General features: G+C 37.9%; 5 protein-coding genes and 1 long non-coding RNA gene across 9 annotated transcripts; 1 reads left to right on the top strand and 5 right to left on the bottom strand.

Moving 5' to 3' along the window:
- Positions 1-15,859: 15,859 nt before the first annotated feature.
- On the bottom strand, positions 15,860-21,664 carry LOC113539683 (uncharacterized). 2 transcript variants are annotated; one of them, XR_003403952.3, is made up of 4 exons: positions 21,239-21,664; positions 18,875-18,945; positions 17,906-18,048; positions 15,860-16,545 (listed from the first exon to the last, which is right to left on the bottom strand). It is a non-coding gene; the product is annotated as an uncharacterized LOC113539683 (long non-coding RNA). The 2 variants fall into 2 exon arrangements; XR_008300622.1 differs by lacking the exons at positions 18,875-18,945; positions 21,239-21,664 and adding an exon at positions 18,124-18,535.
- A 135-nt stretch (positions 21,665-21,799) lies between these two features.
- mapkapk2a (MAPK activated protein kinase 2a) lies at positions 21,800-59,843 on the top strand. Of its 2 annotated transcripts, XM_053227232.1 has the most exons (11): positions 22,365-22,503; positions 32,528-32,718; positions 50,709-50,848; positions 56,116-56,180; positions 56,284-56,363; positions 56,471-56,597; positions 56,729-56,804; positions 56,933-57,057; positions 57,233-57,318; positions 57,414-57,494; positions 57,748-59,843. In XM_053227232.1, the coding sequence occupies exons 2-11, from the start codon at positions 32,668-32,670 to the stop codon at positions 57,892-57,894; spliced, it is 978 nt and encodes a 325-aa protein (XP_053083207.1). In that variant the 5' UTR covers positions 22,365-22,503; positions 32,528-32,667; the 3' UTR covers positions 57,895-59,843. The 2 variants fall into 2 exon arrangements, with proteins under 2 accessions (XP_026791446.1, XP_053083207.1); XM_026935645.3 differs by lacking the exon at positions 32,528-32,718 and having other exon boundaries at positions 21,800-22,503.
- Positions 59,844-64,839: 4,996 nt separating this feature from the next.
- Positions 64,840-67,661, bottom strand: il10 (interleukin 10). The gene is made up of 5 exons (XM_026935649.3): positions 67,417-67,661; positions 67,100-67,159; positions 66,681-66,842; positions 65,492-65,554; positions 64,840-65,384 (listed from the first exon to the last, which is right to left on the bottom strand). The coding sequence occupies exons 1-5, from the start codon at positions 67,582-67,584 to the stop codon at positions 65,289-65,291; spliced, it is 549 nt and encodes a 182-aa protein (XP_026791450.2). The 5' UTR covers positions 67,585-67,661; the 3' UTR covers positions 64,840-65,288.
- Positions 67,662-73,338: 5,677 nt separating this feature from the next.
- il19l (interleukin 19 like) lies at positions 73,339-79,685 on the bottom strand. Its single transcript, XM_053227237.1, has 5 exons — positions 79,123-79,685; positions 78,509-78,571; positions 78,143-78,295; positions 77,640-77,714; positions 73,339-77,386 (listed from the first exon to the last, which is right to left on the bottom strand). The coding sequence occupies exons 1-5, from the start codon at positions 79,276-79,278 to the stop codon at positions 77,267-77,269; spliced, it is 567 nt and encodes a 188-aa protein (XP_053083212.1). The 5' UTR covers positions 79,279-79,685; the 3' UTR covers positions 73,339-77,266.
- Positions 79,686-83,681: 3,996 nt separating this feature from the next.
- On the bottom strand, positions 83,682-92,363 carry prelp (proline/arginine-rich end leucine-rich repeat protein). Of its 2 annotated transcripts, none has more exons than XM_034314084.2 (3): positions 92,236-92,363; positions 85,247-86,199; positions 83,682-85,150 (listed from the first exon to the last, which is right to left on the bottom strand). In XM_034314084.2, the coding sequence occupies exons 1-3, from the start codon at positions 92,265-92,267 to the stop codon at positions 84,975-84,977; spliced, it is 1,161 nt and encodes a 386-aa protein (XP_034169975.1). In that variant the 5' UTR covers positions 92,268-92,363; the 3' UTR covers positions 83,682-84,974. The 2 variants fall into 2 exon arrangements, with proteins under 2 accessions (XP_034169975.1, XP_026791447.1); XM_026935646.3 differs by lacking the exon at positions 92,236-92,363 and adding an exon at positions 89,352-89,575.
- A 7,266-nt stretch (positions 92,364-99,629) lies between these two features.
- Positions 99,630-104,549, bottom strand: zgc:113307 (uncharacterized protein LOC553753 homolog). Its single transcript, XM_026935647.3, has 4 exons — positions 104,241-104,549; positions 103,136-103,765; positions 102,594-102,911; positions 99,630-99,984 (listed from the first exon to the last, which is right to left on the bottom strand). Exons 2-4 carry the CDS (start codon positions 103,755-103,757, stop codon positions 99,833-99,835), a joined length of 1,092 nt encoding a protein of 363 aa, XP_026791448.3. The 5' UTR covers positions 103,758-103,765; positions 104,241-104,549; the 3' UTR covers positions 99,630-99,832.
- Positions 104,550-110,623: the final 6,074 nt, after the last annotated feature.

The raw sequence follows: 110,623 nt of genomic DNA, 5'->3' as shown, positions 1-110,623 counted from the left end.
GCTGGTGGGCAAAATGACAGAAATATGTATCACGATACAGTATTCGAAGACATTTCTACAGTGCATGGTATTTAATATGATTTATAGGTGAGCTAGCAAAGTACCAGCAAAACAGTGTTGCATTTTAAAAGACCTTAAAAAAAAAAAAAAAATCAAAAAAAAAATTCACACACACTGAATAGATTTTTCGAACAGTCCTTGCTGAGCTGGAAACAAGACGCAGGTGTTAGTACTCAGAAGAAAAATAAATAAATATAATTAACACACTATAAAATGTTAAAGGTTATAAAGGGGTATTATACAGTATAAAGATACAGTATATAATCATGTGGATCAGGTTGATGTATGTCACTTGAAATGCGTCAGTGTGGTTGACAACTCCTCTCGAAACAGGAAATGAGTAATCGTGCCGTTGATGTCCCTGCCATCACTTTACTGCCACTGCTTGATAAATTTCCTCATACCATGCTAATAGTCAGGTTTATAGTATGTATACAGTATGAAAGGACTGGTTCTAAAGACAGAGAGCTAAGAGTTCCATGTGTTACAACTAGAAGATGTACATTTGCCTTGTATGTTAGCTTACTTTCTTCGATAATTTTAAAAACATTCAGACTCACAGTTGGTTGGTATAAATGGTTAGCAAGTATAAACCCTGCCTCTCTTTCAACGAAAAATTAAATACATAAAAATAAAGTAGAAAAAAATAGATTTTTGTTTTCAACTTTTGTGGAAACAAGAACAATAGCACCACCAATGGTCATAAGTAAAAATACAACGAATTGTATAAAGTAGAGCCCGGGGCTGAATTCTTTCTAGACCAGACTGTAGATTTTACACGGTCCTTCACTGGCAGGTCACGTAATGGCGAAATGACCCTTAGATTTCATGTGCAGGGTGGCTAATTTTTTAAGCCCACTTTGCTAAGACGTCATCAGCAGTGATTGAGATGCCAAACGTGAAATACAGTTGCGGATGTTATGAACGTGAATGAGGTAGATTTGTCAAATCAAAGTACAGATTACACAAATGGCTGACAGAACCGTAAAGAGCTGGCTAACGGCAAGCACAGCTTTTCTCTTTACCGCGCTTGCTATTTGGAAGAGACATGGCATGATTATGGATTTAAATGATGTTGCAAATGATGTTGCTGTCTTTCAATGAGTTTCTTCTTGTATGTATATTAGTTTTAGTTGCCTATGATGAGATGTGTTTATAAGGCTCAACTATAATGGTTTCATAATAGTAACACTAAGTTGCTGATAGGTAGTAGAATCATTTTTTGAATTTTTTTAATATCCTGACCAGCTATTAATGTTCAGTCTCAAAGATCTGACTTCTTGTGAGCTCTGAGCTGATCTTTACAAAGCGAAAAAACCACAGTCACACACAGTCTTTGTCTTCATTCTTGTAATGCTTTAGGGCTTTCCACAGGGTGAGGGCATTCTTTTCCAACCCAAAACCCCACTCCACCCTTTTACCAATCGTCCCCATGCACATGAGGCTTCATGACTGGTGTTGCACCCGGAGATACGTACAGCTGTGGTGCCAAGCGTCTTCAAAGGTGGGGCTGCATTTTCTACAACAGTTGTCCCACCAATCCTTACATTCCACATTCTTGTACAACCTCCAGAGTTCTGAGGAAAGGGCTGGGAACAAGACAAAGGCAGGCAGGGTAGAGATAAACACTACTTTGAACACCACAGCAATAAAATGTAAACACTGTGAAACCTCACACTCAGATCAAGAGTCCTAAATTCAAACTCGAGTTTAATAAACAATACATGTAGTTACTCCTCTTTGATTTTCTCTCTTAATGTTTTGTTGACTCTTGAGTTCCATGTGCCTTGAGCAACTCTGACATAGCGCATGACTTCCATGTTTCACCACAGTGCATGAGCATGAGCACATCATGTTTGTTTGGGAAAACTCCAGATGACAGTATCTTGGGCATGTGTTTTCATGTTGTTGACAAATGTATCTCATTCCTAGAAGGGGGATCTTTCGTTTAGGCTTTCAAAGATCATCACACGTAAATCAGATGGTGTGATTTCATTTTTTCCATGTCCTGACTCTTAAAACCCATTTCCACCCTTCCTTGGTTTCTTACTCTCCTCTTCTCTCTCAAAGTTCCACTCTAGCTGTTGTCAGTCCAAAACCTGACCACAGTGAATGTGTACGCTCTAAAGAAGACACTGAGAACATGGAAAAATCCTTATTTTTTGGCTCCCAGGACTGGGAAAACCATCAGTCTGGTTAAGCTCTGACAAGTTTCCTCTCTTTTTTATTTTATTTTGTTTCAGTCTTGATCACGATTTTACTTATAAACTTATGAACACTTTTTGATATTTTGTTATGATACAAAACTAAGACTGCATATGGCATCATATTTCAGAGGCTGTGATTTTTTTTATATAGTGATATTTGATGCAATACCCCACTTTCCTCCTATAATCTTTCCCAGCATCCTCTAGCTTCACTTTCCATAATGTTTTGCCAGTGCTTGATTTGACTTCTAGCTCTTTGCCCCTTCTACAGCGTAATTTGCGTGGGAGTCTGGGAAAACCCATCAGCTGTCACTGTGGCTGAATTCTGGAAAACAGATGAAAAATCGAATTTTGACCAAAATTGAATTTTTCTGCCAATAATATACATCTCTACTCTCAGAAAACATATTTTACAAAAACAAGGTGGAACTGTTATATTTATCTACTTCCTAAGCTTACCTTGGCATTTTGCCTGCAAAGGTCATGTTGGATAAGGAGCCAGTTTAACAAATACAGCGGTAAATGTTGTCAGTCTGCATAAAGACTTCTAAAACCTTACTAGCTGGTGCACTGAATGTCACACTTTGATCATGTTTTTACTCCTGCACCATCACATCATCATCAAAACAGAGAAGACCACTTACACACTCTGTACAGGTGACAGCGGATGAAGTTTTGAACTGATAACATTACATAGTAAAACGCCTCTAATGAAAATTAAGATGCTGTTGCTTTCCTTGGCTGCTCTGTATGATGTCTGATTATTGGTACACCAGTGGTTTCTTACTTTTTTAAGGCCATTCCAAATTGTTGTATGGCCATTGTTTGTGCAATGGCTCTGATAGATTTTCTCTCTTTTCTCAGCTTCAAAATGGCTTGCTCTCCCATAGACAGCTCTCTGGTCTTCATGTTGGTTTATCCTTTTAACAACAAATGCAGTCTTCACAGGTGAAACCCAGGGTTCAAACCAAGAGTAGACATTCAGAGCTATTAACTGTTTAAACAATCAATCTAACAGGGCACACCTAGGCAACAAGAAACACCTGTCAGTCACATGTTCCAGTATTTTTGATCACTTGAACAAATGGGTTGGTTCAAACAAAGGTACCACGTTCTTAGTTGTTTAACACATCTACATGTAAATATCAGGAAATGAAAGCTAATAAATGATCTATCATTTCATATTCAACTTTTGATCTCAAACCCAAATGTCTTCAGTGCATAGCAAAAACAATAGAACTGGCCTTGTTGTTCCAATACTTTCGGAGGGGACTGTAGTAGAAAATGTCAAACTATGACCAAGGGTTTTCCCATGACTTATTTGCATTACATCTATTTTTAAAACTTTGTCAGTCCTTTTGAATCCATGTGAGGTGAGGCAGAAGTGAGCTTTTCATTGACTGACAAAATAATGATCATCATATGACAAAATAATTTTTTGCAGATGAGTTTCAAGTCACATGCCTCAGTAACAGAGAACAGATTGGAGTAGATTCTCACTGCAAAAAGTGAGCGAGTGAGTTATGTCTGGCCTCTTTGTGCAGTGAAATCTGCAAGTAGTGCATGCTGGACTGAAGCTATTGTTCATAATTGTGCCTATGAGGAGATTTTACTCAAGTTGTAAATGCAGTATGGCGGTTTTTGTCTTACTCCACAATCCACCTGAACGGGGGCTCCTTAGTGGGGCAACAGAAAAGCGTTCACCCTACCGTTGGGAGATTACAAGCTCAAATCCTGACAATGCCACAGCCATCCATGGCTGGAAGCAAATGGAGCTAAATTGGCCATGTTCTCTGGGTGGGAGGGAACTCTCTCTCCCCTGTCAATCACAGCAACAATATGGCAATTCGTGGACATCTGTGACCTTGTATGCAGAAGAGGGCGGATAGCACTTTCCTCCTCCTGAGATGCAGTTTGAAAAGATGTGGTTGGCTGGGTTCATATGTCTCAGAGGAAGCACGTGTCAGTCCTGGCTGGTGGGTATGAATTGGCAGGTGGCCAAATTGGGGAGAAAATGGGAAAAAGGTACACCTGAAAAGAGCAGTACACAGACAGTGAGTGCGTCAGCAGCTTTATTCGGCTAACAGAAGCACTACTAGGGCAAATGATTATATATGGCATACTTACTGCAGTGCTCACATTTTTTCAGCATGCAATGATATTTTATTCATTTCAGACATGTCACCTGACCAATACGAAAAACTTGCTCAATCATTAAGAGGTATTGTAGTAGATTTGAGGCATGTGGTTAAAAAATAGATGCATAGATGCATGAAAGCCACCTTCAATGAATACTGTAGTTATTTATTTTAATTCCCCAACCTAATCTGTATCTATTTATTGTGTGATTATTACAGACAATGATTTCCCTGTACAGAGGAAATAATGAAGAAAAAAAAGCATTTTAAGGGCAGCTGTTGGGTTAGACAATAAACATTTCTTTATTCTATTTATTGTAGAGTGTTTTCATGAATATTGCAGTGAAATGTGTTATGAATTAAGCTTTTAATATGTAGAATTCATCCTTTTAGAGACAGGAGTACTTTTTTCAGAGGAAAGATTGCACATGAATACCGCAAAACCTCTGGGAAGGTGTAAGTAACTGGAATTACTTGGTACTGTGTTGCTGTACTGCAAGAAAATTGGAGAAACCTGCATGAGAACAGCTTTAGTAATATATTTTCCCATGTCTGTCTTAACATACAACTGTTATAGTGGAATGATTGTAAATATAAATTTGCATTATAAACTTTTTTTTATATTTTAAACATTTATTGACGGGGTTCGACAACTGCCTTATCTAGTTTTCAGTAAACGAATTTTTTTCCTAAGTAAGGAAAATGTCTGGAAATTCCTCTCTGTGGTAGTCACACACACTGCAGATTGCAAAGATCTATGGTTTCTAAGGGGTTTTTCAGTCAAGTTATAACTCCATCAGCTTGGCTGTAATGTCTATTGTGTTTGAATAATCAATAAAACGAAAGGTACAGGTGAGGGTTTTGGCCGCCTGTCTCTATGGACCCCGTCCCTGGGATTTTACAGCATCAGATGCTTGTTACCAAGGCATCACTGTTGCTAGGTAAACAGTTTATTCTTGGAAAGGATCAGATTTTGCTAGGGGTAGAGATGGAGTGTGTGGGTGGGGCAAGCAGAAGACATCTTGGGCAAGCTTGCAGGTGACAGCCAAGGAGAATCTCTTTTTCTCACACATACACACACTCTCACAAATGCACACAGGTGTGACCTCTTGTGAGAATGCCTTGGGGAGGAAAGAGGCACCACCATGAGCATAGTGGAAACATAAACACTGTCTTTTGGATGCTGTCAGCACTGGGGAAAAATGGTCGAGCTTTTCAAGGGAATTTTCCCAAGTAACGCATTCTAGCTAGGCGTTTTTTAGTCATCTGACACTGAGACTTTTTTAAAAATGTGGGTAAAATATGTGGAGACACCTCTTGACTGTGCCTGATTGAATTTTTATTATGCACTAGCATGCTCCAACTTGTAGGAACCGTGCCTTATGTTCTAAATAAGGCAGGGTATGTACAATCTGAGTGACCTACAGAATGACATTATTTTTACGTGATGAAGCAATTAGTATGGTTGGCATACTAAATAAAGCCTTTGATTTTATTGATGTGACTGACTAGTATCAGTATGGCAGCTATGATATTGCGAGTTAGTACTACCAAATGGCCGCAAACCATAGAATTAAAAATACTACTGGTCTACTTCTCTTCTGTTCATAAATTTAAAGCTGGTAACATCAGATGACATCATTACACACTTTCTGATTCATTCGCTATTATTTAGCTAGCCTAATAAGCTATGTCATGAATTTGTAAGTAGCACCACCAAAGTCTGCTAGTACTAGCTTTCACTGGAAAATGTAGCTAGCTAAATTCATACACACACTGACAGGGGTTATTTCTGTCTTTTTGGAAGCATATTGCTGTGAGGGTTGTGAGGGTTGACAAATATCAAGGCATTCATTTTAGGAGATATGTAGATAACAGCCTACTGTTGACTAAATTAGCGCTGACTAGCTAGATAAGAGCTAGCCAGGTTTGTAGATTAGTCAGAACTGCCCATGCTAGCTAGCACTACTTTAGTAAAGTAACAGATGTAATTGACTGCACAATATTTTTATATTATACTGCATTACAGTGCTGTTGAATTCTTGAATCTGATTCGATACAGGGATTTCAAAAAAACATGTTGTTATTTAAGAACATCTATCTGTTGATACATGAAGGAGTCTCCAGTGTCAGGTTCCTTTAAGTTTTCCACCATGGGAAAATCTAAGGATGGAGGGATTCACGGTTTTTGGTTTCTACATAACAAAGTGCATTTCTCTGTTTTACTAGCTTAAACAGAAAGTTAGGGAATGACTGTTATATACATGCTATGACATAAGCGATAACAGGAACTAACTTGTTTCACAGATGTTCCACAACATTAAATGTAACTATAAATAGATTAAAAAAAAAACATACAAGTGTCCTTCTTTAATAAATAATAAATTGTAATCAAATTGCAAATTGCTTTCATGTACTGACTGAATCACAGCACCGTAGTTGACTATTTTCATATATTAGCATGCCCCATTGGTCATTATTTTCTTATAACAGCATGCCTTGTTGTGTTTTATTCCTTACATGTGATGCTTTGACCATTTTGGAATTCAAACACAATTTTAGCTTGGCATTATATGCCAAATTTGCCATGATTTGATAGCTAGATATAAGTTTGAGATCAATGTAGCCAATCAATTCTCATGTTTTCAAAAAAGCTTGACAACAAATGACCCTCTATCAGATTCTAACTAGGTGTTAACTGTAATTAGAATTGCAGTAAGACAATAACTTATAAAATGACTATAAGCTATAAATATGATGTAAAAAAAAAAAAAAAAAAAAAGTGAGCTGGGTGAAAGAAGCCAGTTATATTGAGGTTAACACATACACTGAAGTCAAACCTATAAGACTATTAGAAGAATGAGCGTTTGTGAGCATGTGTTGTGCATATGTTCATGTTTGTTGCCGTGTGCATTAGTATGTGTGTGTGTGTGTATTACGCAGGCGGACAGGTGGGCCAGAGAGAGATCCAAATCTCCTCGCCAGCAGCTGATGGCCTCCATAGGGCCCTAGCCAAGCTTTGTTCTTCTTCCGCAGTGACCACTGAGTGCTTTTCCATGTCACTGCAAGGCTCTGAAGAGTCCAAAATCCATCTGCACATGACAGGAGCTGGGAGAAGTTTCCCCTATGTGCTAATCTGGAACTAGTTTGACAGTTGCCTTACAAAAGGTTTATTCTAAAAATCTCAGTAGGAAGCAAGTCCTAGGTAAGTGCAAAAGGGCACTAGGATAGTGTGATTGTGTGATTGTGTGTGCCCTACTAAACTCCACTGTGTGAATGGCGTGGCACCCGCAGACACCAGATCAAAGATTAAACACCCGTTGGAAGAGGATTAGCAGGAAAACAAATGTCAGGCAGCCACATTGGTTTGTAATGTGACAGTCAATATGGGAAGCTCAGACTCAAGTCTTATCACAAAATAAGGTTTCAAATCTAATTATAGTGTATTACAGCAAAATTACTGCAATGTTAAATATTATAGAGAAATGAACACATTTACAAACTGTTTGGATGTCTTTTGATATAGTGCACAAACCTTCCCAGAGGAAATTTTGTTTGGCACATAAGGATATCCATCTATGGCCTGAATTGCATGATGAACTTGCTCAGGATAAAGACGATGAGAGGGATGTATGCCTTCAATACATTTCAGTGTAGCTTTGAGAATTTAGACAGTATTTATAAACCGTTTAAACTTCTAGTTTAAACTTCTAGTTACTTCTAATTTAGCTGTAGCAGTGGATGACATGACAATCAGTGAAGTCCCTGACTCAAAAAATGAACAGAAAGATTTTGTGACAATAATCCTTTAATAATTCAATTCAAATGACCAAGCCTGATATCAAGTGATGCAGTAAAGTAAAACTTTTTCAAACCTGATTGGATAATTACACTCTATTTTTTAATTGGACTCTAATAAGCTCTAGCCCTCACTTGTCTGATGCTTTAATGTGCCCCTGAAATTAAAATACAGATGTTTCAGGGCTTTTTGTATCTGTCCCTTAATTTTTTTGATGATTCAGCCTGTACTAGACTTGTGTTGGTCCAATTAAATGCTCTCCAGAACGTTTATGTCCCAACCCTCGTGTGCATCATCCGCACATATTTCCTTTTCCAACCATTCCTTGTTTGAGAAAAAAACGGTTGGAGTTTATTCATTTGGAAAAGGGTGGAATAAGTTGGTAGCTGTGTGACAGGCACTCTTTTGTGTGTTTTACCAACTTGGGACTATTCAATATCAGAATGTCTTGTTGGAATCTGTGCCACTCATGGTCAACCTCGGCTCAAACATTTACAGCATAAACATCATGGCATCTCATTGTTTAGGATATTGTCCTTGTTAAAGTCTCCAGCCTTGGGTGAAGAAATTCTCCACAGTTGAAAAAAAGACTTCCGTTAAACTCTTTTCTGTTCTCCATAATTAACTAGTTCACTAAGCTACTGTCATGTTTATTCAGATTCTGCCGGGGATTGTGGCATATCTCGAACACTAATGGATTTTGTGTTAATCAGTCAAAATCTTCAACGTCACTCTGACTTCCTGTTTCAAAAGGAAATATGTCGACATATGGAATTAAGTAACAGCTCTCAAGCCACTTCAGTAGCTTGCAAACATGCTTATATTACAACTTTGGGTAATTATTTGTTTTCAGGAAGCATCTAACTGCATTTTGGTTCAAGGTTAAACTAAAGGGCGATGTCTTTATGTCCTTAGCTCGATCTTTCCTTGCTGTGGAAAGCTTGGGTGACATCTGCACACGTTATTTGTGTTGAAATCTAATTGGCCTTAAGAGAGGTTATTTGGTTAATCCTATTAACCAATGAAACTTGCACTGGAAACGTGAGCAATTACAAGAACTGTTGCTGATGCGGATATTGTAAGCTTGGAGGTTTATTTATACTTTCTATCCTCTGGGAAGATATGAAGAGGGATTAGCCTTCATTCTCAGTGTCCTCACTCATCCCAGTCAGGGGAATGAAAGGGGAATGGGCCAGTTGGCCTTTGGGTCAGATGTCCCAACATGGTCATGGACCAGGCATGAGCATAAGTCTGAGGCCTTTCCTTTCACTCTTGTGGAGGGAGGGAATCCTTACTAGCTATATGGGATAAAAATAGTTTTAGCCTTATGATAAGCCTGTCTTTGGAGCTTTCTTGGTTTAACAGATAGAAAGATTACAGTTAACATGCATTTGTTGGGTTTGATCAAAGTCACAGTAATGGTGTCATCAGTTTAAAGAGGTGGTATTCTGCCAAAGGATTTGGCAAGCTACAGTGTAATCCCTTGATATATCAGACTACAGTATGAGAGGGCCTCAGTGTAGCTGTGGGCTTCAGTAATATTGCAGATTTATCCTAATCGAAGACTGTCCTAACCTTCACCATCCAAACTAACCCATTATTCAACACAAGACAAAGATTATTTTAGATCAACATTGTTCTTCCAACTTCTTCCATCACCCAGCCTGAGACAAATCTACTGCAGCCTACCCGACTGCACCATATGAGAGTGGCTTATGTTTCATGCGTTAATCTTGCTCACAAAGTGGCTCTTTCAAACCTGGTGCTCTAGGTGGATTTAGTGCATGTGCCTATATACCCAGGGGTCTGAGAAGGAGTGAGTGGCTTGTGTTTCTTTTTTTCCGCACCTGGCCAGACATGGGGTGTGCGAGTAGGGGGAAGGGAGAGACGACAGCAGGTGTTTGAGTATGCAATGTGTCAGTTGAGAGATCACTCACAATGCAGACAGGACACGGTGCCAGCAAGTTTGCTCACTATTTACAGAGTTTCCTTTGTTAGTAAAATGTCAGACATACAGTGATGCATTTGTCTGTGAATATTATTGTACTTAAATGCCATTTTAAATAAGTCGCTAGTCCTATCCTGCCTTGCTAGGGATACATGAAAGCGCTCATGCATCACCTCATCGAGGTCAATGTGTTTTGATTTGAACTCGATGATAGAAGGCCGTCTGTAATTGCTAAGTGACCAGACACAAGCCTGATCTTGTTTATGTCAAGCCATGTTTTGCCTCAGCTGGTTGGTGTCTGTCCAGAGTATTGGGTTACTGTGAGGGGAATGGAGATGGGTGGATATTGTGCCTAATACTTGGAACAACTCCCAAAAACCACTTGATTCCCAAAAATCAGTTGTATATAGCAAGTGGGGCATTTTAGGTATGCCATCTTGGTTCTGTCATGACCTGCTGGGGGTTAAAGTAGGGCAGTTCTTCCACTCAAGTGGGATCTAAAGAGACTTGGCAGGAAAAAAATAGGCTATACAAATGTCCATCATGAAGATCCTCATTGTTTATCGGAACATCTGAGGTGGAGGATGACAGGAATTTCAATGTGACTCAAACATGGAAGCCCAGACCTAACAGTCTCCTACTAACCTCCCTGCTCTGGACAAAACTATTGTGGGACAGACATGTCCACCATAAACACAGCAGAAATCAGTGTTTTATCCTCTAGTTCAGGCATAATGAACTAATTACAATTTTTTATTTTTTTTTATTTTCCTATTAACACACATTATATTCTGTATTATATTAATATCAATCCAGATGATATCTTCTGGGAAAGATTTTATTCTGCACACTTCTCTGTCAATTTTCTGGGCTCCCCATTCAGATTAATTTTAAAAACGAATAATAAAAGAGGACTAATATGATGATATATGAATGAGAAGATTGCAAGCGTTGAAATAAACAAGTAATAGGAGTCTACTATATTGACAATATATTATTTGCATGAACTGTCATATTTGTAATTATCACATTAATTACTACAAATTTGGTTTAATTCAGTAATATGGTTTCCTTTATCGTTATTCAGCAGCTTATAAAATAGCACTTAATCCAGCTATCCTATTAGCTTGGATTTTTTTGCACATAACTTAATGTAGGCACGAGATACTAAATCAAATTTGTAATGTGCGCAGAATGTAGATTATTTCATTGTGCTTTTAATTCACTATTTCGAGTTGAAATAATAAAATAATGCCAATGTTTTGTCAATTCTATACACTCTCCTTTAGAGAAAACATGCCCACTGTTTGAAGGAAAAGCTGACCAAGCACTCATCTGTTATGCTTACTCCTTGTTACTACTTGTTCGACACAATATCATCCAAGAAAAGAGGGCTTAGGTTCAAGGTCAGAATTGTGATTAGCAACCTTAAAAGAGTACACTACCTTACTTGTTATAAGTCTTATAATCCAAGTGTCTCATGATTATGAATCACTGGAAGAACTGGCTTATGTGTACACATTTACTGTATAGTAATTGCTTCATCATTTAGTGATTTCTAATGGCATGACTAAAGGACACTGAGAAGGCCCATGCTGCAGTATATGAGTGAACACACTCTATAAGGCTCTGTTTGCTGAGGTGTTCTTTATTTGTTAGTTCTGAGAAGGTTGTGTCCTCTTCTTGGGCTTTTCTGCCCTCCCTCACCACTTCAATTCTTCTTCTTCTCCTTCTTTGGCCTAAGGCTGTCATAAAATTGCCAGTACAGAGCAGTCACAATGCCTTCATCACATCACTACCGTCACAGGACATTGATCGTCTCTTTTCCATCTATTATCACACGACCAAATGCAGAAGAGCTCAGTGGTTTTAGGGATGACGAATCACTTTTTATGCCCGTTTTTTTTTTTAAAGTTCTTTATTTATATGTTTATAACATCTGCTTGTGGTTAAATAACTTGTTGCTGTGTGGAGAAGAATTCATTCTGTCTCTTGAGTATGATGATATAATGAGGCTATTTTTGCAGCAGTGTGTACATTTGCGTTCTCCTGAAGTAAGCACAAGTGCTTTTAAGGGATCTTCTTTGATTCACATTAAAATAAAATGGTCCACTGTTGAGTGATGTACTTTCCTTAACACCATACTGTCCTCAAAGCCTTTGGCAAACACATGAGTGAGATTAATGAACTGACTACAATGAGCTGGTTGGCTGATTCACAGACCCAACATATCACTGAGGGAACACTGCACAATAAACACAACAGGGCATCTAATACATCTGATGCAGACCATATCTGCTTTCCATTATACTGTATCATGCACATTCCACATGGCACTTTTGAATATTTATTGCAGATGAAAGGGTAAAGTTTTGCTGTAATGCTTCTGCCTCTGTCCTTTGAATCAGCTTGCTCTGTTTATTTGTGCGTGATGTCACTGCCCTCAAATTCCTCAGTCTCCAAAGAAATTGGAACATGTTGAACCTGCGTCTGTGCTCAGAGGGCTATAATAACTCATTTCAGACTCTGATTGGTTGAACCAGGGTGGCTGTGGCATTCAGACAGGAAATACCTGGAGACCATGACAAAACTGCTGCACCAACAAAACCAAACTTATAGCCTGTCTATAATATGTCAAAATAATTGTAATACTAAACATCTGCTGCAGGTTAGATTCCAGAAAAAGATTATATATATAAATAGATAGATAGATAGACAGATAGACAGATAGACATAGACAGCTAGATAGCTGCAGGCTGGGTCCCTGGAGAAATAGTGGTTAGACCACGGCACTCTTACCGCTGCGGCCCGGGTTCAATTCCTGGCCAGGGAACCAACCCTAGCCACTGGGGTTACACACGACAGTGCACTCCCAGTGCTGGTCCCAAGCCCGGATAAAATTAAGGAGGGTTGCATCAGGAAGGGCATCCAGCATTAAAAAACTGTGACAAATCAAATATGCAGACCAATGATCCACAGGGGTGACACCTAACAGGAGCAGCCAAAAGAGGAACAACATCTATAACTGCGGTTTAATTATTAATATTTAAACACTACAAACACTCTCCACCTTTTTCCACCTGATAAGACCTGTGTGTGTCTGATTTTATTTTCGAAAATTACTGGCAGTGATATCTTCTTGGCATTTTAAACAACATGACAAGAGCAATGGAAAAGAGGATCAGAATGGTAAAAAAATAATGTTTCTGCAACACTTTGAGTCATTTGTTTTTTGTACATACAGTATTTCTAGAACTTCATGTGTGCTTGATTGCTAAAAAGCTTTAAAAAGCTATACTAATATAGATTAGCATAGATAGGTTTAGGGTTACTGCAGAAGTGATGCGGTTCATTTTATTGGTTTAAAATGTGCTGTTCTTACATTTGACCTACTCCAAAGGCACAGGTGGATTAACCAGAGACCTACCTTCTGCAATAGGTGTAGCAAATTATGATTACTGCATTATAGTTTAGCTGCTTTGCTAATTCCCTGTGGAATTTCTGTGGCTGTGTAATGGGGGAACTGAGGTAAGCATAACACTAATCTTGATTTGTATATAGGGTTACATGACCTGACCTACTTTCTAATGGAGGAAAGAAAATTTATAGTCTCTTCTCTCCCCTGTTTATGAGCTCATGTATAGAGAAAAGTACAGTTAGCACTCTCCTCCAAGCATGTTTTAGCCTTTAAATTCACCAATTGGTAGCTGTCGTGTGATAGCTAATTTAGAATTAAAACTAACTAAAACTTTTTTTCTGTAAAAAGAAAAAGATAGGTCCATTATAGAAGCTACAGACAGGTGAATTATTACTGTAGTAGCAGTACTTTTACTCACATCAGTGTGTTTCATAGTCTTTCCACCACTGTCAATATCATTTAGCACTAACTGGGCCTCTAGATAGGGTGCAATGGGTTCACAATCATCTGTCCACACAACCAAGTCAGCTCCCCGCTTAGACAACACATGAAATCAGATCCTCAGCTCGATATAGAAACCTTTGCCAGACGTGAATGTTGGGTAGCAAGTGAGCCTTGATGGACTTTGCTGTAAATAGATAATGTGAACTTGGCTAGGAGAGCTCAAAGTGGCAGTGGAGGATTCCTCACACATGCCGAAGTGATCACATCTGAAAATTATAATTAAAAAAAAAAGAAAGAAGGATAAAAACAAAACATCTGGGAGGGCTTCTTCATATTTTTACCAAATGGTTTATAGACAACTATATATATATAGAGGATGTTGCTGGGTGATGTGGGTGCTAAAAGACATGCAGCTTAACAGCCAGGTACATGGCAATAAATGGCATTAAAACTGTAAACTCTGTTACAAAGTGCGTATAAAGAGTAACCCCATTTTAGGGAAACTCTACTGTTGTTACTTTACTTGTGAAATGCATTGGGTAAAATTCTTAATGTTACCGTCATAATTTATTTTGGGGAGACATTTTACAGGATCTTGTGCCTATTTTTATGATCATGGTGGTCTCCTAGACATATACCAAGTTCAAAATAAAACGCTGGAGTAGTCTTAGACTGCAACAAAAAACATCATCTGATAAAAATAAAATAAAATGTATGTGAAGTGTTTTGTGAGTCATCTTTGCCTGATCAAAAAATCTAAAAAAAAAAAACAAAAACACAACTTCCTCCAGTGCCAAAGGCAACATAATCCACTTACTGTGTTCATTAGTTATACTGTAATCTGAGTGTGCAGACAGCTAACATGGGGAAGGTCGAGACACAACACTGCCTACCTAACTCTTTCATTTAGTAGGTTGTAAATACTAAATGAGTAAGTTTGTTAGTTTTATACTTTGATAAATTGTCAGATAAAGAAGGTACCAAGCAATGTAAGATGGACTAAGGCCAGAGATGCTGACTTGGAACAAGTGCTTTGTTTACACTAGGGGTGTAAAGCAGTGACACTACCTGTATCTGTTTCTGTTTTGTTCTTCAAATACCTGTATCTGTATTTGTATTCGGATTTAAACGCAAAGTGGGCGTGACCTAAACCCGAAGGTTTTTTTTCTGGATTAAAATATGAAACCTACCACTATGCCCCCAGAAACTTTCAAAAACAGTGGCAAAAATCCCAGAGATAAAAATGCCAGCACCACCAGCATGGTCTTTGAATTCTAGTTCAGACATTTTCACAACTTCGCTCAAGTTCGTGGGACTTTTTTTTAATAGTTTATTAATATTTTTTAATAGTCTATGTTTCAGGCAGTTATTATTTTGCCCGTGATATTTAGACTTTGATTATTTTCCCCAAAATATAAAGAAACAAGTAGCCTAATTTAAGTCACTGCTACCCTGAACAGGCAGGTACTAAGGATGCTGTAAATACATTGCAGAGTGTGAGACATTCATGTTGAACGTAGTCTTTGTCCTGTGAACTTCATATCTGATCTCTCACTAGTGCCTTCTTGAGAGTAAAAAACTCCTGCCCGTGCAACTTTTTTGTTGCAGCCCACAGGATCACAGTCTCAAATACACACACACACATACACACACACATATATATATACACACACACACACACACATACATATACATACATACCTATATATGAATAGATATTATTTTTTAGGAAAGTTTGCCAGAAAGGTTCGGGCTGCAAGGGCTGCAAATCGCAGGTTTATATTAATGCACTCATTCTAACACATTATCATTTCTATGGCAACAACCTTTGCTTTTAAAACGTGTGTAATTGTTGATATAGTAATATTTTCTGTGCAGAAATGTTTATTTGGCACATTTGGCACGTTGAGTCTCCAGTGTCAGTGCTTTGTCAGAGCTCCATCTTCAGGATGGAGGGCTTTGTACTTTCTGGGTGATATGACAAGCTGCATTTTTTTGTCTTATTAACTTTAAGAGAGAGAACAAATGAGAGGCTGGTGAATTTATAGCTTGTAGCTGTTTATAGCTGCTGAAACATAAGTGATAGAAAGAATGAACTTGTTTTGTGGATGTTTGTGGACCCCAACATTAACAATAACTATAAATGGATTTTTAAAAAAAACAGCGTATTGTTCTTTAATAAATGTAAAAAATTGTAATCATTTGTAAACTGCTGTGAAATGAGTATGTTTGAGATGTGCTTTTATTAGAAAATAACACAGTCCATCAAGGATGATAAAAATAATAATTTAACACATTATCCCATGGTTTAATGCAGCAGTCATGTCATATGATGTCCAAATAATCAACGTCCCTAACTTCTTTACAGGGAATTGACTATTTGTCAATACATATGGAAACTATCCCACCTAAATAAAGAATAATAACTTCGTGTAAAGCTTTCCATCCTTTTCCCCTTCCCCTCCAAAGGCATTCCCGTCCAGACACATGTGGGGCCTCAGACAGGGACATTGTGCTCACTGTGTTAGCTCCTGAAAGAAACAGGTATTCAAGTGTAAATATTAAACATAGGCAGAGAAACTTTGTGTACTACACTGTGTAGCAGTACGTTGGGCTTGAAGAGTAATATCTAAGAGCGTAACAGGAGGAAAAGGAAAGAAAAAGTGTTTGTGTATAAGAGTCTGCTGTGTGCTTAGTAAAGCCTGAGAGGTTGGGTTACATAATTGCCAGAATAACAATCACATCTTGTCAACAGGTGGTACACAGTGGAAAGTACTTTATAACAATAGTGTATCTGCTTGGGATTCAGCGGCACCTTGCTGGGTGATAAGTATGTTTAGCTAATATCTGTGTTTTAAAAGCAGGATCTCAGAAAAATACCAAAAAATCTGGTATCATATTTAACCCTCTCTAGAGCTTAGATAGCACAAGGAAAAGCTGTTTAAATTCAAGAAATAAAATTGTTTACTTTAAATAAAATCGTTTAACAGGTATAGTTACATTCTTTGTCACGTGAAAAAGATAAAAAAAAAAAGAAACATGTCACATTGTCCTTAAATAAAGGAAAATATGTACAGTACATAGATCCATTTTCAAAAATAAATTATTTGATAATCAAGCATTACTAAAGATTTTATGTCTGTTTTTTATTAGAATATGTAGAAATAATTTTACTCAGTATGTTCTGCTTTCTGCTTTTTTTTATTTTATTTATTTTTATTTGATTTAGTTTACTTAAGCAGCCACTGACGTCTGTACACAAGTTAATTCATGTGTTGTTTTGAATGTTAGAGTACCCAGTTTCTTATTTGATCCAGAATGAACTAATAACTAAATTTGATCTGGTGCCCTGTGTAGAGTACTCAGGGTTTGCTGAAATTTCGAAAAGGCTCACTTATGCTTGATGCCCTTTACACATTTCTGCAGCACACACAGCCATGAATTGCCTTTGAACTGAGCTCAAGGTGGAGTTGGACATGGTTCAAGCACAACACAGAGACATGTCAGGAAACAATAGAAGTGGTCAGATTACACAGACCAAACTCCAGGAAAGGATTAGTTTTGATTGGCACTGCTGTGTAATAATGCAAGAACAACAACACAACTATAGTTTAAAACCTGGACCTGTAATAGGGCCTCGGATCTAATAGCAAAGGACATGTCTGAGGTACTGACTTGAGTCAGGTGGTGTGACTGAGATAATAAAACAAACACCGTGCAAAAAGTGCAAAAGTTTGTATACCCAAAGGATAGAATAAAGAAGACAGAAATGTATGATAATTTATAGTAATGAGACATTTAGTGTGATTGTTTCCTGCTAACAAAAATGTGACTGTATGTCCACCCTGGGTTCAATCCTGAGCTCAGGTTACTGTCTGTGTGGAGGGTCACCTGGTTTCGCTGGGTCTCTGTGGTCATCCTCCAGGTACTACAGAAATGATGTCTCTAAATTGTCACCAGGTGTGAAGAAGTGTTTGAGTATGTCCTGTCTTGCACCCGGTGTTCCTGGGATTGGCTCCAGATCCACTGTGACCCTGCCCAGGATAAAGTCTTTATGCAATGAATAAATACACAGATATACTGATACGTGTCACTAATTCTGAAATTACCTTGCAAAGCATCTGTGCGGTGCAACAGCCTGACTCAAGCCCACAGTGCATCTGCCTGTATGTGTCATGAGTTTAGCATCAGCCCTAATCTAATTCTTATATTAACCTATCTGTTTAAGCAGGGAAATTCTCAAATGAAGCCAAGCAGCCGTTAGTCTGTAGCAACCACAGACTGTATAAAAGTATATCAAGGGTGTATAAATGGTCTGGGGAAGGTCTACTAGTGTATTCAAGACACCAGTGTTGCAGATATGCATGCACAGTCGATCTATAAAGCATAACAGTGTTTCTGGCCCTTAGCAGAAGTTTGCAGCCAATCATAATCAATCTTAGCATAGGATATGTTACTATTGCTATATGCCTCAGAACTAAAATGCTGAAGTACATTAAAGGTGAGATAAGTTAATACTGCTGTGTCTCAGTGGCTGTAAAGGATACCTAATACTGAGAACATATTCTCCCCCCCCCCCCCTCTCTCTCTCTCTCTCTCTCTCTCTTTTTTTACTTGATTTTCCTGGTATAAGGCCACATACAGGAATTCCACATGAGGAATACAGGCCACTAATATTATTGTTCACTATTTAACTACTTCATATATACTGTATATGTACTGTATATATATATATATATATATATATATATATATATATATATATATATATATATATATATATTCCATTTTTATTAATATATGGCTATGAAATCAGGCACATGTAGTCTTTTGTGTTGTGTGATATGGTTGTTTACTTACTAACTGAAACCCAGAGGAGAGTATGGGAAGGTTATGTTTGCAGATGGTGCCATCTTGAGGTGAAATGTATACTGCAAAAAAAGAAGGAAAAAAAAGGGTTCATACTGTGTATCAGGAGCCAGTTAAAAGATAAATCTAAAAATCTTATACTGTTCATACCTGTAGCAATAACTGAGGCTCACTCACCAAAGGTCAAATAATTTACTATTAAGTACAGTTTGAGATGGGGCATAAAAACAACCTGAAGCTGAAAACCTGCTTTCCTTCACCATTAAACATTCCTCAGGCTTCATGCATCTATCACTGATTTATAAAAAAAAAAAAAAATAGCACATTTTATCATTTAACTATCTTTTATCATTTTATTTTACTGGCATGTTACTTTATTTTACATTACTTGTACACTTATTCTATTTTTACACACTTTTTATGACATATTTTCACATTTTGTATTATTATTTTCTTCCTTCTGGCACTGCTATTATTTGTTGCATTTTTAAATTATATGCTTATTTCATTATTTTATTTTTTGACTACCATTTCTTTCTTTATTGCTGTTTTTACTTCAACACTGTAAAGCATTTTCCTATGCACTAAATTAGATTATATCTCTAGTATATGGACCATCCTGACACAAAGCACAGAATATCTTGTTGTATCAATAGGTTTGAACTGATTGCTACAATAACATTTTTTGGTGCTTAATATTTCAATGTCATGGAAAATCCTAGTCATCTTTGCAGTGACCTCTATTGGTGTGGAGGATGTGTTTAGAAAAGACTAAAACCAGTTGCCTGAAACTACTTTGTCACTTGTCTGCATCAGGAGAAAAGAGCTGTGGGATGGTTCATGGATTTGTTAGACACTTACAGACAAATAATAGAACAAAATTCCTTAAGGTCAGGAACTGTGGAGAAAAATTGTGATGGTTGGATATTTTCCATCAATATCTTATCACAATATGTACACAAATGCAAACCATGAAAAATTATTTTCATACTTTTATGTCACCTCCATTAAACACACTAAGCATACTTATTCTTCATGTTTCCCTCCCCCACCCCACCCTCCTTTTTTTCCAGGAAGAAATTCAACAGGAAAGCATGGAAAGATGATTTCCTAGCACATAGGCTTAATGTTTCCTGAGAACCCACTGCTGTTATATTTATCAACATATTTCATTTCATAAATTTAATTTCAAAAATAATTGTCATCATCATCAGCATCATTAGTATCTTTCGGAATAAAATACAACTTGGACATAAATTTTGTCATATGAAAATTGCCACATATTTAATTACTGATTACTTCATTTGCACATAAATACATTTGTAAAACAAAAACTCTTATACCAATATAACATAAAAATACAATATAAAAAAATGTATTAAGGTAGTACTGTCTGTGTGGAGTTTTGCCTCTTCTCCCTATGTGTGCATAGGTTTCCTGTAGGTTCTCTGGTTTCCTCCCAATGTCCAAAAACATACAGGCAGGTGGACCGGTTACTCTAAATTGCCCATAGTTGAGGGGCGTAGTCAGACCTTTTACAATAGGGTGGCCAGATTAGACCTAATGACTGCTGCTGCTGAAAGAATGAATGACATAAATGACACCATGTGGCTCTCCCTTTCTAAGTAGGATCCCTGTTGGACATAAAAGGCAGACACCTAAGCACCATTTGTTTGTCGAGCTACAAAAAAGTCATAGCTAAAATAACATTAATCTACTTCTTATGGCGTATGCTAGCATTACAATTTCAATATCATCGGCTAACTGTAGCTATAACAAACTGAAGAAATTCAGTGTTATTGTTCATTGTGGTTCATTCTGTGTTAGCTAGGTAATCCTGCTTGTTCCTCACTGTTGGACAATGATAAAATAAACTTTCAAATTTCTCAGAGATGTTGCAGATGTTGGTGTCCAGTCTTATCTGGAAAGGGCCGGTGTGGATGCAGGTTTTCATTCCAGGCAAGCAGAAGCCACACCGGAGTCTATTGAACACCAAGGTCAACCGATTAAAGAGGTGGAATCAGGTATGGCTCGTGCTTGATTGGAATGAAAACCTGCACCAACGCTGGCCCTTTGTGGACAAGATCGGACACCCCTGTTGTAGTTGGTCTTCTGTTATTATACAAACTAGCCTATCACATTGAGAATTTACCAAATCGAGAAGTTACTAGTTTTCCATCATGACGTTGGTAACTGCGCTGACTATTATTATTATTATTGTTGTTGGGATGGTCATGGGGTGGCCATGTTTCACTTTAGGGTGGCACTGGTGACCTCTTATCTACCCCGGGAACCCTTAGCTACTGTAGTGTGAATGAGTGTGCGAAACCGTGTGTTTGTGGTGGCACCTCGCACCTCTGGGGTTGGAGTTTCGATTCACGCCTCTGCCCTGTGTGTGTGGAGTTCGCATGTTCTCCCCATGCTTCGGGGGTTTCCTCAGGGTACTCTGGTTTCCTCCCCCAGTCCAGAGACATGAGCTGTACGCTGATTGGCATTTCCATATTGTCTGTGGTGTCTGAGTGTGTGAGATTGTGCCCTGCGATGGGTTGGTACCCCATCCAGGGTGTCTCCAGTCCCCTAGGATAGGCTCCAGGTTCCCTGCGACCCTGTAGGATAAGTGGTAGCTACAGAAAATGGATGGATGGATGGATGGATGGATATGGAGGAAAATTTTAGGGTGTGGTACATGGCTAACATCAAGTCATTTAACAAAGAAACATCACGTTTCCTAATCTGTTTAAGCAGCTCTCTATAATAAGTTATTTATTGTCCATGAAAGAAATATTAGTCTATTGCGTAATACCTGGTGAAAGTTAGACACATAGATGTTTTTTTTTTCTGTCGCGTTTCCTTTAAGAACCGGAGCGTTCCGGCTCTAGGTGTGACGTCACGAAAAAAGTGTCGAGGGAGAGCCGCGAGACACTGGCTGAAAGTAGCGGAGGGGCTGCGCGCGAGCTGAAGAGCTAGCCGGCTAGCTAGCGTTGGCCATTGCCGTCTTTTTATTTTTATTTTAAACAGTTTAAGGATTTTATGGTAGTTACTCAGTATTTTGAGCACTCACTGGGAGCGTTATACCATTAACTCATTAAAAACATACTGCTCAGAGTGTTTTCCTCGGTCGTACTTTCGAACTGGCGGAATGGATATTAGCTGGCCAGCTAGCTGACAAGCCACCTTCGAGCTAGCATCAAAGTTGTCGAAACTAGCCGAAGCCGCTTTTTTTTTTTAATTGGAGGTTTTATTTATTATTTTTTAAAATATACTTTACAAGTAGGTCACTGAGTGGCCGTTCCTAAAGTTTAGGAAAACCCACCAGAGAAATTAGGGTTGTGAAAGTGGAGAAGGCGGAAAAGGAGCCGCGGTCTCCTCGCCTGTGTCCCGGCGCGATGTTTCCCAACTCCCAGAACCAGGTGGTGTTCCCCAACCAGCAACAGCAGCAGCAGCAGCAACAACAGCAAGCTTTACAGCACCTCCAGTTCCACCCCAAGCCCGCGCTTCAGATAAAGAAAAACGCCATAACAGACGACTACAAGGTCACTAACCAGGTCCTGGGTTTGGGTATCAATGGGAAGGTGTTGGAAATCGTTCAGAAGAAGAACGGGGAGAAGTACGCGCTGAAGGTGAGAGCTAGGCAGCTAAACTAGCTAAACAGCTCCAACTCTCTCTGTCTGTCTCTCTGTCTCTCTCGAAACCAGGTTAGGAAAACAGGGTATTAAAAAAGGGGAAGGACGTAGAGGAAACATCTGTCTGGTATTATTTTTCAGATCTTAGTTTAATATCTCATTGGGAAAGTTTTTTTTAATTATTATTTTTATTTATTTACTTACTTACACACACACTTTGTCTCCTTGTCACTTGACTTACAGGGAATGAAATCCGATTTGGACAGACTTAAGCGATCCCTTTTAAGGATGAAAGTTTATTATTGTCTGATCCAAATTAAAACCTTCAGGTGCTCATTTGATCTTTGATGTAGTCTTAGAAAGTAGAGGCTGTGATAGGTTAGAGCCACCCAAAAGGCATTTATTTGTTTGGTTCACTCAGTTACGCAAGTGGAAAATAAATCTGTATGCAGGAACCCTGACCCTTGACTATTCAGCCCATGAATGTCCATGTATACACTTACTACGTAGCCCTGCAGACACTTTTTATGTTACTAAGATGATTATAAAAAAAAAAAAAAAAAAATTATGCTGTGGCAAACATTATTGTTTATTTACTTTTGCTGTTTTTTTTTTCTTTTTTTTTAATTCTGGCTTTGTAGAGTGTGTCTAGCTTTTCGTAGAGCCGAGCCACTTTAACCTGGCTTACTCGTAAAATAATACTGTATTACAGTATGACTCGGGTGCTTCAGTCTGTGGGTGTTTTTACACAAGAAAAGGTTAGACAGTAGGACAGACAGCATAGTTTTATTTGTTTGTCTCAAAGGTCAGAGCACTTGCACTCCTGCGGCCTGCCTCCTCCCACTGTCCGTCAGACGTAGAGTGAAAAAGGCAGAGGCGTTCATTCACTCCTTCGCTTCTGAATGAAATGTTGTGTCTGCAGCCAAGTGATTTCTGGTGTCTTGCTTAAAAGGCGTGGGTAAAATCTGACTTTCTAGTCAGATTTCCTCTCGGTCAGCTGTTGAGGCAAACCGTTATGCCAACTTCCAGCAAATCATTTGGCATGGCATGTGAGGTGGCGAGAAAGGGATGCCCTGAACATTGTTTTAACAGGGACTTTGATGATGTCAGTGTCCTGCGTCAGTTTGTTTCGCCGTATTGAAGCTTCTCCTCTCCGATGTCAGATCTGGCACCAGGCAGCATTCATCTCCTTCTTTTGGCCTGGCGCTTTTTGAGTGTGTGTGAGTGTGTGTGTGTGTGTGTGAGTGTGTGTGTGTGAGTGTGTGTGTGTGAGTGTGTGTGTGAGTGTGTGTGTGTGTGAGTGTGTGTGTGAGACAGAAAGGTTAGACGGGTAATGGGGAGATGTGGACAGTGGAGCCTCTTGGAGAGAACGTGAATGATCACTGAGCAGAGGAAGGAAGATTTCCTCTGTCCATTCCAGTGTGTGCATCTTCAATCAATAAATTAGGAGAAAAGTGAATTACACTTGAACTGAAACTACATTCTCTGTTAAGGAAATCTGTTCTGATCTATTCTCTAAGTTTGAGTTAAACTAGTTACATAAGTTTGCAGAGTACTTTTTCATAGCCTAGTTTATTCAATATGGCGTTTAATGACACTATATGGTTAAAATTATGTGGACACCTGGCCATCACACTCGTGTATGCTTTTTGAACATCCTATTCCAGATTTATTCCACCCTTTTGCTGTTACAGTAACCATGACACTCCTGGGAAGGCTTTCCACTAGATTTTGGAGTGTGGCTGTGGGGATTTGACCATTCAGCCACAAGAGCATTAGTGAGGTCAGATGCTGATGTTGGGCGAGGAGGCCTGGGGTGGAGTCGGTGTTCCAGTTCATCCCAAAGGCGTTCAGGGGGTTGAGGTCAGGGCTCTGTGTAAGCCACTCAGCTTCTTCCACACCACCCTTGGCAAACCATTTCTTCATGAACTTGGCTTTGTGCACAGGGGCATTGTCATGCATGGACCAGGTTTGGACCTCTTAGTTCCAGTGAAGGGAAATTGTAATACTACAGCATACAAAGACGTCATATACAATTGTGTGCTTCTAACTTTGTGGTAACGGTTTGGGGAAGAACCACATATGGCTGTGAAGGTCAGGTGTCCACATACCTTTTAGCTGTATAGTGTACAGATAAGCGGCACATTTAAATTTCAGTGCTATCTCACTCAGTGCTGTGAGGAGGACTATTCAAGATTTGTTATGGCTAAGTGTTTGTGAGTTTGTTTCTGCTGGAGCCTGCTTAACTGGGTGTTTTTTTTTACTTGGTGCTTATCTATTGGTGATGATTTTATTAGGATCAAAGAGCAGAAGTATTTTTTTGGTAAATGGTTTAAATTTAAAGTGTTCTACTTTCAGTTCAAAGTTTCAGTTGTTGGATGCATTTTCATTGGGGCAGATTTCAGATTTTTATGGATCATTTCTGCTCTTCCTAGACAGACCTCTTCACGGAAATCACTAATCGTGTTCGTGCATGTGGTGCCTTGTTTAAACTAGTGGAAGCTGTTTTAAAGTTTAAAACTAAAGCCTTGTGGGTAAAAATAGTTCTTGTATAAACTGAAGCCGTCGTCATAGAACAGGAAGAATATCTTCATTTGCTGAACTTGGACATCATTGGTGCAGGCATGCGGCGTCAAAGTGACAGGTTTTATGTACGCCCATCTATTTTTCGTCTTGATTAATCAGTACAGTAGGTATGTGCAATGCTGCACCTTATTCAGAGGAATGCAGGTTATATCTGTTCCGTTTTTCTACAGAATTTTAGTTTTAAGAGTGTATGCTAAGAAAGTACAGGTAAACATTGTATCATTATTATTAGAGAAGGTGTTTTTTTTTTTTTTTTTTTTTTTTTTTTTTTTTTTTTTTGTGTAAGGTTGGCATCAGTTCATCCCGTGTACATCCTCTGATCTATTCATCTGATTAGGCAGGGGATTAAGCGGCCATGTGGCGCCTGGTTTTCAGCAGTGTGTGCGCGTGTGTATGTCTGCGTTATTTATCTATAGCGGAGGACGCTGATCTATGTCACACCATGAGTAACATCTCAGTTTTGATGCTTCATGGATTAATTTTATGGTAATGGTAATGTGTGATTTAAAAAGAAAACCTGATTGACAGGTAAAGGATTGTAATTTATCTTATATTTCTTAAATTATTTATTTATGGATAAATATGGATTATTTGACATCTTTTTGACGTCTTTACCAGTCAGGAGTTTCCCCAGTTAGTTTTTGTCTCCTGAAAGAGCAGCGTAGTATATAAATGGAGACAAAAAAACAAGAATGATTTTTTTTTTCCATAGTCGAAAAAGATTATCTGGATTGTTGGTAGACATTTGTTAGTCTGAATTGTCTGTTACATGTTATGCAAACTCTCATTGATGCTGCAGACAAAGAGATAAGTGTATTTTCAAGTATAAGGTGATTAAAATCCCTGCAACATTACACCTCTAGTAACCTAGTAGTTTCATATCCACTACACTGAATCATTTTAATAATGAAGGAAGTGAGTAAACGAATAACAAACACTCCTGAGGTCACTGCAAGTCACACCAGTTTTTATAGAATCCCTTAACTATACACCCAAACACTTTAAAAGAGCACTGTCAGAAAAAGATTGAGGGAAATTTGAAGATGAGAATAGACTCACATAATGCTTATGACCTATAGATTAATGCTGCAGTGCCACATTAAAGCAATTTTTTTTTTAAATCAGTGCTTAGTCATATGTTCCTCAATGCTTATTCCTGTTTTCTTTAACCAGCTCAAATATGGTCTTGAATTAGTTTTCAGTATGTTGGTGATAATGGGATTGCATAATTAATGCCACAAAATTTGTGAGCAGAACGTTTTTCTACCTGTTACGAAAACACTGAATGATGGTAACTGCCACCTCTGAAAATGCAGTATCACTGTTACTGCTCTAAGTTGTGCTTCTCCATTGAGATATGAGGTTATTTCTAGTGGGATCTTGTGATCGTGCTTGTTTGTTTGTCCTTGCCTGGGGTCCAGACTGTTCCTCGGGAGGTCAACAGGCTGCTGTTTTACATCGGCGCACATTGGTGGTCCATATCAACTAGTTAGTGTCCAGTTAGCCCCAGGTGCTGTACTTTTAAAGGTTGTAAAACTGAAATGTAGATTTTTAGAAAATTTACTTGCTACAATTTCAAGCTCATTTTCAGTGATGAGCATTGTGCTGTCATCTCTTCGTGTATGTGTGGAGTGGCATTTAGTATCAAGGTTGCCAAAATGAAGTTGTGAGTCCTGTAGCTGAGGGCATGAGGCTTGTACGATTGTGAGTAATCGTCCTATCGTGCCTCCTATCACTGATTAACAGTTGTATCGCCTGTGATTTTGAGGTGGGGATGGAAGGAGCTGTGGTCAGACACGCATAACGAGTGTTGTGTACAAGTTACCTCTTTACATCTGGACAGATACAGGAAGCTGGTTACGTGTTGGCTGTAGCTGCAGTCGCTGGCTGTTTGTTGTTTGCAATTGCTAGATGTTTTTTTCTTCTCTCCCATAATTACCCGTTAACAAGCAAAACTAAAGTCAGGACTGTAAATAAACACATTGAGTTATTAGCGGTAACTAAGCTCTTGATAAGTTTTAAATAAAATATATATGCTGCATGTGCAGCAGCAGTGTGTTGAACAGCAATGTCAGAAAGTAGTTTTGTTGTTCTGTCCCAAGTCAGACAGCAAGTTATTAAGGTTTGTATAGGATACAAAATAGGTGAAAAAAACATATATTAAGAGACACGACACATTATTTTTGTTAAACTTAAAGCTGCGGACATTTAAGTTGTTGGAATCTATCGACGATTTCTGATACTATTGTCAATCGTCCCAAGCCTAGAGTGCATGCTACTCAGTTTTATTTCTGATTTTCCTGAATAATTTTTGGGATCACGTGCTGTCATGCACAGCAGATAACTGAGTCCTGTTTATCATACATACATTTGTGTGGGAGGGCAAAGGCAAAATGTAAGCACAAAAATAATGCTTCTATGAGGAAATTATTTGGCATGTTATACCCAAATGGTTGTTAGGAATAGCCAAAATACGATATGACATGATTCCTGGCAGTGAACAGTATTGCTGCATTCGATTCTTGGTTGCAGCTTGTAATTCCAAACCTCTAACCAGTAAAAGCCCAAGAAAATGCCCCCTCAACCACCTTGAAAATCCAACTCGGACTAGTCTTCTCAACTACCAGTTTCTTCCCCTTTTTTTGGAGTGATCAGCATACTTTTAAATGAGTTATGCTGACTAGTGAGCATACAGAAATATTCATTTACAAAAATAAAAGATTGACTATACAGTTTGTTGCTTGAGGAGGAAAATATACATCAGTTAGCTGGTTAGCTTGCTGTTAACAAAGGATGAATTTTTCCCCCTCCCCCCACTTTGTGCCAAGGTGAATGTGCCAAAGTGGAAAATGGCATCATTCCAACCTACAAATGACCAATTACACACACAGCATATGAAAATAGCTATTTTTTTTCTCCAGTCAATCATCACTGCCCACATTCCCGCAACCAATCCTTCCTCCACAGTTTCTTTTATTTCCCCCTTGCTCTCTGTGCATGTAACAGCTACCTTATCAAAGCAACTCGTGTCATGCTTCCTGCTGGTTTCGCTGGGTTTTTTTTTTTTTTTAAATTTAATTTCTTATTTAGGAAGTGGTACCTTGTTTCCATTCAGGGCAAATGTCAAAAACACTGGTTTATCTTGCTGAATCAGCTGTCACGTTGAGGTTAATCTCATAATAATGACCTTTATCACTGTCTCTCAGCTTACTGACCTGTGACAGCAGGTGTCTAGCCTCAGCTTTGTGATATAGACAGATCTAGCGTTGCTTGATTCATTGTATTTATATTGAAATTGTTGTTATTTTCTGTGTGGTGCATTTTTTTTTTTTTGCATTTTCATCCACCACGATTATAGCAAATAGCAGTTCAAATAGCAAATATCAATTATAAACATGCAGATTATTAGAAAGTCAGGTTACTGTAATGATGTGTTGGTCTCAAAGTTTTGTTGATCGAGTTTTAATCCAGTTTTCATTTTATGCTCTCTGACATCTCAAACTTTCAGCTGACCCAACAGCACTCTGCTACTGTAGAGCTACAGGCTGAAATATGGAGCTGACACGGAGTTAAAGCTTTTACTTAGTGTTTAATAGTTCTGTAAAAGACAAACATATGCAGAAGCCACATGCCAAGATTTAAATGCCCAAATTAATGTTAGCTTGGTCGTGTTTAACATGTTAATCAAATTAGGCATACAGTAGAAGTTTTAATAAGGAGTACTGTTTACTTGTTTACACATTTTAAAGGTGAATACGCTGTGGTACATATCTGGCCTAGTTATGTGTTCACGGGGCTTAAATAATACAAATTTTTGTCTGTGAAGTAGGGTTGAGACGATTGACTGTAGTATACAGTGAATATAAAAAGTCTGCACACCCCTGTTAAAGTGACAGGTTTTAACTAAGTTAAACCATGTCAGAACCATTTGCACCTTTACTTTGAAATTGCAACATATAAAAATCAAGTGACAAAAAAACAGAAATGTTTTAGGGGAAAAAAAAAGCAGAAAAAGCAAAAAAACTTCCAGTACCCACCTTGCATAAGTGTGCACACCCTTTTATAATTGAGAATGTGGCAGTGTTCAGAATCAACCAATCATATTCCAACTCATGTTAAATACTAATTAGTATACACCCATCATCAATTAAAGCGATTGATTTACCCCCAAATAAAGTACAGCTGTTCCTATAACATTTTCTTTACATCTTCTTGGTAATATCCAAGAGAAGCCATGGGATACCATGGAACACTGTAAAGACAATAATCAACATCATAAGTGGAGAAAATATGGCACAACAGTGATGTTACTAAGAACAGGACGTTCCCTTAAAATTGATGAGAAGACAACATTAAAAGAATTGCAGAAATATCTGGCAAGTTGTGGTTGCTTTCTCCATGTGATAACAATCTCCCAAATTCTTCATATGTCCGGGCTTTGGGGTAGGGTGCCAAGACAGAAGCCTTTTTTTAACCAAAAGAAAAATATCCAAGCCTAGCTAAAGCCTACCAAAAAAAAAAATAAAAATACATCCAATCTCCCAAAACCATGTGGAATAATGCATTATTATCTGATGAGACCAAAGTTTAGCTTTTTGGCCATAATACCAAAGGATATGTTTGGCGAGAGAAGAAAAAAAACACACACACACATCACATCCCCAAAGTGAAGCATGGAGGTGGCAGTATCACGTTTTGGGGCTGCTTTTCTTCAGCTGGAATTAGACCTTTAATCAGGGTGGAGGGAATAATGAAAGGCTGCAAATACCAGTAAATTTTGCAACAAAACCTTAAGGCTTCTGCTAAAACCCTTAATATGAAGAGGAATTTCACCTTTCAGCATGACAACCACTTGAAGCACACCTCTAAATCAACAAAGGAATGGCTTCACCAAAACAAGATCAAGATTTTGGAATGGATCAGACAGAGCCCAGATCTAAATCCAATCAGAAATCTGTAGGGTGACCTGAAGAATGTTGTACACACAAACCGACTGACTCTGAGCCAAAAAGATTGCATGCCGTGATATACTCTAAAGGTGCTTCAACTAAATATTAGTTTAGGGGTCTGCACACTTATGCAACCAGGTTATTGTACACCCCCCCCAAAGATTCATATTGTTTTTCACTCTGATTTATAAGTTGATAATAAAGGTAGAAAATGTTCTGACATAATTTATCTTGCTTTCATTTTTTTACATCACAAAACCTGCCATCTTAACAGCAGTGTGTAGATGTTTTATATCCACTGTAACGTAGTAATATTTTTATAATTAATAAACAAACTATATAAATACTTGGATAAACCTGAATAAATAGCAAAAAAAAAAAAATTAGGTTTTCATATAGCATGCAGTAAGAGTGTGGCAAAGAACCTCCTGCTGTCATAGAAGAAACCATTTCGCAAACAATCAACCAGAGACCTTTTCCTGTAGCCCACCCAAAGCCACCAAGCCTTTCTACTAACCTTTTTAACCTAAAGAATACATGATTTTTTTTTCTTTCCCATTCCAGGACTGTTATTGTGATCTAATGTTGTCAGAGCAATTAAAAGTGTGTTTTCCCATTGGAGACTGACACAGAAATTGCAGCCAGTCAGAATGCAACCTTTAAAATCCTGAAGCGTGACTGAGGCGGGGTCAGTCAGCGCAAATCTGTCCACTTTTTTCATGTACAAACGTAAGATTCCCTCTTTAGCTACAACTGAAAATCTGGTGGCTGTATTATTTACAGAATGCACATTGATACATATACATTGCACACACATGCCCAGTCATGCACTTTCAGTATGGTGTAACACTTTTGCTGCATGCCCCCACCTAGCCCCGTCAGGCTGTTGTGTTACTTCCTGTTTAACCACAACTTTACAGAATGAGGACAGTCAGAAAACCTCTAACTTGGAAAGCATTCTTGTTTGGAGCAGCTTGTTATCTCCTGGCTCATCATTTCCTCATTTATAGAATAAAAGACTCTTTTGAATGTCACCTGTTTTTAAACGTTTCTCCAGAACTGTTTGGCTGAAAATGCGACAGTCTTTTTTTTTTTTTTTTTTTTTTTAAGCAAGTCTGCAAGTCAGTTTAAGCAAGTCTGTTTGACTTTATTTTGAGGAAGTATCTGCTAGTGTGTGTGGTTATTCTCTGCCAAAGGGGCTGGTCAATATAATTCTGATTCTTCAGCCTGAGAACAGCTGGGAAACATTCTTAATAATTTGGTTGCACTGATATGGTATTGCTCTCGATGGTTTTTAGTTAGCTCCCCAAGGCTGCACTTGCAGCAGGGATTTATATCATGAGTATGCTAAAGTAATTTGATTCAAGTGTAGATGTCGGTTTTTATGAAACTGGCATCACACTGATAAATATTGTATATTCAGAATATTATACAACTTCAGAAATGCACAATTTTCTGTATCTCTTGTCCAAGAAGAAATAGGTTGCATACTGTACATTGATGATAGATTGATGAGGCATTTCATAGAATAAAAACACAAACTTCCCAGCAACACTTGGCATTGAAAATGAAGTACCTGCAGCATGTCCTCAGCCACCCTATATTCTTTAAAAATTATTTTCTTTCCAGCGCAAATGAATGCGCTCACAAATATGGCACGTTATTCAGTTTTGCCAGTCGTGTATACAGGTTTCACGTTTATTTTTGTTAGACAGTGTGATTAGGTTTGTGATTCCTCTGCGCTGAAAGATTGTGTATTCTTTGAGCCTCATTTGCTTTCACTCATGTGTGGTGCACCCCGCAATGTTGACAACGCGGCAGAGCCTAAGAAGTAAATATTCTATACGCTGCATGTTAAAGATGTGTTCATTTGTTCCCTGATGCATTGCAGAGAGTCTGACTTTCACTGAAGAGCCCAGATTGTAGTGCTTGATGACAGTAGCCCTGATTGTAGCACTTCTCCACTGAACACTATGGCCCCCCTCCCCCAAACTATTATTATAAATAATAATAAATTGTTATTTATAATAATAAATTTATTTATTTATTATTTTTTATATGTATTTAACATCAGCTTATATTTGTAAGGGATGCCACAGAAATATTTTGGCCAAAAATGGTCCAAAGATCTGTTTCAGTTTTCGGCTGAAAGAGGGGAAAAAAAAAAAAGGTTTGTCTCAAAAAAATGTTAAATATATCTACAACAAAGTAGCTGTTTATTCTACAAATTAGAATTTTACAAATAATGTTAGTTTTGATGATAATTATAAGGTGATTAAATACACTTCTGTTCACTGATCAAAACTGTGAGCAGAGAAAATGCTGTACTTTAAAAGGATTATATTGAAATGTGATGTTATTTAACAGTGTTTTGTTAGAATTTTTTTTTTTTTTTTTTTTTTGCGATTGCCTCAGTTTCCGACTTAACAGATACTCTCCTTAAAATGGAAATGGTGGAAATGCCCTTTTTTTTTTGTCCTTTTTAGGGTAATGGAAGATTTCATCCTTTATCGTGATATTTTACAATGGAAAATCGAGGAATAGAGTTTACAGTGGAACCAGACGTATTTTAGCCTTCCCAGAAGAGTGGAGGTTATTATAACAGCAAAGGGGGACTAAATCTGGAATGGGATGCTCAGTAAGCTCATATGGGTTTGCTGGTCAGGTGTCGACATATGTAAGTGTATTATAAGTATGTTATAGATCTTTAATTGATGTCAGAGGCTATTTTGGCTATACCAATGTTTGGCCTCACAGAGTTTTTTTTAAATTATAAGGGGGATGGCTAATGCGACACAGCCAACAAGTGTTTATTTGCCAATACGAAGATGTCTTTTCAGTTTGTTTTCAGCACCTCACAGATATAAGTGAGTATTATCCTGGAATGTTTAGTATGTTATCTTCTATATAGGCTCACATTCCACCTGAAGCTTAGCTAGAGAGTCTGATACGTTTCGAATGTTGTCAGGAACTGCCAACAGAAAGAGGTACTTTGACATCCATAGTAAATGACCAACCACTTTTCCAGTATCTTGCCCCCAGATCACGATTACACACTGCTATCTGTCTAATAAACAAAACTCTTTATTAACTTAACAGGATTCTGAGAACTATTTTCAGTTCAGTGACTAGATCTTTCTTCGAAAAGCTCATTGCATTGTGGTGTTCAAAAGTTTGTTTTTCCACCTGAAACTAGTGCACGGAAGTACATGGATCCGGTTAGATTCAACGTTCTGATGGCTGGGGCCAGAAAAGTGGGCGTAAGATTAGGTCGAGGCTGTCATTGATATGCTGAGAAGAGTGTGGTGGATGTGATATATTTTCATGATGTGGGATGTTTCAGAATTATGGTTGACCTGAACAAAATTGAATCTAAAGGGGGAAAAGAATCTCTGGGGGACGGGGAACCGAACCAGCCTTGAAACCCGCCTTGAAACCTAAAGTTTCTGAAGGATGTTTATTTTTCCTACTTGCCATTTATAAGCACACAGGGATGTAGTATGATTGCGCTCAGTCGTGGGAATGCACTACTGCTCCTGTGGAAGAAACGAGAGGTCCCCATTTTGATCAGAGGATGTTGTGGGTGAAGATTAGAAACCAAAACTGTGCTATTTAATAATTAACTAGGGCAAAATAGTGTGAATAACGTCCATACCATTGGGCTGATGTGTAACGTCAAAATGGATTTGGTCACACAGATTAAATTGGTTGTTGTTTCCTGTCATTTTGGCTAGTCAATGGCAGTAACTTTAAGAATAAAACTGGAAATACTAGTAATTTCACAATTTACAGAAAATGATTGAAAGTACAGGGAAAGGTTTTCACATGATAGAGCCAGTCTTGTAGGTTTTCTATTTATTGCTAGTTTAAGAGTGTTCAGACACCTGTCACACTTTAAATATAATTAAAGAGTAAAGGATACCTGATTGTCCCAACTCAAGTTCATTATACAGCTGCGTGTAGTGAGGTTAAAATATAATGAGGATTTGTATACTTGGAGAATGGAGGAAGTTGCTCCTTTAAGAAGAAAATCTCTTTAATGTAAGATTAAATGTGAGAACAGTCAGACATAAACCACACAAAGTGGGGAGGAAAATAAATTGAGGGTGCTTTTCTCCCAGTCTCTCTCTTTTTTTTTTTTTTTTTTTTTTTTTTTTTTTTTGTGGAAAGAGAAACAAACTGACAAGAGAGGCACTTCCCCTTTTTTTTTTTTTCTTTTTCTTGTTTTAGGATTGGATTTGGTCTAGGGTGACCAAATGTTTCATGTCTGTCTTTTTTTTTTTTTTTTTTTTTTTTTTTTTTTTCCTTTTTATGTTTGTAATTATTTTTTTTATTAATGTCTAATTTGTAAGGTAATGTGTTTTATTAATTTTGGTTTTTTTAATTAATGTTTTACATAAAACTTACTTAGAGGTCTAACTTATAAGCCTGACTCAAACGTTTACATTGATGATGCAGGTATAGAAGGAATAAGTTACACTCTCAATTAGAATAGTTTTATTTATTTGACCACTGACCAACAGCAGCAGAACAAGCTGGGATAAACTCGGATAAAGATAATGATCAAAATCAAATCAGTCAGTATCAGCCATTCTGTAACAGGCAGTGAGATGTGGAGCTCAACAATCAGGTGCTATATAAATAAAGATTGTTATAATGTAAATTAATGAGTGAATTTTAAAAGGGTGACCTGTAACTTTTTTTAAACAAACCTACACATTGTATACTAAGTTTCTGCTGACTTTTCACATGCTTATTATCGAAAAATCCTCTTTTAGGAAAAGAAGAACGCCATAAAATTAGTGAAAGAATGCTTTATGAGAAACGGGAACTGGCCAGAGCTACTCTAAGAGGACTAGTTTCTATGAGGAAACAGGAGTTACAGTTTAATTTTACATCACTTAGAACAACACACCAGACAGTCTTTTGTGATCTTTGTGAGTGCAGCTTTTAGCATTTTAATTGAATGCTCTAAAAATGAAAATAATCCTAATCCGCGATCTCATCTCTCTTGGCCATCCTGACAACTCAGTTGAGATTTCTGGTATGGGACAGAAGATACGTACTCCACCATTCTGCAATTCCTCCATTTTGGTTAATATGAACAGTTGTTTGTTCAGCTTTACCTGCCATGGAAAATATGGCAGCACAATTTATGACTTATTTGTACTTGGTAAAATGAATGTTGACATCAGATCTGTTAAATCATTTACAGTGTAGACACGCCGCTTTTTCAGATGAGGTGATTAGCTCACATCCTTTGAGGACTTTCCTATCTTTGGACAACATGACAGGTGGAAAAACCCCGCGGGGAATCAAATGACCCTGTCAACGAGGAAGAGCGTTCTTAATAATGGTCACTATCTTTGGCTTAGTTCCATTTGACAGTTGAGTGTCATCTGATGACTTGACTGGGGGAGGGAAGGGGATCCACCTGTCATGCTTCAGCGTTTCTAAAGCAAAGTCTAATCAGTTGTGGAAAAACAGTGAGTAAGTGTGGGTAGTTCAGTCACACTGCGTGGACTGCTGTGTAGCAGCTTAGTCACAGTGAAACCGTTTGATAGACTTTGTCTTCATCCTGCCTGCGTTCTGTTTGTGTCGAAGGACATCTGCTGGATAGATTCATATAGTCTCGAGCCCTGCATTCAATAAGCTTCCATAAACCACCAGCCATTTGTCTATTCAAATAAATATCTATTTAAGTGCTGTTATTATAAGTATAAGCCAAATGTCAGTTTAGCTGATATGGACCGCTTCTTTTTTTTAATTTTTTTTTTTTTATTGTTTATCAGGCAAAACTAAAATTTACTTATTACTTTTATATAGTGATGCATAACAGTACACTCCATTTCATTTCTTTCAACGACTTTTTTTTTTTTTTTTTTTTTAATTAAATATTAGTGTCATGTATGTGAGAATTTGTTGATTTAAATTTCCCCCAACAATCCTGCTTTCTAATTGAGTTTCTAATCATCTGCATTCAAGTCAAGACCAGAGTATTTCTTGCCTGCACCAGAAACTCTTATTAACATGGAAATATTATAATTGAATTTTATAATTGAACTGAATTTTAAAGTTGTTGGGCACAGACTGTTTCAGTCGTTAGGATCAGTATGGCTGTTATGATGAAATATAATCAGCTATGCCATATGTGCTTTTTAGCTGTGAGCTCTGGAGGTGAAAGGCTCTTCCTGGCCACAGACCATGGGTTCCTGGAAACATTTCCTGTATTATTTTCATTCATAACAGCATATTATGAATTTGCCAGCAATCACAATTTTTAATTTATTAATGAGTGACACATCACCACTTTTTTGCTGTTTATAGTTACATTTATTGTTATGGGACATCTGTGAGACAAGTTGGTTCCTGTTATTGCTTACGTTAAAAGTAGTTGTTCTTTCACCACCCTCTCCTGTATTCTCTCTCTTGAAGCTGATGAGACAAAAAAAAAAAAAAAACACAGCATGTCAGGTGACTGAGAAACCGGAAAGCGTAAACTCCTCTGTTCTGAAATCAGTCCTGAGAAACTTACTGACTGTTACAAGGAAACCCAAGGTTCCATCCTTAAATGTTACATAAATGTTTCCTAGAAAGCTACTTCATTTATTTGTTTGTTTGTTTGTTAGTTAGTTAAACATTAAAAAAAATTGATTAGATTATGTGGAACGTCTGCCGTACAAGCTCTTATATACGAGTGGTTGTGGTAAAAATAATAATGTATTAGAACAAATGTGTTAATATAAATCTGTTATTTGTTATGGCCAAAACCACTGAAAGAGCCGTGCGGTTATATAGAATTAATGCACACCTCCTGACCAATCAGATTCGAGAATTCAGCTGCGTTTTTTCTGTCCTTCTTTATGATGTCTTATGTTTTTTTTTTTCCTCTGTCTTTGTATTTTTCTTTCCATCCCTCCCTCCCTAAGCTTCTGTATTACTCCTGCTGTATTTTGTATGATTTTTTTTTTTTTTAAAGGACAGTCCACTTTCAGAGGATTTATTTAATTCAGATGCTTGAGTGATAGTGAAAGTTGGATTATGTTGTATGGATTATGAAACTATGGATTATGTTGTAAAGTAAATACTGTCAACTTGCAAAGCTAACTCGACTGACATTACTTAATTTGTGTCTCTTGTCATCTGCTGAGGTGATGGTTGACCAGCTATGGGCAATGAGGGGCATTAGCCTAGTGCTGCACACATGCTCGGTGAAACGCTATGAAGAGGGATTGTATTTCTGTAGCATAAGACATTCTGAAACCCTGCTAAAATGCTTGACCAGAAACATCACAAGAGTCCTCTCAGCCCAGAACAGTTCAGCACTACGCTGGTGTTTTCACAGTGTGTTCCCGGTGTTTGTGTGGGATGAAAAATGCTGCGTCATCCCAGTAAATAAGCCTACTCATAATGCCTCTGGATAAGTTACACAGCTAAAGACTTCATACTTGTGTCCTACTGATGGTTGGATTCACAATTATTTTACGGTTTATGTAATGGGCTAAAAAAAAAACTTGAGTCATTACACTGTCAATTTTCAAACAGAGGAAGGGGAGTAAATGAATATTAGTCTCTAATAGTGATAAGATTCCTTGGGTTAATGGCCTCTTTTGTTACCAGTGGTTCTGACTTGGTTTGGCTGACAGATGTCTTTAATTAGATCAAGACACTAGCTTAAACATTTGCTTTAACATACGCAATGTTCTGACCAACAGCTTTATCAGTGGAGTACACACTTGTGTACACATTGATCAGCTATAGGGAGGATTTTAACACCTAGTGGTATAGAACAAGAACAAGAACTTTGGCACACTCACCCCAGCCTGTTGTCTCCAACCTCTCTAAACAGAAGCAGGTGGAATATGCAGCGTCTTCCCCTCCTCCGTTCTCCTGAAGCCCCTCACCCTGTTTCTTTTGTGAAGCCATCGCAGGGCTCCTTTGTGCCGAGCCTCTGGAAGGTGAATGGGCCACATCTGCCATCCTCCCACTGAGCGCATGACAGGCTGCCTGAAAGGGCTCGGGCAGCAGATGGGCCGAGGTTGTCTGCAGATCTGCTGGCTTTTCAGGCCAAAAGAGCTCCTTTTTATTTTTTTGGATTAACCTACAGGTGTAGGACAATACTGCATCCGGTATGGTCATGTGTGATAAGGGCCTTTAATTGACCTACAGTAATAACCCACCTCATAGATGTTTGCTTTCAGTTTGTTTACTAACTCTTTTGCTCTATATGAGAGAATAAATTGACCAGTTTTTGTCAGTTGTTGCCATAGTGTCATAGTGGATGGTTTGGATTTAAGAGTGTTGCACTTCATATGGCATAACTTTAGTTTTATTTTGAAATAAAATGAAATAATGCCATAGCTACATGTGGATGATGTGCCAGTATGTTGGCTTATCGAACTAACATTGACAACAAAGAAATATTTTATTGTTACAGATTCTAGCCAACAACAGATATACTGTATAGACAAATACACAGACCATCACACTCGAATGTCTTCTGGGAAGGTTTTCCACCAGATTTTGTAATGTGACTTTGGGGATTTTCACGTTCAGCATTAGTGAGGTCAGGTGCTGATGTCAGGCGAGCAGGCCTGGTGCACATTCAGCGTTCCAGTTCCTCCCAAAGGTGTTCAGTGAGGTCAGGGAGCTGTGCAAGCCACTCAGGTTCTTTCGCTCCAGCCATGAGTTCATGGAGCTTGCTTTGTGCATAGGGTCATTGTCATGCTGGAACAGGTTTGGGCCTTTTAGTTCCAGTGAAGGGAACTTGTAATGCTACAGCATACAAAGGCATTCTGTACAATTGTGTGTTTCCAGTGTTGTGGCAACAGTTTGGGGAAGAACCACATATGGGTGTAAAGGTCAGGTGTCCACATACCTTTGGCCATACAGTGTACCATGGCCAAGATAGCTATGGACACCCCCTCACCACAGACTTCAGTTACATTTTCCAAATCACCTCCTTATCAAAGTGCCAATGTTATGCTAGACACTAAGGGTCCTTTCACATATGCAGTGTTTAGTCTGTTTGATTGGAACCCTGGTGCATTTTCTCGTTTGGGGAGGTGAGAACATGGCAGTAACACTATGGTACGAACCATCTGTGCATGGTTGTCTAGGTCTGGTTCCAGCTTCCTGCAGTGAACAATCTCACTGCAAACAATTCAATCCTTAATCAACCCAACTGCAGAAAGTGAGCCAAAAATTTATTTTGGGTTGCAGACAACCCTTTTTTTTTTCTTTTTCTTTCTTTCTTTCTTTCTTCCCCCCAAAAGAAGTGTGCTCGTAAACCACGTGTCAAACTCATGAGCCACATGCCAATCACAGCCTGCTGCCTCATTTCATTCAGTCCAAGTTCCAAATATCAATACTGGCCTGTTAATAACAGCCTGTAGTATCTAAAACTACTAAACTAGAACTCAAAGCAGAGCTGTAGTGTAGGGCTCATGTCTCAAATTTCATGAACACCTGTATGCTCCATTTGATCCAAGTCAGCCTTGCATTTAAAATGATTCAGAAACACGTCAGCTGTTTGCCTTTAGTCTGATTGACTGATTGAATCCAAATCCTGAAATGTGTCACCCAGAGTAGAGACCTAAGCTACAGATATGTTGCATGAAGCATGAAGAGTTCTTATTGTCTTTCTTACGGTTCTTACTTCTTACTTTGTTATATTGTATATTTTCAATATTTGTAAAACAGATATATACTTAAAAAAAAAAAAAAAAACTTGAATCGGATTAATAAATCACATAGGTCTAATAGTGCATAAAATTGAATCCCTTATGTTAGCCCTTCTTTTTCCTACAAACATCATATTCTAATTTCAGAGCCTAGGTTAATTGTGTTAATTGATAAAATAGATACATAAAAAAAAAGGAATAGCCTAATGTGGCCTGGGCAGAATTTGAGTTTGACACCCCTATCCTAAACTGTACTGCGACCTGGACCTTGGACCAGCGAACAAAAATAAACAAGTGAAAAGATGGTGATATAAAAAATGTCTTAAACTGGTTCTTTACATAATTATCTAATAAGATAATGTGTGCCAGCTCTTTCTCCGTGCTTGGCAAAGGTTTGTTTACGTTTTTTATTGCTGTATTTCTGACCTATGAATAATCGAGTTTGAGTACGCTTTTAGTCTTTTATTTATTTATTTGTTTGTTTGTGTTATTATGAATTATTTGATCTGTTTGAAACAAAACCAAGTAACAAATGAACCAAAAATATAAGTTTCGCTCTGATTCTGATTCAGTAAAAGCATCCCAAGTTGTCTGTATTTATAAAGCTCTTTCTAGCGTTATAAATACAGCTAATATTTGTAGCTCTATGTGCGAATGTGTTATCGGTCTTTTTCCCAGAATATTTGTCTTTGTAAATACTGGTGACATGGTGGGTGTGTTTTGTTATTTGTCATTTGGCAGCATTTCAGAGAGTTTTAGTTTCCTCTGGGAAAGAGGAGGGTGCTTAGACTATGCCACTCGATTCATAGGTGATGGCTTTCTGCCAGTTCCGCCCCCTGTCTCACCACATCACACGTGACACTCGCTTCAAATTCCAACCCGAGTCATGCCACGTGCCTTACTCCCTCTCACTGCCATCAGTAAAAAGCCTTGCCGGCTTTATTAGATATCTGATCTCTTAACACTTCAGTCAAGTCAAATTTCAGCAGTCCATTTCATTATCATATTGCTTGCTATAGACCGGGCTTCTGTGGTTGCGCTTCAAAGCTGCATTAGTCTGATACGAGCACGTGTGCACTCGCACACTGTGACCTTCCTATGACGCAGTTGTTCAGAAGGCATGCGCCCAGCCATTGAAGTGTTTAACCGCTGAGCAGCTGAACAACAAACATGCAGTAGATAACAGAAGAGCTCTCTTCCTCTGCTAGTAAAACCCACAGACCTATTTATAATCCATTATTATTACTGTGTCCTAGGCCAGATTAAGGGTGTTAGTTTTCACTGTATGGTTGCCTAGTCTAAAAATATCGTGAGTATCGCGGTATTAATCGACTATTTAAATATATGAAGAAAATTTATTCTGAAATTTTTGTACAAAGCTCTTCCGTGTGTGTGTGTGTGTGTGTGTGTGTGTGTGTGTGTGTGTGTGTGTGTGTGTAATATATATGCAATATTTGACCTTTCTTATAAGCGTTTGTTGTTGCATATGATTATATGTACATGTGCTAGGAACTCAATAATTAGCCTAATACCCTGGAAGCATTGCTCCTCTGATGAGTCCTTTTAATGGTTGTCTATAGTTTATTGTTCCTTGTTTTGAAAGGAACACAATTTTGCTTTTGTTTAGATGGGAGACAATAAAAAAGAGCACTTTCTGGAGGCTCTGTGAAGTTGGCACCCCATATAAATAAATTGTCACCAAAACTATACCATTCGTTTGTGCTGATTTGTGCCGCAAAAACGAACGTTTGTGCTGGTTTGGCGTTCAAGATATTAAACATTCTTTTTTTTGGCTGTGTAACGTCACTCTCCACCCCATGTTGTCCAAATCGTATCAGATTGGTGCCGTTCGTTTGTGCTCGATTTGTGCCGGTTTGTGCCATTAAAACAAACCCTGTAATTACTTTCCTTCCCGAGATATAACAAGAATAATTTTGGGAGCAGTGACATCACTCTCCACCCCATGTCGTTTAAATCACCCCAAACAGGTGGCGTTCTTTGTGCTCGATTTGTGCTGTAGAAAGAAACAACATAACTTGTTCCCATCTTTAGACATTAGCTATGTTTAGACTTCACGCGGCACTGCACAGATCGATCGGCATAGACACCAAAGTACCGCAAGAGCATAGTTCTGCGATCAGTACTGCGTAATTCTCCAATCGTTCTCGCGGTACTTTGATGTCATACGCCCATCGGTCTGCGCTGCCCTGCATAGTCTATAAAGTCTGACATACCTCAGAATCTCTGGAGGACACAGATGGTAACGCAAGGTGCTGTCCGTTCATCTGGTACAAACATATCTAGTTCGTTTGTGCTCGTGTGCTGCTGCTATTAACGTTTATTCTTTTTTTTTAAGGTATGAAAAGCTTTTATTGCCAGTGCCGTAATCAAGCTCAAATCCATAACATAAAAGGTCTGTATGTGATGACGTGTACTACTTGTGTGCACTACTGAGAATTTTGTTAGCATGTTGAACCATATTGCGACTTTATATTAAATCAATCATTTTTGTTTGTCATTGAAGCAAGTATTTATCATTATTTCTTATCCCAGTGTTTTTGATTACAGTGTTACAGTTTTTAAATACAGATTACATTGTAGATATAAATACAGATTAGATTGTATTTATTCTAGCAACATAAGTACCATTTGTTTTGTATTAAATTTATTTATTTATATGGGGTGCCAACTTCACAGAGCTCTTTCTGGAGTGTTTTTAATCTAAAGAAAAGCAGTATATAATGGAAGCTTTCCCAACATGTCAGTTCGGGATATATTTTACATGGAGTAATGACTAATTGAGAGGAAAAATAGAGAGTAATCTTTCCAGACACATTTCTGCAATACACAGTATGTGTCAAGATATGCATATATACATTTGCTAACAATTTTCAAGCAAAAACCTGTTTGATACTTTAATGTCCTCAAAAATAACTTTTTTTTTTGTTTTATCTTTTTATTTAAAAAAAAAAAAAAAAAAAGTTTTACAATTTTAAAATATAAGTACAAAATTTCAGCTGTTTCCATTCAGTTTGCTGTTATTTAGGAGAAAAAAGTACTTTTAATAAAAAGGTATAACAATATCTCAGAAAACTGTATTGTGACAATTTATCATTATAACGTCATATCACCCAGCCCTAAATGAGAATATTCTGTCTGTGTAGCCGATGTGCAAGTGGAACTGTTTGGAGAACCCGAGTCGACATAAGCCAGCGTCTCGTCCAGCGTAGTTGGCTTAACAACCCGCTTTTCATTTCGATATATCACCTTATTGTACCACACAGAAGGTGTTTTGTTAGACATAGAGTTCTTGTAATATATAAAACAGTATCTGACTGTTAGTAGATTACAATACTCAGCTATTTAACCTAAAGGGTAAATAATCTTGAAGGAGCAGTGTGAATCTGCCATGAACAAAGGGTTTGACCCAGGGACTGATTCAGTAGCGAGGACAGATGCATTGTCGCAGCAAATCGCACACAAGTTTTTGTTAGGCTGTCAGCCCAATCCATATGCAGCTTGTGCAAAACATTAACATTAGTGAAGTGATACCTGTGAAAAATGAAAGTGAAAAATGACTGCAGCCTTTCAGTGTATGATGATGGGAGAATGAGAGAGGAAGGCACAAAGACTGTCACAAAGACTGGTAGTGCCTGTCAAGCAGTGGGTGGATGACCTCAGCCACAATTTTACAAACACACATCCCAACACACTGCTGATGCTGGGTTTCTTTTATTTATGCATAAATAAAGGATGTAATAGGAACAGCGTGATCATGTTTTTTTAACACATAAAAAATCAGATTTTGCTTTATATGTTCTCTTAGTTTCTTCCCCTGACATTTTTTTTTTATCATTACAATTTCTACAAAGGTTTTGACAGGATGAAAATAAGAGGTGAATCAGTTCGTAAACATACGTCGGGCATATTAAAAGCAGAAGTATAAAATTATTGGTGTCCATTGTCAGAAAATATGGTAAAAGTCCTCTTCAACCAGTGTGCCCCAGACAGACTTAATCAAGAAGTTTCCGTGCCACTCGAGTTTATTTATCTTACAATGCCGTGCGTCATTACTGTAACCGAGTTGTGTAACTTGCTTTGTACTCCATCAGTGGCGTAAATCAGCTAGAGCACTTCTACGTAAGGATTCACTGTATCTCCTGTGTGTAGTGCAGAACTACTCTGTGGTTCACACATTTCACAAGTTGGCTGATAACACGTTGAAGATTTCTTGAGATCATTAAATTGGTCGTGAAGTTCCATTCAGCAAATAATCTGAAGTTGTGGCTTGAGAAGTAAATAGGGAAGCCTAAAAAACTGCAAGGATGAAAAGTACCTGTAAGAGTAGTTGATGATAATACACAAATGAGCGTGCTCTTTTAATCAAAAGAATGAATGAGTCATGTAATGTAAAGATTTTATTAGCAGTGAATGGATGCCTTATGTTTAATGAAGTTTAGATTAGCACCCCCTACTGGACGTCCTGGCAGAGCTTCCACAGTGGTGGTCATGGAGAGGAATCCTGAGTCCACTATGTTGGCGAGTCAGAGAGAGATTCCCCGTGAAGGCCAGCGTGATGAGATTCTTTCCGCTGCCTGTCATGCATAGCTGCGTGGTGTAGTATACGAAGCCTTTGTGTGTGCACCAGCGGATGAGCACGTTCTTATGGTAAAGGTTTGCTTACAAGTGCTTCCTCCTGTACTGAATGTAGAAACATGAACAGTATTGAAGCATGCAATGTAAAGTTATGTTGGATATTTATGAAAAAAATAAATAAATAAATAATGCATGAGTCTACAGGGTGTCTGAAAAGTCAGGAACTAGTGGGAAAGTGTTGAACAAATATATAAATTCAAATGTGTTGAACAAAATCCGCAAGATCATGATACAGCGGCTGAGAAAATGTGTACAGTGTAAGGGTGAACATGTAGTGCACGTTGTAAATAATGAATACAAAATTAAGTACATGTAGTTTTACTCTCATTGGTTCCTGACTTTTTGGACACCCTGTACAATGTATGATAACTGCATAAGTGAGAACATGCAGACATTTCAACATAATGATTTAGGATTATTTCACAAATTAAATCACAAGATGATTATAATGCCGTGGCAGCGGGGGTATGGTTGAGCGTCAGCTGTGGACTGAGAGGAGGCCGGTTCAGCCCGGCTCCTCCTCATCTGCAGCTGATGCTCAACCATGCCCTCGCTGCCGCATACGCCTCCTCTACCTCCGTAGCTGACACAAAACCACGTCCCCGCAGCCACAGATACCTTTATTGCATTATATAGTATAGATTAAAATTGGCTCCTGGTACTCATTCATTACAGTGGTGTTCATTTCTCTGTTTAGTATTCACATTCTTCATCTATAACTTCCTACTCTATGTAAATGCACCACATAGGTAACGAAATAATGGGTTCTCCACTTTATATAGTGCACTGTAAGTTCCACTTAGGAGCTTTCAGGTTCACCCAAGCACAGATCACTGCCAAGTAGTCTGTCATCTGACTTAAACCATGTGCTACTTCCAAAACTGTTAACTGAAGACAGCATCAGGCATGAATCTGTCAAAGTGTATCCCTGAATCTAATACAAAATGTACTGTATGTAGTATAAGATGTCTTTGACACTAAATCAGATGTATTATTGTTTAAAAAAAACCTGTTTATATGTGAACATATAGCACACAGGTGTAATGTTGGCGGACCTATTTGTTTAAACTCAAGTTATTGGACTTCAGTTAGTGTCATAATGAATGAATAGTCTTGGTATTATTTCATATACATGGCTGATGTTCAATATTAATACATAGTTGACACCTGCTGGTTATATTTTGAATTGCAGCAACAAAAATGCTTAGAATCATGGTTAATTATGGACCATAAATATTATTTTTAGAGTTTATTTTAGAGAAGGGAACAAATGATACTTATTTAGAAACACCAACGGATATTTGAAGCCTGTAAAATGGTGTTCAGGTCAGCCGTTTATGTAGCTTTGTTTCAAAAGTATTGAAATATTTGTTGCTGTGTTTTTGTCAGTGTGTTTTTTGTGCTTTTGCAAATCACCATGGTAAAAACAGATTTAAAATCTGAAATCCAGATTTTTCATTGACAGTGAAGACAGTATGATGAAAACACCCTTCTCTTCAAGTCTACTAATGGATTACTCTTGGAGGATTCTGTGTCTGTACTGTGTATGTAAAATATGTCTTTGGAGAAATCTTATTAGGATGCACCAAATGCCCACCTGCCAAAAATGAAAAACAGCAAAAACAGACTGAAAAATCTGCAAATTTTTTTTAATTCCATAGAGCTTATTACAATTATATTATTTACAAATCACATCAAACATAATGGGAAGGAGATATAGTGCAGAATCTGTTGCAGTGAAGCTACTGTAACTGCATTCAGATGAATAAAATGCTCTTGGTAAGGTAGTTGTAATTTGACACATTTACATCAGTAGTGATTTACAGTATACTCAGGATGCATCCAATCTGGCAACCTTGAACTTCATGTGGGCAAATTAATGCCAGATCAGTCTTCCCTTCTTGATTAGCACCATGTCTGTGTACCATTTTTATTCATGCATACACTACATCTGAGGCGATGTTTACAAGGACTGTTTTGTATCCACCAAATACGAGCCTTTGCGGCATCAGTCTTAATGAGAACGATGTGTTGAATACGCGTCACTGCGTGCCGCTGCTTAAAGGTTTGGAGTTGGACTTGTGAGAAAACTGCTGTGATGTGGCAATGCATTAGCTAGTCAGAGACGGTCAGGCTCATGTCAATGTTGAGGAAGATGGTGAGGGGGGAGTACTTGTGAGTGTTTCATATCTAAGATTTTGGGTGCACAAAATACTCAAAAATGTTTCACTTAAAATTGATTTCTGCCCACAAACAGGCCTATGAAGAACCAATAGTGCATATCAGTGCAGATGCCATCTGACAGATGCCATAATGAATATTGAATTCAGTTCAAGCCAAGAATATTAATTTTGATGCATTACTATTTGTCACATCTCTGCTTTTCCCCTTTGGTTTTTGGCTGCCCTCTGAGTGGTCCTTCAACATAACAAACCCTTCCAAAAGCCTCCCTTGGATGAAGTATTTTGTATTAGACTTTCCTAAATAAAGAACTCATAAAAGGTAGAATTTACTCTCCGAGTATCTTGGCTTTGACTTTACAGTGTAGTGACTGCTTCTGCATGCTTTTGTGACCAAAAAAAAAAAAAATTCAAATAAAGCATATCAAGCTGAGAAGTTGTGAATGGAGAAGATGAAGTTGGCAAGAATTACCTACAGGTTTATCGCTATAGTTTATAGCCACATTCTCTTATATATCTTAATTGAGATATAAACAATGTAATAGTGCAGTGATGCTGAAAAACTCCAGGCTGAACGCCGTATACCGCTGTACTGACCTCTTCACTCTCATTTTTGCTATTTAAAAGCATTCAGTGATCTGAACTCTGTTCTTCTGATTAACACAGTGTTTAAAAAGGCAGGGAATACCTCTTCTTTGAAAAAGTTTTGCAACAGCTTTTATTATGTTTGTTGCATTATCAGAAACTTCATGTCTCTCATCGTTTTGGAAATGTTTTTACATTCATGATACTCTGAGGGGGAAAACTGCTTGGAAACAGTGGCTTCGTGATGGTGTCTCGTACCTCTTGTCCAGTATTTGAATATTTTTTTAAGAGGACCTTTATGTGCAGTGGATAGTTATACTGGCTGCTGTTTTTTATGGTATTTGGAGCATATTATCTTCTTTTAGTCACCTAATTAGGCAGGTGTGTTGAAACACAGCCACTCGTCCCTTGATGTGGGACAGGGGTTTTGATTTCATGTATGTCGTTTACGGCATACCCCAAATACAGTATCAGTCCTCTTAAAAAGAAAAAAAAAAAATAAAGGAAAGGAGCATGTCTCTAAGGTGAACTAGTACTAGTAAGTCTACCTATCTAAAACATTTACAATTTTTTCATAACTGTAATATTTTTAGAATAAGAATAAATTAAAAGAACAGTGAAGCTATAGAAACACTGTCTTCTAGACATTTTGTCTCAGTGTTGAAGTGTGTTCAAGTATGTTTGACCTTCCTGGGCTTTACAGTGGATGAATGACTTTGCATTTTAATCATGATTACTATATGAATCATAGTTAAATTAGGTTTCAGGGCAAAGTTTACATTTACAGCATTTGGCAGAAGGCTTTATTCAGAGCTTTGTTTTCCACACATTCTTGTGGCATTAAGAAGAGTGTCTGAGTCCTCTATTTACATTTAGGGTGTTTTCACCCTTGCTCCAAATGCAGCTTGTGTCCATACCTAGGACTGATTCTTGCTCTTTTTTGGAAAGGCAGGTTTAATGTCACACAGACACAATTCTTTCCAAATGGTGGAACAGCTAGACGGGGGGGGGGAGGAAAAACTTCCACCCTTGATGTGAAATTACAACATATAGAAAACTAAGTGAAGATCAATCAGAAAACTTTTAGGGAAAACAGGAAAAATAAAAAAGTTAGAATAACCAGGTTGCGTAAGTGTGCACACCCTTTTATAATTGGGGATGTGGCTGTGTTCGGAATGAACCAATCACATTCAATCTCATGTTCACGAGTAACTATCATACAGCTGTCATCAATGAAATTATTCTGATTAACCCCAATTAAAGATCAGCTGTTTCTGTCAGATTTTCTTATCTTATTGGTTTCATCTGACTACTGAAGCCATGGTCCACAAAGAGCTTACAAAGCATGTATGGTATCTCAGTTGTTGAAGGGTATCGATCAGGAGAGGAGTATAAAAGAATTTCCAAAACATTAGATGTACCATGGAACACCATAAAAGTCATCATCAACAAATAGAGAATACAGAGCACCACAGTGACATCACCAAGAACAGGACATCCCTCCAAAATTTATAAAAGGACAAGACAAATTCTTAACACAGGAGACTGCCAAGAGACGTACAGCAGCATTAAATGAGCTGCAGGAATGACAAATACTGATTGCTCTCTGCATGTGACCGTAATCTCTCGCATTCTTCATTTATGGGCTATGGGGTATGGAGGCTAGACGGAAGCCCTTTCTCACAAAAAACATCCAAGCACTAGTAAATCACCCCAGTCCATGTGGCAAAATGTGTTATGGTCTGATGAGACCAATTCCGAAAGGTATGTTTGGTGCAAAAGAATACCATATCCACAATGCAGCATGGTGGTGGCAGCATCATGCTTTATTGCTTCTTTTCTCCAGCCAAAACTGGGGCTTTTGTCAAGGTGGAGGGAATCATGAATAGCTACAAATACCAGTCAATTTTAGTGCAAAACCTTAAGGTGTCTGTTAGTAAGCTGAAGATGAAAAGGAATTTGACCTTTCAGCACGACAGTTACCCAAAGCGTGCATCCAAATCAACAAAGGAATGGCTTAACCAAAAGAAGATAAGTTTTTGAATGGCCTAGCCAGTGGCCCAGACCTGAATCCATGAATCCAACTAAAAATCTGTGGGGTGACCAGACGTGAGCTGTGCACAGAAGATGTCCTCACAATTTGATGGATCTTGAATGTTTTTCCAAGAAAGAGTGAGAAAATTTTGCCAGGTTAAGATGTGCCATGCTAATAGACTCTTACACAAAATGTCTGATTGGTGTAATAAAATCTAAAGGTGCTTCAAGAAAGTATTAGTTTAGGAGTGTAGTTTAGGGTATTGTCATTTTTTTTTCCTCTTCTTCTTTTTTACTTTTTTCTCTAAAAAAAATTTGATTGTTTTTCACTTTATTTGTATTCACATTAAAGGTAGGAAAAGATCTGACATGATTTTTCTTAGTTTGATTTTTCTTTCTTAGTTTCTTAGTGACACACACACCCCCAGGTGACCAGACCAGAAATCAGTTTCTCGAACCACACGCAGACTCAGACATTTTTGAGGCATGAGCAGACGTAACCAATCTTTAAGTGAAAACAGATTGGGGCATGAGGAAGAAAGTAAATCTCATAATTGTATTTTGCCATGGAAACCTTTTGAAATGCATGTTAGCTCAGTCTTGTACACAGCTTCTCCTTTGCTTCTCCTTGTGGGCTACCCTGCCTTTCCTGATTTAATTACAAAAGGGCACAAATAAAAGAAACGCGTCACTGTAGCAGGAGTGGACTTGTGTAAGACAGGCCACAGTGACCAACACTATGTGGATATGCATGGTGTAATGAGGGGATGTGTCCAAAAGGGGGAGGCAAAACTACATACAACCTGAATGATGTTGAAAGTTCAAGAGATCAGTTTTTTTGTATGTCAACACTGTAACCGAAACTTCATAACGCCTGCTATTTTATAATAAGGTTTACTTAAAGGTTCTAACTGCTCCAAACCTATTTTAGTTTTATTTATTTGGATGTGGTGTGCCAGATGTTGGGAGCTTTGTGTCTGGGATTTGTTACCCAAGAGCTGCACATTTTACACACAAAGTATTTTGCTCATTTATTAGTCTTACCCATATCTTTTTGTCTGATTCTGTGATCACTGGTTTATTTTCTGTCAGGCATTGCATTTTACAAAACTTAATTGACCAGCCACAGACTTTGTTAGAGATTCTAGGCTTACCACTGTCCAAGTGCAAAATGCAGTGTGTTTTACACATGTACTGAATCTTGCTGAAAATTAATTATATTCAATTTTCACTTTAAATAATGCTGTTACTTTATATTTATATTAACACTTCTTCTAACACTTTCTACTGTAACCTAGCAAACATAGCTAGCCAGTTTCTTGCTCTCTTTTCTATTCACATAACTGATGTATCATATGGCCCATCACTTCCACCATCTGGGAACTGAATGCACTTGTTTATTATCCAGCAACACTTTATGAGTAAAATATCTACCAGTTGACACATTCATTATTGTTTTTGCAGTTTTCTTTTGCTTTTGCAGTTAATGTAAACACACTTGTTAAATGATTGATTCCTTTCTTCTCTAGATGCTGCAGGACTGTCCCAAAGCCAGGCGTGAGGTAGAGTTGCACTGGCGAGCATCACCTTGTGCTCACATCGTGCGTATCATTGATGTATATGAAAACCTGCACCAGGGCCGCAAGTGCTTACTCATCGTCATGGAGTGGTGAGTCATATGTCTGCCACAGTCATGCCTGTGCCTCTATCGCAATGAGTGAATGCTCTTAAGACGTGCATCCCCCAACCCAAAACGTGCTTTTTTGAGAGTCTCCAATAATGACATTTGATATTTGAGTACATTCTTGACTGGCACAATGCTAATATTGAATCAGCATGGTCTTTCTGCTCAGTGTCCTACACTTCCACTGTACAATGCCTAATGCTTGCAAGCTACTTCCATCTCTTATAGCAAGCAGTGAAGTAATTTTTTTTTTATTATTGAATCATTTAGGTACCTGCTTATCAATCCCGAACCAACTCATATCTGGTGCCATGTTGCTGTCAGAAGGTTTCACTGTGCTGTCTGTGTAAAACGAGTACTAGCAGATGTCTCAAACACCAATTTATAGTAAACGCATTATGATCTGGCACTGCTGTTTGCATAAGTGAGCTAGGGGAAAAAACAGGCCCCTCAGTTTTAGCATATAGAAACGCATGCTTCAAGAGACTGTGACCTCTTCTCCATATAGCACACGCAGTAAAGAAGATTAGTTTGTCACGTACGCTTGTTTCACATTCTCTGAAGTTTTTGACACGATCTGTGTTAGCCTGCAAACTTTTGAATAGGGCAGTGCACAAGACATGAAGCGATATTTTCTTTGAACTGTGCATAACTTTAAATTCCGGCATGTTATTCTGAAACTTGTAGAACATCCTATTTCTGATTTGACCAAAAAAAACTGGATTATCTTTTGTGTACACTGTGTTTTCGTCCCCTTACCCGCTTTAGCGCTGTCTCTTCTACAATGATATACTGATATTTTCCCCAAGGCCTATGAAGTGCAGACTTTATAACATGCACACATAATGAGCTTTTAAGCGCTCTGAACGCGAAATTCTCACAAGCCTCTCACAAGCTGTCTCACACTTTCTTTTCTTAAAATAAAAAAAAAGAAAAGAAATTGCTCGAAGGCATCCCTGTTGACTTTAAGTGTTTCACCCTTGTACACCCTTGTACATGTTGTAGGTTCTTTCAGTATTGTCTTACTTTCCTCAAATGTGATGACACTTTTTCTTTCTTTTCCCACCAGCGAAGGGAAGTGAAAAACAAGCATTGCGCTTTACAGTGTCTTCAGTTTATTTTCTATACAGCTCTCATGACAGGTGTTTTCTTCCTAGTCTGCTCATGTCTAGTCACTGTACTCATGTTTTGAAGGACTACCACTGGTTGTGACGCATTTAGTCTGCAGTTTTAAAAAAAAAAAAAAAAGGCAGTTAGCAGTTTAGTCTGCAGATTAAAAAAACTTAAGTTTGCTCTCTCTGATAGCTTGCTGTTACATGAAAATGTGAGCATTTCTGGACAAAAAATCAATTCAGAATAAGCATTTGTCGTACTGTTGTGTCATACCATTCAGTGGTTAATGTGAGGAAGAAAAATGCATCCAGTTGACCTTCAGTTGTTGCCAACTTCCTTAATTATTCTTTGGGAGAGTTATCAAGTTTCAAAATTGCCATGCTTTCATAGTTTTAGTCTTTTATTGTTTATTAATCTAAAAATCTGAACAGTTTTGTGTGGATACAAATTTATTTTGAGAACCTGCTTTAACACACTGTCCTTGATAACACATTCAGTAACTGCAGTAATCCATTCAGTGAGGGTTTTTATGTGTTTGTGTCCCTTCAGCCTTCCCTCATCATTTCTGGAGCAGTGTTGGGGTTTTTTTCTTAGAATAACAGGAGTTACTTAATGTCATGTGTTTCACAACTTAAAGCATATATGAAGGATATTCTCCTGCAGAGCGATGATGCATCATCACCAGGCGTCCTTGCGAGATGGGGGACTGACCGTCAGGCTGACAGGTCCCCCCCTGTGTGGGAGTTCTGTGGTTACTCCACTGCAAAGGCATTTCTCATATTAAATGCTCGCTATATGTCTGAATCATCAGAAATTTACTGATAAATGCAAACCCAGCTCAATGGGAGCAAGCAGAACTGGAAATCCCAATGCTCAGGTTACTTGCGTGAATCTTTAGCTTCCTTTTCAGGATTTTTGCGTATGTTTCATATATTTGGGGTAGTCTGTCAGTTTCATAGTAATATTACTGTAGACAGAGTCGTACAATTGCATGTGAAATTTACCGAGATTTTTTCTTCATGTGAAATTGACGGATGTGGCACATGTGGTCAAAAGGCATGTGATACATCATTTAACTATTTGTACAACATGGCAAAAATGTAAATAAAAAAAAAAATTTTAAAAAAAAAGAACATGGCTGATTACCCCTCAGTGGTTAACAGTCAGTTTTTCACAGGCTTCCATGAGGCCATCTTTTACAGCTTCAAAAAGATTACAAGAAATCAAACTCATGAGGTATGACAGGAACAGAATGTGCAGGTCAAAGGAACTAAGCACTGCACAGGTAGAAATGGAAACTGCATACATTCTCTTTTTAGTGCTTACACACAGATTTCCTCTGTGAGCTTGCTATAATACCATCATAACACCTTTGATGTGGAAAATTGCTTAAAAATGTGGTCACAAACGTTTGTGTGTGCCACTTTAGATTTATTCTCTGTCTTTGATACAGGCGAAATATAGGCACATGTCCAGGAGACTGTAGTGTAGCATGTGGGTGCCCAGCTTCAGACCTTTTTTTTTTTTTCCACCCGTTCAGAGTACAAGAAAGCTTTCAGCTTTCATATACATTGTGACTAATATTGAAAGTAATATGCCTGTAATATGTAATAGGTCAGGGTGAAAACTAGGCCCCTTGGAGATATTTTCCTTTTTAATCATTAAAAATCATTCAAATGAAATTTGGATCCTGTGTTAGGGCCCTCTCTCCTGATGTGTCCTGATTTGTCCTGATGAAAGGTGAAGGATCCCACTAGGTTTGAGACTGATGCTGGTTTTCCTGGTAAATAAGATGCTTTTTGGTTCTTAGTGTTTGTATCAGTCTTTGAGATCTGTAGTCAGGAGCTAGTAACATTGCTTGATATTACTGTGGCTTTTAAATTTTGATAGATAGGCTGATAAGGTGATATGGGTCCACTTCTAGCCTGCATCTTAATTTCTATCATGTGCCACCATAGACATCGTAGTATAAGGCAGTGGTTCTCAATGTGGGGTCCAGGGGTCCATGAAGCATAGCCAGGGGGTCCATGACTTTTTCCATGATTTTGTCACAGAGGTGGAAATCACAGCCCATGTTATCAAAGCTATTATATTTAGGGGTCCAAGCACCATAGTCAGCTCAGACCAGCTGTGTTAGTAGAACGCTCTATGGCTCAAAAAATAATATTTGAAATTTTTAAATAATGTTCATGAAATAAATCTATACTGAAGTGGTCCATGGAATTTTATTTTATTTTAATTAATTAATTTGTTTGTTTGTTTGTTTTTTACAGTTTCAAAAGGGTCCCTGGCTACAAAACCTTAGTATATGCTTGTGGACTGCAGTTTTTAACACTATCACTTTAATTACCCACAAGAGCTTTTTCTTTCTTTTCTGTTTCAAAATATGATAGCTGACTAAAAAGATTTAAGTTACTACTGAAAGTAGTAAAATGTGGTTTGTTCAGGGGTTTTTTTTTTGTGAGGTTTTAGAAAAGTGTATCAGGATCCACATACTATACATTCCTTCCGTTTGTAGGCTAAATGATGATTTCATCTGAAACTGTATGTTTTTTTTAAACATACTTTTGGAGAAAATGAGACTTAACCTTACAAAGGTTATCAAGGATGAATGTTCACTGTAGTACTCCTGAGGTGTTTAAGGATATATTCAGAGCTATCTTTTGCTTTATTGCATTAGAGATAAGAGTTGCAAAAACTTCTTTGGAAAATAAAATATGATTTTATTGGAAGTAGGCAAGTTACAGTTATGAATTTTTTTATTTGCATTTTGTTAATTGTTACTGTTGTAACTTGAACATCAATCCAGGTAACTTGCAGTAGTCATTTACAGGCATGTTGTGTCATCTATTTCTCTTCCTATCTCTCAATGAACTTTGTAAATTTGATGACCTCATTCATTTCTTCTTAACTGGCAGGCTTCCAAGAAGGGCAGCCCACCCAATCATCCCTGGGCTCACACTGTTGAGTGGTTTATGCATCTGAAAACCACAATGAATAAAGATGGGGATGTGTTGCACAGGAAGACACCCCCATTGGTGTGTGTCGGATTTTATTTGCAGTGCTTATCTGAGACTGAGGTTTTCTTGTCTGCTTAGAACAGTTCTTTGAAAGTGAGGGCTAGGGCATTGTTCAACTATACTATTTCCCCCTTTAACAGTAAAAGGCAGGCCTATGAATGTTAGGACTTTATTAGTGTGCCAGATTGTTGACAACTTAATTACTGGCCTTAGTAGCATGCAGCCAGGTTGTTAGTTTAAAAAAAAAAAAAAAAAATGTGTTTTTCTTTTGAGTTAAAGCATCCTTTAGATAAAATGCTGACAAGTGCAAACACATTACATGGCCTACAGAAATCATATAGCCCTGTTCATAAAAGAAGCAGGAACTTGTACCCCCCACCCCACCCCCCCCCTTTCCTGGTGGCGTTGCAGTGGCAACAGGCTGAGAAGGTCAGTTCAGACTTCCCTATCCACATGTTGTCAAGCCAGCTGTGTGATATAATCTCTCCAGAGGGTCCTGGGTTTGTCCTGGGGTGTCTGATCATTGGGACATGCCTAATACAGCTCTAGCAGGAACTGACCAGATGGCCCTATTTGACAGAGCTATATATGCTATAATTAAGACATTGAAAATGAGAGGGAATGCAATTGTGAATTGTGAATCACTGCTGTTGCACACAAGTGTTGTAGTTAATCACAGCTAGGATATTCGCAGTGACATTCTTGCTCTCATGTTCTATTACATATGCTTTTATACACCTGTATACGAGGTAAAAGGACAAAAAAAACAGAAACTACAAAAATTGTTTCAAAAATATAATTTTAATATCAGTCATTTTTTGTTGGTATGCAACAAAGTAACAATGTACAGTAGTTGTAGAAGGACAGACATGTTGTATTTTACATTTTGCCTGTGAAGTAGCCTATAAAGCCTCATTAGGCTCCAGTACATCAACTAATATAGTTATGTTTGTTAGAAAAAGACCAACTGAGATTATATAGTTGGAAACAGTCATTTTCTGTGTAAACATGTCACAGATTCCCTTTACATTTTCTTTTTTTAACAGTTTGAATGAACTGTTGTATAATGTGCAGTATATGTTATGTGGTTGATTTTTGTATGTTGCTGGTTTATTGCAGTATGGATGGTGGGGAGCTTTTCAGTCGAATTCAGGACCGAGGGGACCAGGCATTCACTGAGAGAGGTACAGCATCCCCCCCCCTTTTTTTTTCTATTAAATAATAAATCTGCCTCTACTGCTAGCCCTGTAACATGGTTACTGATATTTTTCACTTAATTCATTACAGAAGCTTCAGATATCATGAAGAGTATTGGAGAAGCCATCCTGTTTCTGCACTCTATCAATATAGCACACAGAGACGTCAAGGTATGAGCTTTAATCCTTCTAACCAGCAGTTCAGCTGAACAGTCGGCTGGTCTTTCCTTATCAGTTTGGTTGGAGATCCGTTTATATTTCTTTCCTTGGTTTTTCAGCCAGAAAACCTCTTGTATACCTCAAAACGACCCAACGCCGTCCTCAAACTCACAGACTTTGGATTTGCAAAAGAGACGACCACACTGAATTCGCTGGCCACCCCATGTTACACTCCCTATTATGTTGGTAAGGGTCATGATCTCCAAGATCCCACATTAAAGTACAGTGTGTCCCCCCCATTCTTTCCATTCTAGTTTGTGTGTGGTCTTTTGTATCCTCTCATGTATAAATGTAACTGCTATGTTTTCATGTTATAGCCCCTGAAGTTCTTGGTCCAGAAAAATATGACAAATCCTGTGATATGTGGTCTTTGGGTGTCATCATGTATATTCTGTAAGTGAATCTGCTCCATACCCTGTCTTTCAAACATTTAATGTGATTTTCAGTTGGATCTTGATTTGAGGACCCATGAATGTTCTATGTTGTCCATTTTAATGTTTTTGCACCATTGAATTTCTCAGGCTCTGTGGCTACCCACCTTTCTATTCCAATCATGGTCTGGCCATATCACCTGGGATGAAGAGGAGGATCCGCATGGGACAGTATGAGTTTCCCAATCCTGAATGGTCCGAAGTCTCAGAAGAAGGTACACTTTCTCATGTTATTCTCAAATGTTTGCTGTTAAAAATCATGATGCTTTTCTGTTTGGATATTCTTACCCTTTATTTTGTCGAAATTAATTTCTTGCGATATTTTTTTTTATTATTATTATTTTTTATAAATATTTTATAATAAATTTTGTAATTTTTTTTTAATTTAAGCCAAACAACTCATCAAGAGGTTGCTAAAGACAGAGCCCTCAATGAGGATGACCATATCAGAGTTTATGTACCATCCCTGGATCAATGTAAGGACATTTGTGTGCAAACTTGCAAATTTGTGCTGTATAATGGTTGAACTAAATGAATTAACTTGAGTGGATATGTGCCTGTGGTCATGTAGCAGTCGATGGAAGTGCCACAGACCCCCTTGCACACCAGCCGTGTACTAAAAGAAGAGAAAGATGTCTGGGAGGAAGTCAAGGTGATTTTTATTTATTTATTTATTTATTTATTTGCCTTATACAGCCAGTACAGAACAGTTGTGGTGCTTGAGGGAATGGCTTCAGAGGTATTTAAATTAGCCCTGGTGTACTGAAGGGCTTTGAGCTTAGTTGTGTGAAAAGGCTTAGGGTTTACATATTATCATAGATTTATTGTATTGTTTTCATTTTGGTTTTGAGAATGATGAGAGCACTTAAATGAACAGTTTTGCCCCCTTGTGCCATTCACCACAGGAGGAAATGACTAGTGCCTTGGCCACCATGAGAGTGGACTACGAGCAGATCAAAATCAAGACCATTGAGGACTCCTCCAATCCACTGCTGATGAAGAGGAGAAAGAAAGCGAACATGGCTGCTGAAAATCAGACACCCAACAGCTGAGGACAGTGTTGGTCTCAAATGCATCCATATATCTGTTGGTTCTAAAGGTTATAATAAGGAAGCAATAATTCATTAAAAAATGGCAACGTTAGAGGGAATGGAAATTAAAACAGATTCTGATCTTATCTCTTTTACTGATGTTTTTTTTTTCTGTTTTCTAAAGAATTCTTTTTATTACTCAGTCTTTGTAACTCTTTAACCACTCTGTGTCATGAAAAGGCATTCAGAAATTTGGAAAGCCAAAGGGTTATGTATTCCCAAAAGAGCTGATCTCTGTAGTTGCTCGATCATATTTACAATTAGTGTTTTCTCACTTGGTGTTTTGGTTTATTGGTGGAGAGACTACAGAAGACTGCAGCTTTTTCTGTTTCCCTTTCCACCCCCTCAAATCAAAGCCATTGGTACATTTATCACACGCACACTTGTCACTGATATTTAATTTCCTATTAATTTGTTTTGGATGTGAAAACCAGGTTTCACTCTATTTTGATGGGTTGTTCAGTTTGCATGTGCATTTCTCAGGTGCTTGTTATAGAACTACCAGAGGAACTCATGCCTTATGCAAGCTTTCTCACAAAGTGCGTCCACCCCCAATCCCCCACTCCCTCCACTCCCTTCTCAGAAACACCCCTGCACTTTTATGTGTTTAAAAGGCTAATCTGAAAAAAGGGTAATGCTATCATCACTGACGTGCAAACAGAGCAAACTTGTTCTTGAAATGACTTGTCGAATGTAGACGAACTCTCTTCCTGACTGTGAAGCTCTTGGAACGCCTCGCTCACACTGCCTCTAGAGGTCCAGTCATTCAAAGGGTTCGGATTTCTTCAGAGCTTCACATTTCGTTTTTAGTGGCCTGTGTTGCTGAGGTTATTCTGCTGGTTTGACAGTGGGACGTCTTTTGACTTCTAATTAAAAAGACTCCGTTTACACAAGGAGACACCTCTCCAGCACGTTTTATACGTCTTTTACCCAATTCACGCTCATTTTTATGCTTTAAGCACCCTGTTTGGGTGTTCTGCAGTTTGCCTCGTCAATGCTATGCATATTATCCACCAGCTTTTTTATACTCTGGTCAGTGTTTATGTTGAAAATTATCTAAGGTTATACTGTTAGTTTTACACTGTCTTGGCCCTCATCAGTAAAATGCACAACCCTTTTAGGAATTGATCAGTATATCAAGGGAATGTCTTGTTGTGAATGGACACTGATGGATGAAAAGTTTTGTTCTTTCCAGTGGCTGTGCATTCGTTTTTTTTTTTTTTTGTCCATGCTAAGCCACATAAGAATGAACTTGCTATGTGAAAACATTTGTATAATAATCAGAGATCCATATCCTCTGACTTCAGTCACCAAGTGTTATACTGGTATTTTTTTTTTCTTTCTTTTATGTGCCCTTTTGTTGTAGGGATCAGGTTTAAACCACCCAGTGCAGCATCTCAAGTAGTGTGGTGGTAAAAAGTATCTTTATATGTACAGGAAATCATCCCAGCGAACTGGCATTGCTGTTTTCTGTAGCACTGATGGGCAGGATGGCGATTTATCCTTTTTGTTCATTTTTTTAATCCAAATTTTATATATAAACATATGGAGACAGGTTAATGTATTGAAAGTACTGAGTGGAAGCAATGGACTGCTAACTCTAGCTAATTCAAAGGATTTCTGTGCTCCTGTTTCCCCTCCAGTGTGGAAATTGGAAGACATGTTGTTATTATTATTATTATTATTTTTTGCATATCCTTGCTATTCATTTGTAAGCCATTCTCACACTCTTTTTATTTTCTCAGCAGTTTTTTTTTTCCTTTGGTAAAAATCTGACAAAAATGATGTAGAGATTTATGAATCCCAGGCTAACTTTTTCAGCACAGAACCAAAAATGTATTTTCAGTGTTCAGCTGCTGTACTCCAGTCTTGGTCTGCTTCAACTTTGGATTAAAATACATGAAAACAAACCTCTCTTTGTCATGTTTCAAAGCTTGGAATGTATATTATCCTATTCATTTAATTTTTTTTTATAGCAGTAAGTATTTCAATTAATAACTACATATAAATATAGTTATTATGTATCTTGGTTGTCGGGCAAAGACGAGGGTAACCCGAGGTAGCTTTAGGTTACACTTTGCTGAGGTGAGGTTTTATGGGTTTGGCATTTTTGCAACTCATCCTGAAATATTGGCAGTGTGTCAAGGTGCGTCATGCTTTTGTTCTGAAACAGAGGAAGTAAATACATCTGAAAGCAACTCTGTGTGAATTTTCAGGAAGACATCCATCTTGTAATACAGACCACTATTTCTTGGTAACTCTGACTTGAAATATAACTCCCCCAAAAACAATAGACAAAGCAATGTTATTTCATCACTTGACTTCTGCAGAACACTCATTTTAGAGATTTCTTTATCAAAGAGGAAAAGGGCTGCTCGTTAATTTTTTTTCATTACACAGTTTGCACACAGCGCACTGTGAAAGCTCATATTATACCAGATGTGATGCATTACCACTGTATACAATCACATAAAGTTAATACAGTAACATTTTTATATGCTCTGTAGCAGTTAGAGCTTTATAAAGTTTAACTGACACCAGTGCTCTGCTATTGTAGGACTACGGACTGAAACAGTTTTGTTCAGTTTAGATTTTGAGCATACACTGTTGAACATAGCATGAATACTGTATCGTGTATCTATATTACCTAGAAAGTACACCTAGAAATATAAAGCAGGATAAAAATTAGGCTTGGCATGCTAGTTGCACGCATCTGTGTAAAATGCCTCCCTGATTAGGAAGCGTAATGGAAGCAGAGCTGCACTTCTTGTTTGCGTCTGTTGTAAAATGAGCTTAAGCCTGTGAGCTCTTTAGCTTATAAGGGCTAGCCTGAGCTGTGATATTGCCTTAAAAAAAGAATTAAAAAAAAAAAAAAGAAGATTGTGTCTCCGGTTTCACTTAAACTTCCTAACTTTCCTGCTTTCTTTCTTTTTTTTTTTTTTTTTGAAGATATAAATGATGCAAACGTGTTTTTTTTTGTTCTTGTTTGTTTTTGTTTTTTTTTTAAATGATATCTGTACTAAAGCCGCAAAGACTCCCACCATTTCTCAACCAAGGCGGCTCTTTCCTGTGAGGGGTTCCTCATCACCAACACCATCTTTAGATTTGGCCACACATCTGCACTTTAGCTGATAAAGGGCATCTCGTGTCTTATACAAATGCACCAGATTTTGCTGAATAATTTGTTACAGGGATTCCCGTGCTGACATTTTACTATCTTTAACTATTTAAAGTATTTATGATGGTAAGCTCATTAGCTCCAGTGACTTACTGTACATGCTGATCAAGTGTTAAAAGGCTGCCCGAAATTTCCACTGCCTGAACTTGCTTGTAGCACCTATATGTGAAAATTTAGCATGTACTTGATCATGCAAATGTAAGAGTGCTGGATTTTTTTTTCATAGACTGTCGTTATTCTATAATGAGGAAATGAAATTACCATTATAGTTATACTGGCCTATAGTGTTTATAATATATATATATATATATATATATATATATATATATATATATATATATATATAGAGAGAGAGAGAGAGAGAGAGAGAGAGAGAGAGAGAGAGAGAGAGAGAGAGAGAGAGAGAGAGAGAGAGAGAGAGAGAGAGAGAGAGAGAGAGAGAGAGAGAGAGAGAGAGAGAGAGAGAGAGAGTACTGTGCTAAAGTCTTAGGCACCCTATTTTTTTTTTTTTTTTTTTTTTTTTTTTTTTATACAAACTTTGTTATAGATTTTTATTTTATGACTTCTACATTATTGATTCAGTACAAAAACATTTTAGATTTCCAAACATTAGTTTTCCGGCACAAAATTAAACGTTACAGAAAAATGTTTGTTTGTCAGTAAAGAATGCAGCATATTACATAAGAGACACTTTTCAGACAAAAAAAACATAATGAAGGCTGCTGGGTTTTGCTGCAAAAATAAGTGTGACAGTCAAAGTCTCCAGAAGAACTGTGGCTGGTTTTGCAAGATGCTCAGTAAAACTTAGAGCTCATTTCCTTATAAAACTGCACACATTGTACCTGAGATTACTATTTTTTTTTTTAAAGCGAAGGATCGTCACACCAAATATTGACTTTGTTTCATTTGTTACTGTTTACTGCTCTTTATAGTATTTTTTTAATGTAGAAACATTTAGTTTCATTATTTTTGAATTATTTATATATATATATATATATATATATATATATATATACACACACACACACATACATATACATATAAAACATGCTTTACAGAATAGATACTAATAGATTTGATGTATAACAAAACATTTGTGTGTGATAATCAGTAGCATTGCGGATGGCCAAATTTAAATGATGTCACTGAGTGTTTGTCATGTTTCATTTTGATGGCTTGACTGGAAACAAACAACCTCTGCAACTGGTTTCTTTCCATAATAGGACAAAAGTACTTTCATTGTTGGTAAACAGAGCCAGGCACTTGTACGTCAGTACCAACCACTGGGTTTCAAAGGAAGTGAGGATAGAGAACCTGTGAAATGGAAACTTGCACCTACATTGCTATCCTAGATCACTCTTCTGACCTGTGCATATTGTGTGTGTTGGAGTGGTCTGATTGCCTGGGATTTGCTCAGTGTATTAAAGCAAAATGTCTAAAATTGTGTACTCATGCCTTTTGCATCTTTTGCTGATGCAACAGTTGATCCAGCGCAATTCATGGCATGTTTAATATTTCTTTTCCCCACAGCGTTGTTTAATGCTCGATTCTGATTGCGTAGTAGGTGTTGATGATTTCCGCCTGCAATGTTTATTATTAATGCATTATTAATTAATTATCATTTCTATAGTAACAGGTTACCCCGGGACTTGTAAGACATACGCTTGACATGGGATTAAAAAAAAAGTGTAATCTTTGATATGGGGAAGTGTTAGGAGATGTTTTTGGAAGGAGTCTCCAGTGTCAGCACTTTTTAATAGTCAGAGGTTAAGCTGTAAATTTGATTCTTTATTCAGTATTCAATATCCGTATACTCAGAAAGACTACCTTCTGAGATTCTAAGAACTTTGTTTGCAGTTTTTGTTTGACGACTTATCATTTTCCATGAAAGTGCCGTTTTTCAGTTTCAGTGTGAACTGCAGATACGTTACTCTAGGCCAATTAGTTTCTACTGTAACACCTACACAAGGATACAGAGATTGGCTGTTTGTGTCTGTGCTGTTTTGAGAAACTGAAGATGATGAAGGACCAGAGAACTTAATTTCTACTGTTCATGGAAAAAATGTCTCCAGGTTTTAACACTGCTTGTGCTGTACCTGATGCAGCACTGCACCTACTGAGATGCTGCCACACTGCTGTGTGGGAAATAGTTCACCAGGAGAAAGATTTATGGTTAAATGTGGTCCTGTGGTGGGCCTGTGGTGGTCCTACGGTGGTCCCTTTCCACTAATAAGTGGACTGTCGTGGAATGGGTAGTGGTGGCTGAATGGTTAAGGCTCTGGGTTACTGATCAGAAGGTTGGGGGTTCAAGCCCCAGCACTGTCAAGCTGCTGCTGTTGGGTACTTGAGCAAGGCACTTAACCACATCTGCTCCAGGGGCATCGTATCATGGCTGACCCCAGCTTCCTAGCAAGCTAGGATATGTGGAAAACTGCATTTCATTGTCTCTGTACAATGACAATCAAGTTGAATCTAATCTAATAGAGGGGGTCTGACAAATTGTGTGTAGCCAAAGATGGGTGGATTTAGGTACAATAAAGGGCTCAGTAACACCTTTGGCTGCAATTACAGCTGAAAGATGTCTCTTATCAGCTGATTCCTAATGTTTTTGCACATTCTTCTAGGCAAAATTGCTCAAGCTCTGTCAGACTGCATGGATGCCATTGATAAACAGCAATTGTCAAGTATTTTTCAAATTGGAGTAACCACTCTAGTATAGCTTTGGCAGTATGTTTAGGGTCATTGTCCTGTTGGAACATGTATGCTTCACAATGCCCATCAACACCATCAGTAACTTATTCCATCTGGAACATTTTTGCTTCTAGGATTGCCCTGCATTTGGCTCCATCTGTCTTGCCCTTGACCCTGACCAGTTACTCAGTCCCTGTTGATTAAAAGTATCCCTACAACATGATGCTACCATCACTGTGCTTCTTCTTCTGAGCAGCTTCTCCCAAGTGGTATACTCATGCAAGCCACTGTACATCTACCTTGTCTTGGAAGTTTGCCATAGAGGAAACTAGCAATGTGCTGACGCAATCCCTCGCAGTGCCTTTGCTTTCGTCCTCAAAAGGGATTGTGAAGAATCATCCATCTCAGTTCTAGTTAAGACCCCCACACACATATGATGGCTCTTAGACAATCCAAAGATTTGTGTAGCCTGAAGGAGTGCGCACAGTTGTTTCACTGTTAGTGTGGTTTAGTTTGTGCAAATAACAGTTTTATGCTGAGGGCTTTCGATTTCCCCTGCTATAAGCACATCATTATTCAACAACGCTTAGCTTTACTCAGCACGGTCATAACCGAAACCTCTTTTTCGGTCTTGCTGACAACCGCGAGTTGCATGGCAGTTCATGTTTTGCTCTCTGATACTGTGTGCGAGGTGAAGCATGCTGTGTGAATTTACTGTAAAGAGGTGACAATGTCGTTGCTGGAAATCGACCTATTTAGGTCACTCCTGAGGTTAGATTCATTCTTCACAGTTTTAACACACTACTGTCACACCCCCAGATCCATGATAAAGATGTACGTTTTTATTTTATACAATATCTGCGTTTTGTTTCCTGTATGAAAAGCTAGTTTAGTATTTAGTCTGGTCTTTTTACCCCAGACGTGATAAATTACTTTAGTCTCACTGAAGTACAAACATAGTTAACAATAAGACAATATAGACTTTGTCTGTATTTATTTTTTATACTTTAATTAGTAAATTTGAAATATGATACAGCAAACAGTTAATACTTCAGTTAACCAAAGTACCAGCATTTAATACAACATACAAAACAATAAATTAAAAGCTCTGAAGTAGCAATTACACTGTTAATAAATATAAAAAATTGTCGACATTTTTAACAGTTATTACACTTCATTGCAAAAAGCAACTACATTACAGAAAAGCTGTGGTCAATATGACTTAAACAGTATGAGCTTAATTCTTCTAGGAAGATAAACACATCGGGAACTATTCTAGGGCTGTACAAAAAACAGCCAAGTACAAAAAAGGCAAATCATTTAGTGTGGTAGCACAGCAGAAACAGAGTTTTTAAAGTAGTAATAAATAAATATTTGTGCATTTAGACATTTATACATCCAGTGTAAATATTATGTTCCAGTCTTGTTTCCACACTATTCAAATAGGGGTCCCGTTGGCTTATCAAGTGTGTCCTTATCCATTCATTCAGCGTCTACGTCCCTGTGATGCCACATAATCTTCAATGTAGTTGAACAACATGTCCAGCTCTCCCATGGCTTTGTAAAGGCCTTTCCCTCCCATCTAAACACAAAGCACACATTAAGCAATCACCTCCTTTTCACACGCATATCTGTGATGATCATGCACATTTCATGCACCATGATGTATCACTTAGTATGTACACTTACTTGACTGTATGAGTTCTTGACGCTGGAGATTTCGAAAGGTTTCCGGCATGTGAAGTAACTCCTCTGCAAGCAAGAACATCTGTGTTAACTGGATATCATGGGCTCTTTATTCGTTTATATCTAAGTAACAACCAAAGTCAAAATACTAATGTACAGCTTCTAATAGCTTAATTATGAATCATTTTCTAAGTAGCAGCCTTTGACATTGCACCAAGTCACAATAATAAGGAAATATAGGATTTAGTACCTTAATATGTTGATGGTTAACTATGAATTTTGATAGCTTAATTATTAGCTATGAGTCTTAATAGATTACTAAAGAATTCCAATAGATTAATTACCAATTATTAGGTAAGTTGTCATTACACCAAAGCCAGTAATGTACTATAGGAGTGTAGGTAGCTTAATGATGAATTTTGATAGGTCAATTATTAATGATCCTTAGTAGCTTTAATTGTGAATTTAGAAAGATAGAGTAAATTAACATTACACCAAAGTCTCAATAGTAAAAGTATTATAGGATTTTGAGAAATTATGAATTTTGATAGTCATTTTATGGTAAATAAGTCATTTTAATTAGTCATTTTATGGTAAATAACAGCCTTTTTACATTATACCACAGTCACTTGTGTACTGTAGGAGTGTGGTAGCTTAATGAATAAACTGCAAGTGAAAGTCCTTACAGCGCATGCGCAAGGCCAACAAACAAACAAACCAACAAAAACAGCTCTGTTTTTAGTAAAGTGCAAGGCGGCTGAATGAGGATTTCTATAAATGGCTATGACTTCTACACTGAATGTAGTCGTGTATAAGCCAGTTTGACATTTAGCCCAGCTTTCCCAATGTTGTAAAACAGTTCTTAGTTTTGACACATGTATTAGTTACTGTTGTTGACAAAGCAAGTGGCTGTCGAGGAACCGTGCTAGTGACTAACTGCTGAAATCTTTAGATTAAACCCACTGAATCATTAGACATGGTGTTTTTACAGGGGAAAAAACGTATTTTGTAATGTACAGCTGCCGACGTCGGAAGACGTGCTCAGCTGAACGCAATTCTTTTTTTTTTTTCCCCTTTTTGTTTTTTTTTTGTTTTGTTTTACGCGCACGCGCGCAGCTGTGCGTGCGCATGACCCTTTCACGCGAGCCGATTCGAGCAAAAGGTAAACAAATCGAAGAGTGGAGATACTCACACACTGGATCAGCTCCCTCTTGAGCTCTTGGAATAAGTTTCCGATGGTGTCGATGGGAGTTCTGAAGTGGTCTTTGGTTATGTGTCCTGTGATGGCACTAGGCAACACGGTCTCCAAGTAGAAATGCAGAATGTCGTTCATGACACTGCATCCGTAAGGGCTCTGCACGTGAAACAAAACCTGTTAGTGAGGTTCCTGTTTTCAGCTTTCTCTTTTCATGTGTCTGTTTTTCCACATATTGGGGATTAAAAGCTTAACGAGTTCAAGTAGCACGTTTTTTCTGCACTTGCTGCGCGCCTGAGTTTCGATATGATGCTTGTATTTTTATGCATGGATAAAAAAAATCATTTTATTAATCAGCCTTAGTAATAGTGTAAGAGCAGTAGTGCTGAGTATGTGCACAGATGCCTGCTACTCACTTTGAAGTGTTCAAGAACTGTTCTGTTGAATAGTGAGGTGTCCAGCTCATCCTTGGATTCCTAAACAGACAGCAGAAGAAACTTCAGATTTCCATTCAAAAATGACATGTGTCATAATCTGGAGTCACCTGATTGAAATCCTCTTAAGATGAAAGCTGAATCACTGAGCTCTCAGTCACAGACACTAACAGACACTAAGTAAGGTAAGGTAAGGTAAGGTTCTTACTTCTTTCCCTCTCATCCTAATTTACATTATTATTATAAGAGTCATTCGGCTTGCATGCCCCTGTGAAAGAAAGCAACTGAAAGCTACTCACGTAGTAGTCTCGGATCTTGGCGTATGAAGAACGAAGTGCTTTCAATCTGACTGGAAATTTCTCAACGAAGGAGCAGCAGCTGTCTTTGCAGATCGTCCTCTTGCACTGAGCAGCCTGAAGCAGCAAAGCCGTCAGCAAAGCAAACAGGAGGAACCTATACAGGAGCATTCTCGAAGATCTCGTCACACCAGTGTTAACCCTTTCGTAAGCGTGCCGCTCAATCCTCGGGGGGAGGAGAAGTGCAGAAAAGCTCAGAGGTGCCTTTTTTATAAGAACCCAAAAAATCCTTCCCTTTTGGAGGTGTGAGCATTTACTGGAAAATTGATTACTTATCCTTTTTTTAGCTCATGTCATCATTCATTGATGAGGCACATTGATATTTTTTGTATTGCATCATTGGAAATATTTTCATTAATGAATTGCAAACTCATCTTGTTCTTTATAAACCTACAGTGACTTTTCCAGATGTTATGTAATTTTACTCTATATTTAGATATTCCTTTATTTCGTAGCCGCTATTTTAAGTTATTATTTTAAAAAAGAAAGTTTTGTCCAGCCTAATTGCTGGTGTTACATTATATTTATTAGTCCTAATGACAGAATGGGCAACTATTCAGAGTATGTAGCAGGTTATTCATTTTTTTTATAATGAATAAGCTGGTGAATGAGGTGATCAGGTGATAATCCTGGTGCAAATAATTAGGAGGCATTTAAACCTCAGTCATAATATACCATTTATGTTGAATAATTCCTAGATTATGGATACAGCCTTTAAATGAGTGATCTCATATTTTATAATTAACCACACCTTTATGCATTTAAAAGCATCCGGTTATCTAATACACTGCTTGGATTTGGATAGAAACTAGGGTGTATTCAATTAACAGTAAATGTAGCTTGTATGGTGTTATGGGATGATGGCTAAGCAAATTCATAAGTAGTTCTATTATAAGATTTTGAATTATTATCACATGTAACAGCATTCTGCAAATTTCTCATAGGTGTGCATTTTACACATTTGTTTATTTCACACATCTGCACAATTTGATTGTTTCTCTTAAATGCAGACAGTTTACAGAAAAGAGGTTTAGGGTGGAGTTGTATAACTAGGTATAAACAGAATGAGTGTGAATGACTTGCAGTTCCATGATCTTAATGATAAATCAGGCAGTGTTCAGGTTAACCCCTAAATCTAGCTGTTCCTGTGAGATGTAAGCTGAATGATGTGGTGAACCCAACCCATGATGTAAACACTTCTTCCCGCTGTCTCAAATGTGCTGAGGTGAGCAATCGTCTTTACCTTGAAGGCTTTGGTTTTGATTACTGTAAGCCACTACTGAGTATAGGAGAGCTCACGTGTGTATGTTTGAGAATTTAAAACCCATGCTTCCTGATGCATTTTTTTTTCTGGCTCTTTGGTTTATCTCTCTAGGGGGAAACCTTAATGACTCCATGTATCACTTTACAACAGAAGGTTACCTGATAATAAGTAGAAGGCTAGAACCATTAACCAGCCAAAGAACCTTTGAGGAACCATTTTTCGAAGTTGTTGAGTGTCCATTATTTTGATGCTTTAAATTTTGGTGTTTTTTCCCAATTCACTCTTATTATTAGTTACAGCCCTTTGTCATCATTTAGCTCTCTCTCATATTGGTGTGCCATTTGGTGGGGCAAAAGTTTACACACCCATGATGCTTGTTCCTGCAACTTTGAAAACCAGGCCACAGGAACATCTGGGATTTTAATCCAGGTCCTAGCACTAATATCTCTGGAGTGAAGCTGGACTCTTAACTGGATGGCGTTTTTCTTTCAGCACCCACACTATGCCTGGATAACATCTTTATCATGACCAAAACTGAGATAATGGGATGACATTCTTTCCTTCCTTCCTTCACTGATTTGTTGATTGATTGATTGATTGATTGATTCATTCATTCATTCATTCATTCATTTGCCTTCAGTAACCAGTTTTATCCTGGTCAGGAGTTGCGGTGGATCCAGAGTGAGGAATACATCCTAGATGGAACACCAGTTCAGGTGCGAGGTGGGAGGAAACTGGAGGGAGCCCACAATGGGAGAACATGCACAAAAATAACACACAGACAGTAACCATGATTCATCTAATACGGCAACTGTTAATACACATTCTGCTCTTTGTAAAACTATGAATACCACATATACCTTTGTCAGTCTCTTAAGTATTGGTCTTTGGAGGATGTGGCATTGGAATCAGTCATTCTTTCATTCCTATCACTGATAAATTCAACTTCAGATATTTTGTTCTGACCAGGTTTTGCTTCTCAAGTGCAAACACCACAAAGCACTTTACAAGAATCTAATCATTCATTAGATTACCTGGAGTAATAACTTATGAGTCAGACTTTTTGCACTCCTGATCAAACCTGAGACTTGAAAGAATGCTGCAAGGTGGTTGCGATATGAAAATGAACTTGCTTGATGTGATAGATGGTATTAGGGGCAGCAGGATGGTGACAGAGATATTCCTTTTTAACACCTAGTCAGTCATCATAGAATTTATGATGTGACAAAATTTTGTTGTGACGAACATTGTGGCTTTATACTTTTTTTTTTTTGATGTGTCACAGGGATGTGTATTAATAGGATCTACACCATTTATTAGCTCCAAGTCTCCACATTGATAAGAATCTTAAGTGTCGAAGCATAATGAAATTCTTACAAACCGCATCAGCAAATTCACATATGCGTCAACTGGTGTTATCTTTTTTTTTGCTCGGCAAATGAAAAAGTGTTTTCACATTTTCACAGTGGAAATCTGTATTTTCTACTATTTGTATCTACTACTATCTGTATTTCTACTAGAATTCTACTAAATTAAACCTGGAAATCCATTTTTTACCTAAAGATGTTAGTTGATGGTGGATGCAGTGTCCCCTGAATCCTAAGAGCTCAAATTTGTGCCTTTGATTTGTGATGCCACTGATTTTCCTTTACAACAAAAATCAAGATCACAATGTGAGCAGTCAGTATTGCCAAAATAATGGAGGTTTATCTTGTGTGTGTGTGTGTGTGTGTGTTTTTAATGCCAAATGTCCTTTGAGGTATCCGTGAATGCCATTAAATGTTGTGTTTAAGAAAAGTGCTTTTTGCCAGTCTGTAAAATATGCTGCTGGCATAAGGAAATGCCTGTCACTTCCTCTCCAAGGTACAGTGCAATGTAAATATTAGTTCATGATTTGTAGCAGGTATAGATTTATTCATGTGTTAAAATTTATGGTAGCTATTTGATTACATATTACTTTTTTTAAAAAAAATGCATATTATTAAAAATATATATAATTCATCCCTGTCTTCCTAAAACAGGTGACAGTAGCCAGTAGCTTCTCAGAAGCCAATTCCATTTCAGGGAATTTCATTGTAAGAATAAAATTGATGATTTAATACGTTTATGGCAACCCGTCTAATTATCTCTGATTTAATTATCTGTAATCACACTCAGCTTGTCTCTCAAATTGCTTTTTGCACTTTCATTTTTTCTCACGCACCACAGGTTTTGCATAAATTTATTGATTGTTACTGGCTCAGGTCGTTGAGAGAAGTCTCAAATTTCCAGTTGAGGGGAGCCTAGTTTCTGTTAAGCAACAGTGAGTTTCGGCTGAGATGACCAGTTTAGATCAGATGTACCCAGCTTGTTCCTTTCAGCTGCTGATCAACTCAGCATCCCATGTTTAGCTTTGTAATATTGGAAAGTCACATCCTTTTGTGTCAGCTTTTCTCAGATCTTTTAGAATAACCAAGCAGTGATTGCCAGAATTGGCCATTTAACATGTTGTAATATAACATTTCAGGTTATTTTGAAGACCGTCATAAGTTCAGCTTTGAGTCAGGTGCATCATAATCAGAAATGTAAGAAACGTCTGTTAAGCTGTGATGGGAAAGTGTGAAAAGTTAAAGACACACAATGACTGCTATGTAATTGTTCAAGCAAAGGCTGATTCATGCACAGTACTGACATATGAAATTGAGAATATTATAGCACAGCAAGTTAGTGATCTATAGCAAAAATAATGTAAAAGAGGTCCTTATTTGGAACAATAGCTTCTACATTACAGGTAACATGGCATGTACCAAAAGTGTGCATACATAGGGGAAGTTAACACATTTTAGCAAAATGACTTCCAAAATTTTTCATACTTAGTTGATATTATATATTTTTTGTTCAGATAGCCTTTAAGAATGCATTTGACAAAAGAAGAACATACTGAAATTATTCTCATGGCTGGATCGGGAAGCAAATTGTTGCAAGTTTGCGATACACTTTAACAGGAAACATGGCAAACATATCAGACATGACACTTTTGCCAAACTTATTAACAAATTCAAAAAGATTGGAAGTGTTGCGGACCAACCGAGAAGTGGACGTCCACGAACATCCACTGACAAAGGCACAACCGACATGGTGCTGGCATATGTAGCCCCATATGTATGGAGACTTTTGGGACACCCTGTATATACAGTATATTGATTGATATTGATATGTCTTGATTTTAGTAACTTCTGCCATCCATCCATCCATCCATCATTTATTCATTTATTCATCTTCAGCAACTACTTTATCCTGATCAGGGTCATGGTGTATCTGGAGTCTGTCACAGCAGGGCAGGGCACAGCAGGGCAGGGAATGCACCCTGGAAGAGTCATCAGTCACATTACACTATGCACTCACTCCTTCATACGCACTCATTTGCCAGCCATCAGTCTTGAACTATTAGTCATAACTATCTTCCTATTAGCCAGACTCTAACTAACCAACTATAAATAGCTAGTTATTTGTTTTATTAGCTAACTTAATTTACCCGGCAATTGTTGTTGAGGTGCTGAAATTTAACTGATGGCCACTTAAGCAAAAGCATTTGCTAGTGACCAGAAGGTCAGAATCCCAGGAGCACCAGCCTTTCTTGGACTATGGAGCAGTTCACTTTGGTTTAACTGTTTGCCAAATGAGTGAATGAAATTACAAGCACAATGATGCAAAGAGGAACTCCCAGGTATTTCCACAGATTATTAAGTAATTATTGGTTCAGCTAAGGCTCCATGGCCCCTCTTTAAAGGAAATAATCTTGTCAAACAGTAACAGATACCACATCGTTCTCTGTGGTATCTTTTAGTTTCACAAGTCTTTTTCTCTCTCTGTTTCTTCACGAACACTTGGCGAGTGTTAAACCTGCTTCGGCAGTGACGCAGATGGGAGCATTCACTAACGGATGTGTCAGCTTGCATACAAAACGGCGCAGAAGCACATGACACGGCCAGAAAAAGAAAGAAAAAAAAGGAAAAAATAACATAGGTTTTGCAGTATGGAAACCATGCATATATGTTTCTGTGATGTTTTTGCATGAATCTTGGTTTCCTGTCTGTGGAAGCTGGTGCACGGCGGTTTGCTAGCATGATTGTTGTCATGATGCGGTGAGCCTCAAAAGCATATTTTGTGCCATTCTAGAGTGTACAGAATTCATGGGTTTAAAACTGCAGTGGCCAATAAAAGCTTGCCCCGTCCTATTTCTGTGGGATTGACATCAGGCAAACCCCGTTTTTATAGTTTTAAATGTAAAACCCAGTTGCATCAGCTGCCACTGTTGAACAGGAGAACAATTCAGTGTGGTTTGAAGGATCTCTCAACCCTCTTGCTGGACTCCCTTTAGCCTCTGACTGATATGTTGCATGTTTCAAAACAAGGAGGTGGGGAACTCCGAGAGAACGAGGCCACTAAAGAGTCATGTTATATGTGGCAACATGGAGATGGACACTTGGGTTTAATGCACTCTAATACACTCAAGTAGAGTGACCCTACTGTACAATTTAGTTGAATAGTACAGTAGCCGTTACTACATTTGTCCTTCCACTTCCAGTCAACAATTTTTTGGAGGAAGTTGGATAAATACTATGATAGGTGCCATGAAAAATGTAAATCTATGTTTTTTCCCCATTTCCTTTAGTTATGAACTCATGAAAGAATTTTTTTTTTTGACCAATAGCTCTTGCTTCAGAGATATCAGACTTATTGGACTTAATCCAATAAGATATTGGACTTAAGCTCATTATTTTTTTATTTGGCTACTCTTTGCTCTTTATTCTCATCACCAAAATTACATTTGTTATTTTGGTCTACGTGCAGTTATATAAAATTACAGAACTATAAAAAAAAAAAAAACGATTATTGCTATAAAAAAACAACATAATGTTGGAATAGTATTAGCATCGAACACATTTTAGCCCCAAACAAAACTTATCTTTCAGTTTGATTCCGACGATGATTGTGTTAACCACACACAATTTTAAATGTAGTCCACTCCATGACAACACGTCAAATTTCCATTTGCCAAATGCAAAGTTACAAAGTTGATAGGGTGAATCATAAAATCTTTGCAAGGCCAGCAAGGTTCATCTCATTTTTTTCTTTGCTGCTTTTATCACTTATGATTATTTTTTGCCTACTTCATCGGAATAAGTGTGAAAGAATGACTTTTAAGCCTTTTTTTTTTTTTTTAAGCAATGACTCAAACTCTGTTTCACATACTGTCTATTAATCAGGACTCTACTTTCACTTTGGCAGTTCTTATGAAACCTGTTAAAGTTGAAAAACTCTGGGGCGACTGAACATAGATATAAAATGCAGTGTTGGATTGTATTAATTCATTCATTGTAATATTTGAAGGATATTGTGATCGTTAGACCTTAAACAAGTTCCTTAGCAACACTTTTTAAAAAAAAACTTTCAGTGGTTATGTCCTGGTCATGTTTACCTGAGAGTAAGAAAGTAAAATAAAAGTACAAATGACTCCAACAGAAAAGCATTCGCCCTATCATCAGGAGATGATTTCGAATTTGAATCCTGGGTAGGAAGGGTGGCATTACTCTCGCACTTGTTAATCAAAGAAAAACTAGGAAATCATTGGTGTCTGTGAACTGATGTATGTGAAAGAGGGTAGATAGCCACTAGAAAAGATTTGGTGGCTGGCTTTATGTCTTTGAGGAAGCTTGTGCTAGCCTTTACCCTCCCTGCTTATGCACATGCATGCCTTTAGGATGGGGTTTTCTGAGCAGGCAAATTTGACCAATGACCAAAACCATTAAAAGAATAAAACAAACATCAAACATTCAAAAGCAAGAAAGAGACAGAGAGAAGTGGCATACTCTAAACCGAAAGTACACTATATGGCCAATAGTATGTGGATACCTGATAATCACACCCCTATATACTTCCTGAATATCCCATTCCAAAGCCAAATGGGCATTAATATGGAGTTGGCCCCTCTTTGCAGCTATAATAGCCTCCACACTTCTGCTAAGGCTTTCCACTAGATTTTGGAGCATGTCTCTTGGGGATTTGTGCCCATTCAGTCATAAGAGCTCAGGCACCGGTGTAGGACGAGAAGGCGTGACACACAGTTGGCGTTCCTGTTCATCAGGGCTCTATGCAGGCCACTCGAGTTCTTCCTCACCAACCTTGGCAAACCGTGTCTTCCTGGACCTCACTTTGTGCACAGGGGCTCTGTCATGCTGGAACAGGTTTATAGCTCTTAGTTAAAGTTAAGGGAAATCTCAATGTTAAAGCATACAAAGACATTCTAGCAAACTGTGTTCTTCACATTACTCTGTTGTTGATTATTTTCCTATAATAGCATGCCCCATTATGATTTAGGATTTGAGTATAGGATTCATGGAGAGGCCTGATCTGTGTTTTATTAATGAACTGATGATGTAGTTGTTCATGCCTTTCAAAGAACATTCAGTACTTTCACTTCAGGAAATGGTTTTGAAAGAAAAAAAAAAACATTTCACTCAGGGTTTTCACACCTTCAGCAAAATAGGATCAGTGCCATTTATTAGTGCACATCATACCCAAGGCAATGAGCATACACCATTCAAAGACTGCTGTGAGATTTACTGACCATGTCATCAAAGATTTCAAAGCTTTCAAAGCTGTACTGTGTAATACATTGTGCTGTGAACATCACCATCTAAACATGTCATTTATTCTGGTAAATTAATTGCAGGTTACTGGTATTGTTTGCATATTATCAGCTATTCAGTGACAGTGAAGAGTTTTAGTTCAAGTTTATACATACCTACCACATTAATAGGAACACCTGCAGCTCTGCTCATTTATGCAATTATCCAATCAGCCAATCATGTGGCAGCAGCGCAATGCATAAATTCATGCAGATACAGGTGAAGAGCTTCGGTTAATATTAACATCAAACATGCGATCTCAGTGACTTCAACTGTCGCATAGTGGTTGGTACCAGAAGGGCTGATTTGACTATTTTAGAAACTGCTGTGCTCTGTGGATTTCAGCACTTTGAACAGAATGGTGTGAAAATGTAGTGTCTAGGTTTTGCATCGAGTGGTGCGAAAAATAAAAAAAGCCGGAAAGCAGAACTGTGGGCAGAACTGAGTGTAGGCTCACCAAAACTGTAGTTGAGGATTGGAAAAACACCATTTTTTTTTCCCCAATCGTCAACCGTCCAATTTAAGTGAACCTGTGCTGCCTATAGCTCAGATTACTGTTTTTGGCTGACAGAAGTGGAACCTGATGTGGTCTTCTGCTGCTGTAGCTTATCTACCTCAAGATTCACCATGTCTTGTGTTCTGAGATGTATTTCTGCTCAGCATGACTGTAAAGAGTGGTTATTTGAGTTACCATATCCTTCTGGCTCAAATCAGTCTGGCTAAAGGTGGCCCAACAAGGCATTTCCGCCTGCAGAACTGCTGCTCGATGGACTTTTGCTTTTTGCACCATTCTGTGGAAACTCTAGAGAATGTCGTGCGTGAAAATCCCAGGAGATCAGCAGTTTCTAAAATACTCAAACCAGCCCATCTGGCCCCAACAAACATGCCACCATTAAAGTCACGGATGTTCGATCTGAACCTGACGACTGATATTTGATGTGAACATTACTCAAAATTCTTGATTTGTATCTGCATGAGTTTATGCATTGTGCTGCTGCCACCTGATTGGCCGATTGGATGATTGCATGAATGACCAAGTGTACAGGTGCTCCTAATAAAGTGGGCAATGAGTGTATCATTATTTATTTCCTTGGTAACATTTTACTGGTGTTTTCAGTTTTAAATAACCCTTCTAAATGTATTTAAATGCAATTAGCCCTTTTTTGACCTTTAGTACGGCTCCTGCCATCTTTAGCCACCAGAGGCCAGTAGAGTCTCATAGAGTCTATATCTCAGTTGGTCCCTCTGGCTGTGTGTCTTTTTCTTTCTCTCGCTCCTAGAAAGGGCTCTTGAAGCAGGATCTCTAGATTTAAAGTAATTATATTTGGTGCAGTAAGCGTACACGTACACTAGGAAACACCACACACAAGGACTGAGGTTGATAAACATTTATTTTCTTTTAAGTTACAGTTGAATTTAAACATGATTCAAACAAACTGACCCCAAAGGTCTACATTCCAGCACAACTCTTTCGAGTCATGAGTGCAGATAAACATAAATTAAAAGGCCACAGGCATTATTGTAGTCAGAAATAACGCTGTCACAACAACAGCATAAAGCAACCATTAAATATTTAACATGTACACTATTAAGACATAGCTTATACAGCCTCAGGAGACGCCTTTACAGCGGTCTACTGTTAACGTTAAACAAGTTGCAGATATGCGGTCTGTACTGTCAGTAACAAAAACGCTACCGAGTTAATTCCAGTCTGATAATCACACTATGACATGCTTTTCACCAAAAATGAAAATCCTATAAATCCTACAAATATGATAATTATGAGATTAAATTAAAGTTTCATGTAGCTCTTATAAATGAATCAGCACTGAATAATGAAGTGGACGCCATGGGGATCCTATTTTGAGTCATCATCGTGAGGCTGGAGCTTGTGGTCTTTGCTGTGGAAGCTCTCAAGCCACTCCAGGAGAGAGTCCAGCTCTCCTATGGCCTTTACCGACGCAGGGCCCACCTCCAGCTGTGTAAAAACACGAGAAGTGTGAGAAAACATCGCCTGGTACTGCTAAGGTATTTAGGATGATATCTCTTAAGAAACCTAACAATTTCCCTTGGACATTAAGTACCTTTAACAATCAATAGGACCCATAAGGAAGCATTCATTCTAAGAGCATTCATTAAGGTGTACTAAGTAAGTCAAAAAACAGGACACTGATCTACCCCCAGTATTCAGAGATTCAGAGGTATTAATTTATAGTGACAGGGTTGTTTACCTTGTCATAGGTTTCTTGAATGGCATCAAATTTCAGGTTGGCTTCCTGGCTGCACTGGCAGAGCATCTGAGCGTGCTATTAGAAAGTAAGGGATTGTTAATAGCAAGCAGTGACATAACAGCGTAACAGGACAAATGGAAATCATCAACTGTATCACATCTGATGTATTGACATTATCCAAAGCGCTAACACTGGAGACTTCTTCCAAAACATCCTAAATAAACATCTCACAGAAAACTTCACCACATCAGAAACTTATTTACATGGTCCCTGTGTAGGTTGTTGCTATAGAAACCATAACGTATTTGAACAAGCGGATTAATATAGACTTGTGAGTAGATGAATTATAGCTGGTACTACTCTCAGAGCTGCTGTTATAGAGAAGTATTTTATTATCAGAATCGAGAATTCACCATGGCTGTGAAATAAAACGTAATGATACGTATAGTAAGGTGGTCTGTTTGTGCTATTTAAATAAAATGAATCATTAAGTGACTACATACACATGCTCGCAAGTCCTTGGTCATGCTGAGAAAAGAGTTGGCCAGAACGCTGGTGGTTCTCTGGTGGAGCAACTGGCTGCTCGTGTAGCCGCTGAAGACCTTCTCGATATAGAAGCGCAGGAGTTGCCTAAGAAAGCAGCAGCTATCTGTAGCCTGGAAAAGAGATCAAGTCAGTTTCTCAGCTCCATTCTGCCACTCAAATAGGATGACTATATAAGGAAGATTACAGATTAACAGTTGGTTGTGTTCTAATGATTGGAAGGTTTTGTTTTAATCCCAGAATTGACAGAAAACAAGTGTGACAAATGCACTTGAGCAACTGCTCAGTTGTGGTAAAATGTTGGTAAGTTTGATAATCTGTCTCACCTGCAAGCTCTTCATCATGTCCCCCCTCAGCAAGCGCACACCCTTGTGGTTGTCTTGTGTGACCTGTGGATCATATCAACAGATTGTGTTAAGTGAATTACGATAGACATATGGCTGCTCAAATCAACATCGAAGCTTCAAGCCTAAGCTATAAGCTATACTGTCAGATAAAAAGGTATTGCACAGGTATCTCGAAGGTACAAACTATGTAAATAAACCCTCTATCTATCTATCTATCTATCTATCTATCTATCTATCTATAGGTGCATAATTAGGTTACATAATTGGACTTGAGGTTACATGGGTACATATTTTGATCCTTTGAGATACCTGTTCATATTGAATTAATCTTAATCAGATGGTAACATGTTTAGAACTGCTGTAATTACTTGAGCTATGTGGGTTATGCAACATTCTTGCTTCAGAAGCATGAATATCATGCCCTGGTTTGCCACTAATGACTCGCCGACTTAATTATTCTGTAGGTGCGCTCTTTTTTCTAGATTACCCGCCAGAACTTCCGCATTTGCATCTTGTTCATTACACAGTCAAGATTACAAGTCAGCCCATGTTGCTCTTTGTAAAACGCGTCTTAGGACAGTGAAATGGCTTACCATATTGTGGCGGATCTGCTGGAAGTGATGCCTGAGCTCGTGAGTGTGAACCGTCAGCGTACAGGAACCCAGATGGAGCCTGCGTCCCCTGGCTGAGCCCCAGATCCCGGCCAGCAAAGCACAAATGGCAAGGATGCACATCAGGGAAGTTTTCATCTTTAGATTTGATAGTCTGACCTGGAAAATAGTACTGGTATTAATTTTGTGCTCATGTTGCTGTTTAAATAATGTCCCCTACAGCATGTGTGACCAGAAATAGTGCTATTTCAGTGTAAATAGAAGTATTATTCTCACTAATATACCATAGACAAACAAAATACAAATGTGCATTATTAGTATCAACATGCAAAAGTTATAAATGAACTGAATGATTTATTCTTACCTTGAGGTGTCTGATGAGTGTTTCTCCTTAGAATGGATGTGTCTGTGTGAGTCTCCATGCTGGCCCTGAGTGCTTTTATATTAGGATGGAAGGGGAAATTCATCAGGTGTTCCACAGCTTTAATTCACCTCTACTTACTGTAAAAGGAAGTGGATGGCAATCCCAGCACCAGCCTATTGATGTGCTGAATACAATGTAGTACATTTTTTAAATATTTGTAATTGATTTGATATTTGACAGTTTTTTTGCTTACTATTAACTTTTATTTATAATATATCTAATAGTACATTATTTATATATATATATATATATATATATATATATATATATATATATATATATATATATATATATATATGTACCCCCACACACACACACATATGTATGTGTGTGTGTGTATATATATATATATATATATATATATATATATATATATATATATATATGTGTGTGTGTGTGTGTGTGTGTGTGTGTCTGTGTGTGTAAAATTATCGATACATTAATTTATATATTAATTTGTTTGTTTGTTTATCCAAATGGTGATTAAAAAAAATTTGATTAAGATTTCCTGCTGCATGTAAAATGTAAAATCACCGTTAAGTATAAGGAAACATACATATGAGAAAAGAAACATAATGCTTGATGCACAGTTATGTGTGTGTGTGTGTGTGTGTGTGTGTATACACGGACATATATAGAGTATATATACATTTTTTAAATTAATCAAAACAATTAATTAATTTGTTTGTTTGTTTGTTCATCCAAATTGGGGTAAAAAATATATTCAGATTTTCTGCTGCATGTAAAATGTAAAGTCACCGTTAAGTATGACGAAACATAAATATGAGGAAAGAAACATACCGCATGATGCACAGTTACTAATTAAGATGGATTTTTGATTGTTAAATGCTTGTTAAATATATATACAGTAATACTACTGTTCACCATGGCTGCTTTTCTGGAAGTGAAGAATTTGCATACTTTTTTCCAACTAACTTTTTACTTATTTTCTTTTGTAATGTTTTTTTTTAATTATTTTGACACATTTTATAAGGCGTGTTAGAAAGGACAGTGAAATGGCTCACCACATTGTGGCGGATCTGCTGGAAGTGATGCCTGAGCTCAGCGTATAGGAGCCCACATGCACTTTTTTCAGACCAATTTAAAAAAAATTTTTTTAAATAATTAAAAATAGATTTTGACCCATTTTATAAGGCCTCTTAATAGTTTTAAATTGAAGGGTCTTTGAACCTGTACTGAAATCCCAATTTACGTCTTACAGACCTGCCATTTCAACAGGACCCTGTGACTCTTTCATGTTGTCAGCATGAAAATGAAAATGAGAATATGAAATATGTGTGCCAAGCATCTTTTGAATGCAAATAAAGAAAACAGTGGTTAACAATCAACACTTGTTAGCAAAGGAAATGCTTCCGCTTTATTTTGTCATGACTGCACACATTCATTCCATATTCCAGCTTGTCAAACCTCTTAAATGTAACAGTGGAGTTTTTTAAATGAAATCACCATGTATAGACATTAGGTCTCTTTTCATTAATATGAATTAATATTAACACTTCTATATGTAAAGAAATAAGAAAGAGTCTGATAATCTATAATGCCTTAATCTATAATTACATACATTTGAACCATAAATTCTGGTTATAAGTTTTATGTGCTTTTGAAAAGGAACGTGAACTTAAGTATCTAAATAAACACAGGGTGCCAGTAAAAAGTACAGACTCCATGACAGGTTATATGGAGGTTAGCTCTAGGACAACTTTTTGTTCCCTAAGGTCCTCTAGGGTCCTTTATGTATTCATGTCCTTTGATTTTTTTTCCCACCCACCATTCTCTTTATAGAACCACAGAATGAACATATACAAGTAATTGTTTAACTAACTTGCATCTTACAGACCTGCCACTCAACTGGACCCTGTGACCCTTTCTTGTTGTCAGCATGAAAATGAAAATCAGAATTTAAAATATGTGAGCCAAGCATCTTTTTTAATGCAAATAAAGAAAACAGTGGTTAGCAGTCAAAGCACAGATACAAGGAAGGAAATTCATCCACTTTGTTTTGTCATGATTGTACACATTCATTCCATATCCCTGCTTGTCAAAGCTTTTAAATGTAACAGTGGAGTTTTTTTTTCTCCAAAACTGGTTTCCTCAACCGTTTGTCACTCTTTCTCCTAATGCAGACACACAACTTGTGCACGTCACTTCTGTTTCCTGCATTTATTATTTCCTCTTACGTAACTCATGCATAACCGTCATAACACCCATTTATGTTATAGGACTTATTTTTATGTTATAGGATAGCATATTTTGCATGTCTGTTCCTCATGGGCAAGAGTCCAGGCACTATATTTTCATCACTGTTACTGTAGTTGCATCACTGACACAATTTTCAATATTAAACATGCAAGAAGAATTCAAATATGTCCTTTCATAATATTTTTTTCAATCTGTATTTCAGTAAAGTCTAATATATTGAAATATATTTCCCCTTTTTTCTAGATTGCTTTCTGTGAAAGTCCGCACTGATTTTACTTAGGAGGATTTCCTTTGTGACATTAAATGACGTAAGCGTCATGACGCTGATTAACTTTTCTCATCAGACCTGTCTGTTTAATGCTCGTAATGAGGTGTGGTAAGCATTTGGCAGGAAGACGAATATCTCTTATTATTACAGTGGTGAAGTGTTACAGATATACATGCGTTCATATTTCAATTTTAATTTAGAATGTACAGTTTTAAAAGATTTCATTTACTTGATGTGTGATTGATTTGTGTGTATAGAGTATAATGTACTGTATGTATGGACCATGACGCATACAATGCAAATTGGAGTTGTGCTCGTTAAACCCCTAAGGGCAAAATATAAGCTCATAGGCTTGTCACAGATCAAGTGTAGTTATGGACAAATTAGCAGTTTTAGTGATGATTCTCAATTTAGGTCTAATTTGTGTCTGAGCAACACACCTATAACCCAAATTCTATTTGCATGAATTCATTTGGCATATTTTTCTCCAAAGTGACTTGATTTTGCATTGCTAAATGTGTCTCAGTGCAACCAAATGGCCTATTTTTAGGGTTTCCTCATTAAAACATTCGTGTCCAGATGCAGATTGTTATCTTAAACACTACTAATAAAGAAATATGTAATAATATAATAGAATAAAGAATATCTTATTCCTAGATAACAAGATGTGGTAGGAGTCACATTGATTCAAACTTGATTGAAATCTTTTTTTCAGATTTTTAAAGTGAGAATGTAAAAGAAGATATTGACTTGACTACTTTAATGTTCTCTTTTGATTTTGATCCCACATGAATTTGTTTCTGCCAAGGTGCACTGCAAAAGGGCTACAAAGATGGACTGCAAAGTCCATCTTTATAATCACTACAAATGTTAAATGTTGAAAATTGAAGTTTTTGGGGATAATATCTTCATACTACCATCTAAACATCAAGTTTGTCTTAATTACATAATTTCCCCTTGCTAAGCTGGCTCTAAGCATGTTTAGAAATCTTCGTAAACTACAGGAACTTGGATCAGGCCCATAATGTGACGTCATGTCCTATGCACTTTAAATACACACATACACAATCCGGACAATAACTGTGTGCACGTTAGCATGTGTTTGTAATGATCGTTCATTGTCACAAACACATATCTCATCGTTTTTGGAAGTGCTAGCCACCAGATGGCAATGGTAAACATCTGTACGCAGGCTCTGTATGGCCCTACATAAGTTTCTACATAAAGATACCAATTGTCTTATTTATATGTCTTATTTAAAATCACCTTGTATAGACATTATCTCTCTTTTCATTAATATTAATCAATATTAACTCTTCTATATGTAAAGAAATAACGAAGGGTCTAATAATCTATAATGACTTCATCTATAATTACATACATTTGAACCATAAACTCACTAGGTTATAAGTTTTATGTGCTTTTGAAAAGGAACGTGAACTTTATCTAAATAAACACAGGGTGCCAGTAAAAAGTACAGACTCCATGACAGGTTATATAGAGGTTATCTCTAGGACAACTTTTTGTTCTCTAAGGTCCTCTTAGGTCCTTTATGTATTCAGAGCCTTTGAATTTTTTCCCCACCCACCATTCTCTTTATAGAACCACAGAATGAACATATACAAGTAATTGTTGAGGGAGAACCTCATAGTTAAGAACAGGTTTTATTTATGCTCAGAAGATGCAAAAAGGCAAGTGACAACAAGAAATTATTACTATTATTATTATTTTTACATTACCTTAATCATAGGCACATTAAGCACAGTTCAAATTACATGGTAGTCACGTTGTTCCCAGTTCCATTTCTTCATCTTTTAATGTGACTATATTCCTTTTATTAGTCCTACTGGTGACTGTGATAGGAACACCTGTACCCCTGTTCATTCATGTAATTGTCCAATCAGCCAATCAGTTAGAGAATGGCCAGACTGGTTTGAATTGAAAGTCTATAGTAACTCTCATAACCACTTTTTACAACCGTGGTGAGCAGAAAAGCATCTCAGAATATATAACACGCCAACTTGAGGCAGTTGGGCTACAGAACAGCAATCAGGTTCCACTCCTGTCAGTCAAAAACAGGAAAAAACTTCAGCTGGTCTGTTTATGTGAGCTTGTAGCCTCACATTCCTGTTCTTGGCTGACAGGAGTGGAATCTGATGTGGTCTTCTGCCATTATAGCCCATCTACCTCAAAATTCTACATGTTGCACATTCTGAGATGCCTTTCTGTTCACCACAGTTGTAACGAGTGGTTATTTGAATTACCATAGCCTTCCTGTTAGCTCTAAACACTCTAGCCATTCTCCTCTGACCTCTCGCATCAACAAGGCATTTCCACCCACAGAATTTCCAGCCACTCACTGGAGTTTTTTTTTTTTTTGGAGAAATTCTCAAACCAACTAAACATGCCACAAAGTCACTGTGATCACATTTCCCCATTCTGATGTTCCATGAACACTAACAGAAGCTTGATCTGTATCTGCACGACTTTACGCATTGTGCTGCTACCACATGATTGACCGATTGGATAACTGCATGAATAAGCAGGTGTACAGGTGTTCCTAAGTGGTTAGTGATCTAACTAGCAGTTTATCTGTTTCAGTACATTATTCATAACTACAATGTAGATTAAAAACTGCATGTCTGTTAATCCACCTTCATTTCATAGATATTTAATTGTAGTTAATACTGTTGCATCACAAGAACATAACATCAAATGTGTACCTTTAATGCAGACATGCTCAAAGCAGTTGTTCCTATTTGAAGTTTAATAAATATGCTTTTCAAAGCTCAGACAAACATTCCTGAAGCTATCAAGCAACCGTCTATTGCTATTTCTTTGCGTTTCCCATAGTACTGTTAATTCAGTCAGTACTGTCAAGTGAACAGGAGCACTGTGCATAGAGAAAATTTCAGATGTCCTCTATATCACTATTGAGTGGAGATGTCTAAAGCACATGATGACGTCCAATGGGATGGGCGGGGTCAAATGGTTACCATCTAGCCGCAAGTACCTCAGCCTGGGCACGTGGTCTGGATCATTTACATCCTCACTCAGTGTAAAGGGTGTAAAGGGACAGATCTCTGTTCCGTTGATTCCTAGAAGAAGAATACAATGGTGTTTAATTATAGTTTCATTGAAATTTAAAAAGCAGGATGATTGATGGTATTGCAAAAAGTGCAAATGAAACTTACTCTCGATATTGTTGTTGTTAAGGTGTAGATGCTCCAGGTGAGAGTTGAAAAATGGAACACTAGTCAGATTGTTGTGTGCCAAGTGTAAATCCAGCAGTGTGCTAATATTGAATACCATCTTTGGGAGGCCCTTGTCAGTCAATTGGTTGTAGTTAAGTCTAACAAAGGCTAGGTTCGAGAAGTCCTTAAAATAGTTCTGGGGAATTTCCTCAATGTTGTTCTTGTCCAAGAACAACTGGGAAATGCTGTTGGGTATATTTGCAGGCATCTTCCTCAGGATGTTGTGAGCCAGGTTAAGCTGTACAAGGTTCTTAAGATCTTTAAAGATATTCTTGGCCAGGTTGCTGTCGCTGATCTTGTTATGGTGCAAGTCCAGGAGAGCAAGGTCCTTCATCTTGTTGAAAGCTCCAGGAGCAATCTTTGAGATCTGATTACGACTGAGTCGTAGTTGCTCCAAGCCAGCAGGCAGATTGCTTGGGACTTCCTTTAAAAGGTTCCTCTGCATATATAGATGCAGCAGGTTTGGGAGCTTCTGGAACACTTGTTTCTCTATAGACCGAATGCGGTTATTCCCTAGGTTTACCCACTTGAGTTCTGTGGCATTGTTAAAGGGGTCTGCAGTCACTGAATCAATGTAGTTGTTCTGCAAGTAGAGATAGTGGGTGCGAGGTGGGATGACCGGGACCTTGCGGAGGTTTCGGTTCTCACAGTACAAGGCATTTGGGAAGGAAGCGGGGCACAGGCATTCCCTTGGGCAGTCTGGGAAAGAAGAAGGTGGACCAATGATAACAGGAGGAAAGTCAGTGGGCTCCTTGGGTTCTGGCTCTTTCTTGGGAGGCCTCCTGGTGGTGGGAGGTTTTGGTCGAGGTCGGGGTCTGGACTGCTGTCCCCAAACATCTATGGTAAGGAGAAGAAGAAGTAGAGAGCAGTATCCTAGCTCAGCCTTCATCGTCCTAAGTTAAAAGAGGGAAGGAAAGATTGCACAGTATCAGCATTATGTTACACATCCTTCCTAACTTGGAGATAAATAACTAACAATTTAATCTGTGATATTTGATCATATCTCAAAAGGTGATGGAGGTTGCAGATAAAAAAGAACATGCCATTACAAATATTCACCACACAAAGCCAGGCCAATTCGTCCAAATATATTTTTATAATAACATTAGGGATTGTTATAGATTTTTTGGCACTCACTAGGCTATGGTTATGTAATTCATATCGACTACCATTTATTAGTCGTGACAAACAAAACCCAGTCGTATGCACATACCAGGCAAAAGAGACAAGTGTAAATGTTCCCTTGATGCTGTTAAGGTTGTTAAAGCATTGCAGACATGCATCACCACACTCAGACTTTTACACGCTCTTAAATAAACAACCCCGCACTAGATTTTCCAGGTTGCTCACTCTCGTCTCTGGGTGCATAGCTTCAAATAAAGACCCATTTGTGTAAGGCATAACCAGAGACAGAGACAGGCTGACACTAAATGAGAGAAACAGAGAATAACAAAGTCCCTGGAGATGCTGCAGGAAACCTGCGACCAGTGGTCATAAAATTGCTACGGCAGTCTGCTTCTGCATTCACCGAACATCTGATACACAGACTGACGAAGGGAGCACAACTTCAAAGGTTGATGCCTCCCGTGGGCAACATGTGGAAATGAGATACCCCTGTATCAGTGGAGGTATGCATAATCATGCCAAGAAGTGAGCCATCCATCATCATTTACCTTTTCTGCACAGAAAAATTGTGTGCAACTGATATTCTTTAGGGTTGTTATACATCCTACTTGGTTAATAATAGTTCTCAAGCAGTAAATTGTCACTGATTAGTTATCATGAACTGACACTTTTATGTTTATTCGTAGGAGAGACATTTAGTAAAGCAAAATATGGAGGCCATTTTCCTTGCTCTGGATTAAACTATGCATAAACTATGTACAATATGCTTCTGTTGTTCCGCTTAAACACTGGATAACCCTTAACTGGAGTATGTTCTCTGCACCATAATAGCTTGCAGTAAGGAGATATACCAGTATCACATGGTACATCATTACATTATTAATAGATTAGCTTTTAACCAGAGCAACCACAGGAATCACCACAATAAGCAATTGTTAAACAAAATTCCATATGGAATGGTTTTACAAAACATATGTCAAGTTTATCCTTATTAATTTAGCTCCCCGTGGATGTGGTTAAGCACACGACAGCTGTTTTCAGTTTTAAAGGATGTTTGGCAAAGACATGCAAACACACACACAAGTTACATGTTATAGTGTAATATCTCTTGATAATATTTCACTAGTGAGTGGATTCAGGATAGAATGAGACATTGTATTGCATGTTAGAGTCCCAAAGTCATGTTGTTTGGGGAAAGATGGAAATTATGACCCAGCCACAAAAATCTTAGGTCTCGAATTTCAGGCTAGCCTGAGCTCAAATATGTCTTTCATATATTTATGAAATATTATTAATTACATAAGAAAGCCCATAGATCAGCCTGAGACATGTAGCATGGGCCCTGATCACAAACAGATGTTGGAATGCAGCCATCTGGCTGAGTGACAGCTGTCTAATCAAGGATATCAGAAAGTAGGGGAGGAGTCTGGGAAGCAAGGAATCCTGGGAAAATGTGGGTTTGTTTATTAAGTCAGCTGCATGCTTGCTTTGGGTGGGTCCCAACAAAAAGTAGCTGTCATGCAAGAGCTAAGTTGGTGAAATCCTGTAAGTTCTCAGTGCTGTCATAATTCTTCATTAGCACAATGTAATAAGACAAAATAGCTATGCAAACTGTCTGATGTTACAAGTCTTGCATTAAACAACCTCATGTCCTGTGAATATTTGCAGCCTATCATCACGACTGGCTGCAAAATGATTTAGAAACTTCATAGGGTACTGAGAAGGTTTTTGTATGTATATGAGATTAGCTTAAGTAAACCTGTGTTTGACTATATGCAACAAATATATTATTTAAGGAGGAAAAATGTTTGTTAGACACTATAAATAAATCTGAATTCATGTCCAATTCTCACTAGTGTTTGTGCTTTTGCAAATGCCCTTACTTCAGAAGTCTACAATAATATTGTTGTCAGAAATTAGAGGCTTACAAGAGATGAGAGACTCAACAGATTTTCCTCTATGGACTATTCAAGCGTCATTACAGGCTTTCAGATCCTATTTTATAATCCAAATTACTGCCAGGAGACTTTGTTCTTCTTAAGAATGTTACATAAGCACGAAATACCATCTGTACCACAGAATGAAGGTTTGCATTCAACTCTTTCTAGGTCAGATTATTCATAACAAATGTGGCACTTCTGATATTCAAACAATGGAATGTGCACTCCTGTTTGTCACTGTGATATTGAATGTTGGGCCCCTTATAGGTATTTTTCCAAAGATCAAAGACCAAACCTTGGCAAGGAAAAGTTTGACAGGTGAAAATTAGATCTACAGATGAGAACCACCTTCAGCAGCTCCTGTTAAGTACTACGGCAATGCGTCTGAAATGAAATGAAAAATAGTTTCTGTTGTTCACTTTCCTGACTTGCCCAAAAAAGGATATGAAACACATTGAAAAATTGTGATGCTATGAACAAAGAATGAATATGCTGAAGTTCCTAACAGCTTGAGAACATCTACGTAAATGATGTCAGGAAGCTTGTAGAAGATCTGTAGGCTACTCTACAAAAAACAAGAACTTTTAATTCCATTTTCAGAAGAGCTGCTTTTGAAAAGTGCAGAAAGAGTTGGGTGTATGCACACCCCTGTGTTAGGCAAATTAGGACTTGTTTTCCTGAACTTCCACGAATACATGACTAAATAGCATAGAATATAAAGCATAAACACAACAATACATGCACTTATATTAATAAATAATCATTAGATTAAGCAGGACTGGTGTCCGTAAAAATTCTTACTGAACATGCAAAATGGAAATAACATGGAAGAGGGTACCATTTGGAGGGTTTCTAAAGAAACAGAGCAGCACTGTGCTTGCACTATTACATGCCAAGTGCCTACCTTTTCCCAGGTAGCATGTTTACCTGATGTTTTACCCCCTACTATCAGTTTCTGAACGAAACAGAATACATCTTACTTGTTGTTGGTACTGCCCTCTGAAGTCCTTTCTCTCTCACTGAAGGCTTCTTTTTGACTTGTTTCTTTCTCTTTCTTCTACCTTGTTCTACCACACTTTGCTCTCCTCCGTTAAGCAGGCTGCCTATTGGGTCTCTGCTTCCTTGCTTTTCCCTCTGAAGGTCAGCTGTGCTGCCTCACCCTATCCCTCGCTCTCTCTCGCTCTGTCTCTCTCTCTCTCTCTCTCTCTCTCGCTCGCTCGCTCCCTCTCCCACCCTTGAAGAAAGTGCCCTAGTCTAAATGCCCATCCCTCAAAAAGAGGATATGTTCTCATCTCCTTCCCCCGGGTATGTTGGGGGTTAATCAATGTGTGTGTGTGTGTGTGTGTGTGTGTGTGTGTGTGTGTAAAGCTGAAAAATGCAAGGGTTGGATTTCTCATGTTCAGACATTCATTATGTGTTCTGTTTTGCTGTGTCACATGGATACTTGGCCAATTTTTCAATAAGCTTCATGTGTCTTTTATTTAAGTTGGCCAGTGATACCACAGAATCTTGGAAGGCTGGCTTGCTTTGGGTTCCACAAACTCTGAAAGATGGCATGATTGTGCCTGACTGTAATAAGGGCACTTACTGCATGAGCTCTTTTCTGTGTGCATAGCCTCATTCTTACTTCAGCCGGCAGCTGAAGGTTTGGAGTTGATTTCCAAATGCTGAACATTGTCATGCAGTTTTCAATGCAGCTGATTAGGAGAACACATGCACTCATGTACTCCACAGAGTTGCTTTAGGAATGGGGAATAAACGTAAGCATGATCAGCTCTATCATCTGGTTTCTAGTACAATGATGCAGTTTTTTAACGTTATGCATTTATTTTTCCTAATTTGATTTCCAAGTTGCCCAACTGCGGTCCCATATGGAAAAGATAAACTCACCGATACACTTGACGAAGTGTTTCAGCCTGCAAACCCTGCACACACAGGATTTTTTTTTGTTTGTTTTTCACACCATTTTGTGTAAATTCTAGAGACTGTTGTGTGTGAAAATCCCAGAAGATCAGCAGGTTATGAAATACTCAAACCAGCCCATTTGGTACCAACAACCATGCCACGGTTAAAGTCACATTCTGGTGTTTGGTGAGAATATTAACTGAGGCTCTTGACCTCTTGACCTTATCTGCCTGAATTTATGCATTGTGCTGCTGCCACATGTTTGACTGATTGGATAACTGCATAAATCTGCGAGTGTATAGGTGTTCCTACTAAAGTGGACGGTGAGTATATATGCACTAGCTCACTTTCATTAAGCACCTGGATGCAGAGCCTATCCCAGGAACATTGGGTGTAAAGCAGGAATACACCCTGGGTGGGACGCCAGTTGTTTGCAGGGCACCATGCACATACACATTCATACACTCCTTCCCAGCTAGAGGCAATTTTGTCTTAGCCAATCCCCCTACTGGGAGGCGGGAGGTGTTTTTGTATATGGGCAATAGAAATATGTTAAATTACTGTGTTTTAATTGCAGTGTATTCAAAACAGTAACTAAATCCTTCCCCTGCATCAAACTACATTGTTGTTTGCGAACCTCTCACCATTGTTTCAACACATGATTAGTAAGTAATTAAGCCCATGATGTTATTATTAAAGTGATGCACGTTTATCTGGAAATATGGAAATATACTCCATATATCATGCATAAATGTATCTTGTATTTTTATATGTTCCTGTGCTTGAGGAATTCCTAGAGTAAAATCCCAAGCCATTCTCAACCATTGTTCAGTTTTAGTGATTGCAATTATCTATCTGCTGCTGATCCAGTCATAATTTCCAGCTAGCTGGGAGCCACCGATTTTTGCTTAATGTTGCTAAACTCAAAGCACTATAACAGCCAAAACAAAAGAGACATTGTTATAAAGTCTAGAACTGATCTTTATATTGTGGCAAGGGTGGGCCTGATTCTGTCTCTTGATGACAGTTCAACATGTTCCCTTGGGATATAACTAACCACTCCCTGGCTGAAACGAAGCTGAGCCACTTAAAATAACAGGAAGCTGAGTATAACTTTGTTAGGGTCTCACCACTAACCACACTAGATCACGTAGGTGGAGATTTTCACTAAGCTCACCTCTAAATTTGTGCACTGGGTGTGACAATTTTAGAAAGTTTGTAAGACTACTTTGACAATTATTATACTCAGTGGGGGAGTATAGTTTATGAAGCACCAATTCCAGAAAGCAATGAATCTTTACGAAAATACAGCCAAGTGTGCATTACATTTTAATTCTGTATTTTGCACTAATCAAGTAATCAAGTACTAAGCACAGAAAGTACCTTCAAGCTGTAACCCATGCATTAAAACAAGTGCACGTCCTGTAAATCTGGTCTGGCAACTCTGTCAAGACAATAAGCAGTCCTTGCAAATTCTTTTTCTAATAACAATGACTAACATTTGAGCATTTATTTCATTATTAACCCCTTAAACTCCCAAGACTTGCATTCATACACTCCCCTATACACATACTCTAATTACATCCCTTTCCTAGTAGACTCACTTTAGTAACTGAAAAAATCCATAATAGTTACTTAAAATATGCTTTAAAATGAACAATAGATTAATAGGCTGAGAGCTTTAGGGGTTAATTTACATTTTAAAACTCATTACTGACATGCAGGAAATAAATAAAGAACTAAATAAAGAAATAAAGAAACTCAATGACTCAGTGATATTAACCATAAATCAGAATCAGTGTGAATATATTTTAGAACAGTCAGTTTGACATTGTTGTTCTCTTGTAATTAATAATGTCTAATGGATTGAATCTGTGTTTGGCAGATGATAATAATGAAACACAGGCTTCTAACTTGGCTTAAGAGCAAAACAATCACATGTATATGTGCAAAACTAACCTTGTCAAAAGAACCTTGTTGTTGGATTTCATCACATGAAATCAAGATATCACTGCAAGGTATCACTGCTCTGAAATTTAACCTTCCTCACTCTTTTTATACAAGTTTGTATTGAACAAACTTGACTGTGCAAATTGTTACAAATGTGCAAGGGTGTGTCCCCAGTGGTATGTGGCTCACATTAACTAATTCTACAAAGCATAACACTTTGTACAGACTGCGAAACAGAAGTACAAAGTGAGCAAACACATGCATGCATGTATACGTGCTGCACATGTGCACACCATGTACAGTATACCCACACACAAACACATTCTGTCTGTCTGCTTTACAGATGTCGAGATATGGCCATCTTCCACAGTGATAACAGGAAGCAAACAATGAAATAACCTTCTTGTTAACAAATATTATGAAACCAGCAGCCGGGCTTGTTCTTCACCCAGGAATGATGCCATTAATCGCAGCACTTGGTTCGTGCAAATATTCAAATCAGAAAATGGGTCAAGCAATAAAAAAATAAAGTGAATGAAATTTAGTATTTTTTTTAAAAATTCAGCAATAGATAAAAAGTTAACAGACAATTATAGACTGAAGTAACATGCAACATAAGATAATATGGACTAACCTTTCTTCTGACATTTTGACATTTTCTACTATATACAGTTCTGAAAACTACAGGCTGTCCTGAGCTGAAATATGATGATTTTTTTTTAAAGCAACAGGGTGTAAAGGGGAAAAATGAGGAAATTTGTATTTAAAGACTCCATTCTGACATTTTCACAGTACCTGGTAACAAAATGAATTGATTAAGCTTGTGTCCATTATGCTACAACACATAACTGTCCAACAACTTGATCAAAGTATGACAACTAACAATGCTTTAGACATCTTTAGCAGAATGCTTTTAACTAGTGCTTTTGATAAACTGGCTACTTATCCAACATGATCTTTGCAGGAAGATAGCCTAGGTTAAATTAAAAAACATGTCCATGTTGTTGTGGTGAAATATATTTATCTTAAAGTTGACGTGTCAAAGTATGTCATTGGCAGAACAATCCTAAATCCTAAAACTGGATTTGCCAAGTCAGCCACAGAGACATCCAATGGGTTTTCCTAAACTAGGATGTGCTCTGATACTGTTATATATAGGTAGTCTTGGGTCATTTCACATTTGTCAGATTTTTCAGTCCCTGTTCAGGACTTCTAATTTGAAAGTTTCCTCATCCTTATAACAATTATGCCCTTGCACATTATCATTTCCAAAAGCAGTGTGAAGATCTGTCTTCCACAGCTGCTTTGTTTTATCTCCTAACAGCAAATTTAGGCTTGACCAGACAGCTAATCTTGTTTCTTTGTACCACCCATAATAAAAAAAAGAATAAAGAAGTATCATAAATTATAGCTTTTGCTTACTTCACAAACCTGAAGTCAACAGAGTGTTGATAAGCATTGTCTAAAAGAAGAAAAAAAAAAAATCCAAAAAAAAAAAAAGTCCATTCTGGGTGTCCAAGTTATATGGCATAATAAACACTGTAAAGACTTATGTCTGTCATGGAGGTCTGTTACATGCATCCAGACTGAGTTTCATTAAGTTCTGCTAAACAAGCACCTTCTCCGCCCTGGAGATATGACACAATTAACCACACAAATTTTACAACCTTCTCTGGGTGTTGAATGTGTCTAAGTCAGCAACAAAACAAGTCATCCCCTGCTGGGGAGAAAGCCAACAGTGGTACAAATCAGAATCAATTAAATCAAGATTAGGCTGTTACACTGTGTGGCAGTTCGGCCTTAGAAGTTGCATTTGTATCAGCTTATAGCATTATAGCAAGAATAGCATTTGCCTGTAATACTGATGAAATACCATGAGTACCAGTTAAAAAAATGTTGACTGATATACATGATAGCAGAGAGATTTTTATACTATAATGGCACCTTTGGAGAATGCTGCAATCTCCTGTCAGAAACACTTCCCAAGCTTCCTGTTACATCTGCGATAAGAATCTGTCTCATACCTTTGTGATGACTTTACCACCACAAGGCTGTATATCAATCCAGTCAACAGGGAGTTAGGCTCCCTTCAGGCCAATTTATTTACTGAAATAAAAACAGACAAACAAAAATAACTTATTAGTATCCCATAAATCATTAAGAAGTCAAACAATGCTTAGTAGTCAAACAAGCCAAGTGAAATATGTACTCGTGACACTGAGAGAGTGACTCAGTAGTAATTTACTGGAAATTAAAAAAAAAAAAAGCACTAACATTAATAGAACAAACACAACTTCTGTGCTGAGACCTCATAAAATTCTTTGATTAAAATTTTACATTTTAAAGGGACCCTTGAGCTAAAATAATACCATAAAAATAAACCATTGCTACATCTGTCATAAACATGGTTACTTGTCTGTTATATCAATGATGCTGCTGTCTCTAGAGCAAGATTTCCTGGTTTGAAAACCTTCCTTATGATGATGCATCCTGGAAGCAGAAAAAATACTACAACGACTTTGGAGGGGACGTTTATTGACTGTATTTCCGATAGCTGTCTAATCAGCCAGTATAGCCAGTTTCCCAGTTACTGGTAGGAAGCTGAATATCCACATATCCCGGCAATTCTATGAAAGCTAACTTTCTTCAGCTCTACAAGACAGTGTACCTAACATCACTAACATTAGCTAACTGATAGCAAACAAGCTCACACTTGTAACAGTGAAGTCTCAATTTTCATTCATTCATTCATCCATTATTCATTCATTCACCTTCAACTGCTTTATCCTGGTCAGGATCGGTGGATTATCCTGAGAACACCGGAGCCATGGGTTGGGAACATCCTGGATGGGACTGTAGTCCATTACAGGGCACCATGTTCACGCACATTCACACCTAGCGGCAATTTTGGCATAGCCAATCCACCTACCAGCATGTTTTTGGATGTGCGAGAACCCCGAGGAAACCCACATGGACACAGAGAGAACATGGAAAACTCTGAAAAGACAGTTCATGATCAAACTGCTGACCCTGAAGCTGTGAGATGATGCATTGTTATAGTGTCAGCTATTTTTTTTAACAGTAGCCAAACCATAACGGTCAAGATTTTATACATTACTAACAGTATCTAAGTTGATTAGCTAACTTTACACACAGGTACCATGGCTGAAACCATGATAGGTCTGAGACTGATATTGCAAACAGAGGCACCGATTTCGGATTTAAACCTCCCCTGAAATATTTTACGACAGTCCCAAATGCTTGGTTAACATAAAAGTGGTTAACATAACAAACACATAAAGCGCAACTGATTATGTAACCTGTATGCGCTGAATTACTGTTATTACTATAAAATTATGTTATAATTATGATTCCTCCACAGCTGACTTCCTCAGATATCAAATGAACGTGTCTCTTAGAATGATTAATCAGCTTTTATTGGCTACTAGCGGCTATGGTAAGAAACAGAATTAACCAATCAGAATCATGGATTTTCTCCATTTCTACTTGAAAGCTACTAGCTAGCTAGTTACACTATGAGCTCAGGGATATCGAAGTTACCATCGATGAAGTACTGGAGGATTTACTGTAAGAGGAGAAAAAGAAGGGTAGATCAGGTTTTATTAGATCAAATGTCATTTTCCCCCTGTTACTAGCATTTACTTTATAGAATTTTATGGCCATGTTATTTATAATATCAAGACTGCTTTACATTAGATGCCTTAAATGGTTAAGCAGCAAATTCATGACATCATGCTTGTCTGACATCCACCCAAAATGCATGACTGCGTCATGCTTCTCAATTTAATTTTACAGATCACAGGCTGATTTTATTTATTATATTTCCTCATCAACTGGTAATTAATTCCTGGTTATGCCATTGAATGACTATCGGTTTGTAATGGTTAATAGTGACATTGTACATGCAAAAGAAGTGTTTGATATTTCACAACACTCTAGAACAATCAGTACTATTTCTTTTTCCCTAATATGTTTCCTGTAAACATGGTCATGAACTACACTAGAGCATGATCCTGGTTATGCTTTGGTTCCTCCTGCTTCTTTGTCAGGAGCTGTTTTCAGTTATGATTTATCTCCCTTCTGCAGTCAATCATCTCACCTAAACACCCTAGAAACTAGCGAGTGAATAAATGCCCTAAATGCTGCATGCCCTAGTGACCTGCACCTTCCAAGAAGTGCGACAATGATTATCTCAAACCCCTATTCATTTTTTATGAGAAATGGAAAAAAAATCAACATCTAGGCTATATCTTTTGAATTCCATACTTACCATACTGAGAATGGTGCACTCTTTAGCTGAACTTAACTGAAAGGAAAATATCCTGCACTCTTATGGGCTAGTAATTCTCACTTGCAAATGCTGTATCACTAAAGATTGCTTGCTGTGCTATGGAATACTACATGACTTGACAAAAGTATATCAGTATTATTTTTGAACATTTGAATGTTTTAACACATAACTGTTAATAATATTGATAATATATTAATGTTTTTATACCTCCATGCCCCTTTAAAAGTGTGTCAGTGCCTGTTTTTATGAACTCACTCCTTGTTGTGTAATCCATGAGACCAGGACTGGAAAGAATGAAGTTGCTTCCCAAAGAGTCTGTGCATGTTCTTCTGTCAGGATGATGCACTCAGGTTGGGGTTTAGCAGGGAAAAGATCCCAAATGTTCCAGGTCTGGCTGCCTTTCACATATTATCATGGAGCCGAAGCATATTACCTCAAGAAATGTCGTCAGTGACTGAAAACCAATCAATGCATCACTCTGTTACTTCTTCACACACACTTATCACACACTTGGCCTTGTCACACACTTGACCTTGGTATCAATTTGGCCTTATACTGAGGTTTATTGCAGTAGGTGGCTTAGGTACCACAGAGTCAGGGTTGCCAGGTATGCATGACAAAACCAGCCAAATATCAATTTTAATATTAAATTCCAAACTCATTACTACCATTGCCAGATATATCTGTAAGCCATTTATAACCCATTCATACAGAGTCCACACTTACGGATAGTCAATCTATTGCTGTTTTTCTGAAAATATAAATCCTCAAGATCAATATTGTAGTTTAACTTTTATACTTTTTACAAACTTTCTACACACAACTTTGTTTCAGACACCAGTGAATGCCTTTACTTTTTCTCTTTTATCTGCCTTTAAAAAAATCTCTAGCCTACACTTTGGCTTTAAAATAATGATATATTTAATCTAATGTAAGCAAAAAAATTCATCCCAGCATTAAAAAGTAACCCGCCGCAGCAGGTCAGCACAGTTCCATGGGAAAATGGTGGCCCGGGCAGCAACACTGATGTCCAAAACAACCTACATGATCTTATTATATGAGAAAGGGCTTAGATATGCTGCTGTATATAACTTCTAAATAAACTCATCAAAGTAAAACTGGTTGTGTGAAGTCTCAATCCTTCTCATGATTTCTACCAATGTTTTTACGTTCATTTATTTAAACAAAAAAAAAAAAAAAAAAAAAAAAAAGGTAAAAGAAGCATTGATTTCTTTTAGTGGTTTCTCAGCTGTTCTGTTTATGCTCCTCTGGTGAATGTGAGTCCAGGGACATGCTCTCAGTCTCTGTTTCTGGAATTGTGCTTTAGAGACAAAAACAATGTCTCTATGGCACTAACCAAGAGTAAAGGGCTTGTCTCAGTGCCATGGAATGTTACTGAATCCATGACTTATTAGAAAGTTTTAAAGAGTGAGGAAAGTAGGCTACATTTTTTTTTAATCAGAATACCGGCAATGCCAGTAGATTAAAACAATGGCATGGGTTTGAAGGGAAGGGCCAGATTTCAGCATTGACATGAGTCTACATTGTCACTGATTCATGTGTCCTAACAATTTGTTTAGGACACTGAGATACATCTATAATCATTTTATAGTGCTTCAAACTCACCAGCAAAACAGAGCTCAAATATCCTTTAATGGTTCACATTTTATCAACAATCTATCAATAAATGTCTGCGGTTAGATTAGATTAGATTAGATTAATTATATCAATAATTATATTGAGGCTTTGCAAACCAAACAGATAAGCGGGAAGTATTTTTAATACACGCTGTAAAAACACAGTTTATCACATATGTACAGTATGTGGGTTGTAGGGAATGTGGTGAATTAACACGTACGATGGTGTAACAGTGGAAGTAAGGTATTGGAACTATGGTAAATGCATATTAAATAATTATAGTAGATAAATTTTACATGTGACTACGTTTGCTGTGCATCAGTGGATTAGTTTACTCATTCTTTTAGTACTAGCGTGATGTTACTCTGTAAATATTGCAATATATTTGGTGATGTGAGTCATGATTTTGGAGCTGAACACAGGGTTTGGGAGGGTCAGATACTGAGTTTTGTAATCTGACTGCTTTTACTGGCCCTTTTTAACGCTATTTGTGAATGGCCTTTGGGCTGGTTTTGCCCTGAAGACCAGGCAACCCTGAGCACTGTCATAATATCTTGGAGTGTGACAGCTTGATAAATTATTGCACAAATGAAGTTTGTATAATTTTGGACCCTTTTCAAATTCTAAATGCCAAGGCTTGAGGCAAAAAGCATTACTATGTAAATGTCATTTGGAGATGTCATGATTCATGATTTTAGAATACATGGTTTGGAAGGGTCAGATTTTAATTTTTGAAATTGGACTGCTTTAATTGAACCTTGCACTAGTGTTTGAGCCAGTTTTGAATGGCTAATGCATTGGTTTTACCCTAAAGGCCTTGCAACCCTGAGAACCAGTGGCCTGTGGAGTATCAAGTTTGATAACTTATTACACAACCTGAGTGTGTATAATTTGGACCTATTTTCGATTTTACATGCAAAGGCTTGGGGGAAAGCATTACTCTGTAAATATATCTGGCAACAGTAGTCATGATTTTAGAGTTTAGTACAGGGTATGAGAGGGTGACATTTTGAGTTTTGGAACTGGAGTGCTTTTAGTGACCCCTAGGCTAGTTTTTGAGCTAGTTCTGAATGGCCATTGGTCTTCAGGATAAAATCAGCCCAACGGCAATCCTGTGGACCACCATAATATCTTAGTTCTTGGAGTTTGACAACCATTGGGGTGGTTTTGCCCTGAAGACCTTGCAACCCTGTGCAACAATATAATATCTTGGCTCTTGGAGTTTGACAACTTGACAACTTGCACAAACTAAGTATGTATAATTTGGATCTATTTTTGTCTATTTTGCCATGCTAAGGCTTGAGGGAGAAAGCATGACATGACAGCTCCTTTTGGTTTTTCCTATATGTGATTTAATTAGGTCTGAAACCTAGCCGTGCTCTTCACCTTTCTGACAAAATATAGCATACAGCAAAAATTAAACCTGAATTAAAACTGCTGAACAGAAAAAAGGTGCAAGAAAGATCAACATGTTTATTATTTAGGTGACAGCTAAACATATTAGAAATCATTTATGATAACTACTTTCATTTCTAGTCTAAAAGCATCTTGTATATCTTCTTTTCAAAATTTTTGGTGTACTGTCTTACAGCATTTATAGTACAGACTTATTTTGCACAAAGATGAAACTGGCGATATAAAAGTAGTTGGAACAGGTCAGATATAAATATTTTGAAGGATTCGGAGACAGTATACCCAGTCAGGAGGTAGCTGATGATACTTTATCTTATTGCCATCCAGCCGCAATATCTTTATATGTGAATAAGATGTTAGACCCACTGTCCTGCAGAGACTGCTGACGTTAAATTCTGGAAAGAAACAATCAAATAAATCACACAGTTAGCAACATTTTCGTATATAATAGTATGGTTTGTAGAGTTTGCAGGGTTGCAATTTAGCAACAGACATGTTAAAGTTACAAACTTAGTAATATGTGGGGAAATACACTAAACTGTAAGACCACTGGATCTCCGGTATTGAAACTGGTATTGGAAGCTCTGCTATAAAATTTATTCAGTATTTCCTAATGTTGTTTTCATAAGTATTAAAACACCATATATATATATATATTAGTCATTTCCAAGCTGTTATCATCTGGACCACATGAAAATGTTCCACTTCTCCAGACTAAATTAAACGGGTTACAGGTGTATTGGTATTACTACTCAGTATGAAGGCTGTATTAAAGAGAATAGAAAGTCATATTCCTGGAGCAAAGGTTTATTTTGGACACCAAAAAATGATGTCTGTTAAAGTGAGGAGACTGTCTGTGACATCATTCAATAAGTATGTCCAAAGAGTTACAGTATCTCTGTTTGGTCTTGTTGATGATTGTATTCTGTGTCATCTCTGCTGCATATAAAGCCTCATTTTTTCCTCCTGCCAGTAAGAATATGTGGAACCAAATGTTTCCCGTTTGGACAAAATGTTAAAAATGTTCTTCCTGTTTTTAGGCTAATGTCTGTTTTTTATTCTAATATTAAAACAGCTGTCCCATACAAAACCAGGATAAATGGTCCTCCCTAATAACTGTCCTATATAAAAAGAAATATTGATGCTTTAATTACATTGGTGAACTATGGTTAAATGGATGTTTCTTTTCCTTGTTCAAAGCATTGAATCATAACCACCCACAGTTTAAAAAAATGTTATGCAGTAGTGATTCTTCTAGTCACATTCAGTATGCTCCTGAGAAAAGAGGAGTCAGGGTGAGAACAGAAAGTGCTTTTGGCACTGTTAGAGTCATTCTGGAGTGTTCACAGATGATTCCAGATGTTTCTCCCTCCTCCCCCATCCTTCCCATTTCATTAGCTAACCCCCCCCCCATACCACCCACCCCCACCTCATGTGTCTCACAGCAAGAAAAAAAATCCGTCTTTCCCTTCATACATATCACATTTTCCATAATATTTTCATGGTCCCATCGCGTCTAAATGTTGATGTCACATCGCCAGAGATTACATCATGCATGTGACAGCATGATTTTTCCCATTACTGATTTCCAGCCTCCAAACACTACAACTAGATTTAGACATCAAACAGAACCAGACTGGAAGGCAATGCAGGTTCTGGCCAGTGTAAAATAATGATATCAGAGACACTTCTTCAGAAAAGAGATGGCCTTGTATAGTGTATAGTGCATATTTAGATTAATAAATCAAGTTAATTTAGAGTTCTACTGTTAAGTGGACTGCTTAGATAGCAAAATATCTATAATCTATTAAGACCACTCTCTAAAAGTGTTTATTATTATTTCTGCAGTTGATGCATTGAAAGAGTCAAGGATTGTCTATAGCAGCTGTTCTTGTTCTCAGTGGTGCATCTCTTCCTGCAGCTGACAATGATAAATTGGATTAATGTTTTCTTTTGAGCATGCTGAAAGTGTAGTTCCCCTGAAAAATAACCAGATTTTGAGCTATTTTGCAGACACAATCAGGCTTGCAAGTCATAGTAACATGGTACAATAACACAGGTATTTTCGAAACATAGAAAGTCTCTGTGTAGACAGTATCCTAAAGAATTTACAGATGAAAAAGTGTTGTCATTTGGAAAACAGCTGCATTACTGTGCTGCGCTACCACATGACTTTCAAGCCTGATTGTGTTTGTAGAAATGAGAAGAAGATTCATGAGTCTGGTAAGTCTAACCATATGTCATGAAAACGGAAACGTCAAAACAAATTTGACGCATGAAGTGGGCAGTGTTCAATATGTTAAAAATAGAGGTAAAATGATTAATTACGTATGAATATTGTTCAAATAGTGTAGCGGTAGAGGTTAAAATATGTTGCTGCAGAACGTTGCTCATACAGAGCATATGTTGCTCATACAGAGCATTCCAGTGAAAGTTTAATAACTTCAGTGTTATTAAATGTCTATCAATGTATGCTTGTGCCAGAACGTTGATATTTAATATATAGAGGGTGCTGCAGATAGGCTGCATGCGAATGTTTTTTCTTTAAAAGTTTCCTGAAACTATAATATGTTTCAGTATCTTAAAATAACAAGAAAGTTTCTTAAAATATTACTGTGGTTTTATATTAAATATTTGAAACAGCATTCAGCCTGTGAAAAGGTTTTCTTTGCATATTTTTGAAGCATGTTACTGCTTTTAATTGATGTTATAAGATCTGAACTCGCCACTGCTATCAAATAAAATTAAATAAAAAAGTATATGCACAAACCTCCCCTGTAAATCATTCGCAACACACCCACTAACTGTGTGTGTGAATATTAAATTGCCTCTTTATGTGAGATATTAGCAAATCAGGGCCCAAATTACCTATGATATAATGTTTTTTTCCACTCCTTTTTTTCTGAAGAACAGATGTAATTTTTACAAGGTGCCAAAAGAATTGTCAATCCAAAAGGATATTCAATGCAAAATATACTTCATGAACTGCATTTTATTATCCCACCTCTGATATGGTTAACCTCTAGGTAAAGGTACTGCAGGGTGGTGGGAACAAATGGGATTTCAGTTAGCTGGTTGAAGGAGAGATCCAGTTCCACTAGAGAAGTCACGTTGAAGACACCAGGGGTCAGGCCATCGTTTTTCAGCTGGTTGTTGCGTAGACGCAAATAACAGAGTCTGTTAAAGCCTTGGAGGCTGTCCTCAGCCATGCCCGTAATAGCATTGTGTGAGAGGTATAGCTGCTGAACAGATGGAGGCAGATGCTTCGGGAAAGTGTCCAGGACATTCTGACTGAGGTCCAAAAGGTTTAGGATTGAAAGGCCTGGTGATGAACATGACAAACAGACAAAACACTATGATTCCTATGTTTACGTATTATAATTATGACAGTTATAATTCACTTTTTCCAGGGGATTTCAGTTTTGGAGGTACAAATGGATTTTTTAAGGATGCAGTAACTATTAGAGATTTGATCTAGATAATAAAAGGGAAAGGACAAGTTACAATTCAGTGCAGTGAAAACTCTTTCTCAATTTAAGGCCATACCTTTGAAGTCAGTTTCTCCAATAGTTTTCAGACGATTGCCTTGAAGCAGAAGCAATGTTAGGTTCTGTAAGTTCTCAAAAGCTCCAGGGCCAATTTTCTCAATTTGATTATAAGCCAGTCTTAGCTGCTTGAGCCCACCAGGCAGCCCTGCTGGCACCTCAGTCAAGTTGTTATGGTTCATGAAGAGGTTCACTAATTGAGTCAGATTGAACAGCGACCTACCATCAAGTCTCTCACTGAGAAGCTGGTTTTGGTCCAAAATGAGCCAGCGTAAATTGGTGGTATTGGCAAGGGCTTTAGAGTTAAAGCCAGTGATCATGTTACCCTGAAGGAAAAGGTATTGTGTTCTTGAGGGAAGACTTTCAGGAAACTGCTCCAGGCCTTTGTGGTCACAAAACAAAGCCGTGGGCCACTGAATTGCACAGTCACACTTCACAGAACAGTCCTGGTTGTTCACCATCCATGACCAGCTGGAGTCTACTCGATTCCTGAGGGTGAAAACTGTGGGCTCCCCTAGAAATCGGTCGATCTGCAGAGGCAAGCCACCATAATCAGTGTCTACAGTTATGGCCTGCATTTGCCCACACACAGACAGTATTATGAGAAGCGGCCTGATGTCCATGGGTCGGCCTGAATAAGATAAACAAAAACAGTACTTAATGACACACTGTGCTCCTGATAAGGTTTATTATTACAGGGTGCACAGGATGCACCTTTAGAAGCATACAAACCATAGGAAGCATAGTTTTATTAAATAGCAGCTTGCACATATGCCATTTGGAAAACAGTGTTAGTCGTGGCTTGTTGTTTTCCCTGTTCCTCAACAGCTTTTTCCAGTGTAATGCAGACAGATATTGCCTTAAATTCTTTTGTGACCCATGTTTTCAAAAGAATCCCACTTATGTACCATTTTGCTTGCATTCATTAACATTAATTAGTTTTGCTTACATAGTTTGATTCTTAATCTAAATATAAATGACTGCAAAACTGCTCTCCATTTTTCCTCTAACACTGCATCATTTTTTCCATTTCAGAAGTGTGAGAAGCAGCCTAAGCACAATAAAAAGATCATAATTTTGTTCACATGTAGCAAGAATGTGCATACCTTTCTTTCCAGCTGACAGGTTTTAGTCTGCAGAGTCCCTGATACAGATTTGTCTGGTTTCTTATTGCAGCAGTGCACAGGATACTGCACAGTGTTTGCATAGAGTTTACCCAGCCACAGAAGGATTCCTCGTTGCTTGATGGCCAAAACCCCAGAGTCTTTCAGGATTTCTACTCCGTACCCCACAACCTCCCACCCTCTGTCTGTTCCTCTGTTTGTAGCTATGGATACAGTGTGGTTACTGAACAACATTTAATAGAAATGGGGCTGGAAAGGGTACAGAATGATGCAGAAGAGCAAGAGCAAACCCTGCTGGGTTTTTACCCCTCTAAATCTTTATTGCAAGGCATCAGGGCAAGATAAGTACCTGTTCTGCAGAGTTCTGTTGGCATGCATATTAATAGGATGTCAATTAATGTTTGTACATTGTTGCTGTTTATGCTAGTGCATTTTATGCAGCAGTGGCCGTTGATCCTCATAAAATCTGAGGTTAGCAACAGATGGCCATTTAGCATGATTTCCAGGAATGTGCCAAATCCCAATAGATTTATATTTCATTTCATTCATCAAATGTTTTTATCAAGAGCCTTCTCTAACTAATGAGTGACATATGCGGCTGCTTAGGGCCCTGCAGCTGCCAGGGAGCCCCTAATAAATGTTGCCTATGAGGGTAAGTTGACAATAAAATTTCACACATAGTTCTAGAAAAAAATTCGGTTCATGTGTTCCACCATGGCTGGGGCTTAAATCCATACTACATCCACGTCTACATGTCTAAACAGTACACCACACCATTATCAGTACTTTTTTTTTTTTTTTTTTATGATTTTATTTATTTATTTTTGGGCTGGGGGTATTTTGCTCTTTTGGCTACCAGCCACAGATGGTATACTCTTTAGACATACTATTCAGTGCAGTGGTTTGGGACGTAGTCCATTTCTTGAAATTAAGTGCTTAAAGCAGAAAAGGGAAAAGAGATGAGAACAAAGGAAGTTATGTTTTTGGTATTCTTTGTTTTTACACAACTTTTTTTTTTTTTTAGCAGCACAGCAGCACAGCATACCTGGGGTAAATTTCTTAAAAGAGGCTAATTTTCTTTTTGTTAACACTGTACTCATTGCACATCAATTCACATTCATCTGTATTGTATGCAAGCATTTGTGCTCTGTAATCAGTACTATGGTATAATGAACTCCATATAACTAACAAGAAACTCTTTAATAAAATGCAACTGATTACCTATGTTTAATCAAATGCTTATTCAAAATATACAAACCTGATGTGCAGGAGGGACTTTTATCTAGTGTGAAAGTTGTGCAATAGTATATTAATTCTGTTTATCCTGTGGAGGTACCACAGATCAGTGCTGTTGTTTATTCTGCCACCATGTCAACCCCACTTTAGGAGACTGTTGTGACAATAGTAATCATTCGGGTAAAGGCCCTTATTCAAATCTTGCTCAGATTGTTTAGGGCCCCCAAAAGGCAAGAAAACTGGCATACACACATACAGTATATACACATTGATTAGGAGAGTATTGTGAGTGTTTTTGTCTTAACGTAAGTTAAATCATCAAAGTAAGTTCAAAACTACTATACATACATGGAAAATGTGCTCAGAAACACATCTTTCTCAATAAAACTCTAATCTCAGTTTTCTACACCATCCCTGGGAGGAATACAATGCAAGGACTGGGACTCTGCAAATGCTGGCATTGGCTAAAACCATGACTGGAGCAGAATGGAATGGAGAGAAAAAGTCTGTGTGTGTACTGCTTCCCCTCACACACCCATGCACAGTAGTTTTACTCAGGGCTACAGCTGGAGTGGACCTGGGGAGCCAAACAGACCCTTTGTGTGTATGTGTGCATGTGTGTCTGGCTTAGCTGTAAAATCCTCCTCAGTAAGAGGATGAAATAGAGCTTTGGGCATAAAAGTCCAAAGTGGTCAGAGTACCCCTATCCATATAGTGAACAATAATAAATACAACATGGCTTTGTTTTTGACCTTATTGGTCACTGCAAACATCTGTTTGTAAGAAACAGGATGTTTATGGATGATGCCATGCATCTATTCATTTCATATTAGACACAATTTCACCATTCATGGTTCATTTTATTTTTTACATAATTTGAGTTAATTTCTCCTGGCATAAACACAGAAATCCAATATGTACAAATTCAACATTTGTAAAGAGCTGAAGCAAGTTTCAGTGATGTATTCAAAATGGGAAAGTTCAGTTATGATGAGGTTTCATGTCTGCAGTCCAAAACAGCTTTTAGACTTTCCCTCCAAAGCAACAATATTTATTCACTGTGGTTTTGAAGAGGCCTAAAACTAGGTCAGGTCATCATCAGGGAGACTTGCAGCTAGATGAAAAATTTGTACGTTAAGTGTAAAACATAAATATGTATGACTTTTTATTAAAAAAAAAAATTCATTTTGAAGACTGCACCTGCACTGTACTGAATGTCAATCTTTTCTTAAATGGCAAACCTTATGACAAATCCTAAGCTGACTGTTTAATGTTAAGTATTGTGTTATTGGGTTGTTGTTAACTGTGTTGTGCATATGAACAATTTTGAGCATTCACAACCATTCTCTTATACCCATATTGTTTATGAAAGATGACATAACATTCTAATGCACCAGTGAATCACTCTATAGTAAATGACTTAATAATTGGACTATGATAGAGCTTAAATAATAATTTTAGTTTGTTTAATCCATATAACAAAACATTAAAATCATAATTCATACTTATTTTAAATAATAATAATAATAATAATAATAAACCAATGTGTGAAGCATTTACATTTTCCTCATTTGCTTGCCACTTTTATCCAAAGCAACTTACAGTTGAGACAGGATACAACTTAGCATATGAGAGTTAAGGATGTTACTCAAGGAGACTGGCAGGTTGACAGTGCTGGGATATGAACTCACAGCCTTCCAACCAGTATCCCAAACCTTAACCACTGAGCCACCACTTCCCAGTTTTGTGTGCATGTGCATGCCAAGACCATTAAAAAATCTCACATAGCAACATGATAAAGTATTTGCAGTAAATACTGCTGTCATACACCATCTGTCCCTGGAACCTTCTCACCATCCAGTTCCATGGTGACAGGTAGCAGCAGCACTATCTGGAGTGGCATGCCTCAAAGTAATACCAATGAGGACTAGATACTTCTCATCACAGAGAATAGCATGCCACAGTAGGGGCTGGGCCCATCTTTAGGCCATGGTGATGTCCACCAACCAGTTGTTGTAATCTGGTCTAAATAATACTGTAGAGAATGTACTACACAGAGCAATGGATGCTCTGCAGGCTCACTTTCAGGGAAGACTGTAGTGTCTGTTGACTGATTCACAAAATTGGATTGTATGATCTTGGGCAGAAATCATGAATTTCACCACAAGATCACCTAAGTGCTAACAAAGCACGCAAGACAAGCTTATCATCAGAGCATGTAACTCTCCAACTCCTTTAGCCAAGGTGATTGGTAGTAAAAAGGCCATTTTCAGGGATACCCATTTCAAGTCAGTGTCTGCAGAGGGAAACCCCACAGTGAAATCCAATCCATCCTGAGATTGTTACACTAGTGTCAAAACCAGCGATCTGCTTGAAGAACAATGTAACATGGGCATAAAGAAGATTCCCCTGCTCAATTGGTCCCATTCTTGCCAGGACGACACTCCAGGATGATACTGGGTTGTACCTGGATATGGTCGAAGGCTGGCCAAAGAATAAGGGAGGCTCCATGTCCAGGCTCTTCTCACTGGAATGGCCCAGAAGGCAACCCATAATCTGACACCAAAGGGCCAGCAGGAGTATCCAGCCATCAGAAGAGCCATGCGCAATTGGATCAGTCTGTCCCTGTAGGGGCACCCTCAGCAGTTTTGCTCAATTTGCTCCACTTCTAGCTCAAAACCCACCAAAGTTTGGATCGGTTGGGTGGATGAATGGCCTCTGGGCTTCCACTTGGGTTATGGGCAGGTGCATCCCAATATTGATAAGACTGCTGTGATTGTGTTCTGCCTACAACCCAAGTACAAACTGGAGGTGAGACAGTTCCTGGGGCTGAGGGGATATTACCGTAGATTTGTGCCTATATATGTAGACCTCACCAGCCCTTTGACTAATCTCTCTAAAAAATGGAGCACCAGATCCAGTCCAGTGGTCCTCTTTGTGCTTAAAACTGATATGTTGGAGAGAGGGATTTGGACCATTCTGCCCCAGACGGTGGAAGCTCTTCATGCAACAGTCAAAGTACAGCACCAATGAAAAGAGTGTCTGGCCAAAGTGGGTAAGCCGCAAACAACTGTTCTCTGTTTTCACCGTCTGTTCAGACCATGTTCCGCTGCATTGGCTCCACTGCATGAAGAATGCCAGCATGCAGATCCTTGGTATTTGGCATTACAGTTTTTTAAGTTCACAGTGGTCCACAGGCCAGGGGCATAGATGGTAGGGGCTGATATTCTCTCTTGTCAGTGGGATGGACAGTTCAAGGCTTGATGGCTCCCTGGCCTGCATCGGGCAGTGGGGTTATGTAGCAAGTAGGGGCATGATTTAAAGTGGGTCTGCACTGGGTGGGAGATGCTACTGGGCAACAGAGGAGACAAGGCCTCTTGTAAAAATCTCAAAAACACTCATGATGCTATAGAAAGGCAAACCTTTATTAGCATCTGTGTTCTGGAGTACAGGGAACATGGAAATGTGTCACACAGATCCACTGATGCTAACCAATCCCTTAGTTGTCTAGGGCCCACCCATGGGGTGGATGGGGGCACTCAGACACCTACCAGGGCTCTGGGAGCATGACTGTCCCTGTCAGTGTGAGACAAAGAGCACCCTTGTGATTGTTGGAACATGGAACTGGGTTGTGGTGACATAATGTACCATGGGAACCTTCAGATTAGCTGTGCTGGTTTTGTGATTCTGAAACCTGCACACTCTGTCCAGGACCTCTTTGGGGTCAGGCCCAGCACTCAAGGCACATTTTGCACCATTGGTAGTCATTCATTCACATTCACCCATGTGAGTTGGAAAAATGTAGATACAGAGAAAATGTGATTATTCTTATAAAATTGAGGATATTTGATCTTTCACCTTGTCTGGAAACATGATTTCTAGAATATACCAACTCAGTCCTGAAAGTATTACATTTTGTCTGAGGTAAAGTGGTTGCGAAAAGGTAGCACATGCCATTCCTCCCAGAGCACAGCAGTCTGGCAGTCTAATTTATTTTCCATAAAAACAGGAGGATATTAACCATGCAGTGTTTTTGGAGGCTTTTTCTCCATGAACATAGACTGGGAAGGAATGTGACTAGGAATAAACAAATGTTTTTGTTTATTTGTTTAAATTTTATTTAATTTCTATCAAATCAAAGCATTTGAACCTCACCATTTAGCTATATACTGTGTAAGGAGGTATGGTTTTATATTTGTATAACATGATCCTAGACAGGAATTTGAGAGAAAAATATTTTTTTGGTTCTTTTGGTGGTATGGATATTGTGCAGAAAGTATTCAAGTAAAGCTGTGCAATGAATATCTCAGCTCAATAGCATAAACAGCAGTTCTTGGAAGAAAAAAACTTACACAGAATGTGTCTTGCTGATGAACAACATGTGGAAGATTAAGCCACTGCTGATTAAGCTTGCAAAAATTAAACCCAGGGCACTGCAGCACCCCTCTGTAGCCATGTGCTCCTAATTTTCCACTACTCATACTTATCCTCATCTCATCACATCATCTTCATATCAGACTTCCCAAAAACAAAATGTGTAAAAAAAAAAAAAAAAAAAAAGACAGTGCCATAAGATCCTTTATATTCCCACCCTATACCCACTATGTAAAATTCTGCATGCACATTGCAGTATGCATATGCACCATACAGCAGAGCTTCCTGTTGTTGGATACATGCAGGTTAGTTGAGCGTTTCATTTTCCTCTGCCTGGCTGTGATGGAGCACTGTGTGGAAGGTTTGTGGTTGGCCCTGTGTGTAAAGCCAAGCACACACAAAGGCTGGTTGAAAGTGGTAGGTGTTACTCTGTGCTCGGCAGACATGGGATTTGACTCATCTTGCTGTAGTCTGCTCTTGCATGAACACAGGAGCAGTTAGTCATATAACGAAACATGTGGCAACAGAAACCAGGGGATTATGAATATGTCGGAGGAGGTTTGAAAGAAACTGCATTCATTCAGATTTCTTATTTACTTTCTTCAATAAGTGTCAGTCTGAAATGCAGTTTAGACCCACCGGCGAATCCAGGCTTACATTCCTGTTAGTTCATGCATTGTTCCTTGGATAATTCATTGTAGTTACTGAATAATATGTTATACTGATAGTAACAGTATAAACCTTTTTTTAAGGGT

This window comes from Pangasianodon hypophthalmus, chromosome 20 (genome assembly GCF_027358585.1).
Source record: "Pangasianodon hypophthalmus isolate fPanHyp1 chromosome 20, fPanHyp1.pri, whole genome shotgun sequence".
NCBI lineage: Eukaryota > Metazoa > Chordata > Actinopteri > Siluriformes > Pangasiidae > Pangasianodon > Pangasianodon hypophthalmus.
The sequence above is the reverse complement of the archived record's forward strand: the minus strand, read 5'-3'. Positions and strand labels throughout refer to the sequence as shown.

Coding starts and splice junctions, on each gene's coding strand:
- il19l (XM_053227237.1), bottom strand. CDS start 79,278: ATGAAAACTTCCCTGATGTGCATCCTTGCCATTTGTGCTTTGCTGGCC. Junction 78,572..79,122: donor AGCAGATCCGCCACAATATG/GTAAGCCATTTC, acceptor TATGATCCACAG/GTCACACAAGACAACCACAA. Junction 77,715..78,142: donor CCAAGGACTTGCGAGCATGT/GTATGTAGTCAC, acceptor ACTTTCTAATAG/CACGCTCAGATGCTCTGCCA.
- zgc:113307 (XM_026935647.3), bottom strand. CDS start 103,757: ATGGACATCAGGCCGCTTCTCATAATACTGTCTGTGTGTGGGCAAATG. Junction 102,912..103,135: donor TGGAGAAACTGACTTCAAAG/GTATGGCCTTAA, acceptor GTTCATCACCAG/GCCTTTCAATCCTAAACCTT. Junction 99,985..102,593: donor AGAGGTTAACCATATCAGAG/GTGGGATAATAA, acceptor GTTTCTTTCCAG/AATTTAACGTCAGCAGTCTC.
- mapkapk2a (XM_026935645.3), top strand. CDS start 22,270: ATGTTTCCCAACTCCCAGAACCAGGTGGTGTTCCCCAACCAGCAACAG. Junction 22,504..50,708: donor GGGAGAAGTACGCGCTGAAG/GTGAGAGCTAGG, acceptor TTTCTTCTCTAG/ATGCTGCAGGACTGTCCCAA. Junction 56,364..56,470: donor TAGCACACAGAGACGTCAAG/GTATGAGCTTTA, acceptor TTGGTTTTTCAG/CCAGAAAACCTCTTGTATAC.
- il10 (XM_026935649.3), bottom strand. CDS start 67,584: ATGCTCCTGTATAGGTTCCTCCTGTTTGCTTTGCTGACGGCTTTGCTG. Junction 67,160..67,416: donor CCAAGATCCGAGACTACTAC/GTGAGTAGCTTT, acceptor CTGTCTGTTTAG/GAATCCAAGGATGAGCTGGA. Junction 65,555..66,680: donor AGAGGGAGCTGATCCAGTGT/GTGAGTATCTCC, acceptor TCTTGCTTGCAG/AGGAGTTACTTCACATGCCG.
- prelp (XM_034314084.2), bottom strand. CDS start 92,267: ATGAAATCCAACAACAAGGTTCTTTTGACAAG. Junction 86,200..92,235: donor AACAAGGTTCTTTTGACAAG/GTTAGTTTTGCA, acceptor CTTTTAACTTAG/GACGATGAAGGCTGAGCTAG. Junction 85,151..85,246: donor TAACAACAACAATATCGAGA/GTAAGTTTCATT, acceptor TTCTTCTTCTAG/GAATCAACGGAACAGAGATC.